Source organism: Chelmon rostratus, chromosome 24, assembly GCF_017976325.1.
Source record: "Chelmon rostratus isolate fCheRos1 chromosome 24, fCheRos1.pri, whole genome shotgun sequence".
Lineage (NCBI taxonomy): Eukaryota > Metazoa > Chordata > Actinopteri > Chaetodontiformes > Chaetodontidae > Chelmon > Chelmon rostratus.
The window spans coordinates 5,846,720-5,990,898 of NC_055681.1; the positions used below are offsets into that span (position 1 = coordinate 5,846,720).

A 144,179-nucleotide genomic window follows, 5' to 3' on the forward strand; every position below is an offset into this window, starting at 1 on the left:
GTAGTTGGTCCGCTGGTAGCAGTGACTCCACAATGCTAAACTATGAATTTTTTCACCCATGTCTGATTTTGTTGTTTTGTTGGGACCTCCTGTTTATACCAACATTTGCATGTGACCCATATCTGATTCCTGCATTTACACCGGAACTCTCTTGTTTATCCTTAAAACAACCTGCATGCACAAACAGATGCGGTCGTAAACAACTACGTAACCAAGCATAGTTCGTGCAGCCTTGACAGCTAAACCGATATTTGTAATGGACAAAACTAAGACAGGCATAATGATTCAAGCTTATGTTTTTTTTTTTTAAACCTCCCCAATGCTCCATTAAATTGTGAGTGCACTGACTGTTGCCTGGTGATAAGTTGGTGCATTTCCAAAAACACAGCAATCATAGCCTGATATGTAGGACTGCACCAAATTCAAATTGCGTAGGTCTACTGAAACAGGCTGATCTGGGTCCAGACAGTCCTCATTGCTTCACTAAGGGGTCACAAATTGAAAGGGTTGGGGAACACTGCTTTAAAGGTCCAGTGTGTAGGATTTGGTGGCATCTAGTAGTGAAGTTGCAGATTGCAACCCAGTGAATACCCCCTCACTTCATCCTTTCCTTTCCAAGCATATGAGAGAGTGTACAGTGGCCACAAAAAACACAGAGAGTCCTCTCTAGAGCCATCATTTGGTTTGTCCATTCTGGGCTTCTATAGAAAGGGTGCGACACGGTAAAGGACCCACTCCCTCCATAGAGACAAAAAGCTCATTCTCAGGCAACATAAACACACTGATCTTCCCCTGTAACGTAAGGTTAAACAGTAAGTGAACCTGAATGCTTTCCCCATTTCCGCCTGAGACAGATGATACTAGGTGAATTCATTTTAGGCGTCGAATCAATTCACTCTAGAACTTGATGTTGATGGAAAGGCTGGCTGTTGTTGGGGTTGGACCGGTGACCTTTTTGTTCACGGCCAAAGATGCTGTCAGCTCTGTTCTCCAGACACAGCTGCTAAGTGTTCTTTTTCCCTGACAGGTAAGGTAAAAAAAGGGATTTCAGTAACATCACCCTTACCTATCGAGAGAAGTCTTGTTCCTCTCTCTGCATCACCCGGCTCATGAAGCTTCATAGCACCTGGGAGCTGCTCAGTGAAACCACAGGCTTCCACTGCTGACCGCTGAGCAGCTCCACTGGTGCAGTGGTGGCTAGAGTATTTTGCTCAAGGGCACTCCTGACAGCCAGTGTTGAGAGAGGGGTGCATTATGCTTGTTCGCTTCCTCTACCCAGAGTTTTCCAGGCAGACTGGGGATTTAAAGAGGCAGAACGGAGTGGACACAAGCCTGAGTGTGTATGTTTCCAGGCTACAGTAGGAGTTTGTGTCACGTATCTTTGGGGGATTGACAAGCTCGATGACCGATGCCAGTGATTCATCGATTACTTTGCCAGGTGCTCAGATTGCTGGCTTTCAAAATGCCAGTGCTCTCTTTTTTTTGGAAAACACATGACTGCTCTCCTTCCAAACCCCCCCCCCTGAAATATTATGTTCTCATGTTGTGTCTTCGCTGTCCACAGTTTAGATGATTAAGGATTCTGAGCTATTTTGTCTTATGCACACAGAAAAAACTGCACAGCACTATGAAATACAGCTTTTCTCACTGATTGATGTATATAAGTGAACTAAAGAGTTAGAACACAAGAACAGAAATAAAAGATGTAACTATAATGTTTGAAGTAATTTTTTCAGTGGTGCAACACAGGTGTACAACATTCCATTTTTTTAGTTATTCATCTGAATTGAACAAATGTGATTATCCTAAAAGCTGATATAGACCAGACAGCTTCAGTAGCTTTTATAGTTTCTATTAACAGAGGGAAATGGAAAAATAGAACCCCAAACAAAGAGAATTCGGTTTTTCAGGGTAGCATGACTCAGGTCAAGATTTTGCAGATAGAGAGCAGTAGAGCGACACAGTTAACTAAAGGGGTACTCAAGCTATTTGCTGCTGCGCCTCCATAAATATGGTGGACTCAAAGTAGACAGAATTTAAAAAAAGGTCAAAACTGACTACCTACTCGAGGCACTTTACATAATGCAACTCATCATTATGACACCATCAGGATTAGCTTTGCTCCCTGCAGAGCCACATTATATAACATTATATGCTATGCTCAGTAGTATTTCTCATGATGAGTAAACTGAATCTCATAAGTTAAATCGTATCAATCTGTACCTATCAAAACTATAGAGATAGTAATTTACATTTAAATATTCAAAAATGTGCTCATGACACTTCCATGGTTTTTGCCACCCACGATCCTCCCTGATCAGTCAGACAGCAATCTAATATTAGTCTGAATTCCCACGGTAGAAATAAAAGACACTTCATTTTAAATCTTCAGCCATCTGAAAAGACAAATGTTTTGTCTGATCACAGCATATAAACCTTTGACCTTGAAATGAGAAGCTTCAGTATGCAGTGAATGAATCACTCCTATGACCGATATCCATCGCTGTTGTCAGCATGTCGGAGTTCAGCGCTGCATCCATGTTTCACTTGGAAAACAACCAGCATTGACCAATATTTCTCCATCATAAAAAGCTTTAAAAGGCTTCACAGTTCACAGCACTGGACACCACCATCCCCATCTGCAGCGCTGAGTCAGTACACTGCAGGAAATGTCCTTCCTGAAACTCACCATGTGCAGTTTGTGTCGTCTCTGAAAAGCTGACCAAATCGGCTCTGCTGTGAGAAACTTCATCAGGAAATTCCCCCCAAAATCGGACCCTTGCTTGAATCAGATCAGTCCAGACAAGTTTAAAGTCGCTGCAGAAATTCCTTCACAAAAAACAAAGCGGGAAAGTAATGATGTGAGAAAGAAAATACGATAGATTCACATACCACACTGAAGACACGGAGTATCATATATAAGATGTTCTGCTTATGCAACTCCTACTGCTCTGAAAGAATTCCTGCTATGTTGGACTCTGACAGATTTACAAGCTAGTGTGCATTTGCATTTACTGATTAAGGAATTGATAGCGTATACAGCACACAGAGTGTGTGAATGTGCAGACTTGTCTCTCTGACTCAGACTGATTTGAGGACAAAAAGCAGATTAGTCATCCAACTTTTCCAATGTTTTAAGACTGAAGAGGAGATAAAAAGATGGACACTTTTTGCAGCTGTCTGGCTGCTTCATCTCTGAATGAATGTGTCGAAGGGTGTAAGTTCCACCGTGGAGGAGATCGTCTCGATTTTTATTACCATTGGCAGAATTCTTAGACTAAATAATGGTTGTGTAATGGAATCGGTGCTGCCTTCAACACAGGAAATAAATGGTGGTGGTCATGTTCATTCATGCTGGTAATTATCACTGGCTTTTCAGGAAGAAAAAGGCAAAACCCACTCGAAGCAAAGAAATTACGAACTTTGGAAAGACACTGGCCATGCTGCGTTGATCCAAAATGTAAAACCGCTGGTGTGTGTCTGTCTGGTACACTCAACATTTTGATACTGGGCAACCATTGAGGAGAAATCACTCCTGCTCTGGGAGGACGTGTTCGCCTCAAAAGGCGGTTTCCAGCCAGATGAATCTTCAAGTTAAAGGTTTCTTTTCCCTCTCTCTGCTTTGGAAGCATTTCCAGAAATAAGATCTCAGAAAATTATGTGAAGACAAAAAGGCGCCTTGTAGATACATGTCACATGAATAATATCGCTGCAATTTTTTTTTTTTTTTAATAAAAGCATCTGAAGCAAATTATGCAGGTAACTCCATACGCCGTGGACTCTCTGGGAGATCCTGGCTCTTCAAAGCTGGCCCGAGGACAGGCCCTTCCCAAAGCCCCGAGGCTCCTCAAGGGCTACGTCGTAAAAAGAAACACTTACGCCCCAACATGACTCAAGTTTGGGAGTATTCACATTTATGACAGTTTGTTTTCTCTCAAGTGCAATTGAGTGCGGTGTACTTGTTTGAAGCAGGTGACCTCCTCCTCTCCTTTGGCCCGTTTCTGGACCATCAGGTATCATTCCTGCGATGGTTTGAATTCTTTCATTTCTCGCTGCAAGCTGCTTTATTTTGTTTGTTTTATGACGCCTGCAGGATTGGAGGTTTCATTTCAACTTTATGAGGGTTACGCTCTAAACAGCAAACCATGCGTGGCTGTAAAAATAGCCTACAAACAGCGAAGGTATCATTAGCTTTATGGTAACTTTTTGACCCCTTCTTTTAAAGAAGAAGTTATAAAGTTTGGGAAATATGTTTGCTTTCTTGCCAAAAGTTGGACGAGAAGTTTGCTGTGTCTGTAGGCTACCCTAAATATAAAGCTGGAATTAGCAGTTGATTAGCTTATCTTATCTTCGCATAAAGGCTGGAAACAGGGGGAAACAGCTAGCCTGGTCCTGTCCAAAACCAGCACAAAACACCAACCACATCTAAAACACATTTATTGATATCTTATATCTTGTTTAATCTGTATGAAAGTGATACGAGGGTTGGTCTTTATGCTAAGCTAAAATGATCCCCTTCCATAGTCTCATCTAACTCTGCAGAAGAAAGTGAGGAAATGTGTTTCCCAAAATCTTCCCAAAACTTTTCTCTCAAAATTTAAATGACTTTGTCAATCACAAAATACAGTATACCTTGTTAAGACTCAGACATGACCACAAAATAAGTACAACTGCTGCACATATTTCTGTGGCAGAGACAAGAGGAAACATTGGTCCTTATCCTGGTCCTGGAGCGAAGAAACCTGCTTGTTTCCTTCCAAATCTACGTCCATGCTTCACTTGCATGCCTCACAGTCTCCACTAAGTCTCACAAAACTTGACTCTTTAAAAGCCGAATTGGACTCGATTCCTCACCCCACTCTGAAAACGGACATCGGTGTGGCAGACGTGAGCACCGATGAGCTCTCTGATGCACAGTCGTTGTTCCGGAGAGATTTCACATGAGCGTGAAGCCAAAGGGAGTCACTGGGCTGTTGCGGGGACACGACGAGAGTCTAACAGGACCTGTTTTGCTGCTCTGGCGTGAGAACAGCTGGCCTGTTTCAGAGCCCAGCGCTCGCCTGTTTCTGACCAACATGTGGATGTGAGGAGAAGCCTAATGTACCGTTTCCACCTCTAATTACCCTGAACTCAGCGCTGTTATCTTAAGGAAATCCTCAGGAGCTGTGAATCGGTCAAACTGCGGATATGACAGGAGTTAGGAGTGTTTTCCGCAGCAAATGGGCTAAGTCAAGCCTCTCCTGAGAAGATTATCACTGGCAGAAACAAGAGAACATCACCGATGAGCTTTTAAATGTTTCCTAAAACATTTCTCTTCATCAGCAGCCTGCGTGCCGACAACATCATCCTGTCACGGATGTTTGGAGGTGGCAAAAAAGGCAATTATGCATTTAGCGTCACTTGCCATAAGCACCTGCTGCTCTGCTTTGTGAGCAGCTACAGAAGATTAAGCCTCATCATTCTCATGTAATCTGCTTTCTCGCGAAGAAAATAATAAGACGCGCTCCTCTTTGTGAGGCAGAAAAGAACACGGAGGAGGTGGAGTGCAAACCAAAACAAGCAGGTTGATTTTTCCATTTGATAAGAGCTGAGTGGGAATTTTCCCGTATTTGAATATTTACAGTCCAGTGGCATCTGCATGTGCAGGGGTCAGGTTTTTCCAAAACGACCGAGTCTGGAGGAAGGTCATACCTGGGTGAGACGCCTCTCACACACTGAGAGGTTTATGTTCATGCTGCAGCCATGTGTTGCACGAATTTGATTTAAGAAAGAAGAGGCGTGCAAGTTGTCGTTTCAACACTGATTTCACTAAATCTGAATTTGCTTCCAGGCTTCAGAGGGCTGATTTTTGGAAATCAAATATCTTTGCAAGAGCTTCATCTTGCATGATGTCAGAGTTTCTTCTGTGTTGGTTTAATTGAGGTAATCTAGTAGTTTACTCCTTTGTGCTAAGTTTCAATCAGGAAAAGCTGTTTATCTTTGGTGTGGTGAACTTGCAGATGGTTCTCATTCCCAGGTCGTCAAATCACGTCCCGTTGGCGTCTCATAGAGACAAAGTGCCCTTTCAACTAACTCCAATATAAACCCTTGTGCTACTAGCAAGGTGACGTAGTACAAAGAGTGAAAAAGTCCACATAAAGAGGAGGAGGTGGTGGACTTTGACTCAGGAGACCGGAGTTCATGTCCTGTTTGAAACCAACAGTCAACAAGTATACATCTCATACAGACACTAGAGCATTAGGCCCAAACCTGGAGTCCTGACCCCAACGATGGTCCCCAAAGCTACATGGGGGTTTGCAAGGCCTCTTGATTTTAAGGGGCGCAAGTCTACTGTTTTTAAAATTATACAGTTGATCTATGTCTCAGCATTTCATGCATTTCTGTGAAGGAAGATAAATGATGCTCAGTGGAAGTTCATCAGTTGTTCTGTGCTGCTGTTGTGACACAATGAATGAAATATGAAATATTATACTCAACACTCAGTGCTTGAAAAGGGGTCTCTCAAGGAAAAAGGTTGGGAAGCACGCATTGGTTGCATGGAACCTGTCAAACGCTAAAGCCATTAATACAATGTGTTTTCTTTTGAAGTGAAATATCTAATATCTGAAATGTGTGTGTGTTGCTTTTGTCTGTGATGTTTTAAAGTCCAGACTTGAATGTCTCTGAATCACATTCAGCCACTTTATTAAATTCAAAGAGGAATTTTCCGACTGTTTGATGCAGAACAGAGGATTCCAACTTCTTCAAGACAATCCGACAAGACATCCCTGAACTGCGTGTCTAAAACAAATCTGTCCATGGCGATTTAAAGTGAAGGTTTCATTGCTTGGATCTGTTGGAGCTGAAGACAAACTGGAGAATTGCTTGTGTTTTAGTTGACAAGGAAAGTGCTAAAAATGCTCCGTCAGGTGTATTTGAACCTTGTTCTTTGGCATAAAACACCTCCAGTGCACCAACCTTCAGACTGGAAGTCATTCCATCACAGTGGCTAACCTCCCAGCCCTCCTCTTTCATGGACGATTTCAAAGCAGAGGCATATGGTCCTCGTTTTTAATTCAATGAACTGGCCGTCGATGGAAGCCTGAGCCACCCGGTATCAGGGTGGATGCTAACCGCTGCGCCGCTGATCTGACGTTTGAACTGTAGCTGTGTTTTTATTGCCCTGACAGATTCTATGTTTTGAGTTTGCTTTGTTTTCTCTCTGTTTCGTGTTATTGAAATGCAAAACGTATTCTGCACACACAGGATCTCTTGCAAAAGAAAACTTTGCTGTCAATGGGATTTCCCTGTTCAAATAAAGTTGTCAAATCAAATCACAGAGGACCGGGAACACGCAGTGCACCCGCAGCCTGCTACCTTTACATCTCTGCATTGAGGGTGAATGAATAAGTTTTAGTGCCTCTGAACTAAGCCAGGACCCGTGAGAGAGACCCATGATGCACTCGGGCCTCCCTCACAGCTCATAATGTGCCACGTCGAAGCAGAAAGCGACAGCGCGTACGTAATGTGTCGGGGGGGAGTGTGTCATGCATATTTGTGAGTTTGAACACTGTCTGCAGCCGTGAGAACCTCACAGAGTTTTGATTATATTTCTTTATTGCCAGTCTCTCATGCCTGTGACTCTGGTTCGTCTCAGGCGTGGTGGGGCCCGGGCCCCTGAACTTGGAAACAAACACAGAAACAAACAAACACTGAGCTACTGCTTGGAGAGCTGCTTTGATGACTCCGCAGCGCTGGATTTCCCCAAGTGGCTCGGCCACAAACGCACACCTGCTATCAATCTGTTTGCCCTGGCGTGATAGTTTATTTTATTCTGCTTGTGGCTGAAGCTCGTTTTGTCGCCTACTACCAAATTAGTGAGCAGCTCCAACGGGGAATTAAATAGATGACGACAGCCCATAAACAAACAAAGGAAGAAGAAGGGCTGAATAAATAAATAAATACATAAATGATGCATTAGTTGGGATGCCCACACATACGGTTGAAAACACATAATTTGCTGAGAGTTGAAACTTGGATTCAGACATGAGTCACAAAACCCTCCGTCTCCTCGAAGTCACGGTTACGTCCAGCCGATTTGCATTCATCGCTACGCCGCGGTTCACAGTTTGTTTGAGTGAGTGCAAATGCTGCTGACTTCTTCTATACTAAAAGAGATCGTGATCTTTTCCAAACATCAACATGTGTTTAAATGTCACCAGAAAAAAGTGGATAGTTAAAGGAATAATAAATAGCATTTTTCAGTTAATACAAACCATAATTTTGGTTTGGTTGCATTTCCCTAAAAATGCATTTGCTGTCGCTAATTAGTTATGTTAGACACCTCTCCTCTGCTCTGCTTTCCCCGCCCCATCTTCTCGCTCTGCCAATAGGAAGAGAACCAGGAAGTTTAGATAAGGTGGGGGGTGTGGCCAGCTAGAGTCTCTCTTTGGGACCATGCGGCCTGTTCAGGTGAGTTTGCGTGGTAAGACACAGAGTTGGCTTGTTTTTTGATCTTTTTGGTTGTTTTCCTGTCTTGTCTGCTTCTTGAAGGAAATGTTAGGGTTTGTTTTCCTGCTCTGTTTGCTTTTTGAAGGAAATGGTAGGGTTTGCTGCTTCTTGAAGGAAATGTTAGAAGAGGCTGTTAAATCTAGTCTGTGGTTTAGGCCTCCTCCTTCAGCACCTTCTAAATTTTCCACCCCCTACCCGAACAAGGGTCTGTATCCAATCCCTACTTTCATCTTTTGACTCTACCTCTTTATTTTCTATCCCCTACCCGAACCAGGGTTTGTATTCCCACCCCGCTTTTTTCTTGGTGCAGTTGGTGAGAGGCAGGGGTAGATGATGGTAGTGTGGCAATCGGCAATTACATGTGGCATCTAGGCCTGTGGTAGCATTGTAGCAGCTAACAATAGCTAAAGCGGTGAGAGTATGATAGTATCTTAGCAGTTAGTATTGGTAGCTAGCAATTAACATTAACAGTATAGGTGAATCTAGCGTTATTGTCTTCTTCTGTTCCTCTTAGCAGGTAGCGGTTAGCACATAACATTAGCTAAATGGTAGCATCGGAACTGTATTGTCTTCTTCTGTTCTTCCTAGCGGTTAGCAGTAGCATTAGCAATAGTTAAATGGTAGCATCGGTACTGGCCACTACCTGGAGCATCTCTGGGTCAGTTGAACGTGGCGGTGCTGTTTGGATTGTGTAGGAGCAGTGTGAACTGGCACTAGGGGGGGTGACTCTGGGACGCCGGAGTTCACTGCCTAACCTCCTGGAGGTGTAGTGGGACTAAGTAGGCGAAACACTGTTGAAGGGAGGTTTCCACCTGATGACCCCCAGAGATGTGTTAGGAATCACTGCTCTTTGGCAGGTATAGAGGCAGATTAGAGCTCCAAGGTTCTTCACTGAGAATGAATCCTCTTTTTGAGCACAAGTATCTTGTGTTTAAATTAACTCACAACTAGCTTGGCTAGTGACTGTTGTGAATAGAGCAGCTGACAACATGGGAAAGACCATGTGACTGCTTGGAAAGACAGCTGACAGGAGGGAAAAGACCCCACAGGTGCTGGTATGGGCTAGCAACCCATGGCAGCAGTGGCAAGCCTTAACCTTGCTACAACCAGACTTAGCTACAACCAATATAAGGAAAATACCCCAAGAGTCAGCGAGAGCAGGGGTGGAAGATGACTCACAGGTGGATTGCATGGTAACGAACAGGATAACGGATATGACTATGCCTTGGATACATGACTCAGTGAGGGATGGGGGCACGGACCCATCTCTTAGGGCCAGAGGTAGCAGTACTCAGGTGACAGGGAAGGCAACTAAGGAGAGCAAAAGTTGTGCAGCAGAGGATAAGAAGCTTCAAGTTTGCCCATGTGGCTGGCAGAAAATAACATCAATCCGAGGCCTTAGAACTCATCAGGGAAGGAGGAAGTGTTTAGCGGTGGAAGGGCAGAGTGGCCGCATCGACCAGTATTTCTTGAGAAGTCAGTCGAATCAGTCGGATGAAGTCCAGCGACAGGTAGAAAACCACAGTTCGCAGGATATCAGTAACACTATCCCTGGAGAGGAGGAGGTACGGAGAGGGGATGCAGTTGGTGTTGAGGGCAACAGGCCAGCCAAGGAGAGAAGCATGGAGCAGAAAGCTAGAGTTAAGTGGCCGAGGGCTAATGATAGCAAAGAGTGGGAGGCAGTTGATAGAGATTTATCAGTCATATTAAGCAGGCTTAGAGGAGATGTAGTGGAGAAATTGGATAAAATTGGAGATGTGATCTACTCCTATGGTCGAGAGAGATTTGGGGTGCTTGTCAAAAGGAAAGGCGAGAGGGTGCAGGTCGGCAAGTCTAGGCGGCAAAGAGAAATAGAGAAGTTAGTAAAGGAAAGGAGGCAGTTAAGAAAGCAGTGGAGGAAGGCGACAGAAGAAGAAAGGGAGGGAATTAAGGTGTTGCAGGAGGAACTGAGAAGCAGGTTAGCAGTACTCAGAAGGGCAGAACACCTTAGGGAGAAGAGAAAGAAGAAGGAACGTGCAAGGTCAGCATTTTTTAGGAACCCCTTTAATTTTGTGAAAGGCTTGTTTAATCAAGAAAAAGGAGGGCAACTTAAGGCAACGAAATCAGAGATTGAACAGTATTTGAAGTCGACGTATTCAGATTCAAAGGAGAATAGGAACATAGGTCTTCCACCTGACATGCCACCATTAGGGGAAGTGGAGCAGGAGATGGATGTGAGCCCACCTAGGTGGAGAGAAGTGGTGGAGGTGGTTAGGCGTGCAAAGGCTTCTTCGGCCCCAGGGCCTAATGGAGTCCCCTACCGTGTCTATAAGAGTGCACCTGGCATCTTAAGGACACTATGGAGATACCTGAGAATAGTTTGGGAGAAACAAAGTATTCCAAGAGCATGGCGCAGGGCAGGAGGTGTCTTCATCCCTAAGGAGAAGGAGTCATCGGACCTTAGCCAGTTTCGGATGATTTCTCTCCTAAATGTTGAGGGAAAGATTTTCTTTAGTATCGTAGCACAGAGGCTGGCTAAATACTTAGAAAGGAATGGTATGATAGATACGACAGTGCAAAAAGCAGGGATACCAGGATTTGCGGGATGCTTAGAGCATACTAGCATGATTTGGCATCAGATTCAGACAGCTAAGAGGGAGAAAAGAGACTTGAATGTTGTATTTTTAGATCTGGCTAATGCGTTTGGGTCAGTGCCACATAACCTTATTTGGAGTTCCTTTGACTACTTTAAAGTGCCGGAGATAGTTGTTAACTTGGTGAAAGCATATTTCCAAGACATCAGACTGTGTGCAAGTATCGCAGAGCTCACAACAGGCTGGCAAAGATTGGAGGTTGGTATTATGGCAGGATGTACAGTGTCCCCGCTAGCTTTCACAATGGCTATGGAGGTAATTATTAGGGCTTCCAAGTGGGTCGTAGGTGGAGAGAGACGGCAGAATGGAATGCGTCTTCCACCAATTAGGGCTTATATGGATGATATGACACTGCTAACTTCAACAGTGCCATGTACAAGGAGGTTGTTAGATAAAGTCAATCAGAATCTCAAGTGGGCTAGTATGAAGATTAAGCCTAGTAAGTCAAGGAGTATTTCAATATACAGAGGGAAAGTAAGTGATAGAAAGTTTGCTATAGATGGTGAGGAAATCCCAACAATTAGGGAGAAAGCAGTTAAGAGTCTAGGACGGTGGTACAATGTGGACCTGAATGATGTTGAACAGGTTGTGCAATTTAGAAAGGATGTTGCAGAAGGGCTGGAGAGAATAGATAAATCAGGGCTCCCAGGAAAACTGAGGTTGTGGTGCTTGCAGTTTGGCTTGTATCCTAGGTTAATGTGGCCAATGTCAGTATATGAAGTCCCATTATCTGTAGCAGAGAGAATGGAAAGGCTAGTTAGCTCTTATATTAGAAAATGGTTGGGTGCTCCCAGGTGCTTAAGCAATGTAGCTTTGTATGGGAAAGGAATGCTTCAGCTGCCAGTATCCAGTCTAACAGAGGAGTTTAAATGCACTAAGGTTAGGACAGAACTTTTATTATCTGGGAGTAAGGACATGTTAGTTAGCAATGTGGTTCCGAATCCTTCTGGGGGGAGGAAATGGAACCCAAGGGCAGCAGTGCAGGAGGCAGAGGCAGCTCTTAGGCATGCAGAAATAGTAGGAAATGTTCAATTTGGCCGGGGAGGCTTGGGGCTTGGCCCAGGCAAACCAGTGTGGAATAAAGCAGGTCTAAAGGAGAAAAGAAAGCTTGTAGTGGAACAGGTGCGTAGGCAGGAGGAGTTGTTAAGAGGGGCAAAAGCAGTTGGTCAAGCCAAACAGGGACAATGGTTGAATTGGGAAGGTGTTGAGAAGAGGAAACTTAGTTGGAGGGACCTGTGGAATATGGAGGAAGGCCGTATTAAATTTCTGATAGGGGCGACATACGATGTGTTGCCAACCCCGCAGAACCTAAGTCTCTGGGTACAGGGCGATCAATCGTGCCCACTCTGCTCAGGTACAGCAAGTTTAAAGCACATTTTGTCAGGTTGTAGAATTAGCTTATCACAAGGCCGGTATACATGGCGGCATAATCAGGTGCTGAGAAGCTTAGCCGCAGGCATTGAGGAGAGAAGGAAGCAGGTGAATTCTGGAAGTTCTAGAAAGGAGAGGTTAGATGTGCAGTTTGTTCGAGAGGGGGAGAAAAATAAAGCTGCTAAGTCAGGGAGAAAGCAGGGAGGTGGCTGCCTGGTAGGGGCTGATGATTGGCAAATGCAGGTCGACTTGGGAGGACAGCTAGTTGTGCCCCAGGAAATAGTTTATAGTAATCTGAGGCCAGACATTGTCTTATGGTCCATGAGTAAAAAGACTGTGTATTTTATTGAGTTAACAGTCCCTTGGGAAAATTCAGTGGAGGCAGCTTATGAAAGGAAGAAGACTAAGTATGCAGATTTAAAGACAGAATCTGAGCAGAGGGGATGGAAGACCAGGGTCTGTCCGGTTGAAGTGGGGTGTAGAGGTTTTGTTGCAGGGTCAGCTGTTTCACTGTTGAGGGAGCTGGGAGTGCATGGGCAAAATTTAAGAAAGACAGTGAGGGAGATGTCAGATGAGGCTGCTAGGTCTAGTCAGTGGATATGGATCAGGAGAAATAATAGTAGTTGGGGGGTGAAATAGGGACAGTGGGGGGGGCAGGCAGAGGACATGCATGCCTAACCCGGCAAGAGAAGAGGTTAAAGTCTGAACAAGACACCTCTCCTCTGCTCTGCTTTCCCCGCCCCATCTTCTCGCTCTGCCAATAGGAAGAGAACCAGGAAGTTTAGATAAGGTGGGGGGTGTGGCCAGCTAGAGTCTCTCTTTGGGACCATGCGGCCTGTTCAGGTGAGTTTGCGTGGTAAGACACAGAGTTGGCTTGTTTTTTGATCTTTTTGGTTGTTTTCCTGTCTTGTCTGCTTCTTGAAGGAAATGTTAGGGTTTGTTTTCCTGCTCTGTTTGCTTTTTGAAGGAAATGGTAGGGTTTGCTGCTTCTTGAAGGAAATGTTAGAAGAGGCTGTTAAATCTAGTCTGTGGTTTAGGCCTCCTCCTTCAGCACCTTCTAAATTTTCCACCCCCTACCCGAACAAGGGTCTGTATCCAATCCCTACTTTCATCTTTTGACTCTACCTCTTTATTTTCTATCCCCTACCCGAACCAGGGTTTGTATTCCCACCCCGCTTTTTTCTTGGTGCAGTTGGTGAGAGGCAGGGGTAGATGATGGTAGTGTGGCAATCGGCAGTTACATGTGGCATCTAGGCCTGTGGTAGCATTGTAGCAGCTAACAATAGCTAAAGCGGTGAGAGTATGATAGTATCTTAGCAGTTAGTATTGGTAGCTAGCAATTAACATTAACAGTATAGGTGAATCTAGCGTTATTGTCTTCTTCTGTTCCTCTTAGCAGGTAGCGGTTAGCACATAACATTAGCTAAATGGTAGCATCGGAACTGTATTGTCTTCTTCTGTTCTTCCTAGCGGTTAGCAGTAGCATTAGCAATAGTTAAATGGTAGCATCGGTACTGGCCACTACCTGGAGCATCTCTGGGTCAGTTGAACGTGGCGGTGCTGTTTGGATTGTGTAGGAGCAGTGTGAACTGGCACTAGGGGGGGTGACTCTGGGACGCCGGAGTTCACTGCCTAACCTCCTGGAGGTGTAGTGGGACTAAGTAGGCGAAACACTGTTGAAGGGAGGTTTCCACCTGATGACCCCCAGAGACGTGTTAGGAATCACTGCTCTTTGGCAGGTATAGAGGCAGATTAGAGCTCCAAGGTTCTTCACTGAGAATGAATCCTCTTTTTGAGCACAAGTATCTTGTGTTTAAATTAACTGTTAAATGTTATTTCTAGGAAACGGCTCCTAATAACATTAAAAATGACTGTGCTTCATTCAAGTGTCCCAGGAAATCATGACGCTGTGCTTCCATCCACCTGTTCTCATGTACATTTTCAAAAACAAATGTTTCTGCAGGTTTCTGCATGTTTAGGTATGACTGGTGCTCTTTTAATCTCTTCAATGTGCTTTCTCACTCTTCTTCTGCAGTGGTTTAATTGCACCTGGCCAGACTAGCGCCAACAGCTGTTTTTTCTTGATGCGCCCAACTCTGAATATTAGCATCATATTTGTAGTGAATGGAAGCACGCATTAATTCATGTTGTCTTTTGCCAATTTTCTGGAAATTCAGTTTCACTGTTTTGGATGGAAGAAGATGTTCCGACCGAGTGAATGTTGAATGCTTCAACTTGTGGCTTCTGTGTCTTCTGACCTGCAGCTTGATTTAACAAGCAGTACAATATGTGTGAAAATGCAAATTAACAGGAATAAAGAGAGACTCCCTGGGGGCAGCATTTTGACTGTAAAATAATGTGGCGGGGGAGGTAAAGGTGAGCAGGACAGCAGGTGAAGCAACGGTCACATGTGCCTTCAACTCTCCACTTCTTCAGCAAAGTTGTTTCATATGAGAAGAAGGTTTTGATTTTGAACAAAGGTTTTCCTTCCTTCACTGAGACCAAAAGCTTTCTTTAATCTTTGGCCACGTTTTATTCATCCGAGGGGCTTTCACTGAAGTCCAGCCGCACAGATCCAACAACTCTTTAAATGAACTTCCCCAAGGTGTTCCATATTAAACCTGACGAGGCGATTTCAGCCAGGAGCTGCACACCTGACGGCAGTAAAGGATTGAGGTGGATGTTTGATGCACAAACCAATGGAAAACACAGTGTAGATGAAGGAAATGACCAAAATAACTCTGTAAGCGGTCTAAAAATAAGCTGAATCCAGATTGCTCAGGTCACAAAAACCAAATGAACACGCTCATAGCTTTAATGTAACTGATTTGTATTGCTTTAATGTTTTTTTTTCTCCTTAGGAACAGGTAAGCCATGACAATATAATGTAAATGATAAGCGCAAACAAAATCTGAGACCCTTTTGTACATCCATAGTAGCACATTCATACAACAAGTCCCATCTGTACATAGGGGTCACAGAAATCACTTCTTTTTCACTGAAACAAGGTAACTCTTGACTCAAAGCCAACAGGTACAATGCAGTTATTTGAATCTGAGAATTTCTTTTTTATTTCCACCAAATGACTGAAAATGACCCGAAGCTTGTTAGTAGTCGGTTTAAGTGCGCTGTACCTCTTTGCTTCCAATGAAGCGCCACCGTACATTCCTCCATTCATTAACACTGACTGCTGGAACTGCGTGATAATGCGACAATGAAACGAGATCCTCTTTTAAAAACATGTCGGCAAAAACAAAAGAATAAATAAGAATAAATAAACCACTGACTTTTCGAGAGGGCCAGAGAAGACACCTTTGGCAGTCTGACAAGAGCTTTAGCATCGCGGTGAGCACGTCTATCTTTATCTACCTCCAGCACTGACGCCCACATGGGACCGATGTCACTCCTCTTTTGGTACTGTGAGTATAAGTGCTTTGTTTACACACTTCCAATCGGGGCACAGCAGGCCTGCTCTCACGTTTTTTGGAGTAAACAAATAAAAAAAAAGTCCATGCTTTCCTCATCTGAACGTCTCGCTGTATAAATCAAATGTTACTTACGTGACAAATTTCGGTGTCCTGGCTGGTTGAGCTTTCCTAAACTTGCTGCTAAATGTGTACAGTTTGAAGTGTGATACACAAAAAAATGGAAACTGAGAGGCAGTTGAACAGAAAAAGCAACACGCAGCCAGTCAGTGTAGATGTAAAGTGTTTGAATCTTTGGCAAAATTATAATTGTAACTGTCATGGGTGCATACAGCTGTTTTCATATTGCATTTGAGGTCGGCGGCGGGACTTTACGCCCTTCCCTTCTCTAAAGTCTTTACCTTAAGATCTACCAGCTACGACGCATTTGCCTCTGTGAGCGCGTTTTGAGGGCGGAAACGCGCTCAAATGCTTCTGTCCATGCAACTCTTGGTTCTATCTCGGTCATGCCCTACCTCGTTCTGAGAGAACGCAAAAATGAAAAACATGGCAAGCCAAAAACAAACATATACATGTACAAAGTAATGTACACCATATATTCAAACACATTTCAAAATCGTCTGACTTTGAAATCATTAGCCAAAATAAGTATATATTTTTTTTCTCAACCCCAGTAGGTATTCTTCTTTATCTAGACTGTACAATATATGTATATATGAGTAATCATGAGGGACCAAAGCAACAAAAATAAATACTTTTTCGCTATGTCACCTTTCAAAGTAGTATATCTATGTACATTTATATCAATATCAATTTTCCTTAGCTTATTGTGAATGGTTGAGCGTGTGTTCAACAAGCAGGCATTTGCGCACAGTGTGGAAACTCTTTTTTTTTTTCCCCGTTGCCCTAAAGGGTATCTAAATGTAGATTTTGACGACACTGTGGAACGAAAAACAAAGACCGGACTGTCCTTGATACAGTGAAAGGTAACCCTGGCTCAAATGGACCAAAAATCAAGGAAAAAAAAGGTAAAAATATAGCATCTCACCATCATGTGACTACTTCAACAATGGGTTGTCTACTTCTTTTTAGGACTCTGAGGAGAGTACAAAAACGTTGTCTATTTCATGCAGTCTTTGACAAGTCATACAACCTCTGTGTACTTGTCTAAAGGTTTTTAAGTCTTTTTAGCACAAAGCATAGAATGTTTTCAGTGATGTTGAATGTAGCTATGAGGGAGGGTGCGTTTTTGGACAACAACATGCATAAAGAACAGTGCATAGGTCCAGGTCATGGGGCCAGTCCCTGGTGATTCCAGTGTGTTTCAGTGGCAGCGTCTATCAACAGATCCACTACTGCAAGCAGTTGGTGATGGGCAAGTCTGGGAGGGGGGGGGCAGGGTCCAAGCCTGAATGAGGGGCGCCATCTTGTGGACAAACAGTCTTTCTCTCTCTGTCTGCCATGCTGTCAGGAGCTTGCTGAATTCAGGCGAAAGTAATCCAATAAGCCAGTTTTGAGAGAGAGAGCGATCAGGCTTGGACCGGAGGCCGAGGTGATGCAAGTGTGGCTGCACTGACACAAAGTGCGGTGACCTTTAGCGTGGCGGGTTTTTTTTTTTTTTTTCTTTTTTAAAGTCTGGTCCGCTGTGCGCAGTTTAGATCAGTCGTTGTTTCACTGCAGAGCCCTTTCCAACACACAACAGACCCGGAAATGACCACTCTAAGGATTTCACAATGACTTTTGTGGAAGGTAGAAGAACCAAGCTTAAAGATCAAGCTAACATGCATAAGGTCTTCAGACACTGTTTTGCTAAAAGCCATCAAGGCCAACTTTTTTCCTGAAGACGAGTTCAAGAAGAAACCGTATTTCTTTTCTTTTTTTTTCAACACTTCATCTTTTGAAAAGAGGAAATAATAATGGCTTAATAGCTACGTCATTCTTGCACTTGTGTTGCAACTACCTTTGGTAAATCAATCAACAAAAACGACAACAGAAAACCCTGAAACGTACGAGTCCTTACATGTTCCCCGACTGAACTTAGCATTGTTCCTTTAGTCTTCAGCTAGCATTTTCTTCTACCACGGGTTACCCCCGTGAGTTAATTCTCTCCCTTCAATGGCCTCCGTGTTTGTCACGTTCACAGCTCCACACCACACATCCACTAGCTCCACTCTGGATCCACACCAAATCCTTCATACACAGACTCTCCCAAAAAAGACCAAGGTCAAGACAAACCAGAGGCAGAGAGAAAAAAAGAGAGAAGGGAAACGGAAACAAACCAACAGGAAACAGAAAAAAGGACATCATCGAGTCCTGGTGAAAAAGACACCAACGACGAAGGGAGATTTCAAAACGGCCACTGCCATTCGGACGTTGGGGGGGTTTCACCGCTTCATCATTTTGGAGACGAAGCTGGCGATGGCGGAGGCGGGCTGATCCGGGTCCAGCTCAGCAAACAGGTGGCTGACATTGTCTGTTGTGCTTCCTTGTTTCCTTGCGACGAATCCAAAAAGCCTGTTGGGAATGAGAAAAATACCCGGCAGTTAGCACGCTTCGTATTCAGCATGATGCTAATATTCCAGCAACACTCAAAACACCAGATGTGTTTGAAGATGTGGATGGTGAACCTATTTGTCCCCACATTCCTGCACAAATCCAAGTCTCGAAACTTACTTCACTGAGCCACCTCCTTCTTTGCCCCATCTGTGGAAAGAAAACATTTATTATCTATTGTCAAAAAGCAGTTTTCTGTTATTGATACTGCGACAAGACAGCTTCTTACTTTCTGTCCTGGGGATCAGTGTCACAGTAGGTTACCGTGTTGATGGGGTAGTGTCGCCTGAAGAAAAGTCTGCAGCGAGAGAAATGAAGAAGTTATTTTTGTGTAGGGGGGATTATTAGTGCTGTTCTGCATCTATTTAAGCCGAATTTGCAGAATTTTATTCTTTTTGTCATTCTGTTGAGACAATCTCAGTCTGTTGCTCTCAGTTTTAGAATCTGCCACAGTGTCTTCTTCAAGATGACCACTTGGGGTCGCCACAGTTAGGTTTTTACAAAAAAGCCAAACAGACTGAGCCCCATGTAACTTTTGGGTTTCCTGCACAAAAGTCAATTATAGATGGGCAGTTTTTTCTAATATCTATAATATATTTTAGGTTTTTATCATCATGATAAGAGTTTAAATAAGAGTTTAAATCCTGATTAAATATACGAGAACTTCTCAAGGGGAAAGTGTTGTTCTTTGCATGTGTGGACTCACTTCCTCTGACTGTCGGTGAGCGTGATGCCTTGCGTCGACACTTTGAAGTGGACGGTGGTCGCAGCAGGCAGAGGGTTGGTCTCCAAAGTCTGGCTGATTGCCTTGGCAATGGCCTGAGGCCCTGTGAGGGACTCCATGTCCACAGAGTTGATGTACAGAACATTGCACGCTAGAAGCAAACAAAACAGAGTCAGTTAAATAAAAACAGACACAGGAGAAGTTTGTGTGAATGCAATTTCATGCAGGTTGCAGTGAGAGGCTTGCAGTGAAAAATGTTGTGTAGTTAAGATTCTCATGCACTGCACAGTACGCAGCTTTCACATTTAGGAACCCTTCAACAGTCCACTGGCCGCGACTCTCGACATGTCGTGCATGCACTTGAACTATTTGTCCCGGAGGCTTCAGTTAAAGTTGCTCTCAGATGAACATGGAGGAATAACTAAGTTCTGCGAGAGCAGGCATGACCACATTTACATTCAGTCAAAGTGCACAATGAAGCGGAGCAGCGCAGTATTTACCGTGGGCGTCCTCAGGAACCTTCTGGACTGTAAGGTAAGGATGACAACGTGTGAGCAAATTAGCTGATTTTGGGGAAGCTTTCAAATAGAAACATATGGAATGTGCTTAAAAATGCAGTTCTTCTGTTTTACACATAAAGTTCATTGTTCTTTTGTAAGTTGTTGGAAGTCATATTCATGGATGCTTTGTGGGGTGATGATGGAAGCTGCATTTGCAAACTGACACTGTGGGACTCAACAAAGTGAAAACCTGTGAAAAAAACCCTCTCCAACTGCAGTGAAGATTCATTTTAAGTTCCTCTTGCTCACCTGCTCCCTGCTTCAGAAGCTCAACAACCGGATCAGTCGGTGTGGCAAGTTCCAGCGCCTCTTCATTTGGGTCTGTGAGTGATGACAGAAGAGACAAGAAAGGATAAGAACAAGTAAATCTGGAAAGCTGTGGGACAACAATCAGACCACCTGGTTTGGTGAGTTCGAGCTTGTATTAACAAATATTTTGGATTCCACCGTATGATGTGCATCACTGTCTGCAAAGAGCTGAGAATCAATGAGGGTGAAGCTGACCTTTGGTGGGGATCATCAGCTTGCAGGGCAGAGCCAGCGGAGTCATCGCGTGTTGGTACACGAGAGCAGAGAGACAACCTGCAAACGCGAAACATCCCTCCGTTAAACTGGACCACTTTGACATCAACAGCGACGAGACAAACGCGGCGACAAACTCACCGAAGTAGGGCTCGTTGGGACAACCCTTCAGACGGACGCCCTTGGCGCTCGTCTCAATCAGGAAGTGCCTCACCAGCTCATTAGTCATGTCACCAACTGGAAAAAAAACATTTTGATAAATGAAATGCAAATATAACAACGAGGAGCAGAAAAAGTTCGGTTTTTATGCTGCTAAAGTTTGTTTCTTCACCTTTTTTGTTCTGTTGGATGGTTGGGGGTGGGCAGGCCACCTTCATGGCCAGACCGTAGGCTCCGCGGAAGGAATGGCTGTCCCTTATGATGAACGCCCCGGGCTCCCTGTCCTTCAGCAGGTTGATGGCTGAGTGAAGAAGAGGGGAGGAGGCAGGAAGGGAAGCGAGCAGAGGGTCGGGAGAGTCGCTGGTTAAAATTAAAATGGACGAGAGGACGAAAAGGGGACGAAGAACAGGCAGGGTTCGGGTTGGAAAGGCTCACCTTGCTCTCTGGAGATGTCTGGCTTGTACCAGTACTTGGAGGTGTCCTGCACAAACTTGACATTCATCTTAATGTCTGGATAACCGTCTGTTTGGACCACAGAGACAAGGAAAATAATTACTGTGGAGGACACAAACCTTCCGTGAGCTAAAACGTCTCGTCTTTCAGCGCCTCACCGTATATGGACTTTGAGACGTCCGGGAGTGTGTGTGTGCCGGACAGGTTTGGCGTGCTGCCACCGCTCGCTGGTGTAGGCGTCAGGTTCTTGTTGTCTGTCCTCTCTGCGTCTCCGCTGCTCATGTGCCTCTTCTCCGGCAGCTGTGGGGAGACGGGGAAGGTGGGCGTGGACGGCGGTTGGGCGCTCCCCTGACGAGAAGCAGCCCCCAGCTCGTCAGGCGTGCTGTGGCCGCTCGCCGCCATGCGGCGCCCCATCAGAGGGCTGGGGGGCACGCCGGCGGCTGCTGTTTTAGGGTTTCGACCAATCAGAGGGCTGGAAGGGACGCCGTCTCTGTTGCCACCAACTGGGGGCGGGTGTCTGGCCAGTGAGGGGCTGGCTTGACCCAGGCGTCTCTGGAGGGCGGGGCTCGGCGGCGTGTTGGTGGCCACTGTGCGGTGGAGGGTGTTGGGACTGCCGGGGACCGTGTGGACACCCATGATGTTGACCTGGGAGCCCTCAGGGGAGGTGGGTCTGTGAGGGTAGGAGGGGGTGGGGCTGTGCGGGGCAACATCTGAAGAACCAATCCTCCTTCTACAGACAAAATAAAACAGAAACAGACTTATTAGGGTTTTTTTGCTTTGATTTGACGATTGATTAGTTTATTGGTTGCTTATGCGATCATTTCTGTCTTCCACGACTGCTCACCCATCAGCACTGTGGATGGGACTGCTGGAGGAGAGAGGAGCGTTGAACGGTTGTCCTCTGGAGTCCCCAAAACTGCAATTATCTGTGGATCACAAAGCATTAAAACACACAGACAACACACACACACACACACACACACAGTCAGTGTCAGCACTTTTTCTCCAGACTCAAATTGGATGCAGTTATCAGGCGTCGAGCCCAAACAAACGTTGAGGTTGGACAGAAATAGGAAAATCTTAATACATCAAACATTCTGTGGGAAGCTGGGATGCAGAAATGAAACAGAAAACATTTGGTTGCATTGAAAACAAATAAGATGAAAAAAAGAAAAGCGTGGAGGTCAGGAGGTGTTGCCACAGATATGCCCTTACCTTGCTCTCCATCATTAGAGTCTGACAGCAGGAAAAGACAGAAAGCAAGAGAAGAAGAAGAGGAGAGAAGGAGGACAAACTTGAGTGCAAAGCAAGAACTGGAGTGTGTGAGTTTGTGTTCAAGTGGAAGCATTTTAAGGTGTAATAGCAGTTTTGAGCAGCAGAGGGCAGCAGATACTAACAATCACAGTGCTGGAGCCAGTTTCTGCTGCAGATGACATGATGCAAAGACTCCTGCACAAAGCCTCAGTGTATTTTACTCCCTTTTCCTCCTCTTCAGGATGAGCCTTTAGAATAATTCAATTCCGGTCTGTCTGACAGTATGAAATATGCTGCATGATTTTGTTCATGTAGAATATTTTGGTATCTTTGGTAACTTTAGGATTAAATTAAGAGCAAGCAAGAACAAGTTGAAACAGGGTTGGATTGGATGAGAGTGTACATCTCCATTAAAATGAGAATTGTATTTGACTTGTTTAAACTGACCTGATCCGCCCTGCTGATGAGGCTTGAGTCCCAGCGCTGACAGAGGAGTCTTGGCCAAACCTGGAGGAGAGCGAGCTGCATGGAGACAGAGAGAGAAAGAGGGATGTAAAGGAATGTTACAACTAAACAGGCACAACAATGATGACTGTGAGATGAGAAGTGAACATACAAGCCATGCAAAGATGGAAAACATGAGGCATGAAAAGACACAAATCTTAGCATCAATACAATGTTACATGGAAATATACTAGATGGTTGATTTGCGTGTTTGAGGTGTGCTTTGTTGCACAATCCAAGTTTCTAGGCATTGACATGATTGAAGATTTTCCAAGTGGAACAGTGAGGTAAGCATACTTTCTCTCATTTACTGCACAAAAATGATTTTATTAGCATGTATCTACATAAACATTTGTACAAATATATAAGCAAAAATGTGCTTGATAAAAGAGAAAATATAGTAAAAATACAGACTATTTATTTGATTGGTAAATGTCATGTATCAGTATCACATAATAAATCCAAAATCCTGTATTTTTTTCAGATTCTTATTTGTGGTACTAAGCAGTTTGCTTGACAAACTAAACTGGAATTTGACCCAAAACTAAATTAAGTCGATGAAAATGAGCCAATGAGCATCCATCCACAACACAAGTATGTAGCCATGGAAATGCTTGAAGATTGACTGCATGCTGGTACCCAAACAATGATCAGGTCCTGGTTAGATTGTGGCCGGGTGAGTCAACAAGAGTGGATAAACGCTGACGATGGGGGTCTTGTTAATGTCGCCATGCGAGGTGGAAGAGACGCACGAAGGTCAGAGTTATTTCCAAAATGAGACGCCATTGTTTGTCACTTTCTCTCTTCTTTTCATTGACGTCAGACATGAATCCAAACACACTGGTGCATTTTTCTCAGTCATTGCTGCCAAAGTAACAGTGAAATCAGCTAATTATCTCCATGATCGAATCCTTTATATTTGAGAAACTGGTTGATTTAATTCCAGGTAAAGGACATCCAGCATTTTGGAAATGAACTCTTCAGCTTCATTGATCCTCCACTGACAAAAGAATCCAGATCATTAGCATGACAGGGATTCAGGCCCAGTGCTCTCTCAGGGTGGCATGGAGAGGGGCGATGGGGGTAGAAACATGTGCCACAGAACAGATTCTTACTGCAACAGCTGTGTGTTTCCTCACAGTCAAAACAACCTGTCAAACAAGCCTGCTGGACAAGGGGGGGTCAGTGCTGGATGTCTGATCGAAATGAGTTCGGTCCAATGAGTAACATATTTGATTCGGGGTGTGTGGCTTCTCCTTTCACTTTTCATTCGTTTCAGAACGTCAAAAATAAAGACAAGATGTAAAAAAGAATCGCACATCTTATGCTGAATAGTGGCTGGTTGCATCCACAATGTACTGCAGTGACGAACGAATTATAATGATTTCTTGTTGGACACCAACTGCACGCCCATCATTAACCTACAATCTATAGTCCATATTTCTGTAAATCTTATTATCTGTGCACATGAAGATAAAGAGAAGAAGAACTAGATGAAGAAACGAGAGAAGTAGATGAAGGGAATAACTAAAAGACGGAGAAGTAGAGGTTCAAAAACTTCAATTAAGCACAGTTACGATAGTGACAATTACAGTGCGTGTAAATGTGTTCACAGCCTCCACACACAATGCAATCAAAGCCAAACAGAACACTCTTCATCGCATTTTTCCTGTTTCTATTTGCTTTCCAAGGTAAAACATGACAAGGCGACAGATGATTTCCAATTGTTATTCAGAAGCGTGATTTGCACACACCTGCTCTCTGCTGTCATGCAACATTTTGCCTGTTTTGCCTGAAGCAAATGCAAAATTTGCTTGTGATGTGGCCTTCACTTCTGTATGTGTATGTTTCCAAAACTTTCTGAAGACTTGGATCAAAAGTGAGGGAATATTGGTGTGGTAACCACGAGTTAAGTAATCTATCTGCCTAACTCTCATATAGCTCTGAAATAGGGCTGCAACTAACAATTATTTGATTGATTAATCTGCTGATTATTTTCACCATTAATTGATGAATTCTTTAGCCAACAAAATGTCAAAAAAATATGATCAGAATTTCCCAGAGCCTTAAACGATGTCTTCAAATAAAAAAAAAAACAAAAGACTTAAACTATTAATTGATTAGCAAAATTCCTGCTTGTCAATGTTCTGTTGACTGATGAACTGATTTCTCCACTTTTTGTTGCAGCAACTCACAGGCTGAAAATGTTCAGATCCTGTGGTCTGGCACACAGCAGAAGTGAGCTGCTGTGTGTTTTCATTTCCCCCTGAACGCAGAACGGTTCAGTGAAGGTCCACCCTATGCAAAGCATCGCAAACTGCAGTGCAGACATCTTAAAACCTCAGAGTGCTGCACGAATCTTTGACACAAGACAGCGATGCATCAAACCTTCGCCTGCACCCTGCTCCTGCTGAGCTTGTCTGTAACTTTTGGCAAGTACGTTCGCATCAGGAGGAATGAGCGATGGCACAATGCTCAGATGTACTGCCGGCTGTTTTACACAGACCTGGCTCCTGTCAGTAATACACGTGACATGAAGCAACTTAAGCATCTTGCCGGCGACGACGACTACTTCTGGATCGGACTGGAGAGGGATTCCACAGACAGAGAGAAATGGACGTGGTCAGGAGGTGGAGAGGTGTCCACATTTTTCTGGGCAGAGGGTCAGCCCAACAACCGGAATGGTGAAAACTATGGCCTGTTTCATAACAACACATGGCACGATGCAAGAAATATGTATAAGCAACCCTTCTTCTGCTACAGCGTGGTGGTGGTGAGGGAGAGAAAGACTTGGGCGGAAGCTCTGGAGTACTGCAGGGAGCACCACCGCGACCTGGCCAGTGTGGTGTCACAGACAGAGATGATGCTGATCAAGAAAGAGCTACGCAAAAATGACACCACGGATCACGTCTGGGTCGGCTTGCATTTCTTCTCTGGATACTGGCTGTGGGTGGACGGGCAGCCGGTCAGTCACAAGGCCTGGGGTCAAGAGGGCAAGCCCGGGTGTCCTGAAGTCAAGATGGAGTGTGCGGCCCTGCAGGTGACGGGAGGGACGCAGAGAAGCAACAGTACAAACTCTGCACTGGTCACGGATGCTACAGCGGAGGCAGGGGTGGTCTACTTTGATCGCGCCAAAAATTATGGGCTGAATAGTGTAGCACCGAATGGGCAGAATGTTGGAGGAAGCAACGTGGCTGTACGTGTGAAAGACTGGGTGGCCTATGACTGTGAGAAGAAACTCCATTTTATTTGCTACTGAGCTTGTCAATTTTATTTGAGGTACTGTTGTTCATATTTTTTGGTTTATTAGTTCATCTGCTTTAGTAAAACTTAATTTTAGCTGTTCAAATGAAGTAGTTTGCTTCGTTTTTAGCGGTTTGTTCATTTTATTTTGTGGAGTAGAGTTTTGTTGTGATTGTACAACTAAATTATGACTGAATAAAAAGAAACTGAATGAATAAAATAAAATAAATAATTTTTCTTGTCTGTTGCGTTTCTCATTACGTCATTCATTGTGGGGTTTTCTCACCCATTTTTTTCACAATTGAATCAGAAAAAGGCAGTCATTCAGCTGGAGAATCAGTGTTCAGTAGATTGCAGAGCACCCCCAGGCTGCAGACAGGGTGAACCTACACATGTTGAAGTAAGGAGTCTGTGGCGACACAGGGAAGCTGGGGGTCTGGGGGGAATTCTCACCACCGCCTACGAGGGTGGGACTGTTGGCGAACCCGTCTGCGTCGTCGTCCTCAAACGCCTCCCGGTAGCTGTGCATGGTGCCCTGGAAGAGATGAAGAGGGGGCAGGTACACACACAGATACACCATTCAGACATCAAAACAAACCAAAGAGAGAGAGAAACAATACACACGATCAAAATAATCTGCACTTGGTTTAATCTGGTTTCATGCCATTAAAACTGAATGCTGACCTCTCTGGGTCTTCCTCCTGGGTTGAGGGCCAGATTGTGGGCGAAGTCCGGTGAGTCCACTGTCGGTGGATTGTTATGGCTGCTCTGGTACTGCCCTTCGCTGGTGGTCCGACGCCGGCCGGTCTCCTGCGTCACTTCTGGGGTCATTCCTCTGGAGCGAACCCCTGAAGCACGCCAAAATGTTCACCAGCCGGAAGTGTCAACTCACTGGGTGTATTTTATAAACTGCTTTTTATGTCGCTTGTGCAACACCATGGAAACATTTAGCATTTATTTGAGAAGGTAAATCGTCAAAAGTGGAAAAGCAACTTGCACTTTTAATTTGAGATGCAGCAAATATGCTTGGAAGAAACTGAAAAGTAAAAACAAACTGTTTTCCTACAGAATCTCAGCTGCCTTATGAGCCTTTTCATCATGGTGTGTCAGTTTATTCTCCACTTTTGAAATCTAAACCCGGAAATGAGAACACAGTTAACCTGTCTTCTTCAAGAAAGGCAGCCAGACAGAGAGAGAGAGAGAGAAAGAGTTGTAGTGAAGTCGAGGGAATAAAAAAGCAGTGGAAAATGATAAATAGAGCAGAAACTGGAATTGATGAGAAGTCATGAAGAAAGTAATCATAAGAGATTTTGAAAAATGGTCGGGAAGCAGTGTAAGCTTCTATAAATGCAGGAAAAAATGAAACAAAGTCAGAAAATAAAAGCGAGGGAAAGTGGACAAACCAGAGAAGGAATAGGAGCGGTGGCGGTCAGATTGTTGCGGAGTCATGCTTTCACTGATGCCGCGAATACGAGCGTTGTACTCTGTTCCCGGGGAGGGAGGTCAGGGTGGTGGATGGAGGGCAGGAGGTGGAGGAGAGAGGTGGAGGAGGAAGGTGAGAGGTGTGCAGAGGAAGAAGCAATAATGGGAGGGGTTGTCCATACAGCAGGGAGATGGATTGAACAGAAAAGGAGAAGACAAATCAGAACAGAAATGGATCGAATGAAAGTGAAGAGAAAATCTGTCAAATGAGATGAATCTTGATCATAGTCTAATTAGGGTCTACAGCTGCAAGGTGAAATGGCTTTTATATTATAGGGCTGATGATTACATAATGTTTAAAAATGAAGGAATTTACAACTTTGTTCCACTGGGGGGCGCCTGGGAGCTGCCACATGGATTCACAAAAAGGTAAATATGAATGCAGACAATGCCTGGAAGCTGGAGCCTCTGAACGCTTGGCTATTCTTAATCTCATCCCTTCTCCTCTCTCGCCAGCTCTGCTTTATTTCAGCTGCAGGGCTAATTTTATGACTACAGGTCATTCCTCTGGTGCGGCACCCCATGATGAATCTGTAACAGAAACTGCTGAAGGCTGCACTGCTCATGTGCCGTTGAAACAATAAATGAACTCTAAAAACAGTCCAGTATCCAATCCAGTTAGCCTTGTCAGCATTGTGGATGCTCATACATGGCCTTCCCTCCCTCCTGGCTTTTATTGTTCACAATGGCAGGAAAATGAACCTGGCCTAAAACCTGTTAAATGTATGAGATTAACCAAAGTGAACACTGTGTCTGCATTTGCTGCTGACAAAGTTCCTTTATAAGTGCACACCAATGTACAGTATGTCTCTAATATGCACATGTTTTTGTTGACATAAATCTGTTATAAAGTTTAAACACTGAACCTCTAAAGCACATCTTCAGTGCATCACCTGTTCGAGAATAAAACTGTGTTTCATTGTTGAAATTATATGAAATGATGAAGTAAAGAGCAGTTTTCCCCCTGACCCACTCAGGTTTTTCAGTCACTGACTCTTTCCCACCCTCATTCACTCAGTCGTTCATTCATTTCTTTCAGACAATAACTCCAAGCCTTACCGGCGATGCGGTGAGCCACCAGGCCCTCTAAGTTTAGCGTCTCCTCCTCTACATCTTGATCTCTGGGCAAGGATGAAGAAGATGTATCCTTGGGCTGGGGGGTTAGTGCAGGGAGAGGAGAGGAAGAGGCACTGTAGCCTGGATAAGGAGACGAACCCTGCAGGTCTGGGGAGTGGGAAACCCCACCGCCTGGGTACGAGTTCACAGGCTTCACTGGCACCTGCTGGATGAAATTAGAGGAGGGATCGGCGGGGTAGTGGTGGGCTGCATGACGTGTGTGGAGGTGTGGCTCTGGGGTGTGTGTCGGGGTGGTGTTTTGGTGTTGGTAGCCAGCGTTGGACCTCTGGGGAGAATACAACGGCGACTCCATAACGGGGCTTTGATTGGGCAATGTTGAGACTCTGCCAGCCGACCGCGTGGGCTGATGAAAGGAGTTGTTGACAGACCCGGAGTTATTGTAACCGTGGATGGCAGAGTCTGCTTGGTATGAGGGTCTTGCAAGGGTCTGGGAGAAGGGCGCCTGGGAAGAATTGACGCTGTTCTCCCCAGGAGGTGCACTGTGGGACTTGGACATGTGGGAGTTGATCGGGTCCAAGTCAAGCATGAGCATGTTGAGCGCCTCGATGGACTGCTCAATGTCCCGCTGCGAGGCTGAGGTGGGGAAGTGGGGCAAGCTATGGGTTGACTGAAGAGGTGGGCCAAAAGGATCATCTGGGAGGCTATACTGGTGCCAGGCATTGAGACCTCTTTGGACAGCCTCCCGGCTACTGGTGCTCCTCTCTGGAGCCCTGGGCATCAGTTTAGGGTTAGTCTCAGGGCTGCTGGCTGGTGGATTCCCAAAAGACTGTGAACGGTACATCCCTCCTCCATTCTGGTAGTTGTTGTATCCCCCCTGTGGTGATGCAGAGTCCACAGACCTCTCTTGCATCACCGTGGGAGTTCGTACTCCGTGCACAGGCATCTCGATTAACTTTTCTCCAAGAACACCTCTCTCAAGGTACGGCCCGTCGTTCTGCCTGCTGATGGGTGTCTGTGATTGGTAGTAGAGGTCAGCTGGTGTTGCCTGGCCCTCTGGGGATGACAGCGTGCCCAAGCTGTCCACGCTGTTGCCCTCTTGGCTATTGGGCAGCTCGTCGTCTAGAATATCGGTCTCACGCTCCTCTGTTGAAGGGGCGCCCACCACCCTCGTGTGGCCGCCGTTAACATGCACCTGTGCTGGGACCAGGTGTAGGACACCTCCTCCTGGACTGGTGGACGTGGACAGGTAGGCTTGTCGTTGAAGAGTTGGTGCCTCGAGGCCGCTCAGAAGCTGGTCGAGCTCCCTTTTCTCCTGTGGGCTGAGGGGCGGGTGGGTCGCTGTTGCGTTGTTGTGGTTCACGGCGCTCTGCAAGGATTGGCTGTGCTCATCAGTACGATCAGTCTTGATGGATGCGGTAGAGTTGCCTGAGTCGCTGCTCACGGAGAGGGTGTGGTCGACAGCAGGGAGGGAGGCGTGGCCTGTCACAGGAAGGGTCTGGTCAGTGGTTTGGAGGGGATGGTTGGGGTGTTGTAACGCATTCTCTGTATTGGTCAATGGGTTTTGATGGACTGGGAGGCCATTGATGGTGACAACTCCCTCCAGGGAGTCTTTCTTGCGGACCCGGGCATACAGACTTCCATCAAGTGGTCCTTGAGTGTGAACAACATCTGTAAGAGATGCAAAGAGACATAGATTTAAAATGTGGAGTACAAATCCCGCTTGAAGTGAAATTTAAATTACCTTGTTTTCACACACAAACTGGTTTCATTGGCTCCAATCATCAAGTAACATTTGCACGGGACACTCACACCACAAGCACAGTGACCCCCCTCTGCACCCATCCTTTTTTACCCTGAGGTTCAGCATGTAGCCCAGCCACCAGCAACACAGCCCCTTCCTGCTCTATTAATAGCCAATTTGCAGGGCTAAAGCCCCTGTCACGTTGCGTCAGTGTGGGCCCACATGGTCTGACGTGAAACAACTGAACCTGTCCAACACACTGAAACAGCTGGTCTGTGTGAGCCAAAGAGAAGAGCAGCAGTGTCAGTTTGAGAGGCCAGAGGCTGGACTGAGAGAGGACGAGCTCAAGTTGATTTCTGGCTGCTGAATCATGCCGGCAAAGTCAGACAGATTGCCTACATGTTGCACAATCAACGATTCCACTACACTCCTAACGTGTAAGATGTATATATGAATATGTATGGCATGGAAGCATTTTTATGATCAGTTTTTCAGTGTTTTTCAGTTTGTTGCAAATGGGGCAGGGTATTTCACCTCAACTGAGAAACTGAACCAAATTCTTTTGGCTTGGGTATGTTTCAAAAGAAGGATTGTAGAGAAGCTTTACCTATGACAACGTTCAAAACAGTCTGTAAACTTCCAAAGTATCACCGGATAGCCTCTAAAAAGCCTCATTTTGAAGTCCAAAGGGAAAGTATAAAACTTTTGGACAGTTATTGCTCCTTCCTGGCAACAGCAATTAAAAACATTTGGCCTGAGGAAAAAATTCACCAGGTGTTTATTGTATTAGAAGTGTCTAAAAACTCATTTGACATTTCTTGGACACACATAGGCCAGCTAAGGACACATATCCTTTTTGAAAATTTGTGGTGCAAGCATGGTGTAAAAAATATCTAAAAAGTTAAAATGCTAAAAAAAGAAAAAGTCACAAACACAGGTCAGGTACAGTACTGCAATTATAGGCCAGGGCACGATTTCAAACTGTAAAACACTATACTTGCGTCCATGAAATGCAACAATCACACATGCAACAGCTCATTCCGTGGTAACACTTATGCTTACAAGAAGAAAATAATACATCAACACTGGCTTCCCGTATCCAGTATACATTTGCAAAGTGAGACACGACATATACACGACTGTGGCTGGCTCATATGTGGGATGTTCCAAATTGAGCGACCCCTGGGGACAGATGGTGGATCACTCGGACCGCAGCTATTTCAAAACCCATGTCAACAACAGCTCACAGCCACAGGAGCAATGAGGACGAGTGGGTAGGCGAGGAAGTTGTAAACACAGTTTGTTCCTGTGGTTGTTTTCAATGATGACACGGGGATTAAGTAAATGGCGAGGTTTCGTTTGGAGCTCGGTTTAATATGTGCTGAATTAGACTTTAACCCTAACCCTGACCAAATTTTGAGAGAAAAGACAAAATATGTTGCAAAGAAGCTCTCGTACTTGCAATTCATGTTCCAAATGCTGGATATCTGGATATCTTATACTACTGTAATTGACTCCCATTCTATTCTATTTCTGAAATACTTCAAATCACATCTGTGCACCATCATATAAAACTCAGTGGAAACATCCTCCTTACCGTCACCGTCGGTCAACCCTCTGAGTTTTTACGTAATTTCTCCCAAAACAGTCAAGAAAGGATCAAATATTTCCTCTTCTTCAGCAAGTTAGATTGAAATCAAAAAGCTGTGTTGTCCACAGTTCAGTCTATACATTAAGAGTCCTTCAGTAGCTTCTCAGCGGCTGAACGCTCTGCCTCCGTGCTTCTTCTCTCCGTCCTCTCTGATTCAAGTTCTCTCATCACCCAACATGTGCTCTGCTGGAGCGAGGCGGGGCCGGACCACTGAAGCTGCCGAAAGGGGTGAGCTGGCACTCTGGGATGATCCACGGCTGTTCCCGGCAGCGGGGGAGGGACTCTACCGCCGCCGCCACCACCTCCCAGATGCCTGTGAAGCGACGTCGTCTCAAATAAACTACAACTCCCACGCCATCTGTCTGCCCGTGACTACGGCACCCCTGCCTGGTGATGTCATCAGAGGGGATCCCCTCACTCAGGGTCACCCTCCCCTTCCCCTTCCCCTTAGCATCTGCATCTCAACCTTTTTGCAGAAAAAGCTTTCGCTGCATGGCACAAATCCTTAATATCTGGATTTTATTATCTTTTTAACGCCTTAGATGTAGATAATCCGCAATATTTCTCGACTTTTCAGAGAAAAGTGGTTTAGGTTTCCCACCAGCTGAGCTCCATCTGTCTTTGTCACATTCTCTTTCGCGCTGACCTTTAACAAAATAGGGAATGCCCTTGTTCTAGTTCATAAAAGGCCATCTTTTAGCGCTCTATGGCAAAAATGACTCAAGTTTGCCAGGGTGACACTTTTTCCAGCTGCTGGTTAACCCCATCCCGAGGTTAAATCAGGGGAGAAGACACTGTTATTTGACATGTCATGGCTCATTGCGGAAAGAAAGCGAGAGACAACCGAAACGCAACACAAAGCAACGTTTTTTGTGTAAGAGTCCCAAAAAGCTGCTGCGGTATGATAATTATAATTGCACTCCTAGGAAACATTTTGATTTATTTTTGATTCTGTTTCTCAACTTGGTGCCCGTTGTTGGGGATTTTGCGTAAAAAGTTTCCACTGAATCACCAACCTACAGTAACAGATGCACAAATACCAACTTAAGCTGATCTTCCAAATCCAAAAATCCAAATCCAATAAACAATTTGGTATGTCTATTTAATGACAAACGAAATTGTTGCAAACAATTTTCTTTGTATTAAAGCGTCCTGAAAGTGTTTGCTCTTTTAATCGCTCTCTCCCTGCATGTGAAAACATTTTTCAGGGCTTTGGTAAATGTATGCCGACAGGATAAAGTGGAGACAGAAGCACTGCATGAGTGACTGACTCACAGGTCGAGTGTGAATGTTTCTGGAGTGAGTCTCATCTCCTTTCACACCTTCCTCGTTATTTTCTCGCTGACCCGCGGAGGAGAAGGGGCCTGAGTTTGGTGTAATCTTCTTGATTTAGCAAAGAACGGAAGTGCTAAACAACGTTGAGCATGACAGGAATTTACTGAACTGGCACTGTGAGGTCACAACCTTAACATTTGCCCCAGACTTATGGCATGTGCAAAAGCTGGGAGAAACATGCGCTTGTACGCATCTTTATAACTACATATAGACATACATTTTGTACATATAAGGTGGTAGCAGGTTGTGAGTGTTAAAAGAGTGCGCCCTTCAACTCAGATGACCAAGGGATGAGCAGCTTGTCTGTAAAAAACCTGACCTGCTGAACTGCCCTTGAGCTATTTCTGTTAATCTTGCATGTGAAGCATTGCAGAGATGAGTGCTGAAATGTTGAAGGCAATAAAAACTAACCAAACATGATGCTTCAGGTGTCAAGGGCTAATTTTATTTGACACACTGTAATAAAAATATTTAATAAATAGCCTGTACTTACTTTACTATCTGTGCTTCTGTCTTACATTCATGATTGCACATCATGTAACACCATATTGTACATCACATGACATGATCTTCCTAAAATAAGGCAGCTCTTAAGCCAGCTTGGTCCATAGCTCCTTAAAGTGCTCATAAAAACTGGAAATTTGAACATCTCCATTTCCATGACAACTGGATTAATTGCATCTGCTGAGGAAGACTGCGTGATGTGATGAAAAGGTCCATAACAGCAAATGAGGGGAACTAAATTTATTTTACGTTATTGCTGAATGCTGATGCAGCTGTGAATACCAAAAACCAACTGTGAGCTATGCCAAGGACAGTACAATGCAAACATGTGTACCCTGCAAACCTTGGATTGTTCAGCAGCAGACTTTCAAGTCCTGGACAACCATCATCAAAACAGTCTTAGTCATACTGCAATATTATAAGGCTATTATAGTATAATCGTGTAATTGCTGCCGGGAACGAGGAAATTGGTCCAACAAGTAATAGCTTTCAAAAAAATCAGCAGTAAATTTAATTTAGCAGAAATTGGGTTTTATAACCTAAAACATGCAAAACCACAGTTATTGGTCTTTTTAGCATTCACTGTTTTTTTTTTTACTCCAGGAGCTAAATAATTTACAGTGCTGTTTAAACCCAGTGCTTCTCAAGATGAAGTGGAAGGCTGAATTAACAGTAAGATTATTTTATATGTAGAAGGGTCATATTGGTGAGGAATAAGATGAGACATGTCCTACATTCGACTTTGCCCTGAAATACGAACACAGTGATCCAAGTACGGTCCAAGCATTACGACATACCAGAACGACTTAATTACCCCACGCCACCAACTGCACCGCCTAGTCTGGCATTAAATCCAGTGACCGTGATTCTGAATGGCACAAACAAGCAGCTCTTCATCTGAACAGAACAAATAGCTTTCTTCTGGTGTCAACAAATAGCTGCAGCAGCCCTTAAATTAGATCGGTTCAGTCACAGAGGTTTGGCTAACACGAATAGCTAACAACTTGTTTCCGACTGCAGTAAACGAGTGTAACGTGCCATTCTCTCTGTTTCAGACGAAGCCACATTTACCATGACTCATTTACATATTCGGTCAAATCCAACTCATTTGGACAGAAATAAAAATGTTTTTGAAACTTACAGTTAAAACAAAATGCTCATTAAATTTAATTCAGGACTGATATTAGTCCCCGTCTCTCTCTCTCTCACTCACACACACACACACACAGACAGACACACACCTGTCCATTCTCAGTATTCTTTCATGTGACAGGTGCCTTCCTCTCTTGTGGAAGTGCCAGAGGCATTGCTAATACAGCACTGCGCGCACACACACACACACACATACACACACACCCACCCACACACACACACACACACACACACACACACACACACACACACACACACACACACACACACACACACACACACACACACACACAAGCAGCTCCTGCCTCTTGGCTGTATCCTCTTAAGTGTTCGCTTGAGTGTTTCATTGCCACATCGCAGCCTTGGAGGCCATTAAAAAGCCATTTAAACACCTGCGGCCAATGGTTTATTATAAATAGACAATGTGCTACAGCTACTGTTATTGCTGTATCAAATGCACCAGCAGGGTTGTGGATTATATACATAGTTAGTACATAAGAGGTGAACAGACACAGGGTGACTGAGGCAATATGTATAACACACCTTCAAAGCAGTGAGAACATATGGGACGCTGTAGCTGAATGTGTTTCATGCACACGTACTTCATAAATGACTCCCAGAGTGCTTGGTGTGTAAAACTGTGTGTCGGGCTGAATGTGGGAATTTGTTTTGCTCGAACTGCATATTAATATTTTCCATCTGTAAAGCATTTTAAATATAATCTTTATGCAGGTGACGCAATTTTTATAGTAACCTCATACTTATTGGCCAGTACAAGTCAATTTTTTTTGTCAATTTTGGTGGACTTTCTTTCGATTCTCTTACCAGCTTCTTTTAGAAGTTTCCAGGGGTGGTGGAAACTCAAAGATGGGCTTGACACTCTTATAGGGGCCACAATGACCTTATAAAAAGGGTCAAACCCATTTTTACAAATTAAAGATACATATAAATTTAGAAACACACCTAATGTTCAAACACAAAACTAAACAGTCCCATGGAGGGCCACTTCAGTGGGAAGTGGATGAGAAGTGAGTTTATTGGATATGGTGTATGATTTCACATATGTGTAGTGCATACATGCACACACATCTACAGTAAGAGCTATTTAGAGTGAGAGGGTTGACCTGTGCTAGAAAGGTCTCTCGGGAGAAGGTCTGCGGGGCAGGAGGAAACTGGGTGTGGAGAGCATTAAAACTGGGAGGTTGGAAAAAGCACCCTGCATAAAAAAGAGCCAGGATGATAAAAATGACAAGAAACATTTGTTCTCCAAAGATCGTTAAAGACAGGCCCAAACCTTGCTAAAGTTCATTTTTATTTTTGTTTTTTTTTTCTTGCCAACAATTGGTGACGCTTGATAGTTGTGAAAATGCAGAAGCACCCATCTTAGTAACCTAAAGCGCTCATGAAATTCAAATTCCATTATTTGTTGCCGGCAGAACAATGGAGAAGTGACAGAGGAGAGAGGAATGAGGTCAACTCACAACAAGTAAAAGTGCCGTGCAAACAAGTCCAGCTAAACCACTCACTGCCAGTGTGACCAAAGCAATGCGCCGTAGCTTTGTATTTTGAAGGTCTAAACTCCCCCTTTCATCATGCGGCACAACATTTCACTCCGCTGGTGACTCTTACATGTACAAGTATACACACTGACACACAGCAGCAGGCATGGTGCTGTCAGCGAGCCACCGGGTATCTCACAGCAGGATGTGACATTCACCGCCAATGCCTTCGCCGTGACGACGGCCAGTCTGAATGCCAGCAGTGTGTGACAGGGTTTGACTGGCAACTGACTGACTTGTCTTACAGACCTGTGATATTGTGTGAGGCACTGCAAAAATACTCTCATTGAAGCCATTCATTCTGGTGCTTGGTCTGGAAATCTTTCCAGCGCAACTCAATTTCTTTTTGTGTACATTTTGAAGGAGTGAAAGAACTGATTTAAAGGTCGAGATCTGCCTTTCGCTCACTCGTTTCAGGGCACACGCGACTCAGGTTGGACATTTTTTGCAGGAGAGCATGCACGAGATGCAGAAACGTCCTCATAAGGGATGGTGTGACAGTCCATCAGTGAAAAAGGTGTCATGGTTGGTGTATCAGTGACTGACACAAGGAAAACTGTCGCGGTTTTATATTTGCCGTGTCTGCCTCTCAGTCCATCCATCACCCAGTGTCCAGCTGTCACACTTTGAGGTAACGTGACGTGACTGTATCAGTGTCTGTCTCCAAGATTGCTTTCAGGATGATGTCATCCATCCGCCTGTCTGTCATCCGACTGACTGTCATAAAGAGCTATTCGTCTGTCTGTCTGTATCTCTGACTGATAACCAGCTACACTCTCAATCTGATTCATGTCGGCTCTCTCCTCTTTGCAAGAGGTGAACTGTCAGGTCTGGATTTTGAGTTTTAGGGGTTTTTGGTTGGTTAATAATGATTAATGACGTTAGAAGTACAGTGACCCCTGTGCAGATGACAGGAGAACAAGAAGTATGCGATATATTTGTGACAACAAACTCAAATTATTATTGATGAGGAAAAGCTCATCCATGTTCAAATGTTCTATCACTGTAAAAAGGTTAAAGACACCCTGCGACTTGAGCTCAAAGCCAGAGGGGTCAAGTTAGCATCTCTGCATATGAACAAGAATAAAATTATACTGCCAGCGTGTCATAACATTCCCTCAGATGTAAACAGAGGACCAACAGGATCACGTCACGGTAATTCGCTGGCCTGCCTGGCGGGTTGGTTTTCTCTGCATCTGTCCATCCATCTGTCTTTCACCCATGAGGATTAGTAGCTGTCATAAAAGTGCATCTGCCTGCTGTTTACCTAGATGTTGGCCTGTCTTCTGTTTCTTTGAGAGCTCTGAGGTGTCATGTTGAACTCTCCCTCTGTTCTTCAATCTTAGTGCAAAAGAAGTACAGGAACAATTGTACGCATTCGATTTAAAGATCTGCATTGACAGCACATTCAGCTCAAATGTCATGTTGAGTTTTGAAAGCAGCTGTACTGTATGTCAACAAATGAGGCTGAGTTAACTTAAAGCAATAACATGCAGCTAGAAAAAGAAAAAGGGAGAGCAGGAGAGCGAAGAGACTGAAAGACAGACAGAGAGAAAGGCATTTGGAGACATCTACAGAGACAGTAGGAGAAAGGGGGCATTAACAGATGAGTACTGGCTCAGCAGGGAGTCCAGGGCTGGGATTTGAACCTGCTGCTGCTGCTCACCGCGCTGTCAGCAAGAGGTCTAACTAGAAGCATTATGAGCTCATGCAAGACACACACAGGGTGCTTTTAAGATACCTGACTGCTCTCCATTTCTGCAGACTCCGGCTCTATGCTTCAGAAGAAATGAACTTTTAGTGTGTGAAGCTTTCCTTCAGACACTACTGTATAAGGTTTTATGTATAAGCTATAAACATGTCTTTGCAGCAGCGATGGCAGGACGCCCAGAAGCCGCAATACTGAACTTGAAATCAGCTACAATGTTATTTGACTTAAAAAAAAAAAGACACGATACACATTTAAATGCTGTAAAGCTTATCTGCAGGGTAAATATAGTGACAGACATGGACTTAACTTCATGATATCGACTCATTTGTTCCAGAAGAGGCCACTTTTGTTCCCTTCACTACCGTAATTTGCCTTGCAGTACCCACAAAAAACACACGTGAAAACGTAAAATACATGAATACCAACACACAAGCGAACTAAAAGTTGCAACTTTTCAAACACTGTCTCCAAGATAGTTTGCAAAACAAGTCCTCCATGCATCGTATCCCAGTTCAAGCTCTCTGGAGCTCACATGAAGTTACCAACCAAAGGTCCCTAATAGTTTTGGTGTACCCAAATTGCAGCCCGCTCATAAAATGTTCCACACACAAATTGCTCGCTCCATGACTCATTTTATGCCACATAGGTGCCAAACACGCAGGATGCAATGACGTTGACATGGAAACGCAATAAACAGACAAATAGACTCTCATGTCTGCAGACCAAATGGACAAAAAGTTGGATTCTTGTCATTTTGTCTGGCTGAAAGAGTGAGGAGATGGCGTGCTCGAGGGCAAAAACTGCCTAATTTTGCCAAGAAAAGATTTGTCTGCTGCAGAAGCAACACAAATTTTGCGATGTTTTGAGCATGATTTTAAAATGTTTGAACTTGCTGTGCGTTGTAGGCAGGAGCTCGACGGTGGTTTCTAATTTGTAAAGAAATCTGTGAGTAGTAATCCCAAGGCCTGACAGTTCTACTCACCAGCAAATCCTGTAAAGCTGCTCTCCGTCTCCCCTTGATTTTACTTCATTAATCTCTTTTTCTTTCTGTTCTCCTTCATTCAATCTTCAGCATATACAAAAAAAACCCGAAAAACAAAAAAACACTTGCTTTTAACTCTTTAAGTCTTTGCAAGTCTGGTCGTCTCTGCTGTTCTCTGTCTCTCCGTCTCTGTCTCTGTGTCTGTCTCTGTCCAGCTATTCCAGACATGTTTCACAGCTCAGCCCCAGCCAAATATGGGGGGTGGGTGTTAAACAAGGAAGACTGGGCCCGCTGCCCTACTGTACACCACACGCACACACACACACACACACACACACACTTACTTTCCTGTGGCAAACATGTCGTGGTTATTCTCAAGGGATCATGAATTTTAAAAAACGTGCGCTGCATCCATTAACACAAAAGTTATCAACTTTAAAAATTATTTAACAGCTAATTAGTAATGAAAACTATATTCCAACATTTGAGTTGAAGTTGTACTTTTCATGTCTTTTTGTCATATAATTAATTGCACAGTGAGGAAATGTGCAGTGTTACAGCAGTAAGAGGAGTAGTGCAATAGGAAGAAGTCTCAGTTAAAAAAAAGCAAGATATGATAAAGAAGTAGAACTATTCAGCAGTGGTTGAGTTCACAGTATTACACACAGGAAACGCTGATATGCACATTGGTTAAACATATCGAGTGACTGAGTTTCTATGAAAGTTCACGAAAGAAAGAACAATGCCCAGATTGCCAAACTTAATGCGAAAATTATTTCCGAATGAAAGTTTTCTGATGTGAAAATAATCCCCCTGTCATTTTTAAAAAGCAGATTTGCTTGTAACACTGCAGTTGCTCTTTGGCTGCTCAGCGGCCTAAACGGTGGTCCTCTGACTGGTTTGACCTCCGGGTCGACAGCTGCCGCTGCACCACAGAGCTATTAGTGGAGCAAAGGCAAGCCGACAAACACAAGGTGCACTGCGCACACACGTGCTCACGCACACTAAAACATATGACATAAAAAACTATGAAAGACACACACAAAGGTGTAAAACTTACAGGCATACACAGATGGCTAAGCACACCCACAGAGCTCCAAAATACTCGCAACACCAACACAAACAGCTGGACAAATACCTTTCCGCACACACACTTCACGCCGCCATGCTCAATAACTGCTTAAGCACAGCACTCGTCATAAATACCTTCAGTTAAAGGAAGCTAAGGACGCCTCTCCTCACGTTCCCAACGAGCACATGCGTCAGTTTGAAATGCCCACAACTCTGAGCCGCCTAATCCCTAGACCCTTTTAAGATGCCCATCTTTCGTTGGGTCCTATCTGCCGGATTTCCAAGGTCGCTGGACTGTTAAAAATGGCGTCAGGATGAGCTAGCCGAGCCCCAGAGGATGAATCACTCGTTTAACACCTGGGCAAATAAACAAGTCTGGATTCTCCAAATGATGCCTGATGAGTGACTCGTGTCCAGTGTAGTACAGCATGTAAAAATAGGCCATTCTGTCATGGAGCTTATCAGTGTCATTCATGTGGCATCAGTGTGTGTCCTCACCTGGGTTTGCCAACTCAAATGTGTATCTGACACCTGATTAACATTCTCTAAGTGCCTATTAATAATCTTTTATTTATTCACTTTCACCAAGTGGCTAACCACTTTTTCCAACAACAAAATTCCAAACCCCAAAGTCTTTTTCGTCACTCTTTAAACGCTGTTGATAGAACTTTTTATGCAGCTCAGCTGTAATTTCATCGAGTCTCTTTTCGCGTCATCTCTTCCAAAACAAGCGAAACCTGCTTCATCCGCTGCCTGTTCAGTCCCTGGAAAATCCGACACCGTGTTCCTGCAGCTTCCTCCAGACATTCGGATTCTCACGTCCAAGTGTAGGAGCGAAGGCTGCAATTAGAGAAATGAATAAACTGGCCGAGAGGTTTTTTTTTTTGCTGAGTGCTGAGAACACTGCCGCCCATTCAATTAGGATCAAACTTGCAATCCTGGCGATTCCCACCGACCTTCTTGCAACACTGCAATTACCGCAACTGTTCTCTGGGGATGTTCATAAAAATGAAATGGCTCTGTGCGAAGCGGTAAAAAAAAAAAAAAAAATCCCATATATAAAAGTGGATGCAGCACGACAATGACTGCCAAGTCCTGACTCAATTGAGGCTGAGTGCGTTCGGGTTTCTCAGATTAACAGCAGTCATCATGAATCTCATCATCGCTGAGAGGGTAACAGTCTTAAAAACTCTAAGACAGGATGTTTTATGATGTCATCAATGTTTGATGTTCAGACTTATTTCACAAATGATCTTGTAATGATTATGTTCTGCTGTTTAGTGATCCCACTGACTCATTCATAGACTCGATATATGCTCTTTTACAAAGGGGACAAAGTCATATATGGAGAAATAACAATACGATGATAATAATGGTGATAAAAGAGAGAAATCTCACTCCGTTAGTGCTTCATATCAGTGAAAAAGGGTACAAAAGAAGCCGTTTTTCTTTATGCTGCCTGGCAATTTGTTGTTGATGTTTTAATACATCTGAAATACTGACCCTGATGTTTTATTATTTATGTATGGACAGTAACCTACAGTTCACAATTCTATTAATTACTTATTAAAAACTAAAAGGATTGTCTCCAAGCTATATTTCTGACCCACTGAGCCCATATTTACACGGGTGGACTCTTATGTCATGATTAGGACAGCTCACCAATCAATAAAGCAACAGTAGCTCGGCCCTGATGGCAGCTATGATCAAATATTTTATATTGTACGTATTTGGCATTCATTCCTTGCAGTGATTTGTCTATGGATGACGGAGTAGGCAGGGGGTGGTGCACGATACAGGGTGCCTAGATTTAAAACCCCTGCACTCCTGGCGCAGGAGCAAAAGCTAGGAGTGGATGGAAGTGAGTTTGGGCACTTGTGGGGCTTTGGGTTGGTGGTGTTTCAGGTTACAACAGCCCTAGGGAGGGGGCAGCCACTTGCAGGGCGACTGACGCCCCCTATTTCTGCAGTAGCTATTTAAAGGACTAATTGACAGGAGGAGGGTGGGGATGGGGCTGGGGTTGGGGGGATACATGGGCAGCCCAGTGATGTATGTTTTAGAGAAGGAGAGGAGGGCGAGTTGAAACACAGAGATGAATCTTCTCTTTAGCAGACTGCAGCAATCCTGACCGGAGGTGATGACTCAGGATTTTCATTTAAGTGCACTGAATTGTAATAGTGGCATTTATTTGCAAATAAAAATTCAGGTCAGTAACTAATTTGACCCTTTCCTATTAATCAGTGTGCAAAACCCATGCACATTTTTCTAATCCAGGTGCAAAGAGTCCCGAAAACTGTGATTGTGATTTACTGCTTGCCACAGACTCACTTGTTTTAAAATGTGTTTTTTATTACATCAGAAAAATTGCAGTGCTTCAAGCTCAAATTGGCTCTGTGCGGAGGTATCAAACACTGAAACACTGGACTCTTTCTTATGTGATAAAACTGAAATCTTAAAGCAAGCAGTGTTGCAAGTCCTTGGGAGGCAGGAATCACTTTTTCAGCCCCAGCCTATTGCCTCCATGCCACTGAGCTCCATCTAAAAGCCATTAAAAACACATAGTGTCACGTAGTTGTCCCATCCCACCGGGAGACATATTCTTTCATTAGACATTTCATTAGACTGCAGTCAATACAGCAGCAGCAATACCAGATGAGACAGTCTGAAAGTCTCTATTAGTGGATGAGTGGAGACAACTGATCCATCAATCTGTGTGTGTGTGTGTGTGTGTGTGTGTGTGTGTGTGTGTGTGTGTGTGTGTGGACATACCGTGCTCGCCGTCCACAGTTTCCTCACAGCGCTGGGTGAAGCTCTCGTACGAGTCCCAGCGGATCAGATGGTCCTGGGTGTTGTAGTCAACGGACACGCTCGGCCCGTTCTCCAGGTGGCCCAGACCTGATGAACACACGGCATGATGGGTAATGCAGTCCTTTCATAGAGCACATTAGCTGTGACGTCAAATAGTGTCTTTCTGTGTGCAAATTTCCATAATTTGAGAGTTTATTCCAGCAAAACTGTATCAGTAATTGAGGCCATTGTCACTGTTTTTCCTGATCAAAACATCAGACCTGGTCTGTATGTTACTGAGCTCCAGTAAAAAAATGAATTTTCAGTATTCTACATGTTATATAAACCTCATTTTGTTCCTCTCAGCGGTAAAACTGGATTACCTTTGATTTTTTCAGGCCCATACGAGAAAACAAACTCCACCTTCCCATACTCTGGAAACCTCTCATCTGTGGAGACACACAGAACACACAAATACATTTTTTGTGAAACACTGGACATGAACAAACACAAACACAAAATGTGGGTGAAATACGATGTGTTGGAGTCATGGTGAAATGTACAAATTAAAAAAAAGACAAACACAGAAAACAATGTAATATTTAACATAATAATGCCAAGATCTAAATCTCAATTTAGGAAATTCTCACAATTTTTAAATTATGAGAATTTACTTCAAAAAGCAAATCTGTGCATTCATCCGTATTCATTTTGAGCATAACAAACAGATGAAAGCTATATTAAAAAAAATCAATATTGCAAAAATGTGTGCAAAAACCGAACAATAAAGATATCTTTTGCAGTGTAAACATTTGGCTGTTTTAATGTTTGCTGCTCTTTTGCTTTATCTAGTTATTTTCCCTCCCTTTATATGACTGTAAGTGATTGCTGAGTTTGCCCTCGCCACCAGAGGACCCTGTTTACTGTAAAAATATGAGGAACTGTGTCCTCCAGAACTTTTTCATACTGGAAACCAATTATCCCATTTAAAACCAGCTTAAAAGTACTGTATTAACAACTGTTTGTAGAAAGAACTTTTTGCTCCAATAATCTATACCTGTTGCTCACAATGATACAAAGCACTGTCAACCACATGAACACAGGCAGATATACTGTAAAAACACACCCACCCAGTGGGCGGTTACCTTTGAACGTCTCATCCAGCTCGTTCTTCCCGAAAACCACCCCGAGGTCGTGGATGGCGCAGGTGTGGAACTGCACCCTGAACACCACATCTCTGGTGGCGTTTCTGTACTGCTTGTGGTAACACTTCAGCTACGGTAAGAAAGGGAGAGCCGGCGTGTCAAAGATCAATACATTCATCGATGCATGCAGTGCTTCTGTGACAAAGAAAAACGAGATATGGGAGGAATTTGTTCTTCTAAAAGAAACGGAAAGTTCAGCTTGTGTTATGATCAAAGTCTCACCAAGATGTCTCCCTTCAGAAGCAGGCCGGGTTCAATGGTGATGCAGATACTGGTGTTGCTGTCTCCTTGCACATTGCTGTAGTAGCAACAGTAAGAATGTCTCGTTAAAATTCAATCTGGATTCAATATAGGGTCATCTTTGCCCTGGATTCAAACACAAACCACACTGAACTGGAATAAAAGTTTCCATACTATATTCCTGACGTATAGACTGGCTGCATTGCCTGGTAGATCTTCAGGAAGGGACGGCAGCCTGTGGAGGAGAATAAACATGGGAATTGAAATATTTTCAAGCAAAAACTGAGCTCCTTCTGCACATTTGGCAGCAGCAGCAGACACTCACCTCCTTTGGACTCAAAGTTGGGTATGCCGTGCATGATAACGTGATGCAGGAACAGAGGCTTGTTGTTGATTTTTATGTGTCCGGACAGAAGGCCGTTGAAGTATTGCACATACCTGCAGACAAAGGAACGTGAATGCAGTGTCTCCAAGATGTGGAACATTAAACATGATGATGATGAAACTGATTGATTATGCTCTATGTGCAAATAAAAATGAACCACTACTGCTGCAGAAGTTACTAAACAAGTAGAGGATGTCATCCATTTCTTTCTGTACAAACAGAAAATGATGTAAGACAACAGTGAAACTGTGACTTCAGAAAGCTACATCCAATTTTCAAAATTGGAAGCTGTTGAACATTAAAAACGTGTAGGAGCATGATTTGGTTTTTCTTCGCCTCTTACAAACTAAAGGAAATAAAAGTTAAAAAGTTAAGTTGTTGCTAGTGATGCTAAAGCAAAGCCCATTAAAATCAGGACTGAATCCCCTTGGCAGCGTTACCTGTGCAGGTAATTTCAGGTCACTTTGCCAAATAAATGATGAGACATCTTGGGTTTTGCATAACTGTGGCACATTTAGGCATTTTAGAGACTTTGTAGGCATTACACATCTTTAACACTGCTGCACAAGCATGCATTTTTTGCTTTTTGGTTGGAATGAATGTGGTGAAAATCCTGTTGGTGGTTTTTGATATCTCGCCTTACACACCCAACTTTTCACAAAAATAATTAAGGATCATTATTCCATGGCAGATACATGTTCTTACCAGCTATCCCACCTCCAGACCTTCTGGCTAGATTACACACCAAATGAGGGAATAAACCCTCGTCCTGTGTGGTTCACCTTTACCGCCCGGCCACGACTGACTTCCACCCCGACTATGAAACAACCTTTATCCACGATGGGAAATGTCAGACTGAATTGGTGTGTACAGAGGCCAGTCGGGGGTCTGTTGAGTTAGTGTGGTCTGGTTGTTAATGATGATAATGATGATAGTACCAAACGTGACCTTGACCATGGGGTCGCTACATGCAGACACCCCCCCTTGCTCTGCTGTCAGTGGCCAGATGGTTTGGCCTTGCTTTAATTCAATTAGCCTGAGCAGGGACGCTACAGGAGGAAGGGCTGAGAGGAGGAAGCGTCTTGTGGCTACAGTACGTGTGTGTGGTATGAGACGTAGTCATGTTCTGTCTTCGATCAAGAAATAATCTTATATTACAGGTTTTGCATGAAGGATTGAAATATGAACATACACAGAAAATTAAACAGGCGAGCCTGTATTCCTTCTGTCACAGAGTGAGCAGCTATTTGTTCTTTGCAAATAACTAGAAAATAAAGTTAGGAAAATTACAGGGAAGTCCCTGATGCAGCAAAGAGAGAAATATGAATCAAATCCAAAAAGAGGCTCTCAGTTTGCAAACCCTTACTTCGAACGTTTAAAGGGAGATGTTAATGACAATGAAAAGCTGCTATGATGTATGCAACAAGCCATGCCGCCCCTTTATACATCACATGATTTTACATTTGTGGATACCTTGTTCCTGACAATTCAAAACTGCCAAATCTTTTGTAACGAGAGCGGCAATTTGTTAAAGGTTTACACAACCTACATGTCGCCACCATGACCTCCAGATTCAGCCGAGAGTTTCCATCCCCCTCCTGCAGGTTTTATTCCACCACCACCAGCGCCTAGACTCTGGGGAATCATGTCCTATCTCTTATCTTCATACCCCTTTCGACAACTAATGAGGATGCTTCACATCCTTGGAGTCAAACCTCAACACTTCCAACTGATGTGTCCCATTGAAATTTCAAAAGGAAGAAATGTCTGAAAGATAAAATGAGCTGCTGTGATAGTGTCACTGCATCAAAACTCTCCTTCCATCCCCCATTTTCACATCTCCCCTGTATTAAAAGCCAACTTTTTCACCTCATCAAAAAGGTTTCTTGTTGAACTTTGATGGCAATGCATCCTCGCCAAAAGCTCGATTTTTTATGTTCCTGAAAACTGGATTCAGGTCTTCTTGTGAGCAGCTTTAAAATGCAACTGAAAACAAGTTAATGGAGTCTCCTGTTCTGTGCCATGAATCAATTCAGCCCATTTCCCAGCTGAATCTGACCGAGTGGCACACAAGAGGCAGCCTATCCTCCCAGCAAGGCCTCAGTTTGCTTTCTGTAACGTTCTTTCACAACAGGGTAGTCATTTAATGGCACTAAAATGTTCAGAGTAACGCCTTTAATCCAAACTTTTACAAGCTTTTAGAGCAGCAGCAGCAGCTCATCTCCTACTCTTAATGTTAATGTCACACATTCCAGACCATAATACTGGCAGACTCCAGGGGCAGAGATAATTATATCCCAAGCAGGAAATAGCAGCGGGGCAGAGGGCAAGCCTATAGACCTGTTGGAGAATGGCTCGCTGTCTAATTCACTAGCCGAAATGAAGTGGTGTTAAGTCCCCTGCTGTTTCCTGTGTTTCATCGTTCCCCGCAACCTTTGTCCCGCTCATCCTTTCCGAGCAGCACTTAGATCAGGATTCCTCTCTCCACAGGTGAAGAAGAGAGACGGTGAAGGGTCAAACCTTTAAACAAATGACTGTCTAATCATGCCAAGAGGGCTAATAATACAGTACGAGCAGATTTAAAGGCGGATGTCTCAGATGACACTTCCCATAGAGGGAGCTGCGTTCACAATGTGAAATTGCTTAAATACCTTTAAACCACCCTTGATTGGTTTGACCTGTCCTGGTTTGGAATTTACTCCTCTGTTATGCTCTCTATTCATGGAAAGGACATTAACTCTAAACACTCATTGCTAAAAGTGGAGGATAATTGGAGGAAAGTATGCTCTGATATGCTAAAGAGACGGGAACGAACTGCCACCAAGCCCCGCAGCCTCCCCGGGGACACCAGAGGAATCCCTCAGACAGACGAGATAGATCGCTCCTCTCCGTGCAGGACGTTCACTCACAATTATCCTAATTAAAACGAAATTGAAGATAAACATAAAAAAAAGCAAAAGAATTTCCTCTCTGAAATGCTTCTAAACCGAAATGGGAAGGGTGGCCAACACACTGATCAGTCTGTTGTCTTGTTCAGTTGTTCAATTGTCCAATCATAGCTCAGCAACCTGAAACAGGCAGGTAGCGCTAAGTAGATTAAGGGAAAGTTACACTCCAGCCAAGTTTGTTATCCAAGATAGCGAGAAAGTCGTGTTGCTGGCTAGAAATCAGACGCTTTCTGAAATCCAGGATCCAGTGTTTCATAAATGATTGATGATTTATCCTTTTAAACTGCATATCATCCACGTGAGCATGGAGAACACTTTTTCCATAAAGCTTTACGAATCCTAAAAAACAGCTTCCTCATATTCACTCTTTGCCACTGCTGCTTCAGTTTTCAGTCTCTGTTCAGGAGTATAAATCGAAAACAGCGGACAAAGCGCCGTAACAAAGGTCAGATGTATAAAGCAAACAGGAAGTGAGGTCGTAACTGACCTTTTTTGTGACGGCTGACCAACAGGAAGTGCTTTGTCCTCGTAGAAGCGCCTCATGGCAAACCTGTCCAACGCCTGGTCAGCACTGCAGGACACAACATTAGACAGGTATTGTAATTATTTGTCATACTGTCGTGCATTTTGCAAGTATCAACAGTGGCTGTCTGTGCTGTGGAAGAGCTCCAGATTTTTGTGATTTAGAAATACCCCCTGGTCTTCATCATTTACAAAGCAGCTTTAAATCCTCTTGGCTCCGTCCCACCTATTAACATCTGGTTGCATTAAAGAACGATGACATTTTTGGAGTGCTTCTTCTCACAGAGCCAGAAAAATAAGCTGGCCAGCATGGAGTGTTTTCCCATAATAATCACACCAGTGTTTAATTTTCTAGTCCCAGACCTCGAGGCCTAACTGCGACTGGGCTGATGGATGCTCTTGTCCTTACAGAACCTCGCGAGGAGGAGATGTAAAGGACTCGAATCACACATTTTCAACACGGACAGCTGAGATTCTTCACCTCTGCTGATCAGTCGCTTGGTTTAAATTGAATTTCAAGAAGCTGATCGTGACATGTTTGATACCTTGCAGATATGTTGCTGTAGTGCATGTACGCAGCCACCACCACCCCTGTTCGACCTCGGTTCCCCTGTGACACAGAAAAGAGAGAGACAACAAGGGCTCAGCTACATGATTCAATGACTCTTCAGGATATATGATTGAAAAGTGTTTTTGTAACAGGAATAATTTCAAAGGGATCAAAGACTCTTGTATTTATCGAGAGATAGAGGAACAAATAAATCCTCAGATGTGATGAACCAGTTGGTAAGCTGCATGAATTATATTCAAAAACCCAAAAGCTGGAAGCATAAATAACATGAAATTATATTTGATCTCTGTGCTTGTTTGTGAACGATAAGACTCAAAAAAGCAACAAGTTGATTCCAGAGTAAAGCAGGGAAGCTGGAAAAATGTTTTCCTTTCTGTGTCATCTGTACAGTATGTGCAAATACTGTACAGTAACGTATGTTTGAACAAGAGAGAATGGATTGTATAACTGCAAGAATTGAATAACTACGAGCATTTATATTGATTTTAAGAGGTCAGAACATATGCATATGTTACCGGACATGCAAAAATAACAAAACGGCCACATTTGTCATATTGAAAGGAATAGTTGGACATTTTGGAACTGCACTTTTGACTCCTGGTATTTTGAAAATCTTGTGGTGACGAACACGACAGGAAGTCACTGCTCTTGGCCAAGAAATTTTTGTACAGATTAAACAAATTAGGCAAAACGTAATAACTGGCAAATTTTAGAGGTGCTGGTCAGAGGAGGTGTCATCTCTGGACAGAGCCAGGCTAGCCCCTTCCCCCTGTTTTCAGGCTTTATGCTAAGGTAAGCTAACCAGTAGCTGCCACCATATAGGGTCATCAGTCTTCTCTTCTAGCTTTCTGCAAGAAAGCCTGTCTTTAAGCTGCAACAGGAACGAGGATGTCAGACTTGAATAACAGTTGTGCATCCCTGCTGTACCTTGTTGTGTAGAACCACTACGTTGCGCGGGTCTCCGTTGAGCCACGTGTCGATGGCCTTGCACATGCTGCAGATCTTGTCCAGCGCCGGTGCATGCTGGTCTGGCCAGCCAAACTCCAGAACCTGAGGGGGAGTTATCAGGACCAAAAAAAGGAAAAGACCTGGTTAAGGAGGATGTTCATTCCTCTCAAACATGAGGTCACTTGCTAGATTTACATGCATTTGCCTCTTTCTGGAATCAAATAACAAAGATGGTCCAGCTGCTGAGGTGGTTTGGTGGAGTGAAGGTTTGTACCTTGGGGTTTAACTTAGATAAGTCATTCCTCCACTCGCTCAGGTTGAGCACCTGAAGTCAGGAAGAGAACGGCTATTAATATACAGTATTAAAGCCTGAACTTACACATGATGCATTTTAAAATTACGACCAAGAAATATCATGCATTTGTGCCATTTTGTCAGCAAATGATAAAGTTGTGAGCCATATGCCTTGGGTTCACTTTGGGCGTGCTGCTCACCAGATAGTGCTCGCCATGTTTGGACTGCAGCATCGTCGCCACCTCCTTGAGGTTGGTGGTGTAGCTGCGTTCCTCGGCGCTGGCGGGGAAACAGACAGAGATGATCCTCTCTGTGATGTAGACCAGGTCCACCTCATAGCTGTCCTCCATGGCCTGAACCACACTCTGACTCCTGGAGAGGCAGAACGAACAAGAGGTGTTAATCTGGTGCTTCCATATCTGAGCCGCAGGATAGGTTGAGCCGTGCATCCCTCATCCACAAAGTTTAGGATCAACCTTTGATGGTGAGCATCTGCCCAGCTCTCCTGGATGCTGCCTGCAAAGGGAAGTTTCTGTGCTACTGTATATCACTATAATAAATGCATTTCTTTCAGTGCTATAGTATGCCTGCAGGATGGGCATACCGTTTTCTCTCCTGTAATCTCAAATCAGACTGCTCCTCCAATAATGAAGGGTGCTTTTGCGCAGATGGCTGGATTCACCTTAAAGTTGAAGCACCTAATGTGAGTTTGCAATTCACTGAATTACAACAACGCTTTCTTGGAAATTAAAAGTAATGGCATACATGATCTGAAAGCTTGCCATTATCCAATTTACCTGCAAATTTACCTTTTTGGAAATAAAAGGGGCAAGAGAAATGAAATGTCTTTCAAGTGTTAAATGAATTAAATTATTGTCTGGCATTTAAACAAGCATTGATTTTCATGCAAAAGTCACCCAGCTAAAATCTAATGAAAAGTGTGTTCAGAAAGTTTTTGGACCTCTAGGTTAATAACGACTTATTATTTATAGATGTGAATGCCCTCTAGATGTTTTCTGGCTACAAATGATGAAAACAACACTTTCTGGGATCAGTACAATGTTAGAAGTAGGGATCTGGAGTGGAGGCTTTGACCTTTTTACCCTCTAAACGTTGCATATTCTGTTCATCATTGACTCAGCATAAGAATCACAATCACCAGGTTGATTCACTCCAAACTGCATTCCAATTAGGGCGATTGTCATCGATACGAGAACTGTTGTGAATCTCTTTTCAGCTGCTGTGAGAACATTTCTCAAACACATCTGATTTCTCTCGGGGACTAACGACAGAGTTCATTGCAAACATCCACTTGATCAAATGTAAACTCCTGCAGCTCACTCTTATATTTCTTGGAAAGGAAAAGATTTACAATCCTTCACTGACTGTTGATGTGACCTCCACTGATATTATGCAATTCATTTCACCGGCCAAACAGCGATCAGGTTTACTGGCCAGTGAGCATACAGCAAAGCCCTGCATGAGAAACAGCCATGCTTAGAGAATAACAGACGACAGAGAGGTGGGATGAGAATTTACATTTATAGACAAATTGTGAAATAGCACAAACACTCGATTTTTTTAAATAGAGTTGAGTTGGGGGTTAGATTTAAGGGATTGAAGGGACTTGTTACTTAAAGCGTAATACCAGTGTGTTTAAGAACTTTATTTTTTCCAAAGTTTTGGAATTGGTCCAGTCAATCACCTAAACTGGCAGATGTAAAACAAGCTGCAACATAATCCTTGGGGGCAACTGCACCCATCAAAAAACATCCACTAAAAGTGCTTTTGCTAAAAGTTGCTACTGACTGATTGTTATTCTCAGTAGCTGACAACATTATGGAAAGGATCCCTATCGAGATCGACCTTTTTCTTAAAAACTAAGATCCTTTTTTGTTAAGAACAGCCATTGTATCGTTCTTTTCGCCACCATACTCCACAGAAAAACTCACACAACACGGGTGTTGCTGGTCTACCGCTGCCTGGATTGGTTGGTTTGAGTTATTCTGTGACTTTGGCGCTTAACGAACCCTTTAAAACACCAAAGTCACACACGTTGGGTTGTGGTAGACCAGCAGCGCGCAGTGTTCTTTGAGGTAAAATTCATGTTTTTCTCAATGGACTCTGGTGGTTTTGAACCAGACACGGGTGTGATCTCCTGGACCAATTCCAAAACGTTTTGCACCTATTAGTCATTTAGAAACCCAAATATGTAAAAAAAAAAGGCCCAGATTTAAAATTACCAGAATCACCCTTCAACAAAAGTCGCTCGACTGACTAATCGTAACCTGAGAGTCAAGCTTCATTTCCAAAGAAAACTCTTCAGATTATGTTGTGGAATCAAAGCAAGTGAACAAAGAAGATGCCTCAATAGTTTTTGGTTTTTAAGATAATTCAGAATGGAAAAAAAGATAATTTAATCTCTTCTTAATGTATTCCATTGCAATTTTGGATGAAATAAGTGTGTACATCTGTGCATCTGCATACAATCACATCGATAATGTGTCTTACCGTGACTGCTTTCGCCTTATCTCCACACTCTTGCAGGACCTCGTCGATCCCTGCAGAGCGCACATACACACACACAGACACACAAAGACACACAATAGAGGGTGTGGGGAGAGGGAGGGAGGGAGGGGGGGGAGAAAATGATTCATAAGCAAACTCCATCTGGTAATGATGATCATGTTATTGAGTTACAATCTGACATGACCTATTAGGGAAGTCAGATCACAGAAGTAAAACTGAAACTGCTTTGGAAGAAATAAAGATAAAGAGAAGAGGAGGAGGAAAATAAGAAGGAGAAGAAGAATCGGCAGAAAAGAGGATGAAGAGGGACTAAGAACAAAGCAAAGCAAAACAAAAGAGTAGATAAAGGAAAGAGAAGAGGTACAGGAGACAAAGAGGTGGTGATGAAGAAGAAAAGTAAAAGGAGAAAAAGAGAAGGAAGAAGAATCAAAGATGGGAAAGGAATAGAGGAAGCATAGAGTACAAAAAGCAATGAAGAGGAGAAGTACACATTGAATAAATGTAAAAAGAAGAGAAAAGGGAAGGAGGAGAGGAATAAGGAAGGGTGAAAAAGCAGGGTAAGAGGTAAGAGAAAATGATGAAAAAGGAAATGCCAGGGAGAAACTAAATGAAGAAAAAAGGGATGATGAAGAGCAGAAGAAAAAGAAGTAGAAGAAGAAAGGATAATGAGTAAGAAGAAGATGCATAAGCAGTAAATTAGAAGAGGATGATGAAGAAAAGAAGGTGAAAAGAAGAAGAGGAAGTAAGGGTGGTGAGAAGAGGAAGAACAAGGAGAGAGGAAAATGGAAAGGAGAAGAAGCAGGTGGAGAGGATGTAATAGAATGATAAGAGAGAGAAGGAGGAGAAGGAGGAGAAGAGGAGAAAGAGGAAATCATAAAAAGGGAGGGGGAAACATAGCAGAAGAAGGGATGTTGGGAAAGAAAAAGGAGAAGGAGAAAGGAAGAAGGAAAGAAGAGGAATAAGCAACAGAGGGATACAAAAGAGAAGAAGTGTGATAAGAAAGGAGGAAGAAAACAGGGAGAAGAAAATGAAGAAGCAGCAGTGGAATAGAAGGAGGAGAGGAAAAAGGGAAGTAGAAACAGGAGAGGAAGCAGGAGCAAATGAGGCAACAGAAGAAGATGAAAGACAAGAAGTGCAGTAAAAAGGGAAGAAGGAGAATAGACTGAGGAGAAGAAAGAAGAAAGGTGAGAAGAAGGAGAAGAAAAAAAGTGTGTTTCAGGAGAAAACCAGCCTGACTCAGGTCTTCAGTGCACACTTTAATTATCCTGTCTTGTATCTGGTTATTTACTGAGGACAGAGTCGGCCTGTTTTACTGTGACAGTACTGCAGAGGGAAAAAGTTACTAAATTTGCTGCACTGTCGAGGAATTGCTGCATAATAGATGCTAAAGTTGGCTCGTCCTCGTACTGTTTGTCGGCCCAGGGGGAGAACTTGTCTCCATGAGTCAGCTGCCATCAAAAAGATGAAGCCATCTGAGAAGATAGACCGACTGACGTTCTCTACTTTTCCCCCACAACGACAAACAGACTGAGTGTTCATTTACTGGCCAAGTGGTTCTACAGAGATACTGGCAGAAAAAAAGGTCTCTAATCATGGTGCAAGGTTAAACACACACCCCAAAGCTCTCTGCATTGCTGCCTCTCGCAGATGAAGCTAATCCCACCCCCCAAGAGCCAAAATGGGAAGCATAATTCTCTATGATTTGACAGGAACCAGATGCTAGGCGGACCGCGGACGCTAGTGTTTGCAAAGTGAAACAGCCTGTTCGCATGGGGCTTCGGGGGTGTTACACTGCTACACTTCACATCACAAGAACAATCTGTTGTCTTGTAGCAACATGGGTGCCTGAACGCCTCGTGAAAGTCAATGCTGCATGTAAAGTGGAGTGCGCTGTCTATCCATTTAAATGCACTTTTCACACGAGAAATCTGGCTTTCACAGTTAAAGGCTGGGTCTCATTGTCACGAAAAAGACCAAACTGACAGCAAACATATGTAGCCAAAGCCTGACAGATCTTATTCATCCACGCCATAGAACTCCATTGTTGTCCAAAAGCTAATAAAAATAAATCAATTAGCCACATCATGTTCCTTCAATTACCATGAATATCGGAACTGTGAGATATTTTAAGTGAATCCCACATGCAGTGTCCTGCTACAGGCTAGCACATCAAATGTGCATTAATCTACAGCTCAAAACCCTTCTTACTCCTGTTTAAGAAGTAAAAACTGCAGTGCAGTAGGAATTAATAGGCTTGGAGCTCACATTCATTTGGAGATACAACGAAGGTACAGCTAACATCTCAGATTTGTATTTATCTACATCTGACTTATAATACTTATAATAATACAAAGTACAAACAGACATGGATGCCAAATGTCAGGCAGAGTCATTCCTGGTAACTAAATCTAAATTTAATAAATGTAGAGCTGTATCATCAATGCACAGCATCTTTATCCCACACAAAATCAGCTCTGATCAACCATCTCGAATTCTCCAATGACATTGTTTGCAAATAGTAAACACAGGAATTGATCAAATCTCTACCATCTATCCACAGTGACATGAGCAAACCATGAGTGCCACAGTAAGTGTCTCAGTAAGAGAAGACCAAGACTGTTGAGAAATAGACGAGTGCTTTGTTCGGTTTGGTTGTTTTATGGGGTTTGTAGACAATAAAAAAAAATAAAAAAATTCAGGATTAATGCTGAAAACAGCCTTTAAAGAAATACAGTTAAGCTCAAAAGACAGGACTATAGGATATATAAAAAAGAGGAAGGTCATGTGATATGACTGAAAGTTCCAGAACAGCTACCAATAAGGGTTGTGAAAATGACTTTGTCAACTAAAAATCACACATTTCAAGCAGCAGATACAAAGAAGTGAAACCAAAAACATTTTGCAGCATTTTAGACTTCCTGTGTGGGAGTGGCCTACCTTGCTGAACAGGTGCCCAGTGCTCCACCTCAAGGATGAATGCAGGCGGGCAAAGCGCCTTCGAATGGAGCTGCCCAGTGGCATGGCTACTTACTTTTAACAGTTTTACTATTCAGATTATAACATAAAATCTATAGCTGCCACACAAAGAATTTCCAGGCAATGTCCATTGTTTTTTTTTTCATCATCCAGGTGATAACAAGCTTAATCTTCAAGTGCTACAAACAAAGAAGCTCCAGTTCCTCATGACTCTGCGCTGTTTGTGCCAAACTTCATCAGCGATTATGTAATATACGATGATGCTTTCTCCCTTCTCTTCTTTCCCTCTCGACTGCCTTCTCCCTACTTTCTCCTGCTTTCTCTTGTCGTCTCCCTCATGCCCACTTTGTGTTCTCTGGAACTACTCCTCCCACGGTGTCATTATGGCTCATTATTACTGACTCTCCCTCCTTGCTTCTCTCTTCTCGACTCCCTTTTTCTTCCCAAGCTACATGTTTGTGTACTGTATGGTTCCTGTGAGGATATGGAGTCTGTCTGTGCATGTCTGCTGCACATGTGTTTGACCTTAATTACACTTAAGCATCTAGTGGCTGGAGCGATAGGTTACCAAAGCATAAACTACAGGAATGAAAACAGTATCTGTTAAAATTTCCCTTTTGGTTTCAGTTGTAAAATGGTTAGTGATTATAAATGTTGAGAAATTGGGTGAATTTTTTTTCCCCCACTCTATGCTTCATGCACAGTCATACAAACTTTGGTCAGTCCTTTTGATCGACAGTGTCTGGAGCTTACATGTCTGTCTACTCGCGCTCTGTGCTCCAGAACTGATCTCAATAATCCCCACGAAACAGGCCCCAGACTGACTCAATTATGGTCACAATGGGGCATTTTGACTCAAAACCACCATGGACGTATCCTATATGGACTAACCAAATAAACATTCCATCAGCACTTCCTGCCTCCTGTCCATACACCATGCACAAACACACACACAGACACAAAGAGATATACACACATATACTGAAAACCCAATATGATGATGTTTCTTGGATTCTGGGATGAAATATCACAAAATCGAATGATTTCCTTTGAAATCCAGCCAGAATGTATGGATTTTGACGAAGCAAAATAAAAGATTTCCATCAAACTTGCGATGAAAGCAACCTGCAGCGATGGGATAACACAAAGAATGCTTTGATAAGAAGTAACAACCACAGCAAAGACTTTTTTGCTTCAACAAAACATGTGAAATCAGGATCATTACCTCAGCTGAGGATGCAGCTAATACTCAAAGGGGCTGTCGTATTTACTCCCAAAAACCGATATGTCATTGTCAAATTGTTTGTGACAATTTTCTATAATTACTGTAAAAAATAAACAAGACCATGGTCAACACAATTAGTAGCCTCTGTGTTGGTATTTTTAACTCTGGCATTACTCATAATTATGCCCACAATGCCCATAAAGCCTGTAGCCCACTGTTGCAAAAGAGGATGTTGCTCTGTCAACCCTAAATCAAATGTTTTGTTGTTTGTGCATTTCACCAAAGAGGGTGAACACAATCTTACACGTCTCGTTGCACTCGGAAAACAGCCCCTGCTTCCTGTCAACGGTGAGTAATTTCACAGATTAACCAAAAGTAAAGTGTGGTATTAATGCCAAAGAAATCCTTCACAATAATCTAGCCTTTGAGAATAAAACACTGTAGTTAGCTGCCAATGACGACCAGCTCTTGCAGTGATATTCATGAGAACTTCTCAAAGCACTTTTTATCTTTTTATAATCTATTATAAGATTATATTTCTGACCAAATATGCAAATGCATGGCTAAATGCAAAGCTTCCATTTGTTGCTAGCATGCTTAGCTGTGATGCTGCTAACAATAAACATACACAGCTAAACTAAAGAACGCTATAAGTTGAATATTGTAGGAATGTTTTAAAAATACTAGCAAAGCATAGCATATGGATGGACAGCAGATACGCTAGTTAGCAACTTTTGAAAGCTGCAGCGAATGTGTGATACTCAAAACAGGTTTTTGGCACAGTGCCCCTTTAAAATACACATAACATTATATTAAATTGAATATATCATTCAGTCCCTGCGCTTCAGACGCTCTGCTCTCGTTCTGTGAAAACGCACAGACTGTGAATTAATCTCCATCCAGACTGGTGTACACAGACCGATCTGTGTTTATAATCTCACACTGAATCACAGCCGAACTTCTGCTGCCGATCTAAACATTCAGACGAGGCCTGACGCAAGCGCTGACTCATGATCGTGACTCACAGAAGAGAGAAGGGGAAAAAAAAAGCAGGGATGACAGCAGCAAGACATCAGTGGTGCTTTTATCTTCTGGATAAATGTTGCTTCTGGTTTCATGAAAAGGAAAATACAGACACTGGAGCCCATTATAATCTAAAAACACTTTTAACAAGCTAACAAATTTTTGCTTTTGTGACTGCTAACTTGAATAAACTGTTGTCTTTTTGCATTAGTAGTGGTTCTCTCTTCTCTTATTTTTCTGGAATCTTGCCTTCCTGGAAACCCACTGCCCGTGCCCACGCCCTTCATGGTTTAGCAATGTCATGCTAAACATCCATGCCTCGTCTCGGGCCAGGCCTTGGCAGCGATTTCTGGCACCGACGAGACACAATTTGCACTGAACTGGCGGCAACAGATGTCACGGCAGCTTTTCATTTTGTAAGGTATGTACCCAATATTTCTTTACACTGGCACAGGAGAGAGAGAGAGGATCAAGTCATTCATCTCAGCCCACCTGGTTGTATTGAGTCAGCGGTGGGCCACTGGAATAATCATGGACTTTTTAACTGTTTAATTGCAATCAATTGATGCATTTCATTCAGTTTGCATTCAAATAATGTATAAAAGAATGGAGAAACAAAGGAAAAAGTCTTTAAATTGTACATTAATGAGTTTTTTCAAACTTAAAAACGTCCTTTTTGTTATTTGATTCACTGCGTCATATTCCATCATTAAATTCTCCGTATGTCTCAAGTTTTGCCATTTGCAGATTCCACTTCAGGCAATCCGTGCGCTACGGAAGTCAAACCCACAGAGCAGCAACAGGAGCTATGATTGGCTGGTTGTTGTGCAGTGCATGGTGCTGCCACCTTCTGCAGTGCGCAGGAACAGGTGGTGGGATTTGCATGTTGGGTTAGAGCTCAACAGCCACAACCAAAAGTATAGAAATGTTCCAGAGCCAAACTCTAGATGTTGCTGGTTCATAATTTTCCATCTACTGATATAAGGAAATAATGGGGTCTAATAAGAGGTCATCTAATAAGAGGTCATCCTCAGTAGTGTGAGCTGTAAAACACTGTAGAAACCAGAGACTATACGATTAATGGTGCTGAGCACTATCTCTGATCTGAACATATTTATTTTTCTGTAAATATTTTAGTTTCTGTTCTTTTTCCAGCAATGCAACAAACACGGCATCTTTCTTGATGGCAGCTGAGTCACTAAACTGTCGTTGTGGATCAGCTGCAACAAAACATTTCTTCTCAGCGGTGGATAACTACACAGACGTCAGTTAACCCTTTTACTACATGCTCAATAGTGTCGGGACACCAGAACAGGGTGGCTGCAGGGATTTGCTCCCATTCAGCCTCAAGAGCATTTCTGAGGTCAGCCACTGATGTTGGGTGATAAGGCTTGGCTCACAGTTCATCCCAAAGGTGTTATGGGGGGGTTGAGGTCAGGGCTCTGTGCAGGCCAGACAATCTTCTCCACACCAAACTGGGAAAAAACATTTCTGTATGGACCTGGCTTTGTGCACAGGGAAATTGTCTGATTGAAATGGTATTAATACTAGCTTGAACCATGAAAAACCAGACCAAAAGTACACAAATGTATGTGTAAAATGGTGTCCACATATATTTGGCCATATCGTGCACGTATGGATTGTTATTCCAGCGCTTTGCTGCATAACAATAACAGCATTTATGAATGAACAGCTTTTAAAGCATGTCTCCTTGGCATCAGCGAACATAGAAGAGGTGTCACTTACCGGCGTATCTACATGCTTTAATGGCAGCTGAGGAGTGGGAGGCTGGAGAGAAAAGCGAGACAGAGTCCGTGGGTTAGTCTTTGTTTCCTTCACAGGGATGAAGAAACAACACGGCGAGCGAAAGGATGAGTGCGAAAGAGCGAGAGAGGGTGCAGAGACTACATCTTTTATAGACCTCTCTCTCTCCCTGTCTGGCTGTCAGTGATGCACCAGACACACAGTCATTCTATTAACCTTGAAGAAAATACTCTGTCTCTTTGATCTATACACACTTTGCCTGACATACACATACACTCATTATGACTATCACCCTCCTGATGAAGGGAGTCCGTCTCCTGGGCTGGCTCCATTTAACTGGACCATCAGGACCATTATGGTTCTCAGAAAGTCTTTCAAACTTCGGTGAAAAATATAAAAGCAAATAGAAAAGTAAAAGCAAATATTATGAAGTGGCTTTTCACAAAAGCAAGACAAGACACCACCATCTTCAGTAATATTTGGGAAAAAAAATCCACCTTAAATATTTGTCTTAAGGACTAACTTAACTCAACGGACAGAAAACTCTTTACCATCAATGAAACTACACTAAATTTCATTGAGCGACGGGCCAAATTATTATATGAGAGTGAGAAAATAAAATGGTAGGGGGAAAGAGGGATGAGAAACAGACAGTATGTGAGGTGGGGAGAGAAAGTTTGTGACAGAGACAGAGAGAAAGTGTGTTTGCTTGTTCATACGCAGACACACACACACACACACACACACAGAGCTTGACAGTGAGCCGTGTGTTAAGGAAAATGTCTGAACTGATTTAAGTGCAGCGTCTTAGGCTGATGCGAGGTCTATAAACAAAACCGGGGACTGTTTAACAAGCTGCTGCAGTCATTTAAAAAGGCCAGTGTCCAAAGTAAATACGTGAAAAGTAGTTACTGTAGCTCGGAGTGTTCCTAATTTGGTTTTATCATCGCTGGTTAATCTTGAAAATACAAAACAGGACCGACTGTGCCACTTTTCATTTGACTTGAGAGAATATTGACTAGAAATCAGGAGAATGATCAAATTGCTGTTCCTGCTGGTTTTCCAATCGTGCCCTGCTGTTTGCTGATCATGCATTCTTTACGGAAGTGAATGAAAACTCCCATTTCAAGCTCAATAAAGTGAAACTGACTGGTGCTGCGGTGCATAAATCACATTTTGTCTTGTTGAGGAGCAACCCCTAGAGGAAAGGAAAACAATCACTTTGACTGGAGCCCAACATCTGTGCTCCTCTGCTCAGAGTAGCATTGAAATAACATCCTGAAAGTCTCACGCCAAATTAGCGATTTGAGACCCTGTCTTAGGATCCCAAATCACAGCTCACACAAATTTAGATTATGTTTTAAATTGTCGACATGGGGGGCCCTATCCCGTGCCAGGAGGTGTGTAAGCTGCATACCACAGTACTGAGCTGCAGTGTGACCAGTTCAAATCCAGCTGGGGACCATTTCCAGTCCATGTTACTCTCTAAAAGTCAAAAAACTGAAAACTGCCCGCACTGCAATGCACAACAGAGGTGAAACTAATAAAAAAATGAAAAAATCCTTTTCTGTGACATATTAAATTGACTAAATTTTTTCAACCATTGTTTGGTGCTCATATGATTTCCTGTTGCAAAGCATCGTTTTTATTCAGTGCACTGTCAACATAATGTTGCGCAATTGCTGGAAGATAAGTGCCTTGCACAATGTCGCCTCGTTGGTGTGAGAAGAGGACACAGTCTATTTATCACCTTCAGAAACTGCTGCCTCATGACTCATCGTCATCACTGCCATCATCATCATTATCATCACTGTCGCTGCCGGCATCATCATCGTCAAATCTCTACAGCTGAGAGCAGCACGCACAGTGTGTCTTGCTTGAGCTGCAGGCAGCGATTTGCTTTGAGGAACGGGAGGAAGCCCTCATGGTTTCACCATCTGACCTTTGACCCCCAGCATCAATCTCCCTGTGTGTGGTTCGGCCACAATTCCAGGAAGGATCGTTGCGTTACGAAGGGGATTTCAGAGGTCAACAAGATCCTTAAAAGTTTCCGCGATGGTCTCATTTGTGCATACATTCTCACACGTCCTGCACACACACAGACACACACACACACACAGACATGTTAACACTCACCAGCTCATAGTTGGTAGTTGTTTGGCATGACGTGGTGACCTGTGAGAGGAGAGAGAGAGACACCATGAGTGAAGAAAAGCATTAAAATCTGCTGAATAAAGCTTTAACATCTGAGCTTTGAGTAGAACACATTAAAAAAGAGGAGAGAAGAAGAATTTAACAAAACAACCGAGGAACTTAAAGTAAAAGCATTTTCTCATCTCCAAAGTACTTCACGACCAAAAACACTTTTGTAAGACTTGCTTTTATTTTTTGCAGAAACATCTCTGTATGTTTCCTCCTGAATGCCTGAGTATTCCCCAAATCGCCCTCAACAGTGCAGAAATAGCCACTGCTTCCAAAAAAAAGAAAAAAAAGAAGGTCCTTTTCACTGTTTTCCTGTGTGGGAAACATGTCAGGGCCATTCCAGGCAAAATCGCTTTGGCAATGAGTTCACATTGAGAGACACACTGCGTTGCAATATGACGCTATAATTCCTTTTGCATGATGTTTTTGCTCATCAGTCTGTCTGAGAGAATCCAAGCAAACACAAAGTGCCTCATAAAAAATGTCTGAAGCAATTTCACCTGCACTGAACAACAACTCTAACGTCATGCACGAAAACCAATTCAGACGTGGGCACAAGGACCCCGGTCTTGTCCTCACCTGCTCTGTGACTCCACATGCACCTTGAACACATGCTGGACCAAACAGCACACATGCTAGGATCAGACTCCATAATATTTATGCCTTTTCAGATGGTGACGGAGTCAGATTGGGTGATAATAAAATCTCTAATTCTTGCTGTGACTTGGCTGAGAGATGTGGCAGATTACACAAAGCTTGTCTGCCTGGCAGATCACCTATAGGAGACTGGGAGATTGATGGTGGTTTTGGTAAGGAGACATTGAGTTGATTTGTTTTAAGGCTGCACTAAAGGATTATTGTTATCCGGCAATCTGCAGGTTATTTCCACGATTAACCGATTCACTGTTTTGTCTATAAAATGTCAGACAATGAGGAAAAATGGCACATTTCATCAGACCAGACATCATCAAAGTGTTTTATTTTGGCTGACGAACAATCAAAAACCCAAAGATATTCAGTTTACTGTCATGTAAGAGAATGAAAAGCAGTAAATCCTGCCATTTGAGAAGCTGGAACCATTAAATGTTTTGTATTTTTGCTTGAAAAATGACAAAAACGACTGATGGACAATCAAAATAGTTGCAGATGAATTTTGTTTTCCATTGACGAACAGCTGCATCGACTAATTGTTTAAGCTCTAATATACCTACACAGCTCACGCAGGTTGTCCCAACAAATGCGGTTGTGTGGCGCACCAGTACTATAAATGCAGAGCGGAGGCCCAGTACCTGTGGCCAGACCTCCCAGCAACAGGATCACTTGTCCCCTAATTATACTATCACCTCAAAATTAGAGTAGTATTGATTTCCTGATGTTGCAATGCTACATGTAGCATCTTTAAATAGCAGTTAGGGTGTCACAGGCTAATTTGGTTCTCAAAACAGTTTGCTCATAGTATCCATGACAGGCAAGTGTGGCTCCGAATAGTCTGTATTACCCTCTGCAGCACAAATCACTCATTACGATGCATAAACAGGCCCTCTCTGGCAAGCTGAGTGCCTACCATCTGATTGTATTTCCTTTACTCTGTGCAGACAAACATGCATGTGTGAGTTCATGGATGCATACGTGAGCATGACAAGTAACGTGTTAGTGAGTGAGTTGACGGATGTTTACGAGCGGCGAGATGAGAGGGCGCTATCAGCAGACAACAGATGCGGGCAGGAAGGAAGCCGCTGTAATTAGTTTGCGCCGGGAAAACAAAAGACTCATTGACTTTGTAATGCCATCATCAAGCGTATCAGAATACTGGAGTTAGATAACATCGCAGCGGAGCAGGTCCCACCCAGTGCATGCTGATATGCAATGTGATGGCATCAGTCAGCCATTCAGTGCTGATATGGTTATGTGCTCCACCAAAAACATCATAAAGCTGATCAATTACTGATTTCTATGTTGCATTTTTTACACCTGAATATGCTGCCATGTCCTGAACTGTGTGCACGTGCACACTGTTTTGCATCTTAAATCCAGCCAAGAGTTGACATTAGGTGCCACTTTTAATACCATGAATTGTGACTTTATGAGCCAAAGTTTACAAGCATTCGGTGAAAAATCTCCCTGGAGGCAGTGTGCACAAATATTTCAGAGAAAATTTATATGGCTCAAACCACCAGTGGCCAAGATGAGGGGTTAATATCCAGTTTTCAATAAAAGGCCAATGTCACTCTGTACTTGTCTGTACTCAGTCCTTGTGTATGCATACACGGGTGTGCAAGAGTCACCATTCCTTTTGAAAACCCCACAACTTGGAGGTCATCGGTTGGAATCTCCTGGTTAGCAAAGTGAGATACACTGCAGGTACTACAGGAAAGCACCTGCAGTGTATCTTTAATACATACCAATGTACCCTCGCTTTTCATCATAATGACATAAATACATTTTCTTACTTTCCAAATTTGTTCTTTTAAATCAATAATAGCATAAACAGTTAGTGTTTGTTATTGTCTTTCTCAACTGCTATACTATAGAAGTTCCCTTTAGCAAGGCAGCTAACTCCCAGTTGGTCAACATGAACTTTTTAGAGACCAAAAGATGATGAAGTTACTAATAACAGGAGCCAGAAGCGAGTTGGCTCATGCTTGCTCTTTACTGCTCCTACACCACCTGAGGCTGTGGCTGACATTAATATATCAGTGTTGGCGGTCCCTGTGGCCCCGGGGCCTCGTAGCAAGAGCATCTGCCTTTATTTACAGCTGACAGGAGGTGCTGTTCTGTAGCTTACGCCTGCAATTGTCCTGATGATGACTCCCACCAGTATTGATCTAAAGGTCAGAGGGGTATAGTGATGACTTTGAGTTTACAGCCAGAGAAACCAGACAATTGTTCAAACCCCAGCAATTTGAATCCTGAATTATTTCTTCAGGGAGCATATTTGTGCATGTAAAAATGGTGTTCATGGAATCAGATATGAACATTGCTTGAAAATGAGTTAGAAAATCAGTCATGAGGGTAGACAGCCAGGGCAGCAGACAGAGAGAAAATACAGACACCGACTTCATAATCAAACAATCTAACATTCCTTTAAATGCTGTGGCTCAGGACAACTAAAAATCCTCACCACATCACCGTGCAACTAAGCGAGAGAACAACAGCTAGCCTGACTTCATCCATATATGGTGGGTGCAGCTGGAAGCCAGACTAAGACAGGCTTCACGTGGTTTTTACCAGCTCAGACGGATAAAAGCGTAGGAATCTCAGAGAGGCCCCGCCACAAGCTTCAGCACCGGGCCAGACTAACATCTGAACTGTCTGCGATTGTTTGTGCAACTGCATCTGTGCCATCTCAAAACCTGTAAAATGATCCACTTCGTTATCTGTCTTCATCTGTGCATCTTTTCTGCAGCATATGTACCATAGCCGTGAAATTCCTTGCAACTGATGACCTGAGATGATGAATCATGATATCTTCTATTCGTTTGAATTAGCACCAAAGTGCACAGAAATGCAGATTTCTTTTCTTAATTTTCATCACCTGCAGCCTTTGAACTGATTCAATCTGATAAAGCCCATTGTTATGCTCATAACTAATAAGAGCTTGATTTTGTCCTGCTTCCACTTAAAATAAAGTGAATGTTCAGCTTTTGTTTGACCTCTGAACGAGTCTCCCCAATCACTTCCAAGCAAAGTGACCAGCAGACCACAAGGAACTCTCCAACAGTGAGAGGAAGAAGTGGGTTTAGGCTTTTAAAGCAGGGGGTTTATAATCTCATCGAGTCACAAGGGGCGTCTGGGAAGCCACTGAACTAGAACAAGGAGTCAAACGAGCCACCGGGGGGGCCCCTCTGCAGTTGCGACCCAGCCGAGAGGCCTCATTCGGGGGCAAACAGAGGCGGGATGTTGCTGAATTATCCGCAGCAAAGGTCAAATGTCTCAGGTGAGTCTCGACAGCTTCGCTGGGCTTCCCTCCTGTTTCTTGATCTCCCCCCTTCATAATGAGATCAGCGAGAGCTTTAATGATTTCAGCAAAAGTGCTGCTCAAGTGCTCAAGTGGGTTTATATGGAAATGGAGAGTGCAGAATATCAAAGCATGACTCTCGAGCCCGGTCCACTGGGTTGAATCATTGTATAATAAGTAAGTGTTCTTCAGTTCAAGCAGGATGGCGATGAACTGTTTTCTCTTCGCTCTCACACACTTCAAACAGGCTGGAACAAGCATCCTCTGATAACCAAGGGAGAATCAGACTGGCTTGCTCAGCAGCCTTTGCATTCTTTATTTGCATTTTATCAAACAATAAGAGCGGCTTCATAAAAAAGCTATGAAATGTCAAGTTTTTGCAGATGAGATAAATATATTTTTCGATATTGTATGTGGGATACCCATTTAGCTTTTCTAAAGTTTAAAAATTTGTAAGAAGAAGACTTCTTTGTTCATCTTTGAGTGTCTCAACTTCAGCATTTCCACAGATCTGTGCCCTTCTACCCCTCTAACTTAGCACCAGTCACTCTGATCTTAGTTCCTAACTCATCCTAACTGATGAGAGAAAGCATACGTTTGCCACTGTGCATAAATCATCCCATTGGCTCCGATAAATAAGCCTGCCATTGGTCCAACCACACTCAAAATTCCTCAAGCACTCCTCCTGCCCACACAAGAGCCACTGCCGCGGTGATGGCAGTTTGCCTGAGAAAGTAAATTCTTCACTTTCCAAACAGGGGCCAAATAAGGACTGAAGCTCAAACAGCCTCTTTGGAGGGATTTATACATCGGCTGGGTTTCTGTTTTACTTGGAGGGCTAATAAATCTGCAGAGCGCTGCGATGGTGGAGAGCGTGTTCCTTTCCAGCTTTGACATTTTGACATAATGTCAAGTGTGTAACACGCCATGTTCGACTGGGTGGCAGTGTGTCGCTGGCAAGAGTGCGCTGGCAGTGTCGAGTGATGTCGTCAATGGTTGAATAATATCTGATGCAGAATATAAAAAGAGAGTGAAATCAAGTTGTAGTAAAATAATGGTAAAAAAAAAATGACTCAGGCAGAATGTTGCCAAAAAAAAGAAAAGTGCATGGGAAAGTGTTGCCACCAAAATGCTATCTATCATTTAGAAGAAAGTCAATTCTTCAAGCTCATGATTCAATATCCTTTAAAACAGAGAATCCACTCTGAAAACATGTCAAGGGTCAAAGCTATTTTGTGGATATCTAAATTTGGAACCAAACACTGTGAAACATGCCTTTCTGGGCTGGTTCGTGAAGGTCCAGCTGCTCTTTCAGTGGCTTTTGCACCCAGACAGGATGGAAAAGGACTGGTGTATACAAGTAAAGTCTAAATAATTGTTTTTGTAAAGTAGAACACACTGTCTGCCAGCTGTTTCCACTGGTGTCCATCAACACCCGGTAGTGCAACATAAACAAGGCCTCCCCGCAGCATGAAAACCATCCTGTGATGGTCGAACAAATGACGGGATCATGACTAGACGAAAATAAAACCCTTTGAAGCCCTTTGGAAGCGTCGTCTGTGACGTGAAATCCACCAAGCGATGCGTTCCCAGTGTGCGCATGAACAATCCACTGTCTAAATCTTGTGGATAACACAAGAGGGGGATATCTTTTTTTCACTTGAGGACAAAATCGCTACCACATGGTTAACACACCATAAATAAGCATAAAAATTGTCCGACAGGCACAAGCGTTCGCTTCTACCCTAAATGGTTCCGACACAATTCACCACAACTTACAGGCGGTTATTTACAATGAGATTCATCATCGTGGATTGCCTTCTTATTTCAACTATTTTGATTGCCAGTAAGCTCAGATTTGTGTCCAACAAAGGCACTGACATTATTTCACCTCAAAACCGACATGCCGATGTTGGGTTTGAGGCCCGAAGGAACTTCATCAAGTGGAAGCACAACAGGCCAAAGACCATGGATCATTGAGGAAGCAGCTATTTGATCATGGTCAAGCCACAGTGGATGGTGAACGGGCTCTGGCTTGGCTGCTTCGCCCCTCATACGGTTACAACCAAATCACTGCGAGCTACAGACGACAAAATACCCCATTAAACAAGGAAATGATGAATATCAGATGTGCAATTGTGGCTCACGTTGGACCCAGGTTGCAAACCTCCAAATCTGAAAGCCCGCCTTGGAGTTTTATGCAAGAGGGGCATGACCGAATATCATAAATGTTAGGTCATTGAATCTGGGTTTCAATAGTGGACAAGGTCTCACATTTGGAGCAGGTTTAAAACCAAAACTCACCTGATTTGCAAGGTCTTGGATTTTCATTTGTGGGAAAGTTTGCAATAAAAATGTGAGCAAGTCTGTAACAAAGGCCTGGGATTCTGTGGAAGTTGAAAACAAGCATGTTTTCATCACTAACGGATGGAGCTGATATAGGATATGCTGATGGGTCTGTGCCCGACACGATCACCTATCAGTTCCTGTTTAATCAGCGCTGGCTACTGGAAACAGGATGATTTCTCTCATTTGACCACTAATAGCACAGTGGAGCAAGAATAAAGAAACAATGACGAGCCAAAATCAGCAGTATACAAAGAGAAAAGATGCAACAAGATAAAAGCTTACTCAAACACCAGCTGCTCGAAAGGATTCCCAAACGCTCTTTTGCAGCAATGACTTCTGTAAAAACCTCAAGTGCAAGTCTGAAAGCAGATTGCTTGTGTTGCTTTGTATTGAAATTTCCTTTTAATCTAAACTTGCTTTTTACTTTTCCTCACCAGCCTGTCACTTATTGACAGAAATAAGTAAGTGGGCAGGCTGAGCCTCTACTAATTCAGCCTGGGCCTCTTGTGTGGTTGCATGTTAAATGCCATGCTCCCCGGTCACTACTGCTTTTATAACACTTCCCGGCGCATACTTTGGAGCTGACGCAGCTGGAGGATCTTGTCGTTTTCACAGTTTACCAGCCACACTTTCTGTTTGTGTGCTCTTCTCCTGCAGCCGACGGTAGAATATTTCAAAATCCAATCTGAAAAAAAAATGTGATGCGAGACATCGGAAAGCAAACTGCGTATCTGCACGAACATTTGAGAGGAATTGCTATCCGGCAGTCAAAGTTTAAAGTTATCTACTTTGAACCTTTCAAGATGATTTTCTGCGATTTATTGTATTTTCTCTCCGAATATCTCTTTAGGTTGCCAAGGTTTCACTCCTCTGATGTGTCAAAAGATGAACTGCCCTGAGGGAAACTAGGCATGTTATTAAGGCATGAGAGAGACAGAGGAAAGAGACGAATAGTTCAAGAGGGATAGATCTGCAGCCGTTCCATAAGCATCACTCTTTGAGAACATCTTCATGTTATGAGACACGAGGGAGACATGAGTTAGGGCTCTTCTGGCAGTTTAAGAGCATTTCTGGACAAGGTGAGGAAAGTGGTAGCGCATTTACCCTTGAGACTCATGATGATTCGAAAAGTGCGATGCCCGGGCAAGAGCATCAGGTTCAGGGTTGTGCAATGTCTTCAAATGAAATTCAAAAGATGCTCAGGAAAAATGCATTCGGTAAAAGTGCGAGTAAAACCGCATTCCTTTCTGCTGCTTTGACTCTTTGGCGAGAGACAGGACACACAAGCCTCGCGACCTCTTGACCGTACATGTTTAACGGCCATCCTTGTGTTAGCTCAAGGTCAAAGGTGAGTGATTGCCATCATCAGTCTGCATCCTCTCTCAAAGGTGTCAGAGAGAAAAAGTGTGAGAAAAAGCGAAGGGAATCAAAGACAGCGCAAAGGGAAATAAGACAAAATCCGAGAAAAACGTAATAACAAAGACATTTGGACGTGACCAGCTGCTCTGCTGTAGTTCTTCTAATGCCAAAGCAGATGCAGGTTACGCTGAGAGAGAAAACACGTGGTTCCCTGCTGTGTTGACCAGTTGCTCCCAGTCTCTCCCCGACTCTGCTGCCACAAATCACGACTCGTTGGGCCATGAAAGGCTCCCGAGCCTCAAACAGCAACTCCGGTGAACTCTGTCCTGTTCCCACGGGAGCAACTTTCCCATGAGTGTGTGACAGATTAGCCCACATCCACAACATACAGAGGAAAGCATTCGGACATCAAGAAATCCCTTTTCTGCTGTAGCTACAGAACTCTATGGTTCTATGCTGTTAAAAAACACTTAAATTCAGCTTGTGTGCCTGTTTCTGAAGACCCATTTCAAGCCATGAAAGCATGCAAAGCACGACAAATTCAGGGAACTTACTCAACATGCCAGCCACCCGATCTACAAAAGGAATATGCCGCAAAAGACCCTACTCTTCCGGATGTCTTACCTGCACACGGCTGCCACTTTTTCTCACGCTCTCTCTTCTCTCCCCCTCTGCCTTGCCTCTACCTCTGCATTCTCCCTGCCTCCAGACCCCCCTCCAGGAGAAAAAGAGGGCAAGGGAGGGAGTACCAAATACAGACACTTTCCTCCTCCTCCTCCACCCCTCTCTCGCTCAAAACAACAGCAGTAATCCCAAACGCGTGCCAGAGAGCTACTGAACTCGATTCTGTGTGTGTGTGTGTGTGTGCGCATGTGCATGTCTGTGCAGCCTCTGGACTGGACCAGGATACTCTCTTTATGCTGCTGGCTTTGGTTCCCCCTGTCAACTGCCAAGAAATTTTGAAACACGCTATATAAGGCCAAGAAAGTGGCTTGGGGCTCCTTATGATTCCGGTACCCAAAACGAGTGAGCAAAAGCCGTCCGGGGGCAGACAGTAACTGTATCCCTCTGTATCCCTCCCTCTGCTAACCCGCTCTGTCTATTTCCCTCTCTCTCTTTCTCCTCCCTCCTTCCCCTCACAGCCCTCTCTGTAGCTGCTGACACACGCTTGACAGAGGGAGTGAGAGGGAGAAAGAATAACGTTGCTGTTCTTGTTTTTGCACTGCGAAAAAAAAAAATTCAAATTCATATAAAACGGCTGCGAAAGAGGGTTTTGTTCTGTTGACATTGGCTTTAGTTCCTCATTGTTTGACTGCACTGCTGCATGTGCAAACAACAAAATTTGCACATTTTTCCCTCTCAAATAAAATATTGAGCTTCACAGACATTGCCTTGTTATTACAACAAATAAGTATGTATTTGATCCATGCGAGAACAAGTGCATAATAATTTTCTTTTTCATTTACAGATGAGGAAATGTACAGCTTGTCATCATACAATCTGATGTTATTAAGTTTGGGGTCAATTAGACCCCACAGAGGCATGCATGAAAGCAAGTTGATTTTCTGAGCTGCTAAAAAGGGCCGTGGATCTCGTATGTACTGTGCATTTTAATTTGACATGTATGCACCTGTAGTATCTCCGATCATGATTTGTATATTTATTTTAGCAGGTATATGGAGAATCTAACACAAAATGTTCCTTTTTCTTGTCTTAGATTTCAGTATTTTATAGTATTCTGAGCATACTGCTCCCATGTTTGAAGAGAAAAGCTCCGTCTTGGATGCTCTCGTGGTAAATAAAACATGACAAAGTGCTCTCTGTGGTGGCACAATGTGCAAGAAATCTTAATGGAGTGCCCTCTACAGTGCCCCTGCCCCTCAGACAGCTGGAGACCACCTCTGTGAGCAGTGCAGGTCAACACTAAATCCTCTTGGGGAGCTTTTGCTAAGCATTTATTGCCAAATTCGACGTCTGAAGCAACAACACGATTAATCTTAGAGTTGGTGAAAACTTGTACAGCTGTACTCTCGCCTGTTGACAGCTGCTATCTATGAGGGCGCACACACATGTGCATTTGCTCCAGAGCAAAAATGGGCACACGGGCTACCCCAAGATCCCTCTTTTCTACAATACTTGGGAGGGAAATATTTGTCTCCTGTTGGGCTTTAAACACTCGGGGTGAACTTAGCTCTTGACCTCCAGACGAGGGCCGAGGTAAATTGGGCCATCAGTCATCTGCTAGCACCCAGTTATTAGCCCGCCCTTACCGTTTTTCTGCCAGCGCTATCTAGCGACTATATTACTGAAGGGCGTAGCTATGGAGACGTGCTGTGATGGCTCTTTGATGTGACGTGTTTGCGCCGGGGAAACAGACTTGCCTCTGTGAAGGGCTGCAGAGGAATGAGGAGGCTTGGCTCTCGTGAGTGTGTGTGTGTGTGTGTGTCTCATCATTTTCTCCCTCCCTCGCCCTCCCTCTCGCTCTGTCTTGTTCTACCTTTTTCACTTTCATGCTTGGATAGTTACTCTCTTTTCCATGCCAACATTCTTGGACGCCCCTCATCCCTGCCGCTTTGCACGTCTTACTGTGTTTTTGGTCTTGCTCCATGCACTTTCTCCCTTTGGAAGATAAAGCAGATAAAAAAAGGAGAACCTTAGAAGGCAAAAAGCCTCAACAACACCACTGAAAAGGAGTTATGGAAGGCTATGCAAGCAGATGGCAGGGTGAATTTAAAGCGCAACTGAAATCATATTTTTCCATCCTATGTTGCTGTCAAAAAAGCCTGTTAAACTTCAATCTTTAAATGTCTTGTTAAAATTGTGTTGTTAAAGAAGAGAAAGTGGCCTCTGGGGATATATGACAAATGCTCCTTTTGAGAGAGTGGGCCAGTGCAACATGTTTGATTGACAGCAGGGGCACAAGATGCGATGTAAACAGAAATGTGCTGGCAACAGCATCTTAGGGGCATCCCCCTTGCTTAGGGCTTAAGATGCCATCCATGAAGCGCAATGTCCCTAGTTTGAGTCCGGCTATGGACCTTTGTCTCTCCGTCCCACATTTCCTGTCATCTGTCCCCTACTGTGATCAAATAAAGACATCAAATGCCCCAAATAATAATAAAAAAAAAGTTATCTTACAAGCCGAAGACAGTATTTTTGCTTTACTTTGCTTTGTATCGCCTCTGAAGAATAAGGACCACACCATTCAGCATTCAGCTGACATTTACAGATAAGCTGTTTTAAGTTCTGGCTAGTTAGTTAGCAATCTAGCCTGCAGACGGATGTTTGTTTTGTAGCTCGTTCAGCAAACCAAGGTGCAGGACAACACATGATTCCACGCTCAAAGATTAGAAAAGGGAGATTATCTTGAAAGGTAATGTTGTTTTTTTCACGCTTGACCCATTTCTCTCTTTCTGCCATTCAATCAGAGCGTATGACGTCCACACAAACTCACACATGCTCAGTTACATAAATAGTTTTACAGTAGGTGGCAAGACAGGGTTGCGCCCGTGTCTCCTGAAATATTAAAGAGCTTCTATGTTGCATTTCATAGAGCATGTAATTTGCCAGAGGTCTAATTAAAGGCCTCTCCCAGTTTTCACACATCCACACGTGTTAGGATGTGGATTAAAATCTCAGGATGCCAGGATATAAAACCCGGACCTCAAAACACTTGACCTCAGAATTCTGCACTGGCGGAGGCTTAGTGGGGTCTGGAATGTGCGTGAATTGACTCAGAGGCAAACAAATCTGCTTTACTTTGCAACAGTACGAGTATGCTGTTACAGGTACTCACCCTGAGAGGTTTCTGGTATCAGTGTGAAGTCTGACAGAGCATTCTTCCTTTCTCTAAAATGCTTAGCTGTTTCTTGCACATCAGTGCCCGTGTTATGTAAGCAGCGAGTGAGCTCAGCCTGACAGAAAGGGATTTTGGGCCACTCGAGATGAAACGGGACCGTGTGAGCCTCGTCACAGCGATAACATCCCCAGATTTTCTTTTGCATGACAAAGGAACTACTGAGTCTTCTAAAAATAGACATTCAGCATGTGACTGGGTTGCCAAATCTGCTTCAAAACATTACCAGCTTTAAGACAAGCATGTACTTTCTTCGCTCAAGCATTGGGGAAACCTGTTCATTGACAGAGATGTTAACACAGTCAATTAGTCCATTTATGCAAAGTGTTATTAGTAAACGCTGCAAAATACTTAAATCATGTCATCAAGAATAAAAATTTGAGCGGCTCTAAAGAAAGTGACCTTTGATTAAGAGTCTTGGAGAACAATTTTGCACCATTTTTAGTTTGGCCCTCTCACTGGTTGACACATCATGGAATGAATTACTATGAACAATGCATAAGTAATGTAGGAGCATGCATAAGATCAGGATGATGCCGTGAGGAGAAAGTGCTCTCTACCTGACAGGCTGAAGTAAATGCATCAACAGGAATATGCTCGTCTCATGCCCTCTGTTATTGTATTCTTGGACTGCAACCGTGACTCACTTCCTTGTCATCCTGTTTCACCCCTGGTGCTGCTCCGGGATCTGTGAACATCTACAACTCCAGGAAGTGGAAAAGCCTGATAGCGAGAGCACTTTGTTCGGGTCCAGCTGACAGCAGCGATAAGTAAACAAGTGGTGAGATTTTTAAATCGACTAGCTGGACAAAATCTTTCCATTGTCCAGTGATGAAAATGTTGAGTGCTGCGGGTGGGAGCAATTCAGGTCCCTAAACCCAGAGAAGAACCCGGGTAAAGCATCAGCAATCCCCGACCTGGTGCAGCCTTTGCTCACTGACCTTTGCTGTTATTAAGTTCTTTCCTCAGACGTGGTCACTTTCTTCAGGGCTGTTCTTCTCGACATACATGCATTTTAGGCAACTGCAATGAACCCTCTATTCAGCAGAATACCTGAACTGCAATGTCAACCCTCCCCTAAACTGCATCTAGCTTGCATTACAATCACACTCCAAAGTTTTCCAAACAAATTTGTCTTGCGGCTGAGGTAGAATTGCAACAGCGACACATATGGCATGTCAGACAGGACCACATTGTCCTTTTTTGAGAGCACAAACATGTAAACAGCATTTTATAAAATGAGCACGCTCCATCATTGTTGTTTACACGAGGAATCCTCAAACTTCTTGCGCTCTAACTCGTCTTGTCCAACCCTTTCCCATCATTCCTCTCAGGCCTATACCGTTCCCTGCCAAACCTCGCCTGTGTCTTCCAACCCGCCAGCCCATCGAACAGCACAAACCGCTGCAGCGGCATTCCAGGAGGCTCCTCCAAGACATGGCAGGGATAAATCATAAGGAATAATGAGGGCTTGTTTCCACGGAGGGTGAGAGAGAACAGAGAGCTCACAGACGCTGCGCTATTCAGTCACCTCAAGAAAACATGCATACTTGCACACAAGCACACTGATGGTATGCTAATGGGTGGATCTGTTTGCATATTTTTGTTGCAATGGTGCCAAATGGAACCCTGAAACCAGGCAGTGGAGTGTGTTGATCTACATGCGACCCTGAATGAGCTACCCCATTAAACAGTCGGAAACATTCATGAAATACAGGCAAGTTGCCACAGTGATGACACATATACGCTCACATGCATATGTACTGTACGTGATGCGGAAACACTGCTGTGCTGGACAGACACTGCAGGTAAGAAGCATGAAATATAACAACTTACTTCCTTATAAGCAGCTGCGGCGTATGTTGAGAAAAATCAGGAAATAATCTACCTGCATCACCCTGGCTAATGGTCAAAAACTCTGAAGGGGATGGAAATTTCTTGTAAAATACTGGATATTTTCATGTCTTAGGTCTCTAAAAAATCCTGCATGAAACGATTGGAGGGACAAATGCTGTGCTGACTTGTCACAATTAGAAGAAGCACTATTTATATTCATTTATAGCAACAATGGATGAAATGATTCTGATGCAAAACACAAATGCATTTAAAATGGTTACCTAACTCTGCAGTTCTCCTCAGTTTTATGGAGCCTTTTTCGCACACTGTTTTGGATTTTCACAGATTTTTCTCATAACTGTGTTTTCAGCCGCAGTTGGCAGCAGCTCTCAGTGAAAAAGGTCAGAAAATAAACTGGTTGTTTTCAGTGGCGTTACTGTAAGTGTGCAGATGCATTGACTTCTTTTCACAGGCCAGAAAACAGCTTTAGGGACGTGAAGGTGGCCGGGAACTAAACTCCAAACAAATGCTAATGTTGCTCTGTGTCCGTGCTTGCTAACACATTCGCTCTAATATCTTTGTAAAGTGATGACTTGTATGTGTTTTCAGCTTTTTCCACGACTGTTGTAATGACTGTATGGCAACAGAAGTGGAACAGCAACAAATATACAGCATGCAATAAATTCTCAAGAGTTTTAAATAACAGATTTAAATTTTCATTTTACAAAAAAAAAAAACAATTACAATCAAACAAGCACACTGAGCCAACAGGTGGCGATGAAGTCCACATCAACGGTATGGCAAAAAGCAGAGAAGAACATTCTGAGCATTCATAGTGAGCTCGTTTTGCTTTGGCAGGAGTAACTTAAAAAGATTTTAAAAATGTGGTTAATTGGTTATTTTTTTGGAGTTATTTAACACCTTCCTTGCACACGGCCTTGCAGTGCTAACCTTACGTAAACTAAGCAGTGGTCCATCAGATGCATGTTTATTGAGCAAGACAACAATGGTGATGCAAACTGAGGGGATGATGCAGTTTTTCAGTGACCTAAATCTGAGGCTCAAATGCAGAGGAAAATATTAAATAAATAAATTTTGCTAAATATCCCTGTGTTCAAGTGCTGGACTGAGTTATGCTTGAATCAGAACCATTAAAAACAATCTACAAAACAAATTGGTTTATGCCTTTGAGAAACTTAAATCGAACACAAATCTTGCTCATCTATTACACCAAAACTTCCCGACATAACTAAAAACACACCCCAGAGAACCCACAGCCTGAGGGTCAGGTATGAGGACCCAACACACCAGACTCCTGCTGAACAGAGAGCCTCTGTCTCCAACCCACATCTTGGGTGTCCGGCCAGTTTTCGGCAGTATCCCAGCCACAACACCCCAGTCCCGACAAGCCTCCACCTCATCATAGACAACATAACAACTGCATTGAGGTCAATAAGTCTATACGCAGCGGGACCAGAACGCATCCGTCGCAGAGCGAGAATGTCCTCGGGGCTCCAATAACAGGCGTCCACGCAGAGACAGTTGCAGTCAGACGGAAAGGAAAACAGAAAAATGAAGGGTGGCCAGAGACGATTAGCCATTCTTCATCAACGCACATGAGTGGACGTCTGTCTTTTGGATGTTCTGCACAGACATTGTCATAAGCCTTAAAATTTAATGATCGAAACAGCATGTGGTTACAGATTTTAGCAGAATGAGGCTGAGAAAGGGAAACACATCGCTAATCGTTCCAGTGACAACAGAACGTTGGCAAACTATCTCACCGACCTTAACGGCGCAATCAGTTCGACTGTATGTCTGCTTTAGAAACTCTCTATCCACCTCCTCCCTTTGGAACAACTGGCTGCACGAGTGATACAGTGCTAAACATAGTAGATATTTCTCGATGCCAATTATAGCACAGCTAACTTAAGATCCTCAAGACTTTTTCATCCAATTGCAATTTCTCTAGTCACCAACAGAGGTCAGTGAATGCCACTTAATGCTGCTTTTTGTCAAAAACAAAGAAGCCTCTTCACCATTTCCGAAAAATGTACAAAGCCAGTGTTGTCACAAACACATGATACATTTGAATTGTATTCTGGACCGTAGCCAGAATTTTAGAAATCCCAAATACCAACAGTGCAACCACCCCCCTCGAAGAAATTTCAGATGCAAATTTTCTGTTGAATTTTATCTCTACACATGATTCTGTATAAAATCCAACTCCCCACAACAAGTCCCCACAAACAAAACATGACCTCAGTGTGTTCAGTGGAAGCTACGGCCGTGATCGTACCATGCATGAATTTTATGTATGATTATTATTAACTTCTCCAATTTCGAAACATCTGAATCATTCAGCAATTAACTACTTTCTGCTACTGTTTTCCATCCGGAATTGCAATAAAAAGTCTCCATTATGTGAAAATGTACAAGAGTCAAAAATACAAACTAATGAAATTCATTAGGTGATGGTGGGTAAATCACAGACGTTTACTGTAGTACAAATAAATTACGCATATATTGTCTCCCATCATATGTTAAAAACATTTACCTTCATCACACCCCCATTAAAATCAGAACAGGCGCCATTAAAATGCCATAAAAACACAGAGACGCTGCATAAAATGTAATAACACGACCATTAAAACATTCAAACAACTGTCTTTTAATGTCTTGGTCGCAATACAGCATAAAAAGGGAAGTTGTGGCAGCTTGAAATAATAAACACATAAAATGAAATCAATGCAGCGCAGCAGTTATCTTCACGTCTGGTGAACTGCAAACCGCTGGCGACAACCTCATTGTGCTTCATGACAAATTTACTGTCCAAGGTCGGCGTGGAGTCAGCTGAAGAAACCATCGCCCTCTGCTTAAATCCACACTCTTATTTGCACAAAGGCTTTACTTTTCCGTACTTTTCCGGCCTGAAACAATCAGCATACCACTGCCACATTGTGTCCTGTTCATTTTCATTGCAGGGACTTTCACTGGATGAAGCCAACGTAAATGTTTGGTCCCCAGAAGGGATTAGCACACGAGCAAATAAGGGTTCGAGCAATTGTGCCAAAGCTCTAATTTCTAGCTAAATGTACCAAATTCCAAACACATCAGTGTATCTTCCCACTTTCTCCTCTCAGACACACGCACCTCTCACTCCTCCTCCCTCTGAACATTTCCTGTTCAATGTCTGTCACCACCAGAATGAATGACTCATGACTCTGGCGATCCTGATTATTCCCCAAATTGCCACCGCAAATGGCTTTGCCTGGTTTTAGAGGTATTTGGGAGATTTTTCCCTCTGATGTTTTGGGAACACACAGCTTTTGTTCCTACAGTAATATTTGGGTAGAGCGATGGTTTTGGGGATGTTTTTGGGGAAAGGGAGAGGAGGCAAGAATCTGGGCAGAGGGGAGGAAGGGAAGGGAGAAGAGAGACATTTCAACATTTCATCCCACCAGTCACAACTAAAACCACTAAGAATAGCCTTGTTACACTCTTCCCCTCCGCCCTTTCCCTCCCTTCGCTCCGTCATTCATTCCTCCCTTCCTTCCTTTTCATTTACTCTGCCCATGCATTCTTCCCGTTTCCACTGCAGGTCGGGATCGAATGTGGTGAGCGTGACTGTGAAGAGGCGGAACTGTGGAATATGTGATTCGATGCGAGGAAGCAGAGACGATGCACCACAAGGTTTTACTTCCTGCTCAGTTTTCGGGCTTTTCTTTTCAAACATCCTGCAGTTCCTCATGATTTTTTGTTTTGTTTTGTTTTGCAAACCAATGCATGAATGTGAATTATAAGAGTAATAACTTGCAGTAATCCACTGGGAACTTGAAGTTTTACATGCCAATGCAGCGCCTTGACATCATATTGCTCACATTGAGGTTCAACGTTTTATTTTGCTAGATGAATCTGCATGTTTTTGATTGGATCCCTCTGCGTCTGCAGCCCTGCAGTGCCAATGCAGTGCACTGAAATAAATAAATGTGCTGCACTTTTTAATGCAGTGTTGAAGAACAACATGAAAGATAAACTGCTATGAACTACAAAAGAGCTGCTTTAAATTTCTAGTGACTCAAACACCAATCAATAATGCGTTTATCAGTCTGCATGTGTACAATACATGTGTTTATACATGTGGGTGTGCATAAGTTATGATATCAAGCAATAACTCACGAACAATAAGGAGCAAAAGATGTTCAGTGTCTTACCTTCACTTCACATTTTTTATGGCAGGACAGCCGGCACGCTGAAAGAAAAGAGATAAAGTTCGATTTGTAATGGTTCATTTTGAAGTGCAGGCATAAATAGAAAATAAAAAAAATAAAGAAGTAACACACTCTCATGAAAACAAAACCCTTGAAGCTTCCTCTGAATAGATCAGAATATAAAGCTGGAAGCAGCAGGTACTGACGTAAGTGCCATTCAGTGCAGTATATTAACACTCATTGTAAAGTGCCATGCATGCAGCCTTTTATTGAAGAATGACAGTGTTTGCTGACTGAAAAGAAAACTGCAACAAGGTCAGCTCTCATCCTGATGCTACCATGCTGTGGTGCTGCCCCCAAGTGGCCACACCAAGCAAACATCCATCCATCCATTTGTGTGTCATCACTTTTTGATCAAAGTGCTTGAGCTTCAATTTAAGACCTTTAGACAGAGGTGCTAAAATGCTAAAACCTGGAATGATAAGCTATATGAAGGAGGTAAAACAAGCCAAAAAATTATGATTGATTGCTTTCTAAAAGAGGTTTAAATATGAATTAGAGGAGTTAAATATTTATGTCATCATGAGAAACAGAGTGAGAGCACATAGACCCCCAGGCATCAAAGGGCTGTGTGTTGATGTCTGGACAGGTACGACCCTTGACACCCACACCTGCTGTCTCGCTGTCAAAGTAGGTGGTCCCCAGGTGGTGCAAGTTTGGAGATGTGTTTCTGATGTGTGAGCAGCACAAGCGAACAGGGGGAAGTGATGACGGTGTGGGTGTATGAATGTTCCAGGTGGTCTTTGGGAGAAGCAAATTGTTAGAAAAACACTCCTTGGTTGATTAAGGTAAACCTGTGTAATGGTGATAAATGGATTTCTTGGACATTTTGTGTGTGAAGCGCTGATTGGTAATTATTTGGAGATGGTAAGCGTTAAGTGAATATTTGTCCATCCAATTAGAGAGGCAGCTGTCAAAACTAGTGTAAAAACGTAACACTGATGGCGTAACACGTGAAAGCTGCGTAGACTGATGTATTTCTCACAGGTCAGAGCGTTAAAACATGTGGTCTCTGAGCATGAAAAATCCTTTTTGACTTTGAAAATCCTTTTCAAGTCTCACAGCATTGTGTGGCAAGACCATCCTCAGCTGATGTGATGAGAGCTGAGCCATCTCTGTGACAACTGAGCAAACACAGGTGTTGACTCAGGTAACTCAGGTGACTTGTGACTTTATACACTGTTAATGAGTCCCACTTATCACAGGAAGTCTGTCCTCACACTCCGTCGTCCCAAAAAAGAGCAAACGTGCAAGACCAACTACATAAGCAAGAGACATGATGCACATGTACTTGCTGCATATTATTATATTATAGAAATATTATAGATGTGCAAAATTTAATTCACTTTTCCCAAAAATTCTGCCCCACATATTCGGTGTCTTTGGAAAACTTTTGTGGATTTGAGCAATGTTTGGTGTGAAGGTTGAAGGAAACACCTTCACATTTTGGGAAATTTTTTCTTTCTGGCATTGAGTTAAATGAGAAGATTGATACGACTTTAATATTTGTCTGTTAAATACAAGGCTACAGGCATTAGTCAGTTAGCTTAGCTTAGCATTAAGATTGGGAACAGCTGGCCTGGCTCTGCAGCACCTTAAAAGCTCACTGATTAAAACGTTATAGCATCTCTTTTATTTAATATGTACAAAAACAGTCGTTTAAAAACAACAATTTGCTATTTCCAGGTGGAAAACAGGAAATTTCCCAAACTGTTGAAATATTCTTTGAAGTAGTTAAGGGCACAAAGTCACTCTATGTGACTGTAGTTAATCTGACAACTGTGCATGTAATAATGGAATCTGTTCGGTCATGTACATCCTCAACATATGCACACATCTGGAGAAGTGCACAGCACATCGTCCTCTTGTCACATCTTATCTCTTGGCCGCAAGCCCTCTGGCAACGTGGCCTTTTCACTGGGCCTAGCAACACTTCCTGGTAACTGCGGAGGGCAAGAAGGATGCTCAGATTAACATGTGTCCATTTGTTTTGCCCGTGAACACACAGCACCGGGGAGAAGATCGCATTTAAGAGCGCAAAAAAAGATCATTTTGGCTGATTAGGCCACGTCCACGCACATAAAGCTGCTGTAAGACTTCAGGAGGCAGTTTTGGGGTTTTGTAGCCGGATGACTTTAAGCTTTACCATTTGGCAAGAAAAGCTTATTGCAGTCTACTGTATTTTAACATAGAGGATGAATGAACAATAGAGGGATGAAAGGGAAAGTAATTCTCCTTTGCTCCCCTTTGCACTCTCTTCCCTTTGTTTTCTATGTCTATCTCCCAATCCTCCCATACCCCAGTTTCTCTCTCTTTATTCTGCCTCGCTGTACCCCCCACCCCTCACCCCCCTTTCCCTTTTTTTCCCTCTTATCTAGGCTAATGCAGCAGCAGCAGCCATGCTAATTTTAACAGCAAATCCTCAGCCAAAGCCCTATACAGGCCCGCTCCCCGACTGCCGGGCTTCTGAGTGTTTGTCAACTCGGCTTGTGGTAAAGACGCAGCGTTTGTAGTTCAAAAAGGAGAGAGGGAGTGAAAGTGTGGAAGAGGGATGAAGGGAGGGAGACAAGGAAGAAACAGAGAAAATGTGAGGCTGCCCGGGAGCCCTTGGAGTTACAATAAAACCTTTAGTTCCTCTAAAATTAGAATCGAAAACATGTGACTGGATTGTGGAGGAAGACGGGGAGGCTTACCGGGAGGGAGGAAAAGGGGAAAGCTGAAGCAGCAGACACGTGCGTACATACCTCCATACTGTATGCACAGAGCAGTTCAAACAAGAACGGTCAAACAAAACAGGGGAGATGGATGTACAGCGAACAGAGACAGATGTGAACTACATCTGGAATTTGGAAAGAAAAAACGCAAACCAAAACAGCAGTTTTGGAGAGATTGTGCTGCAATCTATCAAAAACTGACAATGATTTAACCAACATTCTGCTGCTCTAAATACTTGACATCTGAGAGGTTCTCCCTGACACGAAGTGATGCATCTTCCTGTTTCTGGCAGCAATAAAAGCTGCCAGAAACATTTTATACTGTTGTAAACTGACAAAACAATGCAATCTGAAGACCTCAGCTTTGTGATTCACATTTTTACTATTCTATTGTATTTTACAGGCTAAAGTTGAATCAGTTAATAAAGAACTGGGTGTAATGATGATCATTTAAAGCCCTCTCAAGTGTTGTCTCAGAGCTCATTTTGTACAGAAAAGCATGTGGCACCTGAGGTCATAATATAATCTAGATTTTGTCACATAAAATGTAGTTTTTGTGCAATTTCACACACTCTCATCACACACTTTTGTAACTGGCAGTGCTTTGAAAGCATCCGCCATGGCCACCCCTGACAGAAACTATTTGATTGGCAACAGATTTTTGGGGGTAAGTCGTGCAAGAACAACCACAACAAGATTCCAGAAAAGACGAGAAAAGAAGTTCACAGACTGATGGAGTATTGGAACATTTTTGGAAGGACTGTATGTTTCTTTCCTGAGAGTGAAATGAGAAGATCGAGATCAATTTTGTGTCTGTAAAGGGCGTGGTTAGCTTAGCCTAGCTTTGCAGAAAGACTGGAAGGGAAACAGCAAACTTACATCTCCCAAAACTAAATGGGGAGAAATGCAAAGATGACAAAATTACAAAACAAAGAAGCACATTGTCCAAACTTTTCAACTACTAATATGATTTTCAGCCTCTGTTAAAGTTGGAATGGTTTGATGTGCAGAACATTTTCACAACTTTATGTTCAAGTAACTCTGATAAAGATGCTGATCTAATATTAAAAAAGATATTCAGGTCTTGAATGCACAACCTAGCAGCTGTGGACAGTTGCAGATAGTTTTCAAGCTCGCTGCAGGTGTATTAACACTTAATGCATGCCAAAATACCTGCTGCAGATGCCTTTTTCACTGTCATACAACTTCTCATTCGCATGCGCGTGAGTAAATGAGTTGGATGTTTTGCACAAGGGCCAAACTAGGAGAGTTGCAGCAGAAATGGAGTTTCATTCACTTTTTTGTCCCCACAATGGTTAAGAAAATATTTCCATGTTTCTTTTTCCCTGCTTTTTACCCCAGTGCATGCTAGACCCCAGCCCCACCATCCACCCTGAACAGGAATCAGCAGAACATATTCATGAATGAACCGCTCTCTCATCCATTCAGGGAACTTTAACCGGACCAGTGTCTGGTCACAAATCACTCCTTCTAATCTCCCGTCTGCTGGGACTCAAAGCTGAACTCCCAGCGGACCCCCAGACACTCACCTTTGCAGATGAGGCCCTCCTTGGTGATGGCCTGCTTGCATATATCGCAGCTCTTGGCCTTCTTGAATGGCTTCAGCTTGAAGGTGTGTGTGTGGACGCCCTCCAGCTCGTCGGGCTGCGGGAAGAAGAGGAAGGAAGAGAGATCAGGAGGGTCGTTTGGATCGATGCCAGCGGGTCCACGGCCAATGGAAACACATTTGGTATTCAGCAATGATATATTCGTCTATGGCTCCGCATGGGGGTTTGATCTCCTTGATGGCATTTGGTTTCAGTTGACCGGTTCACTTGTGTTTTTGTTATATTGAGTGTTTTCCTTTATTTTTTTGCTTTGTCTTAGATTATTCTAAAGCAGATTAATTCTTTACTTTTTCTATTGTTGTTTATATTCTGAATATCCTGCTGCCACTTTGGGGTCTGAGAGACTTTGATGGACATTTTTTTTGGACATTTTATAAAACAAATGATGACCTGGTTGATCAGAAAAAAATAATTTATGGTTTAATAAATAGATGATCAGTTATTGCATTACACCATCAAGTTTTTCTGCCATAAAATATGTTTCCTGTCTCGTTGAAGGCCAAAAAGTTGTCACATGATCACACACTTTCATAACTGACATTATTTTGTGTCACAGTGTTGCATGTACACACTGACACACACACTGACACGGTCCGCCCACCAGCAGAGGATATTTTCACTTTGAAGTTCTCTAATTAAATGACTAATTAATGATGAAGAGGAGCGAGAGACGGAAAAAAAAGAAAGAAAAAAAAAACCGCCTCACAGCAGCCAACAACCTCAATAACTCTAGGAATGATGCTCGCCTGTGTGTGTATATGTTTGTGTGTCTGTGCATGTGTGTGTTCGCTCTGTACTGTATGCCTGCGTGTGTGTTCGGGGTGTTGGAACAGCCTGAGGACACGACAGCTCTAGAAAACTGCACCAAAACATGAGCAGAGCAGAGCAGCGACGCAGGGGTCGAGCACACAATGTTTGCCTCCCTCAATGCAAAGACACTGAAACACAGATGATGACGATGAAGGTGGGGCCGCAGTTGATGTGAGCGTGTTGGCGGGAGAGCAACAAGGAGGATCCCCCCGAAATTTTACTGCATGACTTATCTCATTTATTCCTGACATGTGGCGACGTTTCCAACACTTTCAAAGCGTCGCTGTGTCACAATGCGATTTTCCTCCCGAACAGCTGCGCATTACTCAGTGTTGATTTGATTAGTTTAACCTGGAGCGTTCAGAACGCAGCCAAGAATACTGGAACTGGGTCACCAGGATTCCCTTTGAAGGTGCCTTAGCTGTGAAGCAGCTCAACCTGACACTGGATGCTCGGGAGCGTCACATCGTTACATTTTTGGCCATTTGCGAAACAGTTTTAAGTCTGAGTGAAGCATTTTCTTTCAGACTTCTAATCCAAACCTTTCACAAGGCTGTTGCAAGATACTATTTTCCTAATCTGAAGGTCAAATTCACAAAATAAGGACAGACTGCTGATCGGCTCTTTTCTCAATTCTTCTCCTGACAGTTTCTTTCCTGTTGCGCACCCTCCCGGATCTCCCTATCCTCCTCCCTCCTGAGCTCTCTTTTCCCACCATCCCTCTGCCTGAACGCCCTCCTTGGTGAGTCATAATGATGATGTCATTTCCTTTGTGTATTTGTGCAGCTGGGCCAGTCTGGGATGGGCTCCGCTGAACAGTAAATCTTAGTGCTCTTTATTGAAAGCAGTATTTTACAGACACCATCACCTTGAAAGGATGCATGAATGAGTCCCTCCAGGAATAATTAACACACATTCAAGCGATCCCCGTGAATCATCTGCGAGGGATTCCAATTTTGCATTATTACCTGTAATATTTCAGCTAAAAACGGACGAATGCTTGTAAATGCTTCCCAAATAAAATAACCATGTCGTTAAGATCCACTTTTACAAGCTGATGTGAAATAAATCAAACCTCAATATCAACAAGCCAATTTTCTTCCAGCTGTGTCAATATTCTGCAGTGCTCACTGTCAGGCTAACCCTCAGCACCAATTAAAACCAGCTATAAACCTCTACCTACAATAGAGTTAACCCTCTATAGACAGCAATGGTCTCATGCCATTTCCTAGGAAAGCACCTGCAACTCAGTGTTCTTTCTCCAGGCAAAGACTCTCTACTGTACTGGAAAGCGGCAGCTAAGTTGTCAGCATTTAGCTGCAACAGATCCCATGACTCAGGCTGAAACATGCTTCTCTTCGCTGCATGTATGTGTGAACATACACAGGTGAGTTTCAATAAAACATCCTGACGGAAAGCAGCCAATCAGCTTGTTAAGATTTTGCGAGCATCAGCTCTGCCACGAGCCTGCAAGAGTCTGCATGTTCTACAAACTTGAATTCCAGTGTTCTGGGTCCCACCACATGAACCAGTCAGTCAAATACTTAATTCTTTCAGAAACACAGGAGGAAATTTTGTGATGTTTGGCTGCAACAGTCACACAAATTACATCCAATAATAAATGGACTGCATTTATATTGTGCTTATATCCAAAGTCTTTACAGTGGGCTTCTCATGCACCCATACACAGACTCGAAAAACATGCAATCCGTCTGGGGCTTACAACTGATAGAAGACTGCAATTACTACCACTAGTTCCTCTACTACCACAACTAATTTTAATCACTACTACCACTGCTCCGACATCCACAACCACTCCAACTACAAAGGACTGCAGGTATGATGAGGCTCGCTGATGAAAGTCGTATAATCTGTTGCTTCGGTGTCTTTGAGCTCATTTTCTGGTTTCTTTTTGAAGCTCCCCGGCTTTCTCTCTCTCTCCCTCTCTCTCCACGTGCCGCAGTCAATTTGGCTCAACAGCTTTTACGAAAGTGTATTTCTCAGCGTTCTTTCGCTCTCCTATCTCCCTAAATCTTAATGGCTTTTGTCACACTGTGACACGCTCACTCTGCGCTCCAGAGGGGAATCACGGCTGACCTTGGCTGCACGGAGCCAGACGCAGCACGTTACAACAGGTACCTTCAAACAAACAATGTGCTCCACGCGTGATGATAATTCCTGTGAAAAACTCAATTAACAACCACTCTGCCATCCATCTCATTAACGACTTTCTTTCCTTTCATATTGAACAGCAGCTCAGGTTTAAACGCAGACAGACAGTTTCATTAAAGTGAAGGAATGTAATCTGGGCTGACCGATGTCTATCATGATTATTGGAGGACCGGTGGGATGGGCAAATTAAAAAGGACAATGTGAAACAAAAGCAAACAAGGCAGTATAATATGGAAAATGATTTTAAAAAAACATGTTAAAAGCATATTTTGATGATTGATTTTTTTTTCTTGAGGCAGGTGGAAACATCTGGCAGTGGACTCAGAAATTTTAGTTTCTAAGAACACCGCTTTATTTTCGTCATCTATTATTTATTGAATCACCTGCTTTGGTCTTTTTTCAAGGTATTCACTCATGTCTGGAAAAAAAAAATCATGTTTAACTACAAATTACACGGTTAGATGTGGACAAATAACCTCATTCCCAAAAACTGGAATAAATCTTTAAAAGATTTTCAGACTAAACATGAGACTAAATTACCAGCTAAGATGGACATCTTTTGCAGTGTGGGCCCGGCTGGGTTTATAAATAGCAGTTGAGGCACCTTGGTGCCACTCTACAGACCTGATGTTAAAGATGACCTGGCAGAAAGCCGCCGGCGAAACCAATCAGACGCAGCCAGCTGTGTCACAGGCAGGAGCCATGGTTACCTGGCTGCCACGGCAACTGGGGTCAATGTGTCCCGTCAAACAATGATGGATGAGGGAGGATAAAACAAAAGGAGAGAAAAACATACAACCACAAGTTTGCACACACACGCACACACACACAAATGGGCATGCACACCTTAGCATACAGGCCCACAGTGAGTACCGCCACAACAGGAGTGCAAATGGTTCTTGGATGGCTGCCATGTAGCATCTGGGATTCAACTTTTTTTCAGACAAAGAGGGAAAAGGACCTCAGTAGCTGAAATGGCAGGTAATCAACAAAGAAAAAACGGGGATCATACTTAAGCTTGTCCACGATGGAAATGAGCAAAATGAGGGTCTCATTTTTACTTTTTTTTCCCCTCAAGGAGTGAAGATGTTGGTAAAGCTCATAATTAGGCATGCAATCGGCCATCCATGACAACAACGAGTCAAGATAAAGTATTTTGTAACTTTTTTCCTTGTATTTTGGCAATCAACTAACAGGCCTACCTTTACAGAAATATGAGCATGAAGAAGAGATGCAAACTTTATTGAATTTCTTTATCAATACAATGTGGTGATCAGAGTGCACGTAGGGCTCAAACACAAACGTAACGGCCATTTATCAGCAAGGTTGTCATCAAAAGCAAGAAAACCCAGAGATGCCTGGACTATCATGAAGGAAACTAAACAGCTGTCACCTCAAAAGCTCCATAAATGTTAGCAAAGGTGGCTTTTTTTAATAATATCACAATTACAGTGGCCAAAATGATAAACCTCGCAATCATGGAAATTCGGAGTGACTTTCAGGGTGTGGGTCCATCCAAAAGAGAAGCCAACAAAGAAAACTGATAAATCATGTCCTCTCTGTCGTGTTTGGGGGAGAAACCCTGGAGAGGCCGGAGAGAGAAAATGGAAAGGAGACGGAAAGGGAAAGATAGAAAGAGCGGGGAAGGGAAATGGGTGGACTGTACGGTCTAAGAACGTGGGATGGTGAAGAGGAGAGTAGGTGTTTCCATGAGTGTGTGTGTGTGTGTGTGTGTGTGTGTGTGTGTGTGTGTACAGGCTTATAGACAGCAGGCCCAGTAAATCAAAGCTCCGTGCTCCTCCTCTCCCCCAGTTGCACTTAGCTAATGAAAAGCATCACTGCGCTACCTCGACCGCGACCCCACTTAGAGCCAAGATGTGGGAGCAGGAGGGAGGGAGGGGGGACGACTCTCTCAAAGGCACTGGTCTTTCCTTCTGCGCAGGGGCGACATGTGAACACAAACTACTCCTGGCACACACAAGCAATCACAAAACCATTGCATTCAGCCACGCATGCACATCCAAAAGACATGCACAGATAAATGTGTGATAAGTGTAAGCAATTTTTATTCCCATGGCGGCCACTTTGACACACGCCAGAAACCAGACAAATATCTTTTCATGCATTCCTTTGGAGACAGAACTGGGGAGTCCCAAGATTATAAAAAGCTACAATTTTTTGAATATATTTGGCCGACTACTATCTAAAAACTGTAATTTAGCCTCAGTGGTTAGCTAGCAGCTCGCTAAAAAACATCCAAATTTGTTTGAGGCTATAATTAATTTTTTACACTCCCTGCTGGCAATTGGCTGGTAAGCATAGCGGAGCATTTCACAGCTAAAGTAGCCAATATTTCCCATAAAAACAAAGTTAAATTACTGAATATTATACTTACATTTGCCAAGTTGAGGCAAACACAACTCAAGCAAACAAAAATTGGTCCGTAACTTAGCTGCAGGATGTGTAGGCGACCGTTTGCTAACAAGCTTGATGTATCGGGGTGATATGTTCTTGGCTAGTCCCCAAAGTGGGCAAAAAATCTGCTAAAATGAATGCAAGAAAACGTGGCGGTTGTTCCCCACTGGTTAATTTTGCAAACCAGACCTTTGGAAACACACACTTAAAGAAAATACGCAGTTTGTAATTGGAGAGGTTGGAGGTCAACAAAACCTTTTTGTGGACACAAATCTGGACTTCCTGTTTACGCCAGGTGTGTTATGAGCTCACTCCACCTCACACACACACATCAACACAAACCTCCCCACATTACAGCTTCATTCCCATATGCATGGCCAGCACGCCTCCTCTAATGTAAAACTCCACATGTGGTTCCATTTATGGCTCACTTGAACGAAAGTCTTTCTGCATGAATTGGAAGAATGGTTTGAAAACACAAAGAGGGCCACGCTGGAATAAAGATGTGCGGTATCATTTTGCAAAACGATGTAAGCTGACACAAACCCTGTAGTCCATTAATCGCTTAGTCAGAGTGTCCCCCATAGTGCAATAACTGTCTCCAAGGAACAACAGTGAAATAATGCAGCCTTCAGAGGTGAAAACTACAAATTAAAGACGTTTTTACACTTTAATTTTGGCTTTCTGAATAATATTTAGCATTTAGGATGACATGTTCTTCTCTGGGTGCCCAAGATGTGATCCTCCTTTAAAATAAAAATCCTCAAAAACACATCAAACTTAATTCCTCCTGAAAAGACTTTCTGGAGATGAAATTGGCAGCATATGAGTCCTCGAGGCTGCTGTAAATACTCGCTCTGTCCACTGTAAGATATAAACTATGTGAGAAATGAAGTGAGCCCGAGAGGTGAGCAGCAGTCTCGGTGAATGACTACCGGGCTGATGGACGAGGTGAACAGAAGGAGTCAGACAAAAAAAAGGCAAAGACAAAGAGCACCAAAGCCAGCCAAAATGCTGGATGACATGACTCGATGAAGTCAAGCGTCAGGAACGGGCCCCACAGAAAGCAACAGTCCGGGGAGAGAGACGTAATGCCCCCTCCCTCCCCACCCCGAGATGAAAAAGCAGAGCCACACCTGCTTTCAATTTCCACCAAATTGAAATTCTGTCATGAACAATGGGCGCCTTGTTGAGAGCGAGAGAAAGCGAGAACGAGAAACACAAAAAAGAAGGAAAATGAGAACCAGGATGATGTTTGTCATATCTGTATGTGTGTGTCTGTTTCCATGTTTCATACACTATAGAAAGCAGCTTTCATGAACACATGAAAACCATGGCTTGACTTCAACTGCTGTATGGGGTGGAGAAGTAAAAAAATATGATCAGAATATTCAGGGGAATCAGACGTCACGTTATGTCTGAAAAAGATAGCAAAATTGAAGTGGCAGAGGCCGAGGTATCCTGAATTTTAGTTCATAGCATGAATCAAACTCAGAAATGGCTAAATACTACATTTCCCATCATGCAACTCAATAAAATCTTTTCATTAGACCATCACTCGGTGCCTGGAGAACAGAATCTTTCAAACACCACACTTGTAACGCAGCCTTCCTCACATAAATTTGTTGCCTCCCTTAGATTGAGCCAAGACAACCTTGATGACATCACTATGACATCATCAGGGTTATGTGGCATATTAAAGTATGCCTTTGCTGACAAAATTCTTCGTGCGGTCGATGAGCGTCGTCTTCAGATGACTTGTGGCCACATCTGGCTTCTTCTAATGGAGCTCTGTGAGACTCGCCGTCACCTCGCTGTAAGCTGCGCTCTCATTGGCAGATGTGATCTCCACACACAGATGCCATATCAAATGGCCGAAATTAGCAGCGTGGCTAAGATCAGTCTGCGAGACGGTTTAGACGAAGCTGCACCACCAGCTTTCGCCAGCTTTACTCAGCACAAAAATCAGAGGACCCTTCAATTGATGTTGATTGAGGTCCCAGGCCCCTCCATTTATGAATATTTTTACAGTAGATGGGGAAATAACCGAGGGGAGAGTGAAATCTCCCATCAGAATAATCATTAATCTGGTTATAACCCCTGAGGGGCCTTCTTCACCATGATTATGGGTACATCAGTGATTGGCAGCACAGCAGTACCTATAATCTTAGTAAAGCATGTCGAGCAGGCTGTTCCTTTACAATCCATAGGCACACTTTGAAAAGATTTCACTCATTTCAACCAAAAGAAGCCTCTCAGGGTGTGTTTTTTTTAGTGGAACTCAGTGCATTTGCTTGCCAGGGAATCTCCGCTGGGAGAAAAAAAAAGAAAAAAAGTGAAACATCAATCAGGATTTTTACAATTTTAAGGCATTGATATAACTGATTTCTTTCCCAGTGTACGACCATACTTCATATGAGTATGGATGAACGTACAAGACCGTAGATATGAGCTCAGGATGTTTTATTTATGGCTCTGAACACAGCCGATCCCAGCGGACTGACACTGTGGGCCAGATGCCAGATTGTAGTAGATCTGTCTTTGAAGCTGAAAAAGTGTGTGTGTGTGTGTGTGTGTATATATATCCACGACTACCTCCCTGCTTATATGTGTGCATGCAATGTTATATGGACACATCAAATAAACCTGTGTGTGTACAGAGGGTGCAGCTGTTATGCTGTTTGCGCGAGAGTGTGCGATATGATCAATACCAGGTGCAGACGGAGAGACACAAAGATCAATGAGCTGTGATCATGAGGCCTAGGCCGCTTATGATCATTAGCCAGCTGCTAATGAACTTGGAATGCCATGTTTGCTAATGAGTTCTCCTCTCTTTGAGTCCATCTCGGGGAAAAAATAAAAACATGCAAGGACACAGCAGAGATGTAGCTTTGAAACGTAGGCTGTCAGCATTTCTGCTACATGTCAAAACACACACCAAAAGTTCATGTGTGCAGGTGTTTGTTACACTTATGTGCAGTATATCTATCATTCCTTCAAGTTGGAGCACTTCGTCCCTACAGCTAATGTGATGCAGTAAGATATTGCAAAGGATAAGTAAAAAAAAAAACACCCTAGAATAGATTTTAATAATCAGTTGGCAGAAAATTAACTACCAAATATTAATCATTTGCTGGTTTTCTTTGTTTTTCATGATTGTAAACTGAATATTTGTGGGTTTTGGACTGCTGATTCGACCAAACAAGACGTCACCATGGGCTCTGGCTATTTGCTGACATTTTCTGAACCAAGCAGTTAATCAGAGGATTAATTGGAAGAATGATGGATAAAATAACCAAGAATTGTCTGGCAGAAATGTATTTCCTCGTTATCTCTCATTCTCATGCATCTCATGACCCCTCAGATTTATCCATTGACCCCCCACCCACAGTTTGGGGCCACCGGAGTAGTTAATTTATTAATTAGATTTTAAAAAATCGTTCACAATATATTTTTCTTGAGCACAACTGCCGAAGATTTGCCTGTTCCAGCTTTTCAGAGCTTTTCTCTGATTTATGTACAACAGGAAGACAGATATCTTTGCTTTTTCGACTGTTGGTCAGGCAGGTTTGAACTGTCTACAAGCTGATCTACAGCATCCTAGCCAGCATCTCCTCAACTCTGAGGGCAGATATCCAGGCTCGGGTCTGAAATGCGGGGGCAGCGCAGTGCACAGTGCCCAGGGGAAGTGTGCTGAAGCTGGGTCCTGGGCTAGCTGGCGGTAGCCTGGGGGCCTGGAGGGAGGCAGCCGGTCACATCACATATAAATCACCTGGTCACAGATACGCAGAGCATTGTTTAGCCAGAGCGACGGCTCCACTCTCTGAGGACAGTCTGACTCTCAAAGATACAGTATCACACGCCATGCATGTGCGCGCGCACACACACACACACACACACACACACACACGCACAAGTGCACTGGTTGGAAAACGAGAGCATGGAGAAAGCTCCAGTGAGAGCTGGAGGGATCTCTGGCCGTGGACAGTCAGCCTGTGTGGCAGCTGAACAGCACATGAGGTCCCACCGGAGGCTGTTCACCAAAACTAGGTCTGAGTGCAGTTTCATGTCATTTGGAGGTGGACCTCGTCATCAAAACCACAAATATCATCCCCATTATTATGACATGCTGGAAAAAGATTAACTTTATTTTTCTTCAATATTTTTTTCCAAATCACACCAACAACAGTGTGAACAGGGTAAAAATAGAGCAACAGCGTTTGGGCAGCGCTTACTGCAGAAGGTCACGACCTCAAAAACGTCAGTCGCTGATGAAGCCACATGAGAATACTTGACCCTTGAAAACTGGTCAGTGCTTGAAAAAGAGCCCAATAATTAGGATTCATACTGTAATAAGAGGATATTCTTTAATGTTTCTTTTGTATAATAGAAATTAACCAAACCTACTGTATATATAATAATAAAATAATATAATATAAAAAAAAGACATTTCAAGAGAATAAAAAATTCCAAAAAAGTCTCGCTGCCTCTTTTTGAATTAATGATTTTACAAAAAGAAGGGCGGCACAAACAAAATACTCCGCGACTTGACAATCATTGACTGACAGGAAGATCTAGTCCTTGTCCTTTCAAAATAAACTGCTGAAGATTGCTATAAAGCTGTAGGAATTTGCTGCCCGGCCTGTACATAGAGACGCCGAGACAGATTCATTACCCAAGAATCTCCTCACTCAACGCAAGCTAATCACCAGGCAGGGCTGGCGGAGACACACTCTTATTAGCGGAGGGAAATGACATTCCCTAAAACACGCCAGGCCACACACACTCACGCAGGGGTGACACACACAGAGGTGTGGCAGGCAGTAACGGTCCAATCAAAGTCTGATTGATTTTCAGAGCTCTCCGGGGATTCTGCTCAGTCAATAAGGGACTCTGTTAGACAACTAAAGACATGATGGATCCACCATACATCTTGACTTACAGTGTTCCAGCTGCCTTCTGCTGGGCTGCAGCATAGAATAAAACAGAAGCTGTGTCTTAGTTGTGCCAAATTCATATCCCTGTCTTGGGGAAAATACTTCCCTGTATTGTGGGGCCACAGCTGATGCTTCGCGCCTGTTGAGCAGCAGTCAGCCTCTGCACATCTACAACTCTGGACAGTCCACAAGTGTGCTTGAGAAAATTACTTTTCAGTGGGATGTTTCTTGACTTATTGTTTGCTCGAGCAGCTGCTCCACCTGTCACGTGCAAATCTTAGAGAGCATGTCTTTAGAATTTCCTCTGAACATGGGTGTCAGCAGAGTGGCTGCGAAAAGTGGGGCACTTTTCAAGGAGCACTTCAGAGGTTTGGTATTATCACACTTCCATAAAGTTGGAGGACTTGCAAAAGAAAGAATGGCCAAAACTGGAGGCTCATGCGCTGAGATATCCTGACTTTTCATCCAAACTAAAAAAAAAAAAAAAATTGCAATAAGCAATTTGATTGCATTCAACCCTGTCTGCCTTGTGTATTCCCACATCTGTCAAAGTCCACAGCCCCAGAAATAAACTGGTGTTCATGTTTAAATTTAGTGCACCTTTAATTTACAGAAATATGAAGGGTTTTTTAGTTCATTTCAGCTCAAATTTGAATCAAATTAGCCAAAATAAAAATAAAACAAAAATAGCACCTGTTATGAATCCCAAATTGATTGGTTGCTTACATATAGGTTAATAGTGATTGTTTGGTGGTGTTCAAGATTTGCATACATGATCAGTGCATGTAAAAAAAAGCCTCCAAATGCTTGATTTTCATCATGAAGTCAAACTCTGAATCACACCCAAATCTATGCCATTTATATGGTCTAAAATGACAGATTAGCCTTTCCTTTGTGTCCTTTTTTAAGACACTTCAATGTAAAAAAAAAAAAAGTTCACAGTGTAATTTGTACAAAGCCAGTTACTCTCACTGTTGCCTCACTCGTTTACAGTAAAGGCAGATGAATTGGAGAGTGGTTGGCATGAGAAATCACCTGACGTCTGCAGTCAAATTGGTGACGCCGCAGAACACCGTGGACATAATCCCAGCTCTGCTCGGGTAAACATGGGCAGGAAATTCTTCGGTGAATATGCTAGAAAACATATCGCTGGTGCTGTGTCAAATATCGGTAGTTGTTTTTCACAGCAGGGCTGCTTAGCGTATTGTAGAGCAGTAATGAGCTCACAGAAGAATTTGGCCAGTGCTGCAGGAACTAGCCTGCATTTGTGGCTGTTTCTGTCAGCATGTCAAATCAAATATTCTCTCTCTGTGTGTGGGGTGATAAATTATTAATAGCATGTATTTGAGGAGCTTTCTTAGAACCCGCTCCTTGCACGTCACTCAGCCCCTGCTCGCTACTCCTCTTCCCCTCTCTGCTGATGTCACACCTCTAAAACACTCATCTCGCTGCCCTCTTCAACGCTCATCGCTTTTTGTTGACGATTTGGAGGGCGATAATGTTGGATTGGAAGCTCCTGCATCTGGAGAAGTCAATGTCTTGCTTTGCATATGAACTGCGTGGGAGCTTTTCCTCCTCCCTGCCTCTTTCCACTTGCATCTAAATGGCCCTCTCTTCCACTGCAAGCTACAGAAAAGTAGGGCAGATGCCTCATTTAACACTTGGGTGCGATCATTACACACTGTGTATACATTATACAACAAAAAAAAGCAATAAATCCACCTACTTCTCCAATAAAGGAGGTGTTACACTGCAGCTAGGGGCAATAAAAGGCAGGTTATGTGAGATGTGGCAATATGTTAAAATACAAAAGACTGCAGTTTTTCAATCTAATATATGATTATGTGTCTGAAGTGCATCTCGTAAGGCACATTTTCTATTTCCCATGTATGGGAGGAAGGGTTTCTCAAACACACCAAGATGCTGCGTGGAAAGCCCCCGGTTCTTGACACACTCAGTCAGTCCCAGATAGGAGGAGAAGCGAGCAGCAGCAGATTAAATTATACAGGAGAAACCAGAAATAGCTCTAGTGCCGAGGCAGCGTGGAGTCGACGCAAGAACACGCCGATGCGGGTCGCCACAGAGCAGTCAACTAGATTAGTTGTGCCCGGATCATGGAATGGAGTCGACTACTGTAGATTTGCCTGCTCTCGCGTATGACAAAGAGATCGTCTGAACTTGACCTCTGGTGACCAAAGGATGAGGGATGGCGGCGGAGGAATCTAACCTCCAGGTTTGGTTAGAATGGCATTACACCTGTGCAAACTTTGTAAATTCTGAACCACATTAAAGCAGCCATTCTCCAGCTTTCAGCAAAATATCTACATCGAAAACATACAAGAGTCAGAGGCAACAGTGGCTCTGATGTGTTTAAAGGAACCATTGACCATGAACTTTTCACCTCTTTACACTTCACACAAGAGCATAACCGCCCACTTGACAACACCATGGAAGGTCATTCAGAACATTAAATGAAGCTGTGAAATAAATGTGACTAATGTGGGTTTGGGTACACCTCTACCTTGTCTCATGTCTCTGCTTACTTGGACTGCACAACACTTTTTGTCGCCTTTCTGAAAATCTACATCTCTTTCCGTGAGGATGTTGACCTCGTGCCGATCGCTGGCACCTACACTCCTCGCCGTACGTGATTCCTTACCCAAAACATGCAGGAGAGGCAAACCCAGGTCCTGGCCCTTCCTGCCAGAGCGGAGGGCAGAGACAGAAAGACAGAGGGCATCCTGGAAAATGTGCCAGTTGGGGGCTGTTGGAGCTCACGGCAGAAGTTCGCGGTATTCCCAGAAATTCTCGCCGGTTCCATGGAGGCTTTGGTGACACAGATCCATGCCGGACGTGTGAGGTGCACAGAGGGTGGGGAAGGGAATGCTGCTCTCGTTTGCTCTCTGTGATGGCCTTAGTCAGTCTCCCGCATCTGAGCTCCCTCCCTCTCTTGCTTCTTGTTCTACCTCCTCCAGTCCTGGTCCTTCCCTCTCTCTCTTGTTCGCTCGCTCACTCCTGCCCTCCTCTCTGTCCCTCTTGAAGTGTGGTAACTTTATTCCATGGAGGGAAGGGGGGAGGTGAGTCTCGGCCTTTAGTTTTCTTCCTTTCCAAAACTCCCCTCTCCTCAAATGATACTTGTTAGCCCCTCCTTTCCCTTTTCCCTCCTTACCCCTCGCACACACATACACACGCGCTATTCATTGACCACCCTCCACCCCCTCGGCTTCCCCGCGCTGCATACCTCACCTCTCCTCCCCTCCGCCTCTCCTCTGCAGGCTAGCATGCTCGCTCATGTCTGCGCTAATTCCATTTCAATTTTTCATCGGCAACCCCTTCCTGTTTCCAGATCTCCTCCTTCAAAATATCAGCTGGACTGGCCAGCAGCCGAGCGGCCGGATACACCGCGAACAGTGAAAAACGAACAGGTAGTAGGTGCAGAAGTTGGTGGGAGTCATCACTGTGGTGTACGGATATAGCACATACAGATGCACACGCAGCCTCATGCACACACTCAATTGACGCACCTTCTTTTAAGCTCACCTGAAACGCTCAACAATTTAGTATTATACTACAGAGAGGCTGACTTCTCACAATGCAACCCAATAGCTTTTTTTTCATTATCACCTCCTTGCCTGGCCCAGTTTGTAATTCAGACTTTCTGAGCAGGAGATATTGTAACCCTGATGACATCAGCAGGGTTACAGAGCCACAGTGTTCCTTTAATTGTACAGGATGGCATTGTAAAGATAACAACACCATAAAGTAGTGCCATGTAATGAATTTTTGAAAAATCCCTTTCAATATTGCTTTAATAACATGTTAGTGTTTACAGTGTCTAAGTCACACACCGGCTGAGTTATTCTCAAGTTCTATGGAGGATATAATGGAGTTTTCAGTCTCTAAGCTGCATGACGGCGAATGTCCGTTCAGTTTTCCTGCTTTCCACGTTTGTTACTTTGTTCTGTGACTTTTCTTGGCTGATATCAGCTGTGTTGACACTTTATAACAACACCATGCTCAATCAGATTTTTATGTTCTTTTATTGATTGGAAACATGTACTCCTGTACTGTTTAATATATATTTTCCTTACGCATATGGGTCATACACGTCAATATTTCAACTCTACACGTTTTAAATTAACCTGTTATCTAAGTGATTCACATTGATTGAGCATCTTACTTGAAGGAACTCATATCCTATAAAACTGATGAACACTTTTCTTTACCTCCCTGCATACGCACCTGTCTGTGTGTTTTTTCACATTCCTAGGTCCTCTGTGTGCATACACAAAATATCTTAACATGCATGTATGCAAACGTTCCCGAGCATATGTGTGAGGGATTGCTATATGCGTGTGTACATCTATACAAAGTACAGCACTGAATCAACATTATATCAGTGGTGCGGGCATATTACATCACTCCACAGTCAGATCCATAAAGGGCTAAGAGCCAATTCATTTTGAGAAAACACCCTCTATTGATCCCTGCTGCACTCCATCACTTCCACTGTAACAGTTACCTCAATCCATAGGCTAACCTGACACATAATCTGTGTGTGTTTGTGTGTGTCTCCCCCTTTATGTACTCTATTAACATAATGCCAGTAAAGATCACAGTGTGGACACAGTGGGAAATGCAACTGATTGTGCTATAGCAATCGCGTTAAGTCCTGAACTGCTTTTTAAAAGGATTTGGTGCCTGTGTTTTATACATGGCAGCCACTTTTACCCCTGCAGCCAACTGGTCTAAACTGGGCTGCTAGCAGCCTCTAGTGGCCTCCAACCAACCCTCAGACTGTCTCTGCAGATGGCTAACAGTAAGCAGGGCTTTTAGAAATGTATATATACAGCTCATGCATGCATCTCGGGTTGTTTTTGTGTGTGTGTGTGTCTGGGTGCAGCCAGAATGGCCATTTAAGTGATACTTCACTACCTGCAAAAAGCATTGATTTTGGGTGTGCTATTGGGAGTGGTGTATTTTCTCAGTACAACATTTTTGCACAGTGAGGTCAGGTTCTTATTCCCTTATTCCCAATGCAACATGCCGAAGCTCACTGAAAACACACAGGCAGGCAGGCAGGCAGGCAGGCACCAGCACACACACACACACTTTACACATCCACTTTGTTTCCCACAGAATTGTGCTCATGGAAAAGGGAATTTAGACCGTTTGAGGCTCTCCATCAAATCCCAGACTAATGATGTTTGAAACCCTCTATATCAATTTAAAAGTTGGGGGAACTCTCATATGCATGTATATAAAATGACAAATGCTCAGAGAGAGTGATATTTGATCACCAGCTCCACCAACACAAACACACCCCAGACAAGACGTTCAAATATTTTGGTTGCGCTGCTTAAACAAAAACTAAGAAAAGAAGGAGGAGAAAGAAGAGAAAAAAGAGAAGTATTCCACATTGACTCTGCAGTCTTCTCTGTCGCTGGAGAATCCATCACATTAAAGCTTTAATGCTAGAATAACAAAGCATCCATCATGCTGAGCGCCGGTCCAGAATACAGTGAGCCATTCAGGGCAGAAGCCTGCAATTCTCTGGGCGCGGTACCTGCGTACCGATCGCCACAGTCGGGCCAACATTACTCAATGCAGAAGTTAAGTTGGGAGCTTGTGATAAATACAACAAGCAATGAATGAGGCTTTCATGCATATGCTGGAGAGGCAATCTAGAGGGAGAGAATAAGGAGCCATTCAGTGGACAGGCTTCCCATCACCCTCTTCTCTTTTGGCTGTCTGCAGTACTGCCTGATGTGAATTTACTGCCCGTGGGGACATTAGGTAAATGAATAGGGAGGCAAGTAAACACAAAACAGAGGAGGAGAGGAAACAGGAAGAAAGGAGGCACAAAAGGCAAGGAAACTGAATGGAATCAAATTAAAGAAACAGAAAGGAAAACCGGGGAGAGGGGAGGAGAAGTGACAAGAGAAAATTAAATGAAATGAAAAGGAACAGGAGGGAAAAAGAGGAGAGGTTTAGGCGAGGAGGCAAGAGGAAAGGAGACACAAAAAGGAAAGAAAAATGAAATATGAGGAAATGAACAGTGTATAGGGGAAAGGAGATTAGAGAAGATACAATTGCATAAAAGAAAAGAAAAGGAAATGAGGGAAAGAGAGGACGGAGGCAAGGAGAGGAGGAGATGAAAGGACACAGGAGGAATAATGAAATAAAAGGAGAGGAACAGAGTAAAAGAAAGGAGAGGAAAGGACAGAAGTCACAAGGAGAAGACAAGAGGAGAGGAAGTTAAATAAAAGGAAAAGGGAGAAAATGAAGGAAAAAGAAGAGGACAGGAGATGAAAGGGCACCAGGAAATTCAATGAAATTATAGAAAAGAAACAGAACATAAAAAAGAGGAGAGGAAAGGGAAGCAGAGACATGGGGAAAGATTCAATTAAACACAAGCAAAGAAGCACAAAGGAACAGAAACTGGAGGGAAGAGGAGACAGGAGGGAATTTTGGTGAGGAGAGAAGAGGAGAGGGTTACCCTGCCATAGTACCACAGTAGTGTCACCATAGTAACACACATGGAGAAAATCTTTACACATCATCATCCCTCCACCTCCCTCACTGGTACCCCATCTCCGTCTTACAAAACCACCCCACATTCACTGTCAAACACCCACTGACAATACTCCCAGCCCATCTCCTGTCGTAACCCGGCCCCGTCATGTGGGGACTGCGTGAGCCACGTTGCCATGGAAACTGAACACCTCACAGCAGTCCTTGGAGGGAAGACACGGAGCCTTACCTCTCCACTTTCACCTCCCAGTCGGTCACGTGACCAGCTCGAGTGCTGCAGCTGGAGCGAGAGAGTAGCAACGGACTGACTGGTTTTCATGTGCACCAGTGGATCCCAGACGAAGCCCCACAAACACCCTCAGCACCGTCACCGTCCAGATGTGTCCTTATGAATGGATTTAAACTGGATGTTGAATATTCCATGCATTTCAACTGTCAGGTTGCTTTGGTCAAGTCCGCATTACTTTTAGTCATTTCCACCATTTATTCATTACTTTTACTTTTAGCTCATGTTAACTATTTTAACAGTTTATTACTTTTAGCAAACAATTTCAACTGTTTATGTGTTACTTTTAGCTCTCTATTAACCATGTGTTGCTCACTTGGTGTTCAGGTGTTATGGCTGACTCAATGTTTGTATATATTTTTGTAATTAAATTTTTTAAATTAGTTGCACCACCAATCTTCAACTTCCCCCAGGTAGCGATCACTGATCTAGCCTACACTGCAAGAAGTGTCCTAGAATTTGGCTCTGAGGCAAAATCCTATTTATTCGCCAAATAAAAAAAAACAAACATGCCCACTGAAGAGCTATCTTAAAGCTTATGCACAGCTGATCCCTTAAATACTGGCCACTTGGCGACCTCTCTTGCGATAATTGGCTAAACAAGCGTTGAGAGCTTTTTACAGGCATATCTCTGAAAAAAGCTAAAATATCACAATTGTGATCATAGCGTAGAAAAGTTTTGAGGATGATCTTAAAGGTGGAGTTTGCATGGATTGACAACACAGGCATGCACGATGCATTTCTTTTTTTTTTTTTTAGTATAAATTTACACCTTTTCCGAGTACAAAATTTATTTTTGCTAGATTGAGAGGGATTGGTAAATATTTGTGGCAAATTATTTAGTGCAAATAAAACTCAATCAAGTAAGATCTGTCTATTTTGACTCCTAATAACCCCATTTTCTGATCAGCCTTCCCACGCAAAGCAACTTTTTTCTACAAGAATTTATAAATTTATAAGAATTTTCTACAAATTAGTGTTTGCATTCAGAAAAGAGAAAGATTAAGGCAGGCTGCTACACTAAGATGAAACTTGATTTTGTAAAAAACTGAAAGAAGTTCAAAATTCTTTTAAAGTCAGACTCTCAGGACTCAAGTATAGTGAAAAAGTCAGATCTTTGCAGTGATCAAACAACATTTTTATCATTGGTGTAGCGTGAATGTTCCTTCCAAAGTACAAAGGACAAGGGTACAAATGTAGACCTTGCCTAAAGGTGCAATATCCATACCTTAACAAGGGTACATCCCTAGTGACAAGCATCTGTCCCATTTTACAGAGTAGGTACAAGAATTTAAAATGTGGCTGAACCACTCTATCACTTCTATTCCAAAAATGCTGCAAAAACCTTCGTTTACTACATCCATTTATTGACCTTTTTTTCTAAGTGAGAGAAAAATATAAACAAAATCAAATCCTCTTTCTAGATTGGAGAAAAAAGGCCAGTGCTGACAGGACAGGTTGAGAAAAGCTGTGATTGAATGAACATAAAGGGTTGGGGATTCTTTGTACAGGGTGGAGGAGATATGTAATGTGTGTGTGTGTGTGTGTGTGTGTGTGTGTGTGTGTGTGTGTGTGTGTGTCTGCAAAGGCACTAACAAGCTCCACACACACTTACACACACATATGTGAGAGTGCGACAAGGGGAGCTGGTGGGATTGAGCGCGGGTGTAGAGATAAGGAGCTGCGGCAATGGGGCGGGGGGGGTGGGGGGGTTCGCTGCTGGTGTTGGTGCTGGTGGGAGGGTTTTGGGGCTTGAAGAGACGGGCGGCTGCAGCACTGCACGCTACGGCGTCACCACGAGAAAAAATACCATCATCGCCAGACTTTGTAACACCACTGCTGCCAGTTCACATACGCAACAGCAGAGAGCTCGCAGTCGAGGGAGAGTTACAGCACTGCAACACTCAAGTTTCAGAGCTTTTGACTGGCATTTATGTTCGGGATCGAAAGCCTTTCATGGTACAGAATCAGCCAAAGATGAGCATGAAAAATAAAACACATGAGGGCAGCTGAAAGTCCTGAAAGGTGTCTTTACTTCATGATAATATACTCACTGGGGGACAGATTATTTATAAAAACTGCTGAGGATGCAGCGCATTAAGCTGATTTGGTCAGTGTTTCCTGCCTGAGGACAACTGCTATAAAAAAAGGTCTCTCGCTGCTCATTGCTTTTAAAGGTGAGGAAAAAAATCGCCTCAAAATTATCCCACCTATCACCATTCATCAGAGAGTCATCTCCTCAGGCAGTCTTTCTGGTGTCCTCGCATTTGCGTAAGTGTATGTGTGACCGTGGGTAAGAGGAAATAGTGTCATTAAGACACACCAGAGTTGTAACACATGATTGATTATCTGTAAGAGAAGAGTAAAAAAAAAAAGACTGTGTGTTGCTATTAACATTGGCTCTGGGGGAACAGACAAAGAAACAGAGTGTGCATTCAGCTGATACCATTCAATGAACTCCGTTTGGCCTTTCGTGCTCACACACGTACCATACGACCATCAGAATATGGCGCAGCGATGAGAGACTCACAACCCCCTGCATCAAAAAATGAGCAAATACAGCATGGCATGCAATGGCAGGAGATGAATGGGGGGACTCAAGGGCTCTTGCTTGGGAATACGCAAACCACCAATAATGGTGCATTACAATTCTGCAGCTGTGAAAGCAAGGTGACCCGATGTATCAGGAGCAGCTATCATTTGTTCCAGGTGGTTGCTGCAAGTGCCTGGCTTTAGTGGCACATCCAAAATCCGATCCCCATGGTTCCCCACCATCTTTTTCTGGAGCAGCTGCCTGGAGACCACTTGGAGGTGTAACACTGACCTTGAATCAGCACTTAGAGGGACACCAACCAGCCTTCCAGAGCCCATGGTCCATGACCGGTCGCCAAGCTCGTTTTCACAGCTACGTCATTTGGTGGTTTAGGTGAAGCCGGCTGTGTGCATGTATCGGTTGGGTGGTGTGACTGAGAACGAGGCCCTTCCTGATGTATATTTCATGCAGGATGAGAATTCCAGATATATCTGTTGGTATTTATTGTGGAAGAAAGTCGCCTGAATGGGTTGAGGTGAGACATGAAGGACGACATGTGCAGAACTCGTTCTCTAAGTCCACAGAACCCCTTCTCAGTCTCCTGTTCGCAGTAACCCCTTCGCCTCCCCCCTCCGTGAAGTCTTACCTTGTCTCGCTTGGCCCCCCGCAGAGGAAAGAAGCAGGCGAAGAGGAACTTGCCCCAGCTGATGACGGCAGCCAGGCACCAGTTGAGGCGAGCCATGCCTGCGTCTGTCCCGTCTCGTCTGCCAGCCTCTTATCTCCGGGATAGGATCCTGCAACCCCCGTAAAAAGCTCGATGTCAAGCCAAAAAGACCCTGTGGAGACAGGAGACCCTCTTGTCCTGGTCCGTGGAGTAGAAATGAAATGAAAACCTTCCTTCAAGTCAGGCGGCGACTGGGGATTTATTTTCCTTTCTGTTTTTTGTTTTTTTTTGAGTGTGGCAATTTTGGCTACCTGTCTGGTTATGTGTCTGCAATCCCAATTTGAGGGGGAACAAGGGGGGCCACTGTGAAGCTACTGGCGTCCCACAAACGGACTAGACCCTTTGGCGGTCTAGAGGGACCCAAAGCATCAAGAGCCTAACACTGTCTTCCTGTCTTGCCATCCATCTGTCTTTCCCCCTCTTTCGCCTCTTCTGTCTCCACAGCCCGGTCTGGATGAGTCAGTCCTCAAAGTGTGATGAGCGCCGTCGGCTGCATAATGCGAAGAGCCCGTCGCTGATCGACGACACTGTTACACACACACACACGCGCTGGCATGCCCACACTCACTGTCTCTCACGCACACACACACACTCACGCACACGCTCGCCTGCAAAAAACGCTGTCCTGGCACATACATCCACAGGCAGAAGAGCCCCCCTCTTGTCACACGGCTCTCCTCCAGGCTCAGGATCCCCGGTGCTTCGCGCTCACACACTTCGCTCACACACACTCTCTCTCTCTCGCTCTGTGCTGCTCTTTCACACATACACACATGCACTGATGCTGCAGCACTTACTCAGCCAGCGCGGGAGGAGGGGAGCAAAAGAGTGAGGAGGGGGGAGAAAAGGAGAAATGACTGGGAACATAACGGCTGGAAGAGAGAGGAAAAAAAGGTGGAAAACAGAAGGGGTTTCTGGTGAGAATGACAGACTGAGCGTATTGATTCAGTGTTTATATTTCAGAGCTGAAGCCAGCGTCGCCGAGGAGAAGACGATGATGTGCGTATGAACAAAAGTGCGCATCAAGTAGTGATCACTGGGAAAGGTGGAGGAGCAACAGAAGGGACTGAAAGAGTGAATGGAAGAGTCAAGATGGACGGATGAGAGACATCAGGAGAGGAGCAGAGCGACAAAAAAAAGGAAGGCAGGGAGTCGCAGGGGAGAGGAAGGAGGGGAGAATGTGTTTGAGAATATTGAACAGAGAGTGCTGGTGAACACACACAAAGCAGCATGCGCAATATACACTCACAAATGGACACGCAGCAGCCGTCACGGTGCAAGGCGGATACAAGGCAGGCAGAGGGTGAGATGATTGTAGTGTGTGTGGAGAATTGGGTCGAAAGGAGAGAAGGAGGGAGGGGAGAAAGAAAGGATGGAGGATGACAGAGGAGGAGAGGAGCGGGGTGTTGAATCATTGTGTCTTGGGTGATTATTTCCCTCTCTCGCTCTCTCTCCCATGCACACACACACATACACACACGACTGCAGGTGGTGCACAGGCTCGCTCACTGTGCTGCAGTCTCTCTACGCTTCAGTGGGAGCACATTTTCACTGCAGAACGCTTTTCTCTGCTACCCCCCACTACACCCCATCCCCATCATCCCCAACCCCTCCCACCCAGCACACCACCGCCACACCAACGCAATCACAACACATCAAAGCAATGAGCGAGGGAGATAAAGTGGAGAGAGGATGCTGTTCTGTCAAGCAAAGCTAGCTCAGCCTGAGGGGGCGGTGGGGGTTTTGGCGGGGTGTTAAGGGGAACATAACACAAATTGTTCGGCCATATGGAAACGCACTGGCAATAAAGGGAATACAAATCTTCAGAGCGGCTCCCATCAGAGCCTCTCTTACTATCATATGTACTGAAATCTGCAGTCAGTACACATGTCAGCATATAAATACAGCCTGTCATGCATCCATATATGCTCCTGTATGAGGAGAATTGTGCGTCAATGGCTCAGTTCGTGAATGCATTTTCTTCATATATGCATATGATGTTGTGCGTTGTTTATGCTCAACAGCTACTGAATGAATAAATCAGAATCCAATGCAGTTTTGATTTAAATGGCACATTATAAAATACGTGACAAGCAGTTGACATACAGGTTAAAAAAAGTACTGAGGTGCGTCTGAGCTTCTGCTAGCGAATGATACAGCATATGCAAAAAGAGGGGAGAAAGGCAGCCCTCAATCTATGATATTGGACATTTCAGTCTTGATTTGAGCCCTTTAACTACTTCCTAGCAAGGATTCTCAATCTTTAGGACGCCTGACCACCTGTGCCCGTATCCTGCAGCCTTCTTCAGCAAACAGAACTTGCTCAGGCAATAATGTGACCTTAGCAGAAGACTTCAGTCATGCAATAACCACGGTATTGAAGGCACAACACCTACCACAATCATTCAACGCCTTCAGACCCCAAAAGCCCCGTCTGGAAAGGAAGAATGGGTTGGTATGTGGCATCCCTTGCAACAGCTGTGATGAACACGACACTGGTCAGAGGGAAAGTACCCGGGGGAAAAGACTGAAAGAGCAGCGGAAGCAGACATCAGCTGTCTGCAAACAACAGAACATGACTGGTCACAGCATCGACCAGGAGTCAGCGGACGGCCAGAGAAATATCAAGGAAGACACCCACATCTGACACTATCTTCGAACAGAGACGAATATCAATATTAAAATCCCGCAAATTTATGATCACATGACCAAAATCCAACCCAAAAAATGACATCTGAGCAAGTTATATTGGAGGAAAAAGGCCACAGGATGTGGTATAAACCTCCATGATTCGCTGTTCATACCTTGTACTGCACCCCTGATGGGATAACAGTGATAGCAATTCCTACATTCACCAGAAAGCCTTTCAATATTCTCAAAAAACAGGTTTGAATTTGTTGCTTTCAATCCTACCTTGCCAACTACATGATTATCAACAATCCTTTATGCAAAACACAACATGTCTCGTGGCTGCATTGCATTCTGATGCTAATGTTGGAGGAAGAACAGAAATGTCTTCCCTCACGGTGAACATATGAGGTCTATATGATGTTGATGCAAATGGAAGCTCTGTGGAAAGCATCCCTCGCTGTCTGAGTCTGACAGACCAACACCAAAACCTGACACATGTCTTTTATGTTTTCGATCTGGCTGATATAGCGAGAAAAATCTATGCTTGGCTACTTGTCCACAGGAAGAAGAAAAATGTGCCACCAAAAAGCAAATGGGCCCAGAAATGCAAAGCAGACAGTGTGTTTTTCCTTTATGTCAACATTATTGATGATGTCCTGTGGACCTGCTCCTCTTACACTGAACTGGTTCCTTGCTTTACTTTGTAAGGAGTGCAACACATACATATAGCATTTTCTATGATATGAAATTCTTTGGATATATTCTGATATTTAGTCAGGTCCATATTTCAGTTTAAAGAGGACATTTCACTTTCTGCAGCTCAAACGGATGAGGAATATGTTTTTGTACGGCACATTATTCTACAGCAGTGTGTACTGTACATCTCAGTGTGAGACTGGGCTCGTATCCCATTCTCTTGGCAACGCGCTGACCTTTCTCATTAGGCATAAGCAACTTGCATAATCACTGCTGACTTCTATTGAGTGGCCTGTCACACTGCCTATCCGTTTGACTGAAAAGCCTGTGAAAAAGTGCAGGCTGCCAAAAAAACTTCCCTCAATGACTTTCCCCTGTCATCTGCAGAAGGATCAACATCTATCATTTTTCACCAAGTGCACAAAAACAGGAACTTTGCAATGTTAGCTAAGATTTATCCTCCACTGCACCAAAGGCTTTCTCGTAACACTATCAATATTTATGAAATGCTAGCTGTTTTCCTTTCTATTCAAATATATACACTGTTTGAAATATTCACGATCATATTCATAGATTAAATTCAGTCCATTAATGTTGTTTAATGTTCAACAAACTTATAATGACCCTTTCGTCAGGACTAAAGACTCACCTGCACACTCACATCGTCTGTGTTTTCATTTGCTCAGAGCAAGGTTATGTAAATTTTTCATCACATGCAAACATAATTTGCATAAATCTGATTGGAGTTAATGCTTTCCACAACAAAGGCTGTCATGAATGTTTTATACATAAAGGGTGTCTTTTCTATTAAAGCCACTGATTTGAAGGAGTGATAAACAAATTTGTTGCCAGTTTGATAAGATTACAGATAAATGTAGAGGGTTTTTTGATACAGGTTCCTGTTGGAGGTATATAGTATGGCTGCATCATATAGTTTGAAGTGGCTGATCCAGTTAAACTTATTTACTGACGTTGCATGCAGTATTATAGTCAAGGGTTATGGCAAATGGCACGGCAGCTGCAGGTGGTGTTGCTGCAGCTTACAGTTGTCTGAGGCACCAGATGTGTATGGTTACACATCAGGATAAGATAGGATTGACATTCAGCTCGTCAGGCATTTCCTTAAATGTCCATGCAGCAAAAAAAATTAAAGGTTGTTCACGAGTCCTCAATCTCGAGTCCAAGTTGCGTCCCAAGTCTTCTGATGACCATTCTTGCCGAGAGTCAGATGAGAAGATTGATACCACACTCATGCTCCATACCATCGGCAGCTGGCTGACATAGCTTAGCATAAAGACTGGAAACAGGTGGGAAAAGGAAGCTTGGTTCTGTCCAAAGGTAGCAACATCTGCAACCTAGCACTTCTAAATGTCACTAATTAGCCTGTCGTATGTCATTTCATATGAACAGTGTAAAAAAAGGCTATTCAAAAAAAAGGCTATGATCTTGGCCAAGAAATAGTCTGGGAAATAGCCCCCCTGTAAAATGGCAAATTCCACTTGTGTTTGGACAGAGCCAGGGTAGCTGTTTCCAGTTGATTCCAGCCTTAATGCTAAGCTAAGTTTGCCGGCTGCTGGAGATAGTTTTATAATTAAAATGAAGAGTGGTGTAAAGTTTCTAATCTAACTCTCGGCAAGAAAGTGAATGCATGTTTCTCAAAATGTCAGACGTTTCCATTAAAATTTGCATAAATTCTCAACAAACACAGGTTTACATTACATTTCATTCAGCTGATTATGGGGGATAATTTTCTTTGGTGCGCTCAAGGACAATTTCACAAGACAGATTGAAAATGTGACCTTGCAGTCGCGAACAAGTCTGTCCCATCCCAGCGTAATCAAATCCCACAATGAAATAATTAGCCACAGCAGCTCACCCCCAGAGTTTGCAGGCTTGCGGTGATGCCATGCAGGCCTCGAGTAGAGAACGACTGGTCAGAGTTGTGACTGGCAGCTGGACGGCCTGGTGCACGAAGCTGCAAGAGAAAGCAGAGGCAGAAGGAGGTTTAGTTTTCTGCACCAGCATCCCATTCACATTCAGAGCACAGAGTGTGCACTGTACTGAGCAGACAGCAGATTAGGTCCCATCACACACCTCATCATTCACTAACACACAGACTCGTCTGCCTTCCTTTTCTCTCCCACTCATACTTATATTCCCTTCTTTTCCCCTTTCTCCTCTCCTCCATTTGAACTCCTTTGTTTTATTTCCTTCCTGTTTTAGCCCTTGCTCTGTGTGCCTCAGCATTAGCCTCCCTCTTTACGACAAAAAGAGAGAGCATATGTGTTTCTACGCTCTTTACTGTTCTGTCTTTCTTCCATTTTCCTTGTACAACCGATCCAGGACAGATTTAAATTCAGTTTCTAGAACTTATTTGAGCCACATACCAATCCATCCAAAAACTTCTTAAAATATAATTTATTTTCAAGACTAAATTAACTCTTAATTTGATTAATATTTGCAGCAAAAGTGTAAATCTCAAATTCTGAAACACGTGCATCAGCACACACAGAATACAACCTCTAACGCCCTTACACTGCAGGCATGCCAGTCCGGACTCCCGGGTGCAGGGTGCCATCCATAATACATAATAATACATAATAATGACGACACCTCGTTGTTTCAGAAATGTCCCTCTTCATCACATCTAATCCAAGAGAAAGCACTGCAGAGGCAGAGGTGACCCCTATGGCCTGTGATCAATGATTCAGTCTATTAAGTGAAGGTGCTTTGATCAGTAATTCTCAATGACAGTGGATCATTGTACTCAGTGATCTCCAAATGATTAAGTATTTTAACCAACTGTCTTAAGCCAAATCCGATCTTATTTGCAATTATTATTGTTGTTTAAAATGAATCGTGATCAGGAAAAAAAAAAACTTGGAGACAAGGCGTAAAGATAAAGATCCTGCTGTGCTCCACTCGAGTGGAGGATGGAGTCCATCCCTGCCTGGAAAAACCTCCAGGTGACAGGTTCATCCTTAGCAGGAGCAAATTATGTGCGGGGACAGGGAAGCACTTGGATGCGCTTAGAGTGGAGGTCTATGAGCAGTGACACTTCCGGGGCCTGCTGCCAAGGGAAACTCAGTTATCCAGCGACTCCCCTCCCCCCAACACACACACGTGCGCGCACACACACACACACACACACAGCGACGTCCAACAAGGGAGGAGGAAAGACAGTAGGGAACGAGTGATGATGAAGCTATTGATGTTTATCAGCCAGGTCCTGCTGAGCAGTGTGTGATGATGATGTAGAAAGGACTCGGCTCATACAAGCTTGAGTTGAAGAGAACTTTAATAACAAGTAGTATCAAATCAGATGCCGGCCATCTGAGAGAGTTTCAGGGTCAGATCAGAAAAACTCTGCCGTTATCATAAAGACAATACAATATATAGCATAATGGTTTGTCCTACTCCACCCATATCTTACCTAACTCACAAATAAGGCCATGTTCTGTACATTGTCTTACTGAGGAATGCATTCCTCCACTCTCACCCATTTATGTCCACCTCTGTTGGGGATTCACCTCTAAACAGTCCCCTGAGTATACATTTCCACATTAGGACTCCCTCTTGCTGGCCTGTCCTGTGTCATCTCACATACCACCACTGAGAGTGGCTTGCAGTTTAAACATCAGTTTACCTCTTATCATGCTTAATCTTACAGATATTTGATTCATCTGATCATATACCTCACTATTGACAGAGAAGTGAACCTACACTCTCTCAGGACTTTAGCAACAACGTGATCAATTTGTACTCGCTTTTACTTTTTGTTTGCACAGTTGATAATTCTTCAAGAGGCCTGGAAGCTAATTGTGCGCAACTGCAGCAAGGACTGGAGATCAGAGCTGAACTAGAAAGTGGTCTGCAAACTGTGATGGATGTTTAAAACAGACAGTACGGGTAACAATTTTGGCTTCCCTGGGTGTTTGTTTGAAATCTACCTGATCACCTGATTGCTTTTGTTTCTGAAGTGCAATCTTACCAAAAACAGTAGAAATGCCTGCAAAATTAAGACAATAGAATTATCCTTGAATTACACTTCATCATTGTTCAAAGGGCACATTTTGTCACTGGTCAACAACATTTGCTTGCATTCTAACATTTTGGTGTTTTCATTTCTAAAAGAACAGATTTTTTTTTATTTGGCTACAACTTGCAACTTTAACTCAACCAATGAGGCTTTCAGAGCAGCTTTGCCTCCAAGAGATGATTTTAAACTGAAAATATGGTCTATGGTCCATTGCTTTCTTTATTCTTTAAACTACTTGTATTTTCTTTCTCACTGACAGCGTTTTTGCCAATCCTTATTGATTTAATCTTTATGCTTTCACATTACTCTCATTATCAAGAGTTTCATATGGTCTTTTGCCAATTTTACTGTCTTACACTCTGGACAAGGACCGCTCATCTGGGTTCAGTCACAGCAGGCAGAAGGTAATCAGTGATGTAAATGCCGCTGATAAGCTGCAATCAGGTATCAGCCAGACGACAGCAGCGTAATGCAACTCAACAGCGCCGTTATCGTCGCAATCAGCTGCAGTCCGAGGCCAAATTAGAATCGACCCGACTCTCCACTCCATTCTTCTAAATCATCCGCGCTATGCAGCCTTCACCTTCTCCAGCCATGAGCCAGTGGGAAAGGTTGAGTCTTGTTTGGCTTTTTGGCACAGACAAAAACTAAAATATTGACGGCACAGTGGTGCGTTAATTGTCATCGAAGGAAAAGCACTTATTGAGATTGATGTCTCATTTTCACACAGATAGGGAGAGCGAAAAAGAGGCCGATATGCCTTTTAAAATATCAAAAACACAACAGTATTTTGTGCAAAATTTACCAGCTGTTTACATCACAAATGAGACACCTATTTGTTTAGCTTCTTCACAGGTAGACCTATTTTTTCATTTTATTTTCAAACCTCCACCGCTTCAAATCATGCTGCACATGAAGGAAATCACCACTCATATAATTGGTTAGCAACAAAGCTGCCAATGGATACCTCACTGCCCCCCAAGCAAAGCGAGCACAGAGCAATAAAAAGAACATAAATATGCAATAAAGCAAACAATTAAAAAAAAATCGATTAATGTTATTTTTAATGTAGTTCTGTCATTGGAATGAATCTGATGCGCAAAATAAAAAAAAACCCAGCACAACGATTATCAAATGTAATTCACTGTCCTCCTTCTGGGCATCACAGAATGTGAGCATGGGACACAGCAGAAGGATAGTGCATTGTGGCTATTTTCATTTGGAACAAGCCTGGAAAAAGCCTGAGGGAAGCTATCCACCCCCCCTTCTGTCCGAACATCCAGCTCATAGCTCACGTCCTGCTGCTGACTTGGCTGTTTTCCAGTAGGGGTTTGTGGCGTGCTTTTAGCCCCGCTAATGTAGCTACCTATGTAGGTTAAAGACCCCCTCGTGGTTGACAAACACACCAGTGCCAGGGGAGACATCTCAAGGTGAACACAGTGTTGAGATCATACACTCCCCCTTCAGAGGTGGCGGCAACAATAAGTAGGACAAAAAACAACAATGTCAGAGAGACACATTTCAGCTGTGATTGATTTATTCCGAGAGTGAAGAAAACACGGAACTATGACAAATAGTTTTAGGAAAAAGCACATTGGATTTTCTCCTTCAGATATCATTCATTTATGTGCAGTACAATGCGTTAAAAATATTAAATTAGATCATTTATTACAGCTGGTCTGGCACCGTGTGATTGCATCTCTGTAAGCATGTAGGAGTTTTGCTCCCTGAAAAATGGGACCTTCTCCATTTAATCCCAGAGTCCTGTCTGCTGTGCTTAGGAATTTGATGCCCCTTAATTCCCTAAATGAGCCAAAAAATCAATAAGAAGACTACTGGCCCTTACTCTGTCTAATTATACGCATTTATCACCAATCACAGCCTTGGATTTCAATCCTGACCGCTGAGACTCTGTTCTGCTATGAGGCAAAGTGACAGTCCACTGCAATTCAGTTCATCCGCAAAGCAAGACTCAGCATTGTGACATCAGGGTAGAGACGAGAGAAAACAAGCATGAAACCAGCAGACGAGAACATCGAGCGGAGACCGAATGCCTTCTGCATAATCACAGGCTGCATTACCGGCCGTACGAGACCAGGCAGAGCAGTGCAGCACGTCCCTTCACACTTCAAGCCGTTCACAAGAAAGCGCTTTAATCCCAGCAATTACTGTGCAGCAGGAAGATGCAGAGATCTGGAGTAGACTTACTGGGCTTTAGAGATGAAAATCAACAATGTGATCCCATAGAGTTCTTGCTAATACCTAGTCGCTCTGAACTAAACCTTAACATGTGGAGACCTTTTGTTTCAAGGGCGCAATGAGGCGTTTGAACAGTGGTGAGAAATACCAGTTTACACACGGCTGAAGTCAGGTAATGCAGCTGGCAAATGACTCAAGATGGATGGAGCTTGCACATAGGTGAACGTGCATGGGGGTCGCTCGGATCGGATTTGTGTAGCAGCGTCTATACTTGTAAACAACATGGCTATGTTTGTTTTCGTCTCCATTTTGAACCTACTCCTGAGGATTTGAATCAACCAATCAGCTTGCTGGAAAGGCAAGCTCGCACGACACATAGCTGAGATTTGGGAGGCGTGTTCGTCGGCTCCTCTGCGACCTACAGCTACCCAATACGGAACTATATCTTCGGGGAAGTCAAATTTCAGCGTTATGCTCTTCAAATGCAGCTCAAGATGCAAATCTGTGTATTGCAGCTGCTTTGCAATGTTCAGACATTCACATTCGTGGTGGAGCTGCATCAAGATTAATGGAAGTTGGGAATATGTGACAAAAATGACCACAGCCAATTAGCATTTGAGCCATTGGAGGGCTTAGAGGCAGTTTGATTGAACAACTGGAGCAAATATTGTCCATCAGTTTTTTTTTTTTTTTTTAGTTAAACATGAAATGGTGGGATAGATTTTTGATTTTTAGATCAATTAAGGATGGCTGGGTTGCTGGGTGAAGATCTTTCAGTTTAAGAGTGATTTGAAAGTGAAGGTGCTCTTTTATGGTTTCCTCAAATATGTCCTTTGTCTGCCGACAAAACTGAAATCAGTTTTGACAGCAAGTACACTGTGGCCTTGAATGAGGAACTGCGAGAAAGGTGAAAAATATTGAGAGGAAGAGGGCATGCTGGGTCTGGCCAATAATAAACTGTCACAATGAGTGACATCAAATTTACATAGTGACACTGAAGTCGGCCTGCTTCTTAAGCAAATAAGAACATTCGGGAAATGGGCTGAAAAAATGAGCAAAGGAAAAACGCTTCCCCCCGTCAGGCATTGGAGCAGCTCCCTTCCTTCTAAATCTCCTTATCTCAGCTGAGAGGCAGAGACAGGGACAAATGGGAAAGGACGGAGCAAAGCAGACAGAGAAACAGAGGCAGCAACACATAGAGAGAGGAGGGAGGGGGTCAAATTAACAGCAGCGACTGAAGGTGGATGAAGTGAGACAATTACACAGAAAGAGGGCTGCTGAAATGGTCACGTTGGAGGAAAAAGGATGTTAAAGGTCCCACGAAAATGAGAAAGACCTTTTCCATGTTGCCAAAACTGCTGTGCTCCAACAATTCAAATGAGCAGATTTCTACATCACTGTAAATGTGACCCAGATGTTTCAAGTAGGTCCGTCCCCAATGTTAGCATCTGTCTTACACAGAATAAAATCATACCAAAGATGTATATTCATGTTTTATCATTTTATCACATTGTGGAATCTGGAGAAAACACAAGTTGCTTGTCTGTCTCAAGCATCTTGCACTTGGGTGGCTGGTGTTATTGAGCTGTTGTGTAATTTTCAAAACTAGACTGGGGCAAGGGGTCAGTTCTACTCAACCAAACAACATCCACAAAATAGGTCGCTGCCTTCGAAGATTAACTGGATCAGCATTTTCCGATGTTCGCCATTGCCTTCCAAAACGCACGGCTGTTCGGCAGGATGCAAACAGCAGTCTCCTGTGTCCATGTCACAGACTTAGTTGCTTCAATTCATATGACCATTTTCTGATCTGCCACTGATATGGTTAAGGTTTGGTTGGGTTGTTTTCTTAACCACGAAATGCGGTCTGAGCTTTGCAGCTGCGGACTATAGCATGACACACAGCATGTGTCTGACAAAGCTCTGGGCATATTTCTGACACCTCGCTCACTCTTCATTCAAACAAGAACGCAGCTGAAAATGCATTCGCAAGTAGACACCATGTTTGTTTACCACTGGAAACACTGATGATTAGCGCTACATCACCCCCTTGAGGACTGACTGAACTTCCCCTTAAGCTTCAAACTGCCTGTGTTTGTATTTGTGTGGCTACAAGGTTAAATGTATGCGTGTGTGTCTTTGCGTGTATAAAAGCATCAACTCCCACTTCGTCGTATGTAAGCTTTAATTGCAGTTTACAAATTGTGCACATATTGTATGTGATTTAAAAGGATTCATGCAAACCATTTGAGGAGAGTTGAAATGTGTCTGTTCTGAGCTGCTATGCAATGTCTGAACAGCCAGTTGTACTGTTACACTGGGTGAACATTTAGCACAGAGCTTTGCGGGCCAAGAAGAAGGGAAAATGCCAAATTCTCCTCCGTCCCCATAAAAGCTCCGGCAAAGCTGACCTCTTTCGCAGACAGAAAATGTCGAGATCCGAGCAGAGACATTTCAAGGGAAACACCGAGAGACACGGAGACCTCGACTCTCCTTCAGAGCCGCAGCCTTGAGAGGCAGTGAGCAATGTGTCTCTCCTGAGGGAATTATGGGAAATGAACCATTCTAAAGGCCTAGTATATCCAACGGGACGCAACTTCAGGCACCGCTGCCAAAGTGTCACAACACTGGCAGGCCACAAAGCACTGAGAAAGACTGCACAGACGCTGCATAAACATACAAAGAGAATTTGTGTTGCAGTGTTTTGGATTCCCCTTCAAACACTGAAGAGATTTTTTACAAAATTGCACAAAAATACAAATAAAAATTTGCAGACAGTTTTTAGTGACCAAAACTGATGCCAAAGGATGTGCTAACACGGACACAATTTGCATGCACAGGAAGCACACGGCTGTAAACATCATGCACCGAAGGCAGCTGACACTCAGCTGACCGCACCGATGATGATGTTTTCCGGTGACGGCTCCTCTCCCTGCCTTTGCCTGGCGCCGGTGCGCCGTTGCCATGGGAGATGTTTATGTAAGCCATGCCTAATCCTGTTAACTGTTACTGCGGCTGCTGAGCAGCATAACGTCTATCTTTAAGTCCTTTCACTGAGTGCTGAGTATTTGTTTTTGTTTTTTTTTCTTGGAACAAGTGAAATGGGAAAATGGGAGGAGATATTTTTAGGCTTTGGTTTGGGAGAAGGGAAGAGAAGCAAGGAGGGAGGGGAGAATGTGATTGGGTGCATACACATAAACATAAACATATGATTTGCAATGTTAAAGCTACATTAAATGAATATATATTGGCATTATCAAGTCATTTTACAAAGCGATGCACTTTAAAAACTACATTTCATTGACAGAAAAGTAGAGATTCTGGAGAATATAAAGCATCGTGGTCCCTAAACCTCCACCTCATTGCCTTATCTCCAACCTTAAATCATTTTCAGATGATTTTCCTTCAACAATCAGAGCATTATTTAGGTATTCCTCCATCTTCTGTCGGAAAGGAATGGCACTGGAGAAGTTTAAGCCTAATTATCCCGATTAAAAAGCAGAGTGTATGAGCAAGTCATACAAAAGAGGATTATACAGACATGAAAGAAGACGGAGCGGGAGAGGAGCAGAGCAACAGAGAAATGGGAGAGCTCATGTACAGGCAGACGGGATGATGGGATGTCACATACATGCTGTCTATACGCCTCACAACAGAGGCTGGACAGGGGGCCTATGCATCGCCGTCTCCTGGTCTCCTCCCCCCATTCTCTCTTCACTCTCTTGCTCCATTAGCTTTATTGCAGTCTCTCAGCTGAGGAATGAGCCGATTGTGCGGTTAGCTGATCATGAAGGTCAACATTAGATCCATTGTGGCTTTGATGCTGGGTTGCAGTCAGTTTGAGGGTTTTCCCAAAGCCATCGGTGGTCCCTGGTTGATCCAGACATTCATGGTCCCATGAGGATGAAGCCAGCTGATTATGTTGATCTCCTGACTTTTCCTCTGGCACCACCATGTCATTGACCTTTTTGTTTGAAGTGAACCGTCTCGACACTGTTTGGTGGGACTGTCATGAAACCTGGTGCAGATATTCCTTTGACGATACCCCGACTTTTCATCTAGCACCACCAGCAGGTCAAAGTTAGACTTTGTTCAATAGCGGTTTGTGTACTCCAAAGCAAATTACTTTAATTAGCCTCAGCTGTACTAACTGCTAATTAGCAAATATCTGCATGCAATATTAGCATTGTCAATGAATGCATGTTAGCATGCTGATGTCAGCATTTAGCTCAAAACACAGTTTCGCTGAAGCTCAGCCTCACAGAATTAATTTAGCTTAGTTCAAAATCATCACTCACTGTCATGAGTGAATATGCCTTTGAAAACATCCAAAACAAAACACGTCGGCTTCATTTTTCAGCCCTGGAGTTTGCTGCCTGAATGCAACTCGATAGAATATTTTGTTAGACACCAACATTTTTTAAAAACTCCTTGCCTTCAGTTAAAAATGTGCTGCCTTCAAGGCCAAGCTGAGGAAAAAATGACAAAGTATCTGTAAAACCAGCTTCATAGGACCATACATGAGGAATAAACTGATTTTGATGTGTAAAGAATTCCATATCCTGATTAAAGCAGACATCGTACGCACTCTCACCCCCCTCACCTGCCCTCTCTGCTCCGTGCCATCGCTGCACAGCAGCCGAGCCTCTAGCCCATTAAGCACAGTTTTGTTCTACTCAGCGAGTCATCATCACTCTGATGCATCTGCTGATCACAGCACGGAGAGGAACATTAAAACACAGGCTCCGCCGGCCGCCAGGGGACCGCGAGGCCTAGGCCCCTTCCCAAACGTTCCGAACCTCCCCCCTTCATAACTGCCTCCTGCTCAGTTTGGACTTTGTCTGACACTGGAACAAGAAAGAAGCAAAAAATCCTGAAGGCATTTAGGCAGCAATTATTAATCCAAAGATCATAGATCAGCCAGTCCGTCGCTTGACCTCATACTAAAAGAACCACATTTTTCTAAAGGCAAGGTCACATTAAAATTTAATGCTGATTATGATTCTGACGGGACCATCATGACCTTCAGTGCAAATTAACCGTTCGGGTGAATTGGCTGAATCCAAGACAATTTTTGGTCATATGTTTCTCAAAAAATGTCCGACCATCAGTGCACTTTTCTGCAACAGCACAGTGTGCGCTGCATGGCTGCATATTGTACGCTCTGCGCCATAAAAAGCTTAACTCAAGACAAACTGCCACAGAATGCCTCTAGAAATAAAAAAAAACACCCCACTTCAGCACAGCCAACGTTTTCTCATTTGCTGTGCAAATGGAAACAAGTATGTGGATAAGCAGTTTTGTGTTTTTGATGAGAGCGACAGTGAAAAGGATTGTTGACTCTTAGCACAGCACAGTAGTTCAGTCATGAATAACATTTTCAGTTGTAAAAGATGTTGTAGCATCACAACCACTATGATTGTCCCTGTGCCTCCTGGTTTAATGGTGAAGCCTGCAGTGAGGTTTAGGAAGCCCCAGCTCCACCCACCCCCATTCCCATTAAAGGTCAAAGTGCATTTGGCTCTCTTTGGACCAAGTTGGCTGCTGGCATCTGCCTAATGCCTGGTTTAGCACTCACAGACTGGCTGTCGTGGTATTTTTTTTTTCCTGTTGCCAGGAACCAGGGGCGCAAAACAAGGTTTAAATCTTACACCAAGCTCATTAGAGGAGAGCTGAACCAGCAGCAGTCAACCACCATTTTTGTGCCAGCTCAGCAGTAGCAACAGCGGGGTGGCGAAGTTGACACGAAAGCTGTGCCATGAGATGGCAGGAGTTGGACAGTTTTTGTTTTTGCTTTTGAAATTGGCTGTTTAGATGGTGATGCACCAGCATATGTCGACGTTGCAGTGTGCCACTCTTCCTGCAAAGGTAAAAAGCACCTGAAATGTACAAGTCTAAAAGACACCCAGTGGAAAATCGACCAGACCTCAACCTGTGTAAATTTTTTTTTTTCGTATCCGAACGAGGCCTGAGGATAGTCAGAGGGAGAGAGAGCACCAACTGTGGCAGCAGCATGATGCGCTTCCTACTGACGAGCTGCCGCTGCCAATAAAGCTGGCAATACATGTCAATTTCCAGTTCACACTCGCTGCCTCACCTCAGAAAGCACAAACACCTGCGACACTTAATGACACACCACATATTCAGGGTCGATGGTGTGTCCAGACACAAGGACCAACACCTCTGGCAATAGAACAGGACCCACCAAGAGCCAGTTAGACGAAATCTGGTTTGCAACCTGCCTTGTGGGGTCATGGTGACTCGGACCAAAGTAGACCCGTGAAGACATCTACCTGAAACACAGCCCGATATTCTCTCAGAATTACGTCCATATTGAAATTGCATGTGGACAACTTCACTCATGTGAAGCACTGTATATGTTGGGCCAGTGACAAATTATGAGGACAATGTAATATTGATACAGGGCTATTACAGGAATTTGTGGTTGTACTGTACTGTGTTGCACAATTGGGTCAGTTTCAGGGCGATCACCCTCTCTGGGGGTGATGCAGTACAGATTGTTGGCAAGTTTTCATTTGAAACAAATTTCTGAAGCAGGGAAAGTAACTAAAGCACTTTACACTCGAAGCACATGCGACTGTGGTGTAAATGATGTAACTCAACAAAGCTGCCGTGACACACTGAGTGAGAATCGTGGAGGTGCCTTTCCAGGGACGAGCTGGAGGATCAGAGCAGCGTGGAAACCAAACACGTTCACGTCCTCCCAGGCTAATTTCATTACAAGTGCCTTTTATTTTCTCATTCATCTTCCGCACGGGGAAGCCACTTTTCTGTTGGGAGGAGCTTTCGTGGAGAATCGGGACGGTTCCGTGGTGCAGAGAGCAATGCTTTGAGAGGGAAGGGAAACTGGCGATTTGATTAGATTTGATTGGATCATGGCTGATTCCAGGAGTACTACAGCTCCTGATGGATTCCTCCAAGTCCAGCATTTTCAGCCATCACGTTCGAAGCTGTTAAAGAATAAATCGTACCGTGTTTTTCTGGAGCAGGGTGACATTGAAAGACATCCAGTTTTCATTGAAAGGCAAATCCTCATGGTCTAGCTCGCCATGTGAGAGTCTTGAGATCTTTCTCGTAGGATGTTTTGTAATGTAATCAGTATATGTGCTTTCCTATGCATTATTGAGGGGAAGTAAATATTTATGACACAGTCGTGGCACAGTTTTGCCTTTTCCTACTTGAGGAAATCATGCAACACATTCAGTGTGACCCACATACTGCTCAAAAAGTCTCACTGTCTAATCTGCACCTCTCACCTTCTATCACTCTTCATGCATGGACGAACACAAACATGCATACATAAATACGCACACCGCACACATCCTGCGCAGATCAGCAGCGGCGGCGCCGTGTTTTCAGGCCTACCGGAGGGTTTGACATTGTATAGCTGAAGAGTGTGTGATATGAGGAGTGACCCGAGTGTGCGGAGGGTAAACGGAGTGACTCCCCGGGGGGGCAGCTTGTTCTCTCCAGCCCCCTTTTAGAGTTCAGACAAGTCCCATGATGCCGAGAGATTAATGAAGCTGCACTGGCACTGTGATCCCGACAGGATACACACACACACACGCGAGCGCGCACAGATACACACACACACAGTCACAGGCGTACATGCACGCTCACTATTCATTTCAGATTATTACAGTTTGCATGTAGCTGCAGTGATAAGAGCTTTACATGATTCAAGTGTTTAATACACTGAGGGTGGTGCAGGTCACGTTTTTTCAAACAAACCCACACTCAAGTCGGTCCAGTCAAACTGACATTTCCATCATGTCATTTTCTTCCAGCTGAAATGCTACATTCAAGTAGAATATTTCTTTTAATGAAGCTAACATCTAACATGTCATCAATAAAGTGCAGTAATTCATCACCCTCAGATGAAAAGCTCAGATGAAACAGGCCTGTTTGTGTCCGTCTCCATCCTCCAGTCTGGCCACGATACAAGCAAGCTGCACCAGAGCTCGGGACAGTCGAGAGGATGTCGCATTAACACATGGACAAATCTCACACCTGCAGTCAAGCCAGATGTCTTAAACACTGTCGCACTGCCTCTCTGTGGTCACAAGTGGGTACTGCATTTCTGCAACGAGCAACCTCTCAGTTTGGCTCGGCTGTGAAAGGGGAAAGAAAGGACACTGAGGTAAAACACTCCCAAAGGATGTATACCACTTTAAAGTATTTGAGGTTAGGAAAAGAGGCGGCAAGATAGTCTAAATTATTTTGGGGCCTGTTATTACAGACTTCTGCTATGGTGGGTATGTTTGACTTATCACTGACAGTTAATGGAGTTTACAGCAGGTAGGATGGTGGTAAAACTGTAAAACTTCTGTAATCTAAGTGCAACGCTACTTGAGGATTGTTAAGTCATGCTCTTTGTCTTCATTGCATGTTCTCATGGTGGGAGGTTTCTTTCAAATAAAAAAAAAGATGTTCTAGAAGGCAGTGTCAGAGGCACGACATAACTTTACTAGGGGTGAATTTGAGATGCATACTTTCATTTTCCAGGAGTTTTTCACTGAAAAGGCTTTTCAAATTCAAGGTGAGCCGTTGCTTAGTACAGGTTAAATAAAAGAAACCTGCTCCCATTCTGGCATTGCAGAGATTTGCATTTGTATTTAGGTTCAACATGCCCAAAGCCTTATGTCAGATGCCTAAAAAAAGATATTTCAGATATTTCAGCCAGGACCAAAGTGGTGGACTGACCACCATTCAAACACACCATAAACATTAATGAATGAAAGTATACGTCTATTCATAAAGCTGTCCATATGCTTTAAATGAAGTGCATTTGGGATCAAACACCTCTGGAAAATGAGGAAGCTGCATTTGACAATTCAGGTATCTTTCCAAAACAGACAATCCAACAAGGTCTAGTTAGAAAGATGGACACCTTTTGCCACATATTTTTGTATTTACAGCTTCCACAAATGATCAGATCACAGATAATTTGGTGACAATCTTTGAGTATGTACTAGCAATGAGTATGCAGCCTGCTGACAGCGATATAGGTGTCTGTGTTAGGCTGGAAAGGAAAAAAAACAGCTAAGTGAAGAGCTGCATTGTAGCTACATTGCCAGGCATTTTCTGTGAAGATGTCGCCTATATAAGCCATGATTCAGACTCAGAGCTGCAAGTTTTCTGCATGTCAAAGTTGAATTGGTGATGTGACTTTGTGGACAGCACAGAAGTGGTGGGAAAAAAAAACTGACAATGCAACTACAGAAATCACTCATCCATCATTCAATGAATTGAACTGGCTTTAGGAAAGGAAATAGCTGCGGTGTGGCTACATACAGTAATACATTTTTGATCACTTGTCAAGACTACACTGTAATCTTAGTGTGTATTAGCAGAAGTAAGTGCCTCTGTGTCTTAGAAACCGCTGTATACATTAAAGCCTGGTTGATTGGCAGACCAGCTAAATTAACAGGAGGTGATTAACGATACAGTACCTCTTCCCCCGAGTAGCTTTTCTTCCTCCCTGTCCTCCAGAGCCAATTAATCCTTGCTGCACACTTCCTGCCAATTTTCAGATCACGTAAAACCTGTGACAACATGGCAATTTGAAGACAACATTAGTACTGCCATTAAATGAGAAAGAAATAACTTTCATATTAAGGGCATGATCACGTACAGCAAATAAAGCCAGCAACATTTATAACGTGGCAATACTGAATTATAATTACATGCACCACTGATTCCAAGCAAGGCAAACTTGCATGGCAGTGCAGTGGCAGTTTAGCTCAAAATGCAAATAAAAAATATGTGGCCATATAGGTTTGCTTTTCATTTCTGATCCTAAATGCAGCCTTTATGACGATCACTCACAACATTCTTATAGCCTGGAAAATCTACCTGGATCTAATTCAGTCTCTTGTTCTCCCTCTCCATTTGCCTTTGGCGCTCAATCTGACCTGCTCTGCTGAAACACCTCCACCTCTGCAGTGACTGGAGTCTGGCATGCAGAAAAGAGTCGTGGCTTAATCTGGGCATTCCGGATGAGAGAGAAAGCTGCACTGATGGATGAGGGTATGATTATTAGCAGTAGCATCACCACGGAGCCTTTTCTCTTTCCCGTTCCACTTTAACGATGACAGAAGATATGTTCAGCTGCAGCAAAAACACTAAAAGGTGGAAGCCGACAGTGCGGTTGGCGCGGTGGTTATTACACTTAAGAGCCACGCTCACCCTGAGCGCTGCATGATCCATGAACCCGTAGCAGCAGCAGATGGCCAATATGCAAAAAGTTGCTATGACAGATGGGGGCCCAAACACAAGCATGTCCACTTCCTGGGAAAACGAGGTGTGTTCCTTGATGGTAAAAGCACAGCGCAGGAGCCCACTGGTTTGCTGTTGGAAGCCACACTGAAGGCAGATCAGCGCTAACCCTCCACGTAAGCTCACTGACCAGACAAATGAGTCCAATGTGAATGTGAATATTGCAGGTATTGATTGTCCTGAGGTAGTGGATGCCGTGACAAATGAATATATGGCCGTTAGAGCCAAAGTCATCTGGGACTTTCGGACAAAACAGTACAATATACGCAGAACGGTGCTGTGCACCATCACCCATGTATCTGTGTTTGCTTGCACACTACAGAAGACATCACAACCAGCCATAGCGTTCTGCATCAAGCTCTGCGGTTACACAGCAAATGTAAACACTTGGCAAATTATTTCCTGTTAGCCAGTGGCTCAAAGCAACACAGTGTAGCAACTTTTCCCACTCAGTTTTACTGATGTATTCCTATTATTGGCTTATTCAGTGAAATACACATACGATAAATCCATTTAAGTTAGCCTGCCTGCTTAAATTAGCTTTAAAGCTAGCACCCCTTACCGTTCCAAGAGTCCACTGGTGTGCATAGAATTTCAAATTTCTTGTTTGTTTTTTGTTTTTGTTATCTGTTCCTTGAAATGCTATGTTCACTTTTATACTCATACTATACACCGTTAGAAAGCTAAGAGTCTTGACAGATACCAGAAACGTAAACAAACCTGCGCCACCTTGTCTTCAGTTACTCTCAGCTTTCAAAGGATACGCCAATTAACTAATCATCATAATCGGCCACTTGAAGCCGAGCAATCAGACAAGCCAATAACAGTCTGAGTTGAATGGAATGGCCTCCTTTTCTTCTTCCGTCTGAAGATCCAGCCAATCGCAAAGGATTAGCAGATGACTGACGCTTTGAAGAGCCAATGAAATCCTGAGCACCCCGCAAACCAGTTCAGTCCCCTTCACCTCCAATCAAGCATTTCAGTGCTCACAAGGATATTACTCAGAATTTGACGTGATATAGTACATAATAATATCAAGATATATGGCCAAAGTATTGGCACAAAGACTTTAAACATGAATATAGATGCCCAAAATTTAGATTTCATTAATATAAATATCGATATATATGTAGAGAAATATATGGTAAATTGCTTTTTTTGGAGAACGTCTATATACCATTGGAGAAAACATAAAAATATTCAGTTTCTGTGGCAGCTTTTATTGAACTCGGACTCAAGTAAGACTTCATGCTGCGGTTTCATTGTGCTTTCCAGCTCACAAGTCCTACACACAGTCACCTGCAAAAACCTGCAACCTCTGAAAAAAGCAATCAGTGTCAAGTCAGATAAAACACGTGACATTTATGTTACTTAGCAACTGCATCGGAATAAAGAAGCACCGACACCACGTGGATAATCACTTGCATTAAAATATGTCTGATGTGCAGGATGTGACTGCTCCTGTTTGAGCAGTGCTTCACATTTTCAGCTGTGTGTTTTTTTAATATTTCAATGCATATTCCTGCTTAAACGCACAACTGTACATATTGTTCCTGTCCTATTGTCATCCATCCTTGCACCTATTTAATAACAATTGAAGAAAAATATGTCACTCTCACATAGTCTTTTTGTTCTGTGCATCAAACCACTTCTGGAATTTAGCTGTTTGTTGATTTCATCATTGTGAAGAATCAGCCAGGTCTGAACCAAAGAGGGGGTCGATGAGATATTTCCATATTTCCTCCTTTTTCCTTTCAGAAAAATAAACAACCATAAGGTATCGTCATCGAGATCTCACCAAGCCAAGATGGATGAGATCCAACACAGTCCCAGCTACGATGAAGGTGGCCCGCCTGATACAAGCAGCAGTTCTGGGCACAGTGGCACCAGCCCTGAACTGCTCCGTCCAGGCCAAAAGGGATGATCTGGCTCAGGGCCTGATTGTGCAATTTTCATGGTCAAGTAGTTCACGAGCCTGCAGTGGGAGTCATGTGAGCAGTTTTGGACAAGAGAGGCTCTTGCGGCAGTGGGGCTTCTGCTTGGAATATCAGCTATCTAGTGCCCCCATGAGGCTGGCAGCCAGACTGAAATGGGCACCTTCGGGGGCCTGGGCCCCAAGTCAGACGTTCCTCTCAGGAGTGTGGACAAAAGGAAAATCTTTCATATTTAATATCTGCCTGATTGCCAGTTTACTTGCATAATATGTATAAGGACATGAAGATCTCTCCAGAAGAAGCAGCTGTGACAGTTACAAAGTGAAGTCACAAATTTCTAAGAAATTTCAACACTCACTCACAACACTGATTAACACCCGTCATCTACATTCGCCAGTGATCTTGGTCTCTCCATACCTGCATCGACCAGCTTTCTACCAGCTCATATTTTTTCCTTTCTTCTCTCTTTAAGTGGCGCTGCCCTGCAAAGGTCAAGCAATGCTTTTCCTCCAAAAGAAACTGAACTTCGAGGCAATTTCTCCCCGCTGGACTGTTACGACCGCAGTATGCAGCTCAGTGAAAGGTTTATAATTTGTGCAAACCGGGTGTGCACGTTTGTTCTTTCAGACAGGACACAGCATAAAGTGATGCACGCCTGATTATGGAGCTTAATAATGTTGTTTTATGCAAAATATAGCTGTGTACAGATCTAATTTTACTTTTTACTTTAATAGCAATGCACCAATCCACCATACTGCGTATTGGATGTTACGAAACATCACTGTCGTATTCAGTTTTCTGGTCCCAGCTATCTCAGACCTCCTGTGCCACACCTTACATAAAAACTCAAATGATAGCACAAAATGAGGTAGACAAATTTAAAATAAATAGTGTAATATTCAGGTAAATCTGTGATGTTTGACAACTTTCATAGAGGAAGCTCGATATCACGATACTGTGCTTCGTAGGTGTGATCTCATCCCTTCGTGGAACCAGTTCATTGTTCATCATGGCTGTTTAACACCTTCATCTTTCAAAAAGACCTCATAGTTCCCGCAAAACAAAAGTCACCACGACACGTTTTCCCACCTAAGCAGCCTCGACTTTCAACAGCGACTGAAATTTATTTGAATTAAATAAAGTCTTGTACATTTCACAGCTATAGGGGCCTACATAGTAAGCAAAACAAAGTCTACTCTTTGTCCGTGTGCAGAACTACACCACAGGGTAGTTCAAGACAGTTTGTCATCACGTGAATAAAGGAGTGGGGCAACAGCTGGTGGAGAGGAGGGGGCCGAGGCCAGAGAAATGACTCCCCAAAAGAGTGGGGGGGGGGGAAATGATGAGGTCCTCAAGTTGTGTGACTTCAGGAAGCATTTTCATGCGGATTCCTTCCAAAGTTACACATCCAGCACTTGGAAAAAAAAAAAAAAAAAAGTCACAATCTGCAAAAATATTTCACCAAATTACCATGCTGTAAAGGCAGATAGCTGAAGTTCTTTGTAATGACCACATAGAGACTGGATTCATTATATTCTAGAGATACTGTATGGTAAACATCTGGTCTTTCGTTCCTCCTCAAAGTCGACATTTAACATTTTAAGTGGAACTTTTCAGTTACTGGTTTTAATCTACTTTGGAAATGTCTCTTGGCAAATGCTGTCTGATTTCTTCAATGTAGCGTCACAGCCCGCCGCTCCACCCCCTCCCGGGTCCGAGATGGCTGTCGCAGACTTAAGACAGCACGGCCTGGGAGTTCTTGATGCCGACCAGGTTGTCTGCACTGATAGACCTCCTCATAGCAGCTTTACTCAGGTCCTTGTACTTGTCCTCGCACAGCCTGGAGATGGCCTGAAGACGAAATCATGAGCACAAAAACTGTTAGGACCGAATCCGTGAAAATAAAACAATGCGAATGTGGACACTTTGTGCAAACTCACCTCCAGCTTCTGGGCCCGCTTGTTGCTCAGCGGCTCCAGAGGGAAGCTGAGGTTGTTGTCGTCGGCCAGCGAGCGCAGGTCAAAGTAATACTTGGCGTAGACGCTGGCTGGGACGTTGATGTTGAACTGGAGCAGCTCCAGGAAGTGACGCTCCATCTCATTCCTGCAGAATGTGGAACAGTCGGTTCAACAATTCCACATTTTGAAGGAATAACACTGAGCAGCAACAGGTTGCCGAACTGGTTCTTGTCCAGCGACCTTTGCTGGAACACAAGTTAACACTCACATGTCCTCCACTGTGATGTCTTTGAGGATCTGGCAGTAGTCCACGTTCCACACTGCCTGGTCATCCCAGACTTTGGAGGCCAGCAAGATGGCACCGAGGACAATTCGCTTCCAGTTGCAAGGACAGATGTCCATCTCAGCGTATGTCAGCAGCCTCTCCAGGTACACCTGACACACATAACAGCACTGACTTGAAACTAAAGCTGTCAAAATTATTAGAGTGAAGTAAAAAGTACAGTATTTCGCTGTGAAATGTAGTGGAGCAGAAGTAGAAAGTGGCATAAAAAGAGAATACTCAAATAGGATTTACATCTGATGGTTTTGGACTTCTATTTCTGCTGCATTAATGTTTATGTTGCATTTCACTGCTGTAGATGTTTAAGGTGGAGCTCATTTGAACGACTTCATCCACTGTTGGCGAGTTCAATCTACTGCGATGCATCATATTCTACAAGATCATCCTCTGTTTGCATCCTCGCTGTACTGTGAGAGCCACCCATCTTTCATAATGATACGCACTCCAGCTATTCCAAGAGGCTTCTCAAATAACTTGTGTATCTTAAAATTCAGTTTTTCACAAATAGTCACCAAATATGGAGATTTGTAGTTTTCACTTGGCAGGAAGAGAATGAAAACTTCAACCTGGGAAGCAGCTAGTAACTACAGCTGTCAGATAGTCGAGAAAAAGGTACAATATGTTCCTCAGAGATGTAGTGGAGTAAAAGTGTGAAGCTGCATAAGAGGGATATGAGCGTCTCAGTGTTTCGAGTCACTTATCAGACTCTTGAAAAGGCAATCTGCTGCTGTAATCGTACCAGAGTGACGATGGCGCACTCTGCCGTGAGCTGCGCCGAGCTGAACAGCGTTCGTATGAAGCGGTAGATCAGTTTGTGTTCGGGGTCCACCACGGAGTAGTCATCCGGGACCTTTTCTCGCTGTTGGGCAGAGGGTGGACATCATCGGTCAATCAGCACAGAGTGAACAGCAAATATGGCTGCTTCATGCAATCAAAGACATCAGCTCACCGATAGAGGGTGCTTCTTCTCGTCGAATATGTCCAGCGAGCGGTTTGAATCTCTGCGGGGGCAGAACATTGACGAGCCAACGTTAAACGAGCATGGTATGTGTTTTTTGTCCACTGCACAGAATGACATCTTGTCTTTGGGGGTTACAGATCAAAACCGATGACCATTTTCTCTCTTCAATCTGAAGTACAAGGAATTTTCACACTAATAAACACTGCAACAGACACATCTGATCTAAAATAAAGTTTCTGTTGGATTTATATTCTGTTTCGATGGCTGACTTTTCTCCTCTAACAAAATGGGCCGTTATTCGTGTTCACTGAAGGCCTCTGCAAGCTGCTAAGATGCCAACAGGCTGTTTCCTAACAAAGGTCACGCTCAGACTGCAGGCACAAACCCCCAAATCCGTTTTTTTTGCTCATATGAGACTCAAATCTGATTTTCTTCTCACATCTAAAATTTTGGCTTTCTCCTCGTCATTATCTGCTCATGAGCTCGTCAGCTGCCACCACACATCGGCTGCTGAGGTGCTGCTTGTTCTTTCGTTAGTTCAGGACGGCAACCAGTTCACATCTGACGTCGGCCACATTCAAAAGACAATGTGAGCAGCCAATGACAGAAATTGGATCTGAGCGTGACATCGGAATTGAGCGCTAAAGCTTGCAGTGTGAGCGTAGCCAGACTGGACATGACTGACTGCAAAAACTCACCCGGATGCCAATAAATGTGTCAAAATTAACTTGCTAGCTGAGCTACTGACCAAAGATTTGCTATGATACCATTAGAGGTTGATGAAACCTGAAGGGCACGAGGGAAACAGTTTAGTCGCCTGTAAAAGAGGTGAAATCTCAAACTTTTCCTACCTGTTTTTTATGTGATAGTATATGGCCAAAGCGACGCTGGAACAGAGAGACAGACAAATAGTGAAGCACTGGATGTGATTTCATTCTTTTGCAGCAAACAAGAGGTCCTGCAGAACGTGGCGTCAGCATCTGCGCGTCTTCCTACACCGACAGCTGTGCCGACTGATGCCATCACAGCTGTTGTCGCACTTGATTTGCCAACACTCGTGATAGAAAGCGCGGGGAGCCAACCAGTCCAGTGAAGATGTGCAGAAGACGGCGGGGAAGTCACTCACCATTTGATCGTGCTCTTGAGGTTGGGCTGGCTGACCGTGCTGTCGTCGATGAATATTGTTGAGCAGGAGCTGTACTTTTTTGTCAGGAGGCCCGGGGACATCTGCTGGAGAGGAGATCAAAGTTTAAGAATCAGGCGTGCGGGAGCAGAGTCACGTCTCATCGTCCACACGTTTCAGGCACAAACGCTCAATCAGACACTTACGTGATTCATGTAGTTGCTTTTCCTTTTCTCGCGCACTGAAACAAGGAGAAAAGAAGTCAGTGAGTTTTAGAAAGAAATCCGAAAAAAATCAAACGATCTTTAAAGAGAAAAACTGACCGTCAGTCTGCGACTTGTTGAGGAAGAGGGTGCTGGCTCTGGGGTGGTCTGACGGGTTGGCCTCTTGGGCCAGTTCTGCAAGATGCAAATATGAAAATGAAGGGGCAACACAGAAATGCACTGACATGGGTCTGCAGATAACATGTTTAAGTCTGTGTTGACTTCGAGCTAAAATTAGCTTGAAATGGTGCAATTTCTGGTCCATGATGTGGACACCACCAGGGTGGAACAGTGCACTTCGTGCCTGGTGTGAGCCTCACCGTCCGGGAGCTCCCTGTCGCTGATGTGCTGCAGGTAGGTCCCAGTGTCTTCACTCACGTCCTCGGTGGTGGTGATGGGACACTCCTCCAGCTCCACCTCCCTCCTGTGGATCTTGGGACTCTCTCCGGGAGAGATGCAGCAAGACACCGATCCTCCCATCGTTGACCCGCAGCAGTCCTGCCACCGCCGGCACCGTTTCCCATACAAGTGAGGAGGGATCCGCTAGTAGTCTAACTGGGCCGCAGGGCGTCTGCAACTTACGCAAAGTTTGATCTGGATCTTTTAAAAGTGGCAGCTGATAGAATCTAACACCATGTAAATCTTAAGCGAGAGAGCCTACATTTAAATCTTTACTGTGATCTGTGTTTAGCTTAGTACCTCAGGGAGCAGTCGAGCTGGTGCGTTTGGCTACAAGGTGAAAAATCTGGCTTCACAGTTAAATGGAAGAGAAGCCTCCCGGGTGTCTGCGGTGTGTGCAGGACAGCTGACATTTTCAGGGCGTGTGCGCAGCATCGCACTGGCGCACTTTCGGTACAATTACATGCGTGGTATGAACAGGTTTGGACGGTGGGTAACTAATTTCAACTCATTTTACGGAACAGAGGCTAGCAAGACAAAGTCACGAGCTCCTCCGTCTCCCTCCATGGCTAGCCGGCTAACGCTAGCTTCCGCACCTCAAACCAGTCCTGGCTTCTTCAGCAGCATGGATCAATCCATTTTCACCGCAGTTCAAGTCTCTGTCACAACCACAGGCCTCTCTCTACCGGACTAGCGTACACATTCATTAACTGGAAGAAACTCCAGTGGCAGCTAAAGAAGCGGAGAGGCGGCGAGTCCTGGATTTTTATAAAGATAACCGACGTTAGCTTTCATCTCGTCGCATTTGCAGGACACGTCTTGGATGTCAAATCAGCAGAAGCAGTTCAGTTCAAAGGGGAACTTCCGGCTAATGCCTTTCAAAATAAAAGTCCGCATTGGGAACTTGATGTCGTTTTGCCGAAAATGTAACTGAAGTCAAATTGACAGATTATTTTACTTTAAAATCATGATTTGTACTGCAATCTGAATTTTATACAGCATGCATCATAACTCGTGGTGGAACATGACTAAGTACATATATTTACTCAAATACCACAGTAAAACAATTACAGTACTTGAATGTTCTCTTTTTATGCCCCTTTCTACTTCTACTCCACTACATGTCACAGGGAAATATTGTATCTGACAGCTTTAGTTACAAGTTACAAGTGCGTTGGATTCGAATGATGACCAAACATGATCTATAAAATCAAAACAACTCAAACAGCAGCGAAGAATAAATCCGACTGTAGAATCTAATAATCACCTTCATCACTGATAGATATTAGTGTCTGCTTCATAGTTTAAGATTTAATTTCACCCCACTATTTGAAGATATGAGTCTGACGACTGAAATCTGACGACTGAAATCTCCGTTGAAAGATTCAGAAGTTAATTTCCAACCTTTTATTTCGAGTGCAGGAACGCAACAGAAACGGATATTGTATTGCTGCTGTGTATTGGTAACTTTACAGCCCCGGGGCGACATTCATCTGCAGGTACCGCCCCCTCCATTATGGACAGCCGTTGAGAAAAACCTTCGCAGTCACGCCCATTATGGAACCAAACTTTACCATTGGTAATTTTGTGAAAAGCTGTTACATGATTGGCTGAAATTGCTCATTGATGCCTCAAGAGTGGGCTGGGGACGTTTTTCGCAGTGACGCCTGAATAGGCTCTGTCCCTCGCGCTAAAATGTTTGTTGAAACAAAACTACGACGAAGCTGGTTCCGAGGTGATAAGGCAGAAAATGTGTGATATTTTGGAGAAAACATCGAGGATGGAACGATTTAAAAGAGCTTGACACTTGACTGAGATGCTTAACTCCACAAGATGGCAGTAATGCGTCAGTAACTCAACCAGCCGCCTTAAAAAAACTAATAGAAGAAGAACCGCACCACGCATGCGCAAAGTGACTAGTTTAAAATATGACTTCTTCGTGTGTTTTCTGTTCGTTTCACAGCATGGCTCTTGTTCCGTATGTGGAGAACTCGTTACCAGCCCTTTCCAAACTCCACAATTCATCAGCACAGTTTCGGTTCGCTAACCACGACCTCCGTCTGGCCCAGGACTGGAAAAAGCTTGGCGTGGCAGCAGTTGTGTGGGATGCGGTAAGTGATACTATTGGTTGCAACAGTCAGTCATTCATTACTACTTATTTGATTAAATGCATATGACGTCTGTTTTCCAGGCAGTTGTCATGTGCATGTACCTGGAGCTGGGGAAGGTGGAGTTAAAGGGGAAGGGGGCTATTGAACTGGGAGCTGGCACTGGACTGGTGGGCATTGTTGCAGCCCTGCTGGGTGAGTTTAACATTCTTATGCAAGACTTGTGAGTAGGAAAATAAAGGTTGAGTAAAATTCCATAAGATATGATTGGCAAACAATGCATTCAAAAGTAATAAACATACACACCAATGTCAATATTGGCCTTTAAACTGCATCTGTCTGTTTCTAGGTGCCAAAGTGACCATTACTGACAGGGAGCCTGCCCTAGACTTCCTCTCTGCCAACGTGAAGGCAAACCTGCCCCCAGGCTCCCAGGGATCAGTGGTTGTGTCCGAGCTGACCTGGGGCGAGGGCCTTGAACGTTACCCAGCCGGGGGATTTGATCTGGTGCTGGGAGCGGACATCGTTTATCTGGAGGACACCTTTGAGCCGCTGCTGCAGACTCTGGAGCACCTGTGCTCGGACACCACTGTGGTGCTGCTGGCCTGTAAGATCCGCTACAAGCGAGATACAGACTTTCTGAGCATGCTGAAGCAGCGGTTCAGAGTTGAAGAGGTCCACTATGACAAACAGAGGGACATCCATGTGTATAAATCTTGGAAACTGCCACCTTTGAGGGATTTGTGACAACTGGGTGTCCGAACGACTCAGTTCTCTTCAGCTGACTTCCTTCCTCTTTGTAATAATTTCCTGTTTTTGCATAAGAATCAAATAAAATGTGTAAAAAATCAAAGATTACCAGAAACACATTTATTAACAGCTGCCAAAAATGTAATATTTCAATAGCTCTAACATAATGCACTGTATTATACAAGTTGGTGCTGACACTTAGAAATTGTGAATACAAAATTAATGAAAAGCAAAATAAAAAAAGCATACTATGTCATGATAATACCTAAAATAATACAATATGGCATTCCATTACCATGAAAATATCCATTTTGTCACTGTGAAGCCATTGTTTTTGATTTGGTTGCACTTTTCAATCCTTTTGCAGGGTGTCTGATCGGTGCAATGGAGTTGGTACTTGGCGCTCCACACAGCTAACAACGTCTGAACAAATGCACAATGATGCCTTGATGATCACTAAACAAAACACTTGTGGACACTTTGTAATCGATTACTGGTTCGCAGTGTAACTTTCATGTACAGTCATAGCGGCATCTCAGCCACCAGCCGCAGGGTTTGCCTGTGAGTGCTGTGAGATTTTCCCGTTAATGTGAAATGTGGAAGGATTGTATATGCAAGGAAAGTGCGCATGCCACTTTGTAATCATGTAAAACAGAATTTGGAGACAGCCTGTTGTGATGCCTTAACAGCCTGGGACACACCCTGTTACCTTCAGATTATATCAGAAACTCATCTACCTCCAGCTGCAGGAATTGTCTTTTTTTCTGTTTCTACAGAAATAGTTCAAACTGTCCCAATAACAAAAAGGTGGGGACGTGTTCAAAGACGCTACAACATGCGGACATTGCAGGCAATCCATGATTCCAGAGATGGACCACATGTCTCATGTTACCAAATATGCAGACAAGGTATTTCTTTCATTGCAAGTAAGGCTCATTATTTTTTTATTCAAAAAGAATATGTGACTTAAATAATTTAATAAAATAACTGGATTGAAAAATCCATCATACAAAAATATGGGGGATACCACTTTTAGCACAAACACTGCAGTTTAGCTATTTTTGGTTTACATGAACTGGTGCAAAAGCAGCAGTTCATGTGCATTTTATTCAAATCTGTTTCAACAATTTCAGTCACTGGAGGCATGTTATGCCACCGAGAGGACCCCGTTTACTGTAAACTACGGTGAGCAGCAGGAAACAACTAGGCTGCCCCTTTTATATGTCTTTTGTTTACATTGGTAGAAATAAAAAAAACAATGAGCCTTAGTAATATGATTGGAAACATGCATCAGAGACCCAATAAACCTTGAAGAGTAGTAACCATGAATGTTCCACTGGAGATGTCTGAACTCGTCTCTAATGTATTTTTAAAGCTGCATTTAACATGAAAACCATATGACAACCCAATGTAATGGTTAGCTTTGTTTTTCATGTCTTATCAAGGCAAAGTAAATGAAAGTTTTTTTAAAAAGTCTATGGCATTATGCAAGCAATACAGAGTAAACCGAAACATAGCTAAAAGATAAAATGTCCATGACACAGCCCATTTACAGTCCAAAGCATTAGTAGGTAACAGAAGTTAATGCAAGAGTGCAGTTACAATTACAAATGTTGCACACAAAGGTAACCTCTCCAAACCATCCAAGTGTCTGTAAAAAGTTCCGTCGGTAGTGGTGATAATAATTGAGCAGTTCCCTGTTGCTGGTGATGTTGCCCAGTTTGTCCAGGCACCAGTGACTGGAATGCTTCCCTTTGGTGGCATTAAAACAAGAACAGCGTCAGCATCTGTTCGAGCGCTTCGCCACAAGGACCCTGTGTAGTTGTCGTTCCCTCCACATCCGTCCTGAACACTGCCTCACCCTTTTATGGCTGATGGGAAAACTGATGGGAACAGAATAACAATTTCAAATCGTTGAAGTGGGAGGTGGTGTGGTTTCTTATATTCCTGGTGAGTCACTTTACAGATTTTTCAGCAGTTTTTCTTTATAAGAAGAAAGCAAAAGAGTAGAAAAGGGGGAGTGGCATCCAGATGCATGGCTCTGTGCTGAGTCTCTGTACATAGGGACAGACGGACACCTGTCGAGCCCCTGGCAGGCGTTTGGTGATGTTTCTACTCGGATTTGTGGCAGTACAAGTCTTTGAGGGCTTTGAGTTCCTCGATGAGGGTTTTATTCTGGTTCTCCAGCACAGCCACACGGTTTTCCAGACACTTGACATACTCCTTCTTCTTCCTGCGACACTCGCGGGCTGCCTCCCTGCATGAGAAGACCATGTTTGAGTGTGTGTCTGTGGTTAAGGTCTAAATGTGTGCATACATAACCTAACCACTTTAGATGTTAACCTCAGTGGTATTAAAAATGACAACAGCGACCTGGCAATACTACAGCCTCCACTACAAAAGTAAACACCATTAGTGAACCCCATAATACCTGTTTTTCATAAGTCGGACCTCCCTTTTGCGTGTGACTTCCTCCGTGCCTCCTCCCGTGCCCAGTGCAGGCGAGGTCGCCATGACCACCCCAGGAGTGATAGCGCTGGTGGGGGCTGTGCGGATCTGATAGGCCTGGACATCACCAGAGGCGGCTGACAGACAAAGACAAGCAAACACACATTGTGTTTTTTTTCATGCAGAGATACTAAAATTCAAACAGATGCACATGAAACTTAACCTACTGGAGCAAAAAAATATCAATCAAAACACTCATTTATTCACCTGAAATATGCTTAAGAAGAACATTATGCTGAATGATGTCCTCACCTTGTACAACCACTTGGTTGCTGGGTACGAGGATCTGCTGCCCGTCGCTGGTCTGGGCGTACTGCAGGATGGTGGCGCCGGGCTGGGCGGCAGCAGCGTTGGCCATGGTCAGTGTCTGCAGGCCCTGCACTCCATCTGTGCCGTTGTTGGCCAGCTGGATGGCCCCACCCTGGGTAATGGCAACTGCAGAACATTGTCATGTGTGAGATTTATTCTAAAATGAGCTTCAGTGACGTTCTCCAAATCCATTGCATCAGACATGGAAATTGCAGAGTGAGGTGCAATGGCAAGAAAGCAGAAATCCAAGCTTCTCAATATCCTCCCCAAACAAGTTCATTATCAGTGACAGTTAATCTATGACTAAGTTCATGCTAAATCCTGCCTGTGCACATCAAACAACACAATATGAGCTTCAATATGTGCCCCAGTGAAACTCTGCATCATGTCTGACAGTATACAATCCAAACGGCTCAATGCAATCCATGAAAGAGAATTTACTTCAGTGCTACCAGATGACAATTATCCCTTGGTGTAACATCAGCCAATTAAATTATAATACTGGCTCAGTGTCAGACCACACTTGACTCCGTTTCCGCCTCATACTAAATTCAACTGGCCTCACCACAGACACGTTGTTATTTTAACAAGCAAAAGCCAGCAGCTCGACAGCAGGAAATCCAACATGTTGCAAAAACATGCAGCTTCCTGAACCGCAGTATCAAAAAGCACTCACTGTACTGGCCACTGCTGGTCTGATAGATGGGAGTGGGCATGGTGACTGTGGTGATGGCAGGAGCTGAGTCATCCTCTGACTTCTCTTCCTCAATTCGAGGCACCGCTGGAACATCTGACGACAAGTCGTTCAAAATCTTCCTGCAAAGGAGAACAATCACAGAGAAATTTTAGCAAACATTAAAAACAACCTGTCACGACTCAAGATTATGCTTGTACAGGTTGAAAGAGGTCTACATCTTTGAGCACACAAGTAATAAATCCAGCAAGCGACTTAATAGATTTGTGATACGAAGTCACACAGACCTATAAGAAGGTCGTCTGGACAGGATCTCTCTCCTCTTCTGAGAATCTGTCACGCTGTCTACAGACTCCTGAGAGTCCTCGCTTTCAGCAACAGTCGAAATCTGCAAAAAAAAAACAAGCCAAAAAAATAAATAAAAAATCAAAATACTTTTGTTCCAACAGCCGACTCAAAGAATATCAGTTCCATAAAACATTCTAAAGCGTGTTTCATTGCAAATACGTAGCGATGAAGGTGGAGCCATATACGAAGGCTATAATCTACCAAGAAACTGAAAATACAAGCTCACAGTTAATCGCACCATATCTTTGCAAGAGGCACAAAGTTCATATCTTGAATTTCCAAATTCTATCTCAAACACGTAAGCATTCAGTGGCTGGTATGTGCTGCTATGAAACAATAAAAACTGCAATAGTTGCTCTCACCTGCACAGTCTGGACTTGTGGGGACTGGATGACAGAGGGCTGGGCCGCTTGGATCACACCGTGCACCTGGACTGTCTGACCGTTGGGTAACTGCACTAGGGTGACTGTGGGACTACTGGAGGACACCTGGGCTGCTGCTATGGATGCCTGCAACCCATAATCATACACTGTCTGGATGCAGGGTTATGGACTGTTCATAGCAGTTGCAATTATTTTTCTTGTCAGAAAACAATCATGCAATTTGTTTTGCAACATGTAAATTAAAAGTGATGATAAGATCTACCTGGGCCAGGGTCATCTGCTGGGCCTCAGACTCCGAGACAGCCGTTTCACCACTTTGCTGTGTGTCTGCACCAGCCTCCATGGTCATTTAAAATCTGCAAAAAGTAAGAAACTGCTTGTTTGTATATGTATCATCATGACTAACAGAACTGTGGCGCACAAACAGTGAGAAAGTGGTCTGTGGCGCACAGCACACACTGGAGGTTTTGCCTTAAACACATTGCTTGTTGATACTCTAAAGGAGGGTGTGGCTTAGCTTAACATGCTAGCATAACATTCATTTATATAAACATCGTAAATGAGTTTTCTTAAAGAAGCGGGGATCAACGAACTTAACTTAGTTTAATTAAAAGCACGTAGCAGATAGGATACTCAAGACATGGCAACACAAGGTTAAAATGCTGCTGCATTGTTACTAGGCTCGCACTTCCCACAAACGCCGAGGGCTAAAGCTAATTCCTTCTCGATGGTGTTGCCGCCTTACAGTTAGCATGTAGCTAGCTTGAGCAGTATGCGCTCCATTGCTTGTTAGCATGCTAACGAGCTAACAAGAATGCATTGACTGTTAGCACAGTTAGCAACCACTAATTTAACATTTTAGCAAGGCTGTTTCAACTTTTTTCAGTCTTAAACAGCTCGTGTCGCAGTCTGGCGATTTTCCATAACACTCAACTGTAGCCCACAATCATATTGCACTGACAAATTAATGACGTTAGGCTGTTAGTTTTGAGCTTATTTGGAGGGAAATGTCTGCATGCATGCCAGTTTTGTTTGCAACTAGGGCACCCCACTTTCACTAACGACTTTGTTGTCTCAATATTAGTTAAACACAATGTTGACATGAGTAGCATTACATGGCTAATTGCTTCTGTGACTTTTTTCACGGCTGTTTGTTAAAAGAAGAAAAATATTTAAGCCCACTCCCATATTAATACCTAACGTTATGTCTCTGTTGGTGCCAGCGAGACTTGCAGAGACTGACTCATTTTGTGAGCCTCTGCAACACGGCCGCCATGATCTCTTTGTTGGCTTTGTGCGGATATCAGGCGCAAATAACTTCTCTGGGCAGCCATCTATCTGTTTAGCAAACATCGGATGCGTATCCTCTTACCAACACAGACTCGCTTCGTCACTCCCGGGTCTACGGAGCTCCACTTTTATTCAGACCGACACGTAAGAGACCGCGTCAGGCTACACCTCCGTCGCGTCACCGAGAACAACAACACGGAGAGGAGGACGAGGGAGACGACGACAGAGAAAATCAGCTCTATCGACAGGACGCGAGTGACGACGGAGAGGGCCGGGAAGTCACGAAGGCTACCGAGGAAACGATGGAAAATCACGGACATTGCCGAGGAAAGCGCTCGATGTCTAAGAGCTTATCTGAGCATGCGCCGGGTTGTGTAATTACAATTTACGTTTTTTTTAAAAGATTACACATGTTATCACGACATGTGTGACAAACCGATACAATCAGCTTATATCCATTTAGCTTTTTAACATGAAGGTTTACACATAAACTAACAATCAATATGAAATCATGGACAATATTAAAGAATAGTGATTAATATTTATTTTTTTGGGAAACGTTTACCATCATCACTGCGTTGACATTTTCACAATTATTCACTTATTTGCCTTTGTAATTATTATTATTTTTAATTTTAGCAGCTCATTTTAACCGTGAGTCACATTTATTATAATTCTCCACATCAATTAAACCTGCATTTTAAGTAAATATCAAGCACATTGGTTTTGATGGTTTTGAAAGTCACGGGCTGTGTTGCTCCTGTTGTGCACACGGTGGCAGCAAAGTCCTTCTTTAGTTCTTCCTACCATGTCAGTCAACACTGCCTCGTTCTTTTATGTTTCGGTACGGTTCTTTCATCCCAGCCTGATATGATCAGTTATCTGTGAATGACATTAATTCCAACTGTGATACTGGCTTTGTACCACCAAGCCACATTGTGCTTTCATTGAGAAACCGGGAGGCTGTGGCCCTGTGTCACTTATTATGTACTATTTACAGCCCTCATGATTCTCATTACATTTGCTTCTCCTTGGTTGTCGAATCTGGCCATAAAATGTCCTCATTAACTCTGTCACTTGGTGTGTGAGGACTTGAGGCTGCAGGAGTGAAATGGGTTCTAAGCTGTGGCAGCTGGTCAAAATCCTGCAGGGAAAATGAGACTTCAGACCAATTTATGACCATCATCTCTATGTGCGAGGTCATTCCAGAGGTCTCTTCGTGCACACACACACAGAGACACGCAGATGTCAAACATACCCATCTTCACCTATTGAGTGATTGACTACACCAGTGCGGGCCCAACCAATCTAGTGTCCTCTATAAAAAACTGGCTGAATAGTATCTGCCAAAAAAAAAAAAAAAAACATGACATAAAAACTTGCATTTTGCACTTCTCTCGTCAAACTGAAGCAATGACAATGAACCATGTAGCCACCAATTCATCATTAAAAGCTGTCATTGCAATTATAATAACTATTTAAAGCAGTATTCGGATCCGCTCCTGAGCTCATGTCAGTGACTTGATTGGACATTGATTTCCCTTAATAACGACCACCAGCTAGGATAGCCTTAGCAAGCCATAATTAGCCTGCATCCCTACATGGGAGGAGAGGTTTCATTAGTTATCACTCAGTGTGCAAGCTGTGCACACTCAGATCATTTGCAGTGTTTCTGTGGAAATTAGTCTCCAATTTGTATGCCTGTTGTGCATATTTCCCACTGTTTTCCACATACAGTCACTGCTCTGACAGATGTAGAGAAACAGCAGAAACACATTTCCCATTGTAAAATACCGAAAACCAGCATATATCCACACTTCAGAAGCTATAGCTTGTGATTTTTTTGGCATTTTTGTTTGGAAAATATATTTTTTAATGCTATACAATTATTAAAATAGTTGCGAATTAATTTTATGTGGATCAGCTAATCTTTTACAGCACAACGTCTTGTATAAATACATTTAAATTGATATTTTTTCTGTCACCAAATCCTTTCACATTTGCAGTGGAAAACCCATGAGCGCACAAACACAATCAGACTATCCTTGCATTATTCACTTCTTTATCACACCATCTCCATCTCTGAGTGCATATCGATGTGGTCAGTCCGCCTGGTGATTAAAGCAAATTCCTGATTCTGACTGCTAATGCTGCTGAGCTCTGGCATTGAATATCTGATTGCAAGGAGTTTTTTATTTTTTTTTTTTTTTTTTTACCAGAGCACTTTGCAGCAACAGCCCTGCCTGTAAATCACTGCTGAAACACCCACAAACAGCAGAATAAAATGATGCCACAGACGTCCAAAATGGTGTAGGAGGAGGAGGAGGAGGATAGGAGTTTAATCTTCAGAATATGAAGTAGAGACCTGACTCCAATCCATAGCCCTTTCCTTTCTCCTTAAACCCAGCTGTCAAAGCCCCTGGCTTAACACAAGCCTCCAAAACCCCATCGACAGGAAGCCCTATGACACTTACCATTTCCCCAATTTTTTGTATCTCTCTCTATTTTCATCTCTTCCTCTTTCTGTTTCACTCTGTTTATCTTTCCTTCCTCTTCCTCTGTGTGTTTTTTAATCAGAGTGGAATGACAAAATAATGACCCTATCCAAATCATGATCCGAGGCGGCACGTGTAACAAGCCCCGCTCAGCGGTAGGCATGTCTTCTGCAATATTGAGTGTGTTAATAACATGCCTGATATATTCTGTCAACATTGCAGACAAATATTAAGTGCAGTCCTCAATCAAACCGCGCAGAAACATCACACCTGCCACTCAAGCGGGGCATTGTGGGAGATGTCAGCTCATGTGGGCGTGCAGGAGGCCATGTGGCCGCATCCAGAGAGAGGTTGAATATGAATACAGAGGGGAAAAACATGCAGCGCATTTGAATACCACTGACCTTATATGCATGCTTTTCATCATAGGTTGAATTACCTGAATCGCATATGAACCAGTGCACCTGGCTGGGGTTGCCATGGATACTGGGCCCCACAGTCTGTCTCTCTCTATCGTGCAGACACACAGGCGAGCGAGGTTCTCGAATCTGGAGATGTGAGTTTTGGAGATATGCAGTAAAATATTGTCATGTTGAGGTGCAGTATCAAGCTGCAGCTGCAAGGCAGGAGAGTTATCTAACACACAGAGATTGTGCTGACCCAGACCTCTTGCTAATCTAGGCTGTAGGTAACACCGTGCATTGGCCGATCTCAATCAATCCGTCAAGGTGTCAGCTCCTCCCTCCCTCTATCTTTCGCCCCCCTGCAAGGATTTTCTGCCTCCTCCCCTCACCCCCACCGCTCCTTCCATCTGATCATCATGTCTTTCTTTCTTAAAGGCTACATTGCCAAGTCAATCTTAAGACAGTTATTGGTCACTATCCTTGTTCTGTGCAAAATTTTAGCCAAAGTTCAGCCAAAGCTAATATGAAGCTTCAGTGGTGAGGTTCAGTTAGTCAAATGTAGATTTGTTGTGGGGACACAACATCATCATTTAGCCTAAATGCAAATGCAAGAGTTATTATGCACAGCTCTGATACATCAGATTGGTATTCGCACCAATATTGAACTCATGGACCAATCTGCATCAAATGCTTTTCTTTGTTATCGCATTTTGGCATAAAACACCATAGATAGACTTGACAAAATGTGGGCCTCTTCTTTAATACAGCTGAAGTCGCAATCCTGCAAGTTAAGTCCAGACATAACCATTATCACACGCTGAACACTCATCATTATATCATTATAATTATTATAATCATTATATTCTCATCTTTTGTGTAGCTTTCTTTCCAACAAGTATCAAATAAAACAAAAAATACAAATAGCATCTCTTCCAGAAAACCCTAACCAGTACTGTAAACATGGCGGTAAAGGTTTTAATCGTCATCTGTTCATTCTTTGATTGCCAGGAGTTTGAAGCTGGTTTCTGGTGTTTCCTCTATCGGCTGTGTTTGGCTTCACACAGGTAGACAAGCTCTTCCCACACGCCGCCGCGTTTGTCAAAGCAATTTGAGCTCCAGCTGAAGCCACCTCAGCCTGTGAAGACGCCAGAAGTGCGCACCGATATGAGAATCTCTCCTTTTAATTGGGGGTTCTGTGGAGAGAGATAACTGCTCGTTCAGGTATTCGCGCCGGAGGTAAAACGTTTAGCCCAACCCTGCAAGGATTTCATCGTCATGGCGAAAGTTCTGCCTCAATGAACATGACGTTTTCAGAACACTGTGTGATCCAGCGAGGCCTCATTCACATGCATCAGCTCAACGTCAAATCATTTGATGCAAGATATGAAGAAAAAGAGACCATCCTCACACTTTACGCATAGAGGTGCATTTTTCATATTTTAGATTTTGATCTATGACTATTTCCAGCGTGCTTTCTCTCTCAAATGAAAATCGACTTTCAATCCCCCCTGTTGCCTTTTCTTCTTTTGGTGAGCGGGTAGGAGGGCGAGACTATGGTAAAGACTAAAACACACACATGATGGACAAGGTGTGTGTGTGTGTGTCAGTGTAGACTTGCCGCAGTGCTCCGTCCCGTCATAACATGTCATTCTGGACACTATTAGTCCCAGCAGAGGCAGACACTGCAGCTCAGTGACACAGAGCGTAAGGTCATCTGTCAAACAGAGAAGGCGAGTGTGTGTTTGTGTGTCCATGCTTTATCGGAGTGTGCTTGTGTATCTCCTCCATCTCGGCTCGGCTTGTGCTCGTGTATCTGGTGCTTTTTGCCGCTCGTGTCTGTTTTCACAGACACAAGCTTGGAGCTTGAATATACCTCTGGCTGAACGCA

General features: G+C 43.5%; 4 protein-coding genes across 9 annotated transcripts; 1 reads left to right on the forward strand and 3 right to left on the reverse strand.

Annotated features, from left to right (window-relative positions):
• Window positions 1-16,752: 16,752 nt before the first annotated feature.
• On the reverse strand, window positions 16,753-70,151 carry tns1a (tensin 1a). 4 transcript variants are annotated; one of them, XM_041965858.1, is made up of 31 exons: window positions 70,066-70,151; window positions 61,710-61,748; window positions 59,556-59,597; window positions 52,568-52,617; window positions 50,257-50,428; window positions 50,037-50,087; window positions 49,742-49,864; window positions 48,789-48,853; window positions 48,209-48,292; window positions 44,714-44,826; window positions 44,563-44,623; window positions 44,371-44,446; window positions 44,089-44,218; window positions 43,327-43,392; window positions 42,926-43,051; window positions 28,433-30,118; window positions 26,576-26,739; window positions 26,282-26,426; window positions 22,592-22,666; window positions 21,735-21,816; window positions 21,049-21,620; window positions 20,873-20,959; window positions 20,610-20,738; window positions 20,420-20,515; window positions 20,261-20,338; window positions 20,006-20,077; window positions 19,697-19,723; window positions 19,179-19,347; window positions 18,702-18,770; window positions 18,593-18,622; window positions 16,753-18,433 (listed from the first exon to the last, which is right to left on the reverse strand). In XM_041965858.1, exons 5-31 carry the CDS (start codon window positions 50,404-50,406, stop codon window positions 18,304-18,306), a joined length of 4,656 nt encoding a protein of 1,551 aa, XP_041821792.1. In that variant the 5' UTR covers window positions 50,407-50,428; window positions 52,568-52,617; window positions 59,556-59,597; window positions 61,710-61,748; window positions 70,066-70,151; the 3' UTR covers window positions 16,753-18,303. The 4 variants fall into 4 exon arrangements, with proteins under 4 accessions (XP_041821792.1, XP_041821793.1, XP_041821791.1 ...); XM_041965859.1 differs by lacking the exon at window positions 59,556-59,597 and having other exon boundaries at window positions 70,066-70,108; XM_041965857.1 differs by lacking the exons at window positions 59,556-59,597; window positions 61,710-61,748; window positions 70,066-70,151 and adding an exon at window positions 55,523-55,862 and having other exon boundaries at window positions 26,345-26,426.
• Window positions 70,152-127,045: 56,894 nt separating this feature from the next.
• Window positions 127,046-131,828, reverse strand: LOC121627324 (cyclin-Y-like protein 1). 2 transcript variants are annotated; one of them, XM_041966173.1, is made up of 10 exons: window positions 130,924-131,828; window positions 130,664-130,738; window positions 130,547-130,581; window positions 130,344-130,444; window positions 130,069-130,104; window positions 129,206-129,257; window positions 128,996-129,115; window positions 128,182-128,348; window positions 127,896-128,058; window positions 127,046-127,806 (listed from the first exon to the last, which is right to left on the reverse strand). In XM_041966173.1, exons 1-10 carry the CDS (start codon window positions 131,081-131,083, stop codon window positions 127,690-127,692), a joined length of 1,026 nt encoding a protein of 341 aa, XP_041822107.1. In that variant the 5' UTR covers window positions 131,084-131,828; the 3' UTR covers window positions 127,046-127,689. The 2 variants fall into 2 exon arrangements, with proteins under 2 accessions (XP_041822107.1, XP_041822106.1); XM_041966172.1 differs by having other exon boundaries at window positions 130,344-130,447.
• A 724-nt stretch (window positions 131,829-132,552) lies between these two features.
• mettl21a (methyltransferase 21A, HSPA lysine) lies at window positions 132,553-135,326 on the forward strand. Of its 2 annotated transcripts, XM_041965954.1 has the most exons (4): window positions 132,553-132,581; window positions 132,966-133,113; window positions 133,194-133,305; window positions 133,460-135,326. In XM_041965954.1, exons 2-4 carry the CDS (start codon window positions 132,967-132,969, stop codon window positions 133,855-133,857), a joined length of 657 nt encoding a protein of 218 aa, XP_041821888.1. In that variant the 5' UTR covers window positions 132,553-132,581; window position 132,966; the 3' UTR covers window positions 133,858-135,326. The 2 variants fall into 2 exon arrangements, with proteins under 2 accessions (XP_041821888.1, XP_041821887.1); XM_041965953.1 differs by lacking the exon at window positions 132,553-132,581 and having other exon boundaries at window positions 132,879-133,113; window positions 133,460-135,325.
• On the reverse strand, window positions 133,966-139,612 carry LOC121627199 (cyclic AMP-responsive element-binding protein 1). The gene is made up of 8 exons (XM_041965952.1): window positions 139,475-139,612; window positions 138,365-138,458; window positions 138,082-138,228; window positions 137,659-137,759; window positions 137,354-137,493; window positions 136,621-136,803; window positions 136,292-136,445; window positions 133,966-136,117 (listed from the first exon to the last, which is right to left on the reverse strand). Exons 2-8 carry the CDS (start codon window positions 138,449-138,451, stop codon window positions 135,973-135,975), a joined length of 957 nt encoding a protein of 318 aa, XP_041821886.1. The 5' UTR covers window positions 138,452-138,458; window positions 139,475-139,612; the 3' UTR covers window positions 133,966-135,972.
• Between the last annotated feature and the right edge of the window lie 4,567 nt (window positions 139,613-144,179).

Bases quoted from the DNA above. Each gene is read 5' to 3' on its own strand.
- tns1a (XM_041965856.1), bottom strand. From the start codon at position 55,606: ATGCCACTGGGCAGCTCCATTCGAAGGCGCTTTGCCCGCCTGCATTCA. The intron at 44,447-44,562 runs GTATGGAAACTT...TTGCTACTACAG, and splicing joins GTCTATACGTCAGGAATATA to CAATGTGCAAGGAGACAGCA. The intron at 21,817-22,591 runs GTCAGTTTAAAC...TGTGATCCACAG, and splicing joins TCATCAGCAGGGCGGATCAG to ATAATTGCAGTTTTGGGGAC.
- LOC121627324 (XM_041966172.1), bottom strand. From the start codon at position 131,083: ATGGGAGGATCGGTGTCTTGCTGCATCTCTCCCGGAGAGAGTCCCAAG. The intron at 130,582-130,663 runs GTCAGTTTTTCT...TCCTTGTTTCAG, and splicing joins CAACAAGTCGCAGACTGACG to TGCGCGAGAAAAGGAAAAGC. The intron at 129,258-130,068 runs GTAGGAAAAGTT...CTGCCCCCGCAG, and splicing joins TACTATCACATAAAAAACAG to AGATTCAAACCGCTCGCTGG.
- mettl21a (XM_041965953.1), top strand. From the start codon at position 132,931: ATGACTTCTTCGTGTGTTTTCTGTTCGTTTCACAGCATGGCTCTTGTT. The intron at 133,114-133,193 runs GTAAGTGATACT...TCTGTTTTCCAG, and splicing joins CAGCAGTTGTGTGGGATGCG to GCAGTTGTCATGTGCATGTA. The intron at 133,306-133,459 runs GTGAGTTTAACA...GTCTGTTTCTAG, and splicing joins CATTGTTGCAGCCCTGCTGG to GTGCCAAAGTGACCATTACT.
- LOC121627199 (XM_041965952.1), bottom strand. From the start codon at position 138,451: ATGACCATGGAGGCTGGTGCAGACACACAGCAAAGTGGTGAAACGGCT. The intron at 138,229-138,364 runs GTAGATCTTATC...TATGGGTTGCAG, and splicing joins AGCAGATGACCCTGGCCCAG to GCATCCATAGCAGCAGCCCA. The intron at 136,118-136,291 runs GTATTATGGGGT...CTTCTCATGCAG, and splicing joins GTCCGACTTATGAAAAACAG to GGAGGCAGCCCGCGAGTGTC.